Genomic DNA, 110,380 nt, shown 5'->3' with positions numbered 1-110,380 from the left:
AAATTAGCCTTTTATAAACTTGTGAATGAATTTGTTCACGTTTTTTGTTCACATGTGACAAACGGCTATATATAAGGTTTCGAAAAAAAATTTCTTCTACAACATATGTTTCTACAACATTTCACATGTGAATGACAAAAAAAAAGCATGTGTTCCAATATAAATTTTAAGAGTTCTCACGGTTTTTACAAAAAAATGGGTTCTCAAAATAAGGGTCTCCTATATATATATATATATAAGTGATTAGTTTTAAATTTATATTTCACCTTTGTAACTACAATGTTTCACACTTATATCGATTAATTTGTATCTACATTCCATACTTGCATATCCATTTATTAGAACATCAAGAGCATGTAGTATCATTTCTCAAATTAAACAAGATTTTGGTAATTATTATTGAAAAATAACTATTTTATCGGGTCGGGTTTCGGGGCATTATTTTACCCCCGACGGGGTCCCCGATTAGGTACCCGATGGGTATCGGGTTGGGTTCGGGTTTGACACTACCCGCCCTGAACCCGACCCATTGCCATTCCTAGACCACATGCTCCTAACCCGATATGCGTTCACCACATCCAAAATACATCACCCGGAACTAGCTCTTGCCATCCATCAACCTAACCCATCGCACTCTATCATCGGTGCCATTGCAGACAGTCGAGCACCGCCACCGAAGCCAGCATCACCATTGTGGAGTTAACTTTCCACCGTTTTTGAGAAAGTTTTGATAGTTTAGTTAAAGTAGGATCAAGATTCAATAACCATTAAAAGGCCTCTCTATGATGGTAAAAATCTTGTGTGTTGGCTGAAATTATAATAGTTACATTAACCATCAACACAAAAGTTAAACTTTGTGGGTTAATCCGTTAAAGGTGGATGGATTTCAAAAAAAAAAAAAAAGTTAAAAAACTTTCTTGAAGATGTAGCAGAATGTGAATTATGTAGTAAGCCACACTGGTTCTTTTAGAAAGTCAACTAACAGTCAATGGGTTAATGACATAGGTTGTCAAGTCCCGATCGAATTTAGAACAACAAAGAAACGAACACACAATTATTGGAATAAGCTCTCCAATTTTATTCAGAAAATAAACTCAAAACTGAATAACCCTCATAATCACAATGATCCCTGATGGGTTGATTATATAGAGGTGATCACGACTTGATCAACAAGTAAACATAGAATTAGAGTAGGATACTAATTTCCTAATTAAATTACTTTCTATGCTTATCTAACTAGGAAACATTAACAAAAATAACTCTTTTGTTTATTCTCTAATTATGTTTATTATATCTCATGGGCTCGAGATATACACAGCACCCTGACCCATTTGCTTAGGTTCGGGTAATTAATAAGACAGCCCAACAATCACCCCCCTAATACCCGAACCGGGCTAGGTAGGTCTTCAACTCCAAGTAGTTCTCTCATTTCAATGAACTTGACTCTTACGAGTGCCTTAGTTAAAATGTCAGCCTTTTGCTCTTCTCTGCTTACATACTGAATCTCTACCTTCTCTTCTTCAACACATTCACGAATAAAGTGATACTTTGAGTCAATATGTTTGTTTCGACCATGAAACACAGGATTCTTCATTAGTGCTATTGTTGATTTATTATCCACCCGGATCACGATCCTTTGCATTTGTTCACCAACAATCTCACCAGATAAACTTTGAAACCAAATCGCTTGACAAGTTGCTGAAGTTGTTGCCATAAATTCAGCCTCACAAGATGATAAGGATACCGTGTTTTGTTTCTGTGAACACTGATGTGCCATATTTTATACCATTTCTCACGTGATTTCAGGACCAATTATTCATACTTTTTATAGTTTTATATCCAACTTTCGATGTTTTGAGGTATTGTTAAGTGTTTTCAGGTTGGAAAATGATTATACAAAGGAATTGGTTGTTTTAGATAATTTATGGAAGAAACGGGAGAAGGGTTTAGTTGAAATAAAGTGAAAGACGAAGAAAACGAAGCCTGGAGCACGTAACTCCCGTTACTGATGTCACACCTGTTACATGGAGATTTTCCAAAATTCCTATAACGGGGCATTACGATGATAACGCCCGTTAAGGGGGTAACGCCCGTTAGGGATCTAGTACAAAGATAACGGTCGTTAGTGAGATAACGGGCGTTATACGAGGTTTTTCTATATAAGCACGATTAGGGTTCTGCATTAGAGGACGAATTTTTCCTTATTTTCTCTAGTATTCTCATAGTTAATAGCAATTGGAAGCAAACGAGTTGTTTAGGTTTTACATCTTTTCAGCTTTGGATTGTAATCATCATTGCTACCGGATTATCTTCAATCGTTTGGTATAATATGATTTCTTCTCTATTTGTTTGTTCTTGTCTTTTTAATATGAGTAGCTAAATCTCTTGCACCCGCTTGGATAGCAAGCATGTCATAGGGTCGAATTAATGTTGTTGAACAAAGTTTTTATGTTTAATCAAAGATCCGCATTTATTTGAGTTTAAATATTGTTTTTCTCTTTTATTTCTATTGATTGATAATTGTAATTAGAAGTTTGGAAGAAATCTATGTCATTGTCAATTGGTTTATGAAAAGGTTGATCGGTCTATAATTACCCTAAAGTCGTTGGAGTTCGGAAGAAACTAACGATAAAGATTTTAAACAAGTAAATTCACTTTGAATGTGAAAACACTTATGATGGAGGAATCTGATTAGGTGAATAAGCAGTTCAGAAGAAAGCTTTTAAAGGTTAAATCGTAAAAATCAACTCAGGTTCTTAATGCTTAATTGTTTTGAATAGAAATTAAACGCGGAAGCGATAACTATATTTAGAGCAATTAAAGTGTCAAGTACAACGGAAGTTCGTCTTGTCTATCTTTTGAGTCGTTCAACAAAAGCAAGTAATGTTTAGACCCGATGATTGGCATGTGAGCTGATCCAAGTAGGTGTCCTTTTTATTATTAGTCATACAATCATTTTTACTATCGTTTGAGGACGATCCCTGCCCCGGTTACACCGGATTTAATTATTTTCTTTTAATTTAATTTTGCAACGTGGCAATTCGGCCACAAAACCCCCTATTTTCTGAATTACTTTATTTCAACAATTACTTACAAAGTCCTTGTGTTCGACCTCTGTTTACCAAGTCAACTATATTGCATACGAACGGGTCTACTGCCCGCAAGTGTGTAGTAGTCAGTAGCTAGGTATTTCGTATTTATAAATTTAAGACTGGAAAATACACATCAAGTTTTTGGCGCCGTTGTCGGGGACTTAAATTAAGTAGTTGTTTAATTTAGTGGTTCGATCCTTTCTTGCATTCATTTGTGAGGAAGTTAATTGCTTTATTAGATAGATTTTATTTTTGTTTTTAATTTTATTTCTCTTTGTTCCAGGTATGGTTAACGTTTTGTTTTGTGGTGATTGTGCAGGTCTTTTGTAGTTGATGAACACAAGAGCTTCTGGTAGACCCTTGGTTAGTCCATTGTCAAACCCGCGAAAAGTCAGACGTCGCTTAATGCAAAACAACAACACGGAGCCCTCCACATCCAACAAAATAGATCCAGAAACCGTAGATCGAGACCAACCGGACGTTGATTTGGATCAGTATTATTCGAAGAAATCTTCATCGTCCGACGGTCAACCGAATTCCAGAATTACTGAAGCAAGTGGATTGTTCAAAACAGGTGAAGATTCAGAACCAGAATTCGAAGAGAAAATCAAAACACCTGAACTGAACCATTTAACAGTAATCCCTCGAGTAAATCAACCGGCTTAAATAGGAAGAATGGACCAAGCACAACCAGTTGATCCCAACAACCGTCCCTCGAGTAAAAGGAGGGATGTACCGGCTAACCGGGGCACTGCTTTTCGCTCTCCAACTATCGGGACAGATTTCTCTCTTAAGGGAAATCATTTGAAGAGTATTGAAGAAGAAAAGTTTGATGGAGTTACAAACTGTGATCCATATGGCCATCTTGAGAGATTTGAAAAGATATGCAGGTTATATCAGTATGGTGAAGGACGGGCCTCTCCAGTGAAGCTTGGGCTCTTTCCACTTACTCTTTGTGGAGAGGCAAAAGCTTGGCTCAAGGAACAACCAGATGATTGGTACTCCACATGGGCTGAACTTCGTGAAGGTTTTATTGATGAGTTCTATTCTGTAAGAACTCAAAGACAACTGGAGAACAAGATTAGGGCATTCACTCAAGAAGCTGGTGAAGATGTGATTGATGCTTGGAAAAGATACAAGAAAATGCTCAGAAAATGCTCAGAAAATGTCCAGGGCATAATTTGAATACTGAAGCAGTGGTTGAGATCTTCTATGATGGTTTGCCCAGAAAAGCTAAAAGGGAACTTGCAGGTGCTTTTGGAGGTAGTTTGAACAATGTTACTCCAAGTGAAGGTTACAAGATCCTTGATGATATGGCCAAGGAATTCTCGACCCGTGAGGAGACTCAAAGTAAGTGATATGTAAGTAAAACTATGGCTAAGGTGGAGAGTGGTGAAGAGTTGATGTGAAAAATCGAGCTTTAAATTTATAAAACTAGAACTACCTAAAAACTCACTACTATGCACTCACGGGCAGTGGACCCGATCGTTTGTAATATAGTTAAGAGATAAGTCCGAGTTCGTTCTCAGGGATTGGAAATGACTAGTTGCTTGATGAAATGGTTTGGAAAACGGGTGTTGCTTTGAAAATCCTCTTGACAATTAAAGTAAAAATTGATTTGCAAGTCAAATTGCATAAAATTAAAAAGAAATTCAAACAATATAATTAAAAGTCATCCACCTTGACTTCCCTCGACTTCAAATGTGATTGCATTTAATTTAGAACAAATTCTTTAGAGTTTAAAGATAATCGTGACAAGATTAAGATGCTCACGTGGTACCACCAACCATGAACAGAATACCGAATCACCTAATTGTTAGTTAAATTACCCAAGCCGGTACCACCAAAACAAAGACAACTCTTCCAACAATTAGTTTTATTGACTATCAAATTATCAATTGCACCTTTGTGACAATAACGTGGTACCACCAACCGCTATCAATCACGTTTACAAAATTAATCTTTTCTTAAAATGACATTCACTATCATACCATAAACTAGTGATAATTACTCATAGACAAGTAACCGTTTTAAAATCACATACACATTCAACTGGTACCACCAACGAAGAATTATATGCAACCAATATCAAAATTAATTAATAAAAAAAATTAAAATCATCAAGATCACAGAACAACGATAATTAAATTAACTCTTTTGAATTAAAAATGTTGCAATCACATTATCCGTCTCGTTTCATCAAGGTGGATGATTAAACGTTTAGCCACTCATGATCAATCCACAATAATAATTCAAATAGAAGAGAAACATGATGTACCAATCGTTTGATGAAAAATAAATTGCAAGACAGTAAGTAGATACGATCTAGATGGGTGCTCATGAATCTTCAACGAATCCCCCTAAGAAATTATCTTGATTGGAGATCGAAAAACCCTTGTAGAACATCTCCTAGAAAGACTTTTTTTTATCCTCAAATTCGACCTAGGGTTTTGCTTATATACCCTCTGAAAATCTGATGCAAAACTGATCCATTCCTTCAGACCCCGTGTTCCCACTGCGGCGTAGTGGGTTTCGCCTTCCCTCACTGCGGCGCAGTGAGTCTTGTTTGACTTTGACTCCAAGGTGACTGCGGCGCAGTCAACCTAGTGCGACCCCCACTGCGGCGCAGTGGAGTGTGTTCCACTCTTTTCCGTGGATAAGGACTGCGGCGCAGTGGGCATGGCAACCTCCACTGCGGCGCAGTCACAAGCTTGGTGACTAAAATTTGTCTTTCGATCGTTAAGCTTGCTGAACTCTTCAATCTTCTAAACTTTATCAACTCTCAATCTCATAAATCATTGTCCTGACCAAAAATCATCCGAAATTGTGCCAGATGAACGCGTAACCTGTTTAGAGCCTGTAAACACTAACAAACACCATAAACGCGCCAAATGCACACAAAATAGACTTAAAACACTTAAATAAACGGTCAATAACGATGTGGGTAATGGGTTAGTTGCTGAAGTTAATGCACTCTCAAGGCAAATGAATGAGAGGTTTGATAGTCAAGATGCCAGGTTTAAGAGTAGTGAGAGAGATGTTAAGGTAATAACGGATGAATGTGACTATTGTGGAGATATGCACTACCCAGAAGATTGTCCGGACAAGCCGGCTCAAGAAGTTAGTTCATTTCAGAATCAGCAGCAGGGAAACTACAGCCAGAACACCGGTTATCAAAACCGGCAATCAGGTACTTCTTATCCTTCATCTTCATTTAATAATACTAACAACTCTGGGTTTGGTGGCAACAGGTTCAGCACGTTTAACAATCAGCAAAACGCGAACGCTGAATTGAGAGAAATCATGAAGGACTTGATCAGTGTTCAGAAAGCAACCAACGAGAAAGTAGAAGAACAATCCAAGAAGATGACTTCTGCATGGGATTCTATGACTACTTGTCTGGATGGTTTGAATCATAAGCTGGAGCAAAGTACAAAGAGCACTCAAGCTACATTTCAGGATATAGAAGCTAAGCTCGAAAGGCTAGGAAATTCAAATAGGCAGCCCAGTACACTGCCGAGCAATACTCAGCAAAATCCTAAGCCTCAGTAGAGTAACCAAGGATAGGGATCAAAGTACAGCCATCCTAATGCTCGAAATGAGCAAGTGAATGCGATCACAACAAGAGCAAGTAATACTTATAATTCTGCTAATCCTTTACCTAATGATATTACTTCGGTTGTGTAGGTTGAAACTGATGAAGCTGTTGATCATGAGATTGAGATGGAGCCGAACCCAGCCGTGAAAACACCGGCCGTTCCATCCAAGACTGTTGAGAAGACTACTGTTGAGAAACCACCGGTTAAGCCGTATCAACTGAAAATACCTTTTCCTCAACGATTGAGGAAAGCGAGGATCAAGGAGAATTTCAAGAAGTTTGTTGATTTGATCCAAAATTTTAACATTACTATTCCTTTAGTTGATCTTCTTGAGGGTATGCCAAATTATGCAAAGTTTCTCAAGGATCTCATTTCGGATAAGAAAAAGCTAGAAGAAGCAAAGACAGTTGTCATGAGTGCCAAGGTGTCAGCTATCATCAAGAATGAGATTCCACCTAAGTTGGAAGATCCTGGGAGTTTTCTTATCTCTTGTTCTTTCGGTGCTATATTGTATAAGGCATTGGTCGATCTAGGGGCTAGCATTAATTTAATACCTTACTCTGTTTACAAAAGATTGTCGTTAGGTGAATTGACCCCTACCCGCATGAGCATTAGGCTTGCGGATCGTTTATTCCAATATCCCATGGGGATAGCGGAAAACTTGCAGATTAGGGTGGGTCACATGATATTCCCGGTAGATTTTGCTATTCTTGAGATGGAGACAGATGTTAATGTGCCTCTAATTCTAGGTCGGCCCTTCTTTATGATCGCGGATGCTATCATCCGGGTTAAGGCTAAAGAGATTTCCTTAGGTGTCGGAGAAGACCAGGTAGTTTTTAATGTTGATAGAGCTCTTAAGTATTCTTACTCATGTGATGAATCTTGTTTCAGGATTGATGTTATTGAAGAAGAAGAAGAAGATGCTTTGGAGAAAGAGCTCATGGATATCTTGGACATGGAAGATGGACAAGCATTGCTCGCTTGTAGTGAAGAAGAAAAAGTGCTACTTGAAGAGATTGTGCAAGAAATCATGGCATTGAGTGTTGATGAAACTCCACCGAAGGATGAGACCTTTGAAGAGATCACAGCTAGTGAAAGCACACGGGTGCTTACATCAATCGAGTGTCCTCCTACCGATTTAGAACTCAAACCCTTGCTGGATCATCTTGAATATGCCTATCTTGAAGGTACATCTTTCTTACATGTTGTCATTTCATCTTCATTATTGGAAGATGAAAGATCTAGACTTTTGACCGTCCTTAAGGCTCATATAAAAGGCTTTGCATGCAAACTTTCCGATATTCCAGGTATAAGTCCAGAATTTTGCAAGCACACCATAAATTTTGTTGATAATGCTAAACCGGTTGTGCAAAGACAATGTAGATTAAATCCTAATATGAAAGATGTTGTTAAAAAAGAGGTCATTAAGTTGTTAGATGCGGGAATCATATTCCCCATTTCGGATAGTTCTTGAGTGAGTCCGGTACATTGTGTACCGAAAAAGGGTGGGATGACCGTACTTTTAAATGAAATGAATGAATTGATTCCCACTAGAACTGTCACGGGGTGGAGGGTATGTATTGATTATCGGAAATTGAATGATGCAACCTGCAAAGACCATTTCCCAGTGCCCTTTATCGATCAAATGCTCGAACGACTCGCCGGTAACAAGTATTTTTTGTTTTCTAGATGGGTTTTCCGGGTACTTTCAAATATCCATTGACCCCAAAGACCAAGAGAAGACCACCTTTACATGTCCCTATGGCACTTATGCCTATAGGGGGATGCCATTTGGTCTTTGCAATGCACCCGGTACTTTCCAACGATGTATGATTGCTATTTTTCAAGACATGATTGAAACATCCATGGAAGTTTTTATGGATGATGTTTTGGTTTTTGGTAGTTCATTTGAGAATTGTCTAGAGAGTCTTGATAGGATGTTGGAAAGGTGTGAGCGGGCACACTTGGTCTTGAATTGGGAAAAGTGTCATTTTGTGGTTAAAGAAGGTATTGTTTTGGGACACAAAGTTTCTAATTCGGGTCTAAAGGTTGATAAAGCTAAAATAGATGTCATAACTAAATTACCTCTACCCACCAATGTCAAATCAATTAGAAGCTTTTTGGGTTATGTCGGTTTTTATCGTAGGTTCATCAAAGATTTTTCTAAAATAACCCGGCCTATGACCAAGTTGTTAGAGAAAGATGTCCCGTTTGTGTTTGATGATGAGTGTCTTAACGCATTTAACTTGTTAAAGAAAGAATTAACTAATGCACCAATAATGACTTCACCCGATTGGTCATTACCCTTTGAGTTAATATGTGATGCTAGCGACTTTGCCTTAGCGGCCGTTTTAGGCCAACGGGGGGATAAACATTTCCGTCCCATTTCATATGCTAGTAAGACTCTCAACTCAGCCCAACAAAATTACACTGTGACTGAGAAAGAATTGTTGGCCGTTGTGTATGTTTTTTGACAAATTTCGTCCCTATTTGGTTTTGAATAAGACTATTGTTTACACGGACCATTCTGCATTGAGGTACTTGTTTTCCAAACAAGATGCCAAGCCCTGTCTCATCCGTTGGGTCTTGCTTTTGCAAGAATTTGACATTGAGATCAAGGACAAAAAGGGGGCGGAGAATGTGGCGGTTGATCATCTAAGTAGGCTCGAAAACCCTCACCTTGAGCAGTTGCAAGTGCATGATATTGATGATGCATTTGATAAAGATTTAATGCAGGTACAAAGTGAAGAAGAACCCTGGTTTGCGGACATTGCTAATTATCTTGATGCTAACATTCTTCCCGACGATATGACTTCTCAACAAAAGAGAAAATTCTTCTCTGAGATTCGTCATTATTTTTGGGAAGATCTATATTTGTTTAGAATGTGTGTAGATGGAATGATTAGGAGATGTGTTTCCGGTGCTGAAACCGGGAGATTTTGGATGCATGCCACCATGGACCTACCGGTGGTCATTATGGACCGTCTGTGGCCGGTAAGAAGGTATATGATGTTGGATTTTATTGGCCTACTATTTTCAGGGAAGCTAAGACCTTGGTGGAAGTTTGTGATGCATGTCAACGTCAAGGTTATATCACTAGAATAGACGAAATGCCTCAACAAATGATATAGGTATGTGAGATTTTTGATGAATGGGGGATTGATTTTATGGGTCCTTTTCCCCCGTCACATAAGTTTCTTTATATTTTGGTAGCCGTTGATTATGTGTCCAAGTGGGCTGAGGCTAAAGCCCTTCTGACTAATGATGCTAAAGTTGTAATTGAATTTTTGAAAAAGTTGTTTAGTCGTTTTGGTGTACCAAAGGCCTTAATTAGTGATCGCGGGTCCCATTTCGCGAATCACCAGCTTGCTAAGGTTTTAAAGAGGTATGGGGTGACCCATAGGTTCTCCACCTCTTATCACCCTCAAACAAGCGGCCAAGTGGAAAACACGAATAGGGCTTTGAAAAGGATTTTTGAAATGACCGTGCATGATAGCCCAAAGATTTGGGCCAAGAGGCTTGATGATGCCTTGTGGGCGTTTCGAAACGCCTACAAGACTCCATTTGGTAATACCCCTTATAAGCTTCTTTATGGTAAAACTTGTCATCTCCCGGTTGAGATTGAGCACAAAGCCTATTGGGCTTTGCAAAATTGTGATATGGATCTAATCTTGGCTGGTGAGAAAAGGTTTTGCAGTTGCATGAGTTGGATGAAATGAGGTTGCAAGCTTATGACAACTCCATGTTATACAAGGAGCGTACAAAAGCTTGGCATGATAGTAAGATCAAGAGGAAGGAGTTTAAAGCCGGTGACAAGGTGCTTTTGTTCCAATCTAAGTATAAACTTAAAGCACAAAAGCTCAAATCGAAATGGACAGGTCCTTATGAGGTTGAGAAGAGCTTTTCGTTTGGTTATGTGGAGTTGATTGGTCCGACAAACAATTTTATTGTGAATGGACAACGCTTGAAGCATTATCATGAAGAAGATGAAGAAAGTGCGGAGGTGTTCGAAATTGGCTTTTATGCCATCAACAAGTGAAAGTTAAAGGTGATCGAGTCAAGCTAAGGACTCGTTAATAAATTAAGCGCTTCTCGGGAGGCAACCCGAGTTTGTTTTTAGTTTGCTTTTCATTTTTGTTTTGTCATATTTCCTTTCTTTAAATCTAAAAATCCATAAAAATTTAAAAACCCAAAAAGATTTTTGTTTTATTATTTTTCTCATTTTTATTAATTTTGTTTGTTTTTCAATTTTTAATGCTTTTGTATCGAGAATTGCAGGTCCGAAGGCCATCTCGAGTGGTAAGATGTCTACTAAGAGACAACGTGAGATGCGAGCTAACAGTTGCAGCTGCAGCTGAGACTTCGACATCCCGAGAAAGGCAACAAGAGGCTCCTATCATTCGTACTCCTAATCAGGTACCAGAAAAGTATCAACCCAAGACTACTTTGGACGCGATAAGGCATAAACCTATAGTTGCTAATAGAATATTGGACTTTTTCAATTTAGGGGAGTTGGGTGTGAATGTAGATGAGTTAAATGAGTTGTTAACACCCCCGTGGAGGGATTTATTCTCCATTAACACTAATATTTGGAGACATCTTTGTAATGAATTCTTTAGCTCTTTCCGTTTAAATACCAATGAGGCCAATTGTAAGAGAACGGTATTGACGTTTCATTTGGGAGGCCAGGTACATTGTATGTCATATCAGGAATTTGGGGTAGCTTTAGGGTTTTATTCTGAAGATGATGTCAAGAGAGTTTCTGTTACTCGGGGAATTGTTACATGGCCTCCAACTATGAATGCAGCAAGATTTTGGGAGGAGGAAAATTTGAGTGATCATGACTACCATAGTAAAATCAAGCAGTCTGCTTTGAGAAACCCAGTGCATAGGTTGCTTTTAAGAATGATAGCCGAAACAATATCTAATAGACATAATTGTCCAAACAATGCCACTAGTACTGATGTATTTTTCTTGTATTGCATTTTGAAGAAGGTACATTGTAACTTAGCCAGGGCCGTTGCTTTATATCTGTATGATCATGGGCATGGTAAGGCTAAGGGGCATGTAGTAGGTGGATTTTTTGTTTGTCATTTGGCTAGGAGGTTGGGATTGGTCTAGATGGATCACTTAGGTCTTCTACCGAGTTTTCAGGCTTGTTATCATAGTACGTTGCTTGATAGGCAGGCGGTGATTAGGATGGGTATTGTGCGAGAGAATGAGAGTTCAGGTGAAAAGGAGGAGGAAGAAGATGGTATGGAGGCTGAGGATGATAGTGATGATATGGATGCGGAGCAGGGTGTTGGTGTTTCTATGCCACCTGGAGGTTCTACCTCCAGCTCACATTCTTTTGATCTTTCAGGTTTAGTGCGCCGAGTAGACGAGATTTTTCATAGGATTGCTGGCATAAATGAGAGGTTGGACCGTCAAGAAGATTGTGCGCGATTTGTTGGCAGTCAGGTTAACCACATGGCGTTCTAGCAAAAGTTCTGCCAGCCACATATACAGAGTTGGGTTGATTCGAGGGCTCCTCCACAGGTTCCATCTGTTCCATCTATGCCATCTCAGGTGCCTCACCATCAGTTTAGGTCTCAGCAGCAGTTTGTGCCACCATCGATTTATCCCATTAGCCAGAGTGCATTTGAGCATTACTATCCACAGTATGGGCAGCCTGGTCCTTCTGATGCAAGTCCTAGTAGTTCACGATCGACTCCTTACAGTGGTGACAGATATTCTGGTAATGCCTTTGACTTTTATGGCATTAATTTGTTCGGAGAGAGACGTGACGGCGATGGTGATGACACTCCCTCATCCTTTCCACCTCCAGAGTACTGATTTGATGATTTTGAAGCCGTCAGTTTGCTGGTTTATGATTATTTTTGTTTGAACATTTTACATTTTTTTCATACTCTTTTTATTTTTATTTGTTTGGTTTGTAACCGCCCTTAAGGGTGATGAGACTTATTTCTTTTTATGTTTGTTTGTATTAGTAGAATCGTAATGCAGGGCTTATTGATATTTCCGTTAACCTCTTATTGCGTGTTCATGTTGATAGCAAGTTGAATGTCATATGCATATGCTGGCAGTAAGTTCAGCGACATATTTTTATTGGCATCATTTTCAAGCTTGGAACACCACTCATACCCGGCTAGTTTTTGTTGTTCCTTATTTTTCTTTTTGTTTACTTTCCCCTATTTCCCGTAGTTTGCCTTAGTTTATTGAACATTGTGGACATTTTGCATGCTTGTCCTTGTAGTTAATTGCTTTTGTCACCTAATTATAGAACTTATTGAGCAATATAACTACATCCTTGGTATAAAATTTTAATAGGTGGAATGTGTTTTGACTAATTAACGTGGCAATCCCTTCTGGATTAATAACATTGCTAGCGCGCTTATAGCACCAAAACACCTAAATTGTGAGATTATTGATTCATTGCTAGTTATGATAGGTGTTACGGTTTTGGAATTATTAGCCTTGTAAATTTGTCCCTCTTATAGGCTTTTGGATTTATCCGGAAATAGGGGTCTCTTTTAGAGCTCTGAACTATGATGTGCAAGTTTGAGGTTGATTTTCCATTTCCGGATTATTTCATTTGCTATGAGTGTGCCGGTGATTGCGTTGATTCTAGAACTTGTCCTGGTTGATCGTTCCGTAGTTTTCTAGATGAAGAAGAGGCAAATTTAGGATACAACCTTTGTTCTTTGTATGTTCACCCTTTGTTTCGTAAAAAAGTTGTTATATGTGCCTGTTTTGTTAATGTGCTTAGTAGCTAACTACACTGGTTAGTGAACCACCCGTTTAAACACTTATGTTGCACTCACTTTTAGTGCAAGAAACAATAGAAAACATGTTGTCATTAGCCTATTTTTGTTATTAAATCCACCTAAATTTACACCTTTCCTAGCCATACCGATAGTCGAAGTCCTTGTAGGTCATTGGTTGCCCTTGCTAGTGGATGGTTTGAGTTTGGTTTTGTTATGTCAGGTTGGGATATCCTCATTTAATGGGGGTAGTTTGATTTCGTCATGATTTTGGATCGATTCCGGATTGTTTATCTTGGCACTTTTGTCAAATAATTTGTCACTGTTTTAACATTATTAAGAGAATACCAATTAGTTAGAGTAAAAGTAGCTTGCAAAAAAATGAATAATAAGAATAAAAGATTTGAAAAACAGAAAAAGAAAAAAAAAGAGAAAAAATGAGTTTGGGCTGTCAGTTGGTATTTCTCACTTTTTGTCAAATCATTTTTGTAAGTTGGTTCATTAATTACACCAATAAAAGCTTCATTGTTTTTATGAATTATTGAGTTAATATTGGTACATTTTTATAACCAACGGGAAAAGGATCTTGCAATACTATATCCATTGAGTTATTCTTCTTTAGTTGGCACGTTCATTTAGGCCAACATGGGTAGTTAGGAGGAAGGAGTTGTTTGATTGTCATATACCTCATGGTGTCGGTTTTTGGATTGTTCTATTGGGGGTATTGACGGGAGAACTTCTTGGGATTTGGACCGTTGGCAACTAATGGCATGGTTTTTTTTATGGACTAGACTATATGTGAAAACTCTGTTAAATGTTGTGTTAGTTCTTTGTTAACACTGTTTGTTTACCCAAATTTCTACATCGTGTTTAAATACCTTGTTAAGCCTAAGATATATTACAACCCTTAAACTCTTCTTCTGATAGACGTTATAGGGTGCTAGCACCTTAGCGATGAAGGAACGAACCTAGTACAAGCCTATGGTTAAAAGAGTATGCATCACGACTTGGCATTGAGTGATTATTCAAATATTCAACCCCAAGAGTAAGTTAGTTAGAGTAGGATAGGCGAGATATCACTTATTCGTTTCATTTGTGCTTAGTCGTGTTATTAAGGTTTGTGTATCGGTCAAATATTGTCAAACATTCTGGTTTTCATTTAATATTAAAACTGCCTAACCATTTACTCTCATTTTTGATTATGGTTGAGCTTCTTTTTCATTACTGAAATGTGGTTTCCATTATGTACCAAGGTATTTTATGATTTTCAGCTTGGATTTGCTAGAAGACAAGCAAAGCTTAAGTGTGGGGGGATTTGATGTGCCATATTTTATACCATTTCCCACGTAATTTCCGAACCAATTATTCGTACTTTTTATAGTTTTATATCCAACTTTCGATACTTTGAGGTATTGTTAAGTGTTTTCAGGTTGGAAAATGATTATATGAAAGAATTGGTTGTTTTAGATGATTTATGAAAGAAACGGGAGAAGGGTTCAGTCGAAATCAAGTGAAAGACGAAGAAAACGGAGCCTGGAGCACGTAACTCCCATTACTGATGTCACACCTGTTACATGGAGATTTTCCAAAATTCCTGTAACAAGGCGTTACGATGATAACGGTCGTGAAGAATGTGAAGGCGTGTAATGCCCGTTACGGGGGTAACGCCCGTTAAAGATCTAGTACAAAGGTAATGGCCGTTAGTGAGATAACGGGCGTTACGCGGGGTTTTTCTATATAAGCACGATTAGGGTTCTGCATTAGAGGACGAATTTTTGCATTATTTTATCTAGTATTCTCACAGTTAATAGCACTTGGAAGCAAACGAGTTGTTAGGGTCTTACATCTTTTCAGCTTTGGATTGTAATCATCATTGCTACCGGATTATCTTCAATCGTTTGGTATAATATGATTTCTTCTCTATTTGTTTGTTCTTGTCTTTTTAATATGAGTAGCTAAATTTCTTGCACCCGCTTGGATAACAAGCATGTCATAGGGTCGAATTAATGTTGCTTGCAAGTGTTGAACAAAGTTTTTATGTTTAATCGAAGATCCGCATTTATCTGAGTTTAAATAGTGTTTTTCTCTTTTATATTTATTGATTGATAATTGTAATTAGAAGTTTGGAAGAAATCTATGTCATTGTTAATTGGTTTATGAAAAGGTTGATCGGTCTATAATTACCCTAAAGTCGTTGGAGTTCGGAAGAAACTAACGATAAAGATTTTAAACAATTAAATTCACTTTGAATGTGAAAACACTTATGATAGAGGAATCTGATTAGGTGAATAAACAGTTCGGAAGAAAGCTTTTAAAGGTTAAATCGTAAAAATCAACTCAGGTTCTTAATACTTAATTGTTTTGAATAGAAATTAAACGCGGAAGCGATAACTAAATTTAGAGCAATTAAAGTGTCAAGTATAATGGAAGTTCGTCTTGTCTATCTTTTGAGTCGTTCAACAAATGCAAGTAATGTTTAGACCTGATGATTGGCATGTGACCTGATCCAAGTAGGTGTCCTTTTTATTATTATTGTCATACAATCATTTTTACTATCATTTGAGGACGATCCCTGCCCCTGTTACACCAGATTTAATTACTTTCTTATAGTTTAATTTTGCAACGTGGCAATTCGGCCATAAAACCTCCTCTTTTCTAAATTACTTTATTTCAAAAATTACTTACAAAGTCCTTGTGTTCGACCTTGGTTTACCAAGTCAACTATATTGCATACGAACGGGTCTACTGCCCGCAAGTATGTAGTAGTCAGTAGCTAGGTACTTCGTGTTTATAAATTTAAGACTCGAAACTACACATCAAACACCATGAGACAGGTGTCTCATTAGAATAGAACATGTGTCCGGTAGTACTCTTTCCATCGTCTACACTTGTTTTATAGCTACTTTCACTATACCCAACAATCTTGTGACTACCACCCCGTTAACTTGTAGTACCGGCAATATAATGAAGAATCTGTTTAATAGCAACTAGATGAGATACCATAGGGGCTTGCATGTACCTACTCGCAATTCCCACTGTATAGGATAGATCTGGCCTTGTGTGTAGCAAATAATGAAGACAACCAACCAACCTTCGATAGTTAGTTGGATCAACCTGCTCCCCCTTTTCATCCTTAGATGGCTTTAAACCCGGATCCATAGGACACTTTGCTGGATTACATTCCAACAAACTTGATTCTTTCAAAATTTTCTTTGCATAGGCTTCCTACTTGATTTCGATCCCACCCTTGGTTTGCTTCACTTCAATTCCAAGATAATAAGATAATAACCCGAGATCACTAATCTCGAATTTTTCCTCCATTTGTTTTTTGAATTCTTCAATTTTCTTGCTACTAGAACTTGTAACAATTAAATCATCTACATATACACCTGTAATAATCAGATATCTTCTTCATGTTTTGTGTAGATAGCATGTTCTTTGGAGCACCTCTTAAAACCGAGAGATTTCAAAGTACAATAAAGCTTCAAATTCCAGGCTCTTGTTGCTTCACGAAGCCCATATAATGCCTTAGTTAGTCGGTAGACTTTGTTCTCATGTCCTTTTCTTTCAAATCCTTCAGGCTGACTAATATACACCTCTTCTTTCAAATCACCATTCAAAAACGTTGTTTTGACATCTAAATGGTGAACCTGCCATCCTTCACAAGCTGCATGTGCAAGTATTAAGCGTGTCGTTTCCATACGAGCTACTGGTGCAAGAACTTCATCAAAATCGATCCCGAATTGCTGAACATATCCTTTCGCTACGAGCCTTGCTTTGTATTTGATAATTTTACCAGAAGCATCACGCTTTACTTTGTATATCCATTTTAAACCAATTGGTGTAACATTACTTGGGAGTGTAGTTAGAGTCCATGTTTTGTTTTTCTCAATGGATTCTAACTCTACTTGCATAGCCTTTTCCCAATACACGTTCCCTTTGGCTTGTGAATAGCTTGTTGGTTCACCTTCAGCTACAAGTAATAACTCTTCCTGATTACCTCTATTAACTCCATCCTCGATAACAAAATTATTAAGTCTTACAGAGGTATATCTTTGTCTCGTTGAGTGTCTTAATGGAGGTGTTTGCTGATTCTCACTTTCGACTTCAGAATTATCATCTATATTAGTACTTGAGCCTGCAGTCGAGGCTTCTATACTTGAATTAGGATATTGTTGTTCTTGATCAGACTCACTGGCACCCCCTGAATTCTGTGGAGAGTGCACCACCTCTGTTTCAGGCTCTCTTGCCATCTTACTCAAAGTTTCGTCTTAACCAGAGTGAAGAACAACAGTAAAAAATTCTGGATCTGTAGTTTTCTTCCATTGCCAACCACGCTTTTCATCACACTCAACTGTTCTTCGAATACAAATCTTGTTCTTAATTGGGTTAAACATTCAAAAAGCTTTAGCACCCGGTTCAGACCCAAAATATACCAGCAATCTTCCTCTATCATAAAGCTTAGATTGATCCACTTTGGGTTCTGTAGCATAACCAATACAACCGAATACCCTTAAGTATTGCAAATCTGGTTTCTTTTTCAGTAATGCCTTGTATGGTGTTTTGGAATCAACCGACCTTGTTGGACTTCTATTTAAAACATAGACCGCATGGTTAGCAGCTTCACCCCAAAACTTTTGTGGTACATTGGTCTGTTTTAACATGCACCTTACCATACCAATAACAATTCTATTTTGCCGTTCAACAACCACGTTTTGTTGCGGTGAATATGGAGCTGTAAGGTGTCTTCGGATCCCCTGAGCTTCACGCCAATCATTGAACTCGGTTGATGTGACCTCACCTCCGCGATCAGTTCTTAAAGTTCCAACCTTTACTTTTAAAAAATTCTCGACCAATACTTTAAACCGCTTAAACACTTCAAACGCTTGATCTTTTGTTTTCAGCAGATAACACCACATATATCGTGAAAAATCATCAACAATTAGAAACATATACCTGCAACCACCTGGTATTGATGGCGTGATAGGGCCATAGAGATCACCATGTAGTAACTCGAGTGGTCTCTTGGCTCTAAACTGTGCTTGCTTTGGATATGACTTCTCACTCTATTTTCTTATCAAACAACAATTACATATGTTTGAAGGATGACTAATTGCGGGCATTCCACGAACCATATTCCTTGAACTCAATCTTCTCATAGACTCGAAATTTAAATGCCCTAGATGAGCATGCCAAAGCCACGAGTCATTGTCAAGTTTTGATAGCAAACATACAGATGATTCGACCTGTAGTTTAAGCTTTTATAACCGGTTACTTGCGCGCAATACCTTAATCATTAGAGTTCTGGACCTGTCATAAACTAGCAAGACATCATCTTCCATAACAATTTTGCAACCCATCTCTGTAAGCTGTCCCAAGCTGATAATGTTGGAACGAAGACTCGGGATGTAATAAACTTCCATAAAAACTACATGTTCCCCTGTTTTGCTTTTAAATACAATTGAGCCCTTTCTAGCAATATCTACACGAGAATCATCACCAAAACGAACTTTACCAGTTACATTCTCATTTAGTTCTCAAAACAATGATTTGTCCCCTGTCATATGGTTAGAAGCTCCATTATCAAAATACCATGGGTTCTTTCCCATATCCTTGGACTCAAACTTAGTAGGGATCACCTTTTCCTTGTTCAAATAAACCATTTCAGATTTCATCATAAACAATTTTGGCTCTAAATTCTCTATTTCTGCAAAATTTGCTTCCTCGGTTTTCTTTCTTTCTGGACATTCAGAAGCAAAGTGACCCATCTTGTCACATTTGAAACATTAAATTTCAGACTTGTCTCTCTTTGGCTTTAGTCGATTATTATTATTATTTTGACCCGACCCCTTTGCACCATGACTTTGGCTTGCTTCCTAGTTTCGGGCCTGACCTGAACCTCGTCCACGACCCCTGTTAGACGAACCACCTCTACTACGTCCACATCCCTTACTGCTGCTAAAAGACCTATGATATGAGGCTTGTTCACTTTATGTGAACATGAGATTATTCTGATTTTCTGTTGAATATTCTGCTGCTTCTTTCAATCTATGTTCAAAAGTTTTTAGTCTTCCAACCGCCTCCTGAAAAGTAATCTTTTTAAATTCTGCAAACTGTTCAATTGGACCCACTATGGGAATAAACCTTGGTGGTGCGGAACTTAACAGTTTTCGAATTAGCTTCTTGTCTTCATACTAAGTTCCAAGACTAGCAGCTTTGGTGACTAACTGACTGATCTTGGCAAAGAACATATCAATGGTGTCTGAATCCTTCATCCTTAACGACTCGAATTCCCTCTTGAGTTGTTCCACCTTAGCCTCACGAACTCCTTCAACACCAACGTACTTTGTTTTCAAAGCATCCTAAATCTCTTTGGCGGTTTCATACTGTGCCACTTGAAAAACGAGTTCTTCTGGGATTGCTTGAAGAAGTAAGGCGACTGCTAAATCATCCCTCTTGGCATCGATTTTCTCTGTTCCAGGTTCAAGGGCTTGAACAATCCCATGAACTTTAAACACTGGCTTAATCCTGATTGCCCAGATGTTGTAATTAGTTTCGGTCAACATAGGGCACTACACGCTCGTGGTGTTTGGATCTTTTGCTTGAACTACTCCAAATCCGCTACCTGAAGCACCTCCTGTCATTGATCCTTGATTGTCTTTTCAGCTATAGGTGAGTGGTGCGAATGGTCCTTAATCCAGCACTTCTGAATAAGAACAGATTAATTATAATGGAGCTTGAATGAAGCTCTGATACCAATTCAAGTCCCAATCGAATTTACAACAACGAAGAAACGAACACACAATTATTGGAATAAGCTTTCCAATTTTATTCAGAAAATAAACTCAAAACTGAATAACCCTCATAATCACAATGATCCCTGATGGGTTGATTATATAGGGGTGATCACAACTTGATCAACAAGTAAACATAGAATTAGAGTAGGATACTAATTTCCTAATTAAATAACTTTCCATACTTATCTAACTAGGAAACATTAACAAAAATAACTCTTTTGTTTATTCTTTAATTATGTTTATTATATCTCATGGGCTCGAGATATACATAGCACCCTGACCCATTTGCTCAAGTTCGGGTAATTAATAAGATAGCCCAACAGGCTGTAGGGGTTTCTTGAATTAACTTTCAGAAAGGCCATGAAAGGCCATGGACAATTACCAAAAAACAGATGATAGCTCTTTGAATCTTGGACCTTGATTCTCATTTGAGGGGATCTTCAGCCTAACTAAATAGCTTGACTTTTAAAATCTCCATCCAAACTCCTATGGTTATAGGCCAATACTTGCTGAAAAACAAATTCCAAATCAACCTTCACCTTCAGCATCATGCAATACGTCTGATGATGGGGAGAACTCTTTCCAGCATGAGAAGAATATCAAAAGTTTCGACAAAGTGCTGGTAATGACTTATGATCAAGCCTCTATGTAAAATCAACGATTCCTCAAAGGATATCTTCCAATTTGTTTGACTCTAAAATAGGGAGGAAAGTAGGAAACCACTGCTTCAAAACAAGATGAGTAGTCAATCACTCATTTGGGTCAATAAAGATTATTTAAGTTATACACATAGAAGGATGAACACAATGTGCTCTGCCAACTTTTGTTACAAAAAGATATCTTAAGCTTAAACATGTTTATACCCGGTTCACCCAAACACAATTACAACCTGTGTAACTTATTTATCTACAAAGCTTAAATGGGTTGAGAAGATTAAAACCAAATTGAAAATGATATTTATGCGTTAAAAAAAGGAAAAGAAAAATCAATACCACGTGACAAAAGATGTTTCATCTTTAGAGGTCCTCCTCTAAGTCCTCTAAGGATTAGGAGTTTTTTGTCACGTGGTATTGATTTTGAAGGGGCTTCCTCCTATGTAACATGGACATGGTGCAACATGAAAAAGTCGTGGAATTTATATATAACTTGTTATGCATCTACCAATAAACCAAAACATGATTAAGATGTTCTTAAAACGACATGTGGCGTAATCCTCGACCAACAAGTGTCTTTTTAATTTATTTATTTTATTAAATTAACTTTTTTAATTGTGTATAGATTCAATTTTCTTATTAAACTTAGATTTAAACTCTAACTCTTGGCTTATTAATACAAAAGACATTATAACCTTACTTCGTTTTCTCATTAATAAATTGACTATTTTTCTTTCTCAACTTTTCAACTCCTATTACTTATAATAAATTATTAACTTGAAGACTTCAGAAATTTGAGTTTATGATCCGAAATCAAAAGGCTATTTGCCATCATCCACTATGCTTACAAGTTCCGATTTTGAGGTGTTCTAAAGTTTTAAGGTAAATCCAAACTCTAAATAAACATATATTACATTTATCATTACTGTTTATTATAATTTAGCTTCGATTATCAGTTTACATTAACCACTTTTTATTTTATATTCAAATTTATTTATGATACAATCCATATAGATACCGTACATCATACGGGTATTAGAACTAATATGTATATATATTTGTAAATTGTAATTATTTGATAATCACTCCTATGATTTGATTTGTCCCGATTAGCTAGATTTTTGAAAAATTAGTCCACTTTCTTTCTGATATACTTTTACTTTGGAGTTATATGTGACAATAAACTTGATTTGTTTCCTATAGGGCTGTAAGTACGTAACCCATCCCAAAACCCGACCTGAAACATCAGGTTTGGGTTGGGTGTTTATATGACCCGTAAACTTGCCAACCCGACATTTTTTTCAAACATTCAGTCCGGATACGACATCAGTGAAGCATCACCGTATAATGATAAAACTTTGTACATATTATAAACAAAGAGATGTTGATCATGAGCATTGGCGGATCCAATGATAAGTTAGGGGGGTCACCACCCCACCCTAAACTCAAAATTGTTGTTGTAGTAAATTTTTTGGTAAATTATAAAGATGGTACCTGGCGAATACATCAAATTTCACAATTCATACCTAGTTGCAAAAAATTACCCGAGTCATACCCATGGTTTGCAATTTTGCACAATTGCCATACCTACGTCTAACGGACACTGACGGATCGTTAAGTTTGGTCATGTGCCAGTCACATGAAGGGGTATACTCGTCTTTTGCACCTAAATCAGCCCTACCTTCTTGTTTCTTCCTCATTTGTACCTAAGAAACCATTTATACAACTATTTTCATACCCACATAAAACCATAAACTAAAAAAATCCTACCAACCCAAAAAAGTCCGATCAGCCACCATCACCACCACCAAACTACAGCCACCACCAAGGGGAGATTTACACACACATAAGCCGCAGACCACTTTTTGGCTGGATTTTTGGTTGGATTTTGATCCAATCTGATTCCCATATTATTCCTTGTTTAATAATCTACAAATCCTATTCACAAGATATTGATGTCAATCGATCATATGTTCAATCTAAATATAACCTTCGCTCATCATCTTCAAAATCAGATTCAATTTTGGAGGGTTTTCCTCCATTACAGCCGCCACAAAAAACCATCACCGCCGCTCAGCCACCGATAAATCCGACCACATTCTTGCCCATTTCTGATCAGATTTTTGATGGGGAAGGGGCGAATTTGGGTGGGGGAGGTTCTCATCTGAAGGAAATTATTATTTGATTGAAATAATAATTTGATTAATTTTTTGAATTAAGAATAATAGTAATTTGATTTGATAAAAGGGAACTGATGAGGTGGTTGTGGATATGGAATTAATAGAAGCAGACAAGATTGCAGTGTTCGAATTTGCAAAGAGTTTGGTTGTTTGTTTATACGAATATATATATATATATATTTTAATTGAAATATATGTATTTTTATACATAATTACAAAAATGGTACCTAAGACTTGTTTGAAATTGCACTGAAGGGGCAAATATGGGGGTAAAACAGTCATTTAAACGTTCATGTGACTGACACATGACCAAACTTAACGATCTGTCAATGTCCGTTAGATGTAGGTATGACAATTGTGCAAAATTGCAAACCATGGGTATGACTCGGGTAATTTTTTGCAATTAGGTATGAATTGTGAAATTTGGTGCATTCGTCAGGTACCATCTTTGTAATTTACCCTAAATTTTTTTGTTTTAACACTAGACTTTAATTTGATAGAGAATTCAATTGGCCCATGTTTATCTCATTGCATATATAGTTCTTTTGTGTTCAAGTATTATTTTGCTAGTTATGTTTATTATTGTGAAGAATTGATTTATTATGTCAAAAATAAGTTACCCCATTTTTAAGTAGTTCCATATTTTTTTTAATGCTCCAATCTCGTATGTACAATGTATACGGGTTATTCAAATATGTTCTTTTGTGTATTTATATGTAACTTTGCCAGTAATGAAAGTAGCGGGAGTTAGTCTATATACTTAGGGAGGCGGTGGAGATGGAAGGTGGTGGTGGAAGGGTTGGGTGTGTGTTACGATTAGTTAGAAATGGGGGAAAGATGTTAGCTTTATTTTTAAATAAGGGTATTTTTGGAAGAAAAAAAATGCATAATGTGTTAATCCCTATTCTCTTTATAAGGGATTATAGATATAGATGTGTTTCATTCCGGATCAAATAAACATGTTGGGCTTTGGGCTTGTGGCCTGCTTTCCAGCAAAACAAAGAACGAAGCGTGATATCCTACCTTTATTCACATCCATTTTTAAATCCTAAATTGGTTAAGAGGGTGTTTGGGAATTCGTTTTGAGGTGATTATTTGATTATTACGTTTGTAAAATGTAAATAATTTAAAAAAGTGTTTGTGTGAAAAAGTGATTATCTGCTATGAAACGCTGTTTTGAAGAAGCATGTACCTACCTACTTTTTCAAAACGCAGTTTAAAAACGCATAATTTATTTTGAAAACGCAAAATCTGTTTTGTAATCGCAATAACAAACACCCTCTCAAAATTACCAACGTAAACGGTAAAAGTGTAAAAAAACACACACACGGACACGGTGACGCTCAGAGCTTACAAAACCTCGGGGGACTGCGGCACCCTAATTTATAATATACTTTTTTTTCCCCATCCTTCTGGTAGTGATTCATATCTGTGTTCATTAATTAATTAGTATTAATATTATTGCAGTTATAACATAATAATATAATGTTCAAGAACACATTCCAATCTGGTTTCCTATCTATATTATACAGCCTTGGGTATGTTCTCTTTTCCTTCCTTCTTCTTCTGCTGTTTCAATATATAGTTTTGAATTAATGGAATCATTATTTGATGTTGTGTAGGAGCAAGCCTTTGCAGATATGGGATAAAGAAGGTTAGTTTGTTGTTATATTATTTGATTTAATTTTCATTGTTTAGGGCTTTGTTTTTCCAAGTCACTTTTTGGAACCCTAATTTCAACTTTTTTGAAATCTAAACAAGGTTCTTATTATAACTATTAGTAAAAAAAAAAGAGTATAAAATGGGTCTTTTTCAAGTAAATTGTTGCATATAACTTTTTATTTTTTATTTGTATCATTTACTTTAGAAGAGTTGTTTGAATTGAGGGCTTTCAATGAGGTATTGTGAGGCGAATTGTAAGTTGTTTTGTGAAGATGAGAGTTTTGAAACATGGAATTGTATCCCCAATTAGTATATATAACATTAGGCTGGAAATTAGTATCCCCGAGATTTTAGGGAATTGTAAAATATTGGAGATAAACTATAACCTTATGTTCACCTAGATAGCTAAATCAGTGTGGTGATCGATTTCGTCTTTTCAAGGAAATCAAGTAATTCTTTGACCTAGTTCCGACTAATTGTTGTTTTTTATATATTTTAAGCACTTCCGTTCACTAACTCGTATCGTTATAATGTCCCAAAGTTGATTCATTTGCAATGTAGCTTTAAAATTCTGTAGTCACGACTCAGAAGGGTTTGGAATTTGGTCAAACGGGTTTGGGATTTGGTCAAACGGGTTGTTTCTGTTGGTTTTTTGTATATGTTAGCATAACTATAATTGACTCGTTTATATGTCAATGGGTAGAAGTTGCTTACTCAAAAACTCATCTTTTGTTTCTTTTAGTGGTTAATGGGCAGGTCAAGCGTACACACGATGATGACATACAATCAAATATTCTTGAAATTGTTGGAACAAATGTCCAGTCAACATACATTACATGTCCAGCTGATCCAGCTGCTACACTAGGTATAAAGCTGCCATTTTTGGTGATGATTGTAAAAAATGTGAAAAAATATTTCACATTCGAGATTCAGGTTCTGGACGATAAAAATGTCAGGCGACGTTTCCGCGCTTCTAATTTTCAAGTGTGTAAGTCTTCCCTATCTTTAGGTGCAAATTGTTTTTCACAGAGACTGGAATGTGTTTGGTTTAAGGTTTGGGAATGAAAGAATGAAATAAAAGTGATAAGAGTTCTGTGGAATTGAAAATCTACAATGGGTATGAAACCCATAAGTATAGACTTATTCCCTAAAGTACATGTATATATAATGGACATGGTGCTAGGGCCCCAATACTAAAATGCTGTGTCACATGGTATCAAACGATTTTTTATAATACATTACTATATTTCTTTACCGACGATGTTTATGAGTTCAGTTTTCACATCATGATTCTTACTGGAGTTGCTACTCTATCTGAAGGTGGCAAAATGGGTGTCACCACGACACTTTTGGTTTATTCTTTTCTAATATAGGTTGATCTGTCCATCTATTACATTGCATAACTTTAATGGTTCACAGTTTGGAGTAACAAATTTTATATTTATTTTTGGAAGGCTATGACTCGAGTTAAACCATTCATATGCACCATGCCTCTGCGGATGGATGAGGGATGGAATCAAATTCAACTGAATTTAGCTGATCTGACTCGACGTGCATATGGAACAAACTATGTGGAGACACTGCGTGTTCAAGTTCATGCAAACTGCCGTCTTAGAAGGATATATTTTTCTGACCGCCTTTATTCGGAGGAAGAGCTGCCACCAGAGTTCAAACTTTATCTTCCCATGCAGGTTAGCTTCACATCATTTTCCCTTACTACCTGTTTGATTCTAGATATAATGATACATACCTGTATTAAGGGGTGTTTGGATTTTCAATATTTTTCTTATTATCTGACTTTTTTGATGTTATAAGTAATGATGAGTTTTTACTTTTAGATAGGCTAATAGAGTGATTTTGATTATGTAAATTCAATTATTTGGGATTCAAACAATCAGTTTCATATCAGTGGTGATGGAACTGGTTATGTCTGACAAAAAAAGTTTTAAGTTAACTAATCATTTTTATCCTAATATAAACTTTATCAGATACTTAAACTACGAATATATGAATGTTACAACTTACACTGAGACAAATGTGTATAAACATTATTTCCAGTTCCACGGGTTCTATGAATCTGATTGTTTGATTTTTCAACAGTAAATGTATTTTATAAATTTTCATCAAAACACCCCCTTTCCTAAACTAATGACTAATTTTACTTCTATTGCAGAAACAATGAATCTGCCTAGAAGAAATTCACTGTGCTGCTCATTTAAACCTTGCCACTGCAACTATTGAGAAATGTCTAAGCTTCCAGTGCAGTGTTTCTATCAATTTGTAAGTTTACTGCGTACAAGGGACAAGGTTTATGTAACTTTGGTTTATCCTGACATGGGAAATGTGGGAGATCCATAAAAAATATATGTTGGAAACATGTAAGCTCTGTATGTCTGGAATATGTTGTTAAATAATGCGTTTATTTTGATGGAATATTGACAATTTCAAGTACTAAGTGCACTTTGAACCCAGTATTATTTAAAACATTCTGTTATGTGCAATTCTCATTCTTTTGTATAGTCATATTTTTGTTTAGGTCATTAGTCATGAGGGATTGAAGCTTGTGTCACTGAATATATAACCTAAACTATGTTTAAAAATGAAATTTACTGACAATGCATGTATAAAACATTATCTTTCAAATTTTCACTAAGCTTGTAAACTAGAAGAAAAAGAGTCTGCACCCAGAAGAAATCGAAGCTGCATTTGGTCCTTCGTCTTTGTGCTGGAATGCAGATTATTGTTAAGACGTTCGCTGGGAAGACCATTATCCTGGAAGTCGAGAGTTCAGACACACTCAATGATGTGAAAGCTAAGATTCAAGATATGGAGGGTATCCCACCAGAGCAGCAGAGGTTGATATTTGCCGGTAACAGCTGGAAGATGGCAGGACGCTTACTGATTACAACATCCATGAGTCGACCCTTCACGTTGTGATATGTTGTTGGGTGATTCTTTGAAAAAAGGGTGGGATAATTCATGAGACAATTATTTTATTTTATGTTTTTTTTGTCAGCATAAGTAATTAGCAGATGTGGTTGTGATTGGTAATACTGATGCTAAGATCAGTTTATTGTGTTTTATGTCTGTGTCATAGTTTATGGATGGATATTTTTAGTTAGAAATTTAGTTATGCTGTTTGTCTATAATTGGACAAATTCTAACCTGGAACGAGCTTTTGGAAACATCTTGGAATTGTCATATCATGTTCCAGTATGGTTTTTATGTTTTTATCAGGGTCCCTTTCTTGGTTCCGGGTTAGAATTGAGCTGTATGCTTTCATCCCCTTCAACCTCCCCCCTGTTCCTTCTTGGAAAGAGGTTCAAGTTTTGGGTGTTAAATCTTTTTCTTAGATTGTTCTTAGTTATCTGCAACCTTGGAAAATAGGTTATAGATTATTGAAATCAATTCTAGGTTTGATTTCCTGTTAAAGGGTTTGTGAGATTCGGCAGTCCGCTTAAGTTTTTGACTTTTGCTTATGATACACAACTATTGAAGCCTTTTAGTCGGTGTAAGACTTGTTGATCTGTGGGAGCTACATCATAGACTTGTGCCAAAAAAAAATAATGTATCAGACTTGTTAATTTTGCATTGAAACGTTGGAGGAAATGACAAAATGATCGTGTACTATCAGATGATGATCGATGTCACATTGTTCAGTTCATGAAACATTGGAGGAAACGACAAGTATGGTCAATGTAAATATTAATTGCTAAACCCAAGCTAGTATCAACCCATGACTGGTCAGACTAGAACATCACCAAGCACAGCCATTTGAAATAGTGCAAGAAATGAAATGTAAGAAGCGTCTCGCCAATCCCAACTAAGGAAGACTACTTTCTGCAAACATGTCGCTGACTTGTAACAGCTGATTCTGGCATAGGCCGCCACTCTGGTCTAAAGTTCAAACTTCAAAGTACCACTTTCAATAATAGTAGTTGCCCTACTGAAAGTAGCCGAGAACAGCTTACCAATAGAAGTCGTCACCCTTGATGTAATCTACAAGGAGAGCAACGACACCGAGTGATCATTTGTCAAATTGATATGTTTGATCAAGACTAACAGAACCACACAATGTATTATTAATTTTGTTCATAAAGCAAAGGAAAAAAAAAAGACCCGAAGAGCTGTCCATATTATGTCACTTTGCAAAATGTTATATCCTTGTTTTTGCAAGATGCTAAAATAGAGAAACATTAACCATCCTTTAAATTCTAGGCTAACTTTATACTTCACAGAACCGCGATATGTTTATTGTTTATAGAGTGTTATTGATAAACTTAGGGGCTTAAGTGTCATTTTTATTAACTAATTTATTTTGATTTTATTCATTGAATTTACATAAGGGTAATCATCAATACTCCTAAGTTATTAGGCTACAAATCCTCCTAATTAATAGGATTGTGACATGTGGAAAATCAGGATAAGATTAGGAAAGAGAAATAGTGGATTACATGTGTTAGCAAGTGGATATATTAGGAGGATTTTAAAAAGATTTATCATTTTCCTTTACGTATTACTTGTTGGGTAAATTAGGTTTCCAATAGAGTACTTTTTTTTAACGGCAAACATTACAACTAAACCCTAAATAATTCTAAACTAACTATTACCAAAAATTGAACCTTGGTCTTTTACACCAGAAGGCAAGGCCTCTACCACCCCACCAAAGTGGTAATGACTCTAACAGAGTACTAATTAGAAAGTATTGCATATAGATAGGTCATAGTAGGTTGATCTAGGATTGTATTTGAATTATGAATTAATTTTATATCATCTTGAGTCTTTACATTCGCGAAATCGTTTACTTCAGTCTTTACATTTGAGAAATCACTTACTTCTCGAATCGTGACTCTCATCAATTTATTTACTTCTCGAATCGTGACTCTCATCAATTTATTTATTTGTAACATTCCAGTATTTTAAGGTAATAGAAAATTAACCCTTTTTATAGTTTTGACATTTAATTAATTTCCTAGTATTTTGTTTTGAGTTAAGGGATTAGTTTAGTTAGAACTTTAGTGGCTAGCGGGTATTTTACCCATAAAACTGGAGATGAGACGTGGCTAGCAGGGAAAAAGAGCCAGCCACTTAGTTTTGTGACTCATGTTCTTCCACTCACTCTAAATCAGCTCACTTTCGCATTATCTCCTCTCAAATCCTTCAAAATTCATGCAATTGAAACTTCAAAACTCAAAGTAAAGAATTGTAATCCTGAAACAATAGCAAAAATCATCTCTAATTGTATTAGAAATTGAAAGTTGGGATTTTCATTGAGGTAGTGGTGGCCGAAATTTTAAGGAAGAAAAGGGGGAAGAACTTCAATTTGAAAACCCTAATTCTTTGTCTCTCATTCTTGAGGTATTGATTCTCATAACCCTAGTTTTATTTGTTATTAAAAATTAGGGTTCTTGATCTTAGAAATTGGGGGTTTTGTTATTGGAGATTTTCAATTAAAACCCTAATAAATTTGATTGATAAATGGATAATGGATTGAAAGAATTGTTGTTAATGAAAATCCCCCCTTAATAAGAATCTCATGGTGTTTGGCTAGTGATTATGAAATAGAACTTTATTTTGAGAATTTGGAATTTGTTGGAAAAGTGTTTAGTAGCCAAACACCATAATCTTAGAGTTGTTGAATACAAGTAGATGTTTGTTAGAAGTTGAGTCAAGGAATTCATAGATGATATGTGATTATTCTTGAATAGGTGTGGAAGAATAAATTGTTGAACTTGTAGCCTTATAGTGTCAAGTAGCCAAATTGAGGTGAATGTATATGCATATAATCATGTTCTTGTTATTTGAGGTCATAGGTGGGTAAATTCCTATGACCCATTTGATAGTTGTTTGTTGGAACTAGTAGGTGGGTAAATTCCTACTAATCAATTTGTTTGCAAGAGTTAGTAGGCGGGTAAATTCCTACTAGCCAAATTGTCCATGGCCATGTTGAAAATGAATGTATGTTGTTTGATTTGTATGAAAAGGCTAGCTTGCTAGGCTTATATGGTGCTTGATGCACAAAGTTGAAATGACATGATTATGATTATATGTGTATGCATTCACTAAGCGTAGCTTATGTTTTAGTTGTTTAACTCTTTTATAGGAGTTGGTAGTAGCAAGGGTAAAGAAGCGATCGAGTGAAGTTAGAATTGGAAGCTCTTGCCTTTTTGGAAGGTTGACATTATGGATAATTTGGGTAGACGATCCTTTTGACCCAATTGGCTCTTGATACAAGTCTTGTTTGATGGAACAAAATCTATTTTTGGTGTAAAACTTGATTTGATGTCATGTACCTAGTTAGTCGTTGTTTTTGCATGTTTTGCAAGTGTTTAGTTGATTAACATTAGGGCCATCGACCCATTTAGTCAAGTTGGATAATTTGGTTTTTGGGTCGTGCTATATTTTTAGTCACAACGATGTGTATACATAACTTTTGTAAGGGCATGTCAGGTCTTGAGTAAAAATGGATGTTTGAGTTGATTTGTGAAATCAAGCGCAGGAAAAATGGAGTTTTGAAAGAGTGTTCCTGCGCAGTAAGTCTCACTGCGCCGCAGTGAGCTTTTACTCATTTTGATCCGTGGGATTCCACTGCGCCACAGTGGGTGTGTTTTGCCTCACTGCGCCGCAGTGAGCTTTCATTCTTTAGTTGCCGAGGTTTTCCACTGCTCCGCAATGGGCAAAAAAAAAAAACTTCTATTCGATTTAGATTAAAAAGGTTTAGGTTCTTACATTATTTTGGTATGTATTCCAACAGAGTACTTTTTTTTTAACAGCAAACATTACAACTAAATCCTAAATAATTCTAAACTAACTATTACCAAAGATTGAACCTTGGTCTTTTACACCAGGAGGCAAGGCCTCTACCACTCCACCAAAGTGGTGATGACTCTAACAGAGTACTAATTAGAAAGTATTGCATATAGATAGGTCATAGTAAGTTGATCTAGGATTGTATTTGCATTATGAATTAATTTTATATCGTCTTGAGTCTTTACATTCGCGAAATCGCTTACTTCAGTCTTTATATTTGAGAAATCACTTACTTCTCGAATAGTGACTCTCATCAATTTATTTATTTTGGTATGTATCAAGCTATCAGAACACTCTTTTTTCGAGTGAGTTGGCGTTTTTTTTGAATAAAAGTTAACTTTAAAAAAAAAAAAAGCTATCAGAACACTTTTTTTAGCCAAGAAAGACACTGTTCACAGAAAAATACTGAAGCTAAATAATTCCATGGATTTGCATACATATAGTTGCACGTCTCATTTGAAACGCTATAAATCTTAGCTGCACATAACAGAGAAGTGGTTGTTACATTTCACCAACACAACACATTTTTCTTTTGGAAAAGCAAATTTCACTAAGAAATCCCATAGGTCATCAAGCCGCCATACAGAGGGGCTGCTCGCCTACAACGTAGAGATTTAGGCACAGAAAAAAAATATACAAAAAAAAATTCATTCATAATAATGGCAAAAGTAACTACTTTTGATATACTTGTTACTTGTCACATTGCCTCTCGGTTACACAAGAAGCTCACAGTTGAACATTAGTCCCATTGAGAATATACAATAGTAAACAGAGTTCAAGGACTTAGCTAAGTTCTTCATATTTCAACACGACGGGGAACAACGGGCACAGACCTAACTTTATTGAACAAACATGAATCACCTCTGTGAGTTTTAAAGCATTTTCAAAGGCTTAAAATTACAGCATTGGATGAAATATGTGTGGCATTTAACTATGTATATTCCCTTTATCCCATGAAAATTATGATAGTTGCTTTTTGACATGCAATTTCAGGAACATATCCTTGAATACATGCCATAATGGCAAAGCAGTAAGTTTAACGGCCAAATGCTACTCAAAACATCACAGAAGACCTCCTTTCCGATTCTCCTAAACCCAGAAAGAAAATTGAAAAACTCCCGAACCATGATAAATATGTTGTCGTCAAAAGGATAATAAGTGATCGTCTTGAAAACATAGCAACATACCCATATCACTTTTGATCTTTCTTATGTCACAGGTCATTTTGATCCGGCTTGAGCTTTGCTGGTTTGAATGGAAGCATCATCTGGGGTCTCTTGCTTTGTCTCCGCAATTTTAAGATTTGCACTTTTCAAGGCCTGTTCATTATCGAGCAAAGCTTGTGCTTTCATGGCTTGCACCATCTGCTTCATTGTCTTCTCCTCTTCTTGAAGCTGCATTTCAACAATCATTTCAGCCTGCTTATCAACTGGCTTGAAATATTCATTAATCGCAGCCTCCTGCAGTTAATCACGAAATATTCAAAACATAAGTATCAAAAAAATACACAAGGTGGAACTTCTATGATTACAAGTCGTTTCTTTAAAGCTATCATGAATGAAGTTTTCAAGCTTTAAAAGTTCAACAGAAGAATGGAAACTGTACACAATTTCAAAATTTAAATAGGCAGAGTGGAAGATACGTCTGAAAAACAGAAGTTTCATCCATCGACATCGTCCACCTCAAGTTTTGTGAGTTACAAATATAGACCACCGTGGATGCAAGGAGTGTTACTTGTTTACTCATCATGTTTAATTCAAAACATACCAGACTATATCAATTACTCATCGATGATACGACAAGACTAATGTTACTTCACACGACCATAAGTGTATGTTGGCTTTAGATAATGTACAAGTATTCATATAGGTAAAAAATAAGCTACATTGACATTAAAGGACTGCATTGCTAAAATCAACAATGGCATATAGCTCCTTTAGTAGGCTAAATGTGTGCATTGTATCGAAGGAGTGCATGCATAGATACCAAATAGAACATGCATAAATGAATAACATCTAAACCCTGAAGTTACTTCAAGGTTACATATTATGTTTCTGATGTCAACATATAAAGGTTTAGTGCACCAAAATATATCTAACTTTTCATGTCTTGCTATTGTGTGTATCCAACTTCTGAACCATCTATTGTGTGTATAGAAATTTCAATTCAACACTGCTGTATGTATATGGTTACCTTTTCATCAGCTAACTGGTATTTTGCTGATGTGGCATCCCTATAAGTTGGCATGTCACTTGTCACATCATCAAAACCACATTACATCATAGGGTTACAAGTAATAAGAGGCCAAATATACACAACAGATAAAATTAAAAGTTTGACGCACACAGTTAACGGTTTGAAATTGAAAATTACACACAATAACAAAACATGGCAAGTTAGATACAATTTATGCACTTAGCCCTGAATATAACAAAATAGTATTTAAGTGAAAAGAGAAATTAAGAGCATGCAAATAGTCGAATACGAGGTTTTAAGCCAGTAAATTACTTTAATGTTCAGATTCTCTATTCCAATGCCAACTTCTTACTAAGCCGGAACTGAAATGAAGATAGAACCTTGTATCGTAACATCTCTAAAGGTTGTTAGAAATAAATGCTCTGTTTCTCATCTTCTACCAAATATCATTACCCATTCAAGTACAGTTTACCAAAGTTTTTTAATTATTTTCGAATCAAGGACAGTTTTAACTCATTCCCCTTTGTCAAATATCAGAATTTCACAATAAAAAAGCAACAAATAGACAAGCTAGATTCTAGAATGTAATAATATATCACTGTCTAATTGTAGGTTGTGGCAAGTCAGGCCTTCAGGTACATAAAATGAAAAAGAGTGCAACTCACCGTGTCCTCAAACTGCTTGTTCACAGCTTGCATCTCCTCCACCATCTGTCTCACCTCAGACAATATAAGCTGCTCGGGAATCTTTCTAATCTCTGCTTTCTTCCGTTCTGCCTACAAGCATACATGGAAAAAGATTAAAAAACAGAAACTACAGCCTACATATTAGTTGGCAAAGTGAATGGCGTTTTTACATGATATACTGATACAGTGTATCAACTATCAAGTCCAGCCCTGGCTGAAGACTACAGCAAATAATTTATCCTAACATGGTCTGTAATCAATTACGACCAAAAAACATTTGGGTTAATAACCTAGCATCCTAGTGTTGCCAGTCATACGAACAAACACATCCTAAGCACAACTGCACAAGAGTGGTGGCCTAGAGGTAAACACTTGGTCTCATGGGAGAGTTCCTAAAGGTCCCAAGTCCACTCTGGGAGCAAAAAAATAAACCTCCGTGTGGCCATAGAGGTTCACCCGAGGCGACTCCGGGCTACCCGCTTTGCGGGTGGTTGCCCTGGGATTAATCGGTTCGCAAAGCAGGTCAGATTCATAGTTTAACCAAAAACAAATAAATGAATAAAAATAACACATCCTGTGACAGGTTTGCTCGTTGATAATATAACATGTGAAGCCATACCATTTAGCAAGCTGGAAATACTATTCACTCACGATAATAGTACGATACAGAGAATACATTTAAACAATCTTACTTGACACTATGCATTGCGAATGATACTATATGAAGGTTGCAATACAGCCAATTATTATTACATGCAAATATACAAAAGTTTAGAAGTTTTGATGCACTATGATAGTTTTACCAAGAAAAACCTACAAAACACCCAAAGAAATAGAGAAAGAGATAAAGACAAGTTACTGCCAAATTTTCTTCATTCCATTTACTCAGATGCAAGTTACATATATATATAGTAAAAAAAAACTGCCTATCCTAGACTTTAGTAAGAATAAAGTAAACATGCAAGTTAATGTCAGTAGTGGTCACCTTCATGACTATCCTAAACTTACTACATGAGAAAGACATATTCAATAACAAATATTCAATATGCATTTACATGAGTAACAAGAGAGTGGTATGTATCGACACTCCCACCCTTAAAAACGTCCTTGTCCTCAAGGACAGTTCGATTTCGCCACAGTGGTCGCCATTTTTTGTTGTCTGGTGGCATTCGGGTCTCCATTCTTCAAACCTTGAACTCCAGTTAGCAAAAATAAGAATGCTAGGAGTCATCTGTGATGAAATTGTCCCTTTTGGTTTGATGACAACAAAATGTATGGTCGGTGGGAGGGGTTTTTGAGGTGTCTTCAGTCCACCAGTTGGGATGGAAACTTCTTTTTGGGCTTCAATGCGGGTGTTGGGGCTGTTGCTGGTCTCAGACGGAAGGTCGTTAACATTGCATTAGTGAAGGACTTCCATGTGAGGTATTTAGGACCATGATACCATGAGTTGAACCGATAAAAAGGTTCATTATCGAAGAACTCAACAACATATGGAAACCTTTCTTCTTCAAAAATCACATAGATGGGAAAATAATATTCGGCATCACAAATACACCGGGCAGGATTAAGACCAGTGAAGCGAGGTATATATGTGGAATGCAAGTTTTTCCAAAGCCATGGAGGCTAGGGGGCCTCAACGAAAGCCCCAATTGATAGATTTTACCCAGAAAAACCTACAAAACTCCCAAAGAAATATAGAGAGAGATAAAGACAAGGTACTGCCAAATAGGGATGAGCAAAAAAACCGAAAAACCGAAACCGAACAGGTATCAAAAATCGGTACCGAAAGGGATTCGGTATCGGTTCTTGATTTGGGAAGAGTTCGGTTTCGGTACTATTCGTTTCCGCGAAACCGAATGAATACCGATTTCCTATTACCGATTTCCTTAAACACTATAGTACCAGTAGAGTAGTAGACATATTTATATATATTATAGTCTTATACTACTGCTGTTGCATCTCTAGCTCTATACTCATTATTTGAAAGTGCAATGTCTGTCTTACCTATTTATATATACATCAGTACATCTTTCTCTATAATAATCATCTCCAACTATATCAGTAACCAGCATCGTTGTCACATCATCAAGAAATATAATTGCGTTAAATATCTAACTTGGCATAAGGGTGCAATAATATTTCTCTGATTAAAGGTCATTTGCCTATTACTAATTTACTATAATAGCAAAATGTCATGCTTTGCTGCACCTACCCCTACTGATGCTCAAAATCTCATGGATAATATGAATGAGTAATAGTTATTCACTCTTCCTCCATATTATCTTCTCAACTTTATATAATATATGCATATGAAATCTATATATACTAAACCAAACCATTCAACAATATAATTTCTATCAAAAAGGATTTAGATTCAAGGATAAATTTTCAGACATAACACAAAGAAATTACCCAACTTATGGAAGTGGTAAGATAAAAATAACCGACCTAACTAGTTTTTGGTTTCCAACATTTTTTCTGCCAAACTTTTTCTTCATTTTTGGTATTATTTGGTTTTGGTACCGAAAAACCAGTACCGGTACACGGTACCGTACCCATATAATCGGTACGGTATTCGGTTTTCACTTTGGGTTGTTTTCAGTTTCGGTATTAGTCTGTTTCAGTACGGTTCCGTACTGAAAACCATCCATACTGCCAAATGTTCTTTATTCCATTTACTCAAATGCAAGTTACATACATAAAATAGTAAAGACAAGAACTTTCTATCCTAGACTTTAATAGAAATAAAGTAAACATGCAAGTCAATATTAGTAGTGGTCGCAAAGTTCAAAGAATATATGACACAGGAAAGCACGCAAGTGCCCCATACCCCGCCTATGCACGGATTGGGTACGGTTATTGTTGTTGCAGGAAAGCACACAAGCGCATAACATACAGAAACAAGTCCACCTAATCTGATGAAATAACCCTAACTAGATCGTTTGGTTGAAGTGGAAGATCTTGATGAACAATTAGATAGCTTGGTTGAAGTGGACTCAAAGGAAGATTTTCAAGACTTGTGATTTGATTAGATCATGTATCAAATATTGACATCAGAACACCTGACGACAACCAAGGTCATTGTAATTAAGCTATATGTGCAGCATTTAACGGTTATTAAGTCATTTTTTACTAAAGTCGAAAACTTTCACCCCAATGGCTAACGAGTAATAGTAACCGAGCATCAACACAAATTTATTTCTAAGTTTCACAATTTATTACTATATAAAAGAAATACATTAAGAGAAAGTAGTAAACCAAAAGACCATAAAATGCTTGCCTCAGCAATACGTTTTTCGATCTCCAGTCGGTAAGCTCTGATACGACGTTCTTCATAACCTGATAAAACTCTAACATAAAACATCGCTTTCTTCCCGTATTCCATCAACTTATTCATTTTTTAGCAACGGCACTTGCAATTATATCAGCTTGGAATATCAATTTGGCAGTCTAAACAAGATTCTGAAAAGTTCAACAATTTAAACATTTTTGAGCATATTCACATCAACTATAAGCTAACCTTATATCTATCTATCTATATATATAAGAATAATAATTATATTATATAATTATAATTATACAAAATTATGAAATAATAGTTAGCAATTAAGATAAGACTTTTGTTTATGTTGTTGTTGGTAGGTAACAATATTTTAACCTAAGGAGCTAAATATATATAGATATAGATAGACAGATATATAAATTTAAGTAGAATGAATACAGTAAAGATTAGATTTACATACCGGTCGGTATTGGGAGGGAAGAAAATAGCCGATTGGAAATAACCTGTCTTTTGTTAACAGAAGGGAAAATGATGATAAAAGAAACAAGGGAGAGAAAATGATTAAAGTTATCTAAGCAGTGGCAAAATGTACGGGTCGGTAAAATGACGGGTCAGAACCGGTCCGGAACAATATAGATTCGGGTTAATACACATGGTTTTGAAAACGGTCGGGTCAAAACAAGTATTCAAGAAATTTACAAAATGATTCACAACTAGTAATTTGGGTTTTTTTTCATGTTTAAATTTCATTAACAGCATAACCAAAAAAAAAATAAATTTGTTAACAACAAATTATTTAGCATTTGATCAGGATACATTTTATCATATATATATAAGTAACCAATAACAAATATTTTTTATTATTATGTTGGAATGTAATAACATCTTCACGTATATTAAAGAAAATCTTATTACAAAAACCCACGTATAAATATAGAAGCACACTAAAATAATAACGTATAAAGGTATCCGGTATTTAACATGTGCTATTAGAGTAACCACAAAATTGACCGTTAATTACAGAAGCACCCTAAACGAACATTGACAAAAAAAAAAATATTATAACAATTGTAATAAAATAACACCGTATAAAAGCATCTATTAAAATTATTATTATTATTATTATTATTATTATTATTATTATTTAATACATGATATTAAAATAATCACAAAGTGGTTACACATATCTTCTATTATTTACCATATATCAACCATATGAACCATGTTAAATAACAACGTATAAAAGTATTCGATATCATGCAATGCATTGTAAGAATATAAAAGTAAAGATTTCGTTAATTAAAGAAGCACTGTAGGCAAACAATCCTAAACAAAAGTATCTTTTATTATTTAAAATATGAGACTAATTAAAATAGCCACAAAGTTGACAATATTTACAAAATTGTCGTTGGGAATAGTGTACAAAACGATAATTGTTTGGCATCAAATAACATCAAATTTTCATAGTAATTGAGCTGTTTATAAATACTTCTTTCTAGTGTGTATTCTATTATTAATATGCAATTTAAAAAATAGGAAGAGCAGTTGAAGGCTTGAAGCTTACAAACCCTACTCAGGCGTTAATATGTAAATTTTTGGCTCAGCTTTTATTCGAAGTAGCTACCAACTTGTTTATTCCTTTGAAAGCTCTTAGATACTCACTTTGGATATGATCCATTTATTTATAATCTATTGATGTAAGAAAACAAAAAAAATATCCTGGTTACAATTGTGCTAATATAATTATAATAATGACATTGTTGGGAATAAATCCGGATTCTATGATAGCTACCAAATATTTTTATGAAAGACCACAAGAACACCATAACAATATTGATAGTATGCATTGCGAATTCTATGATGCTAGTCAATCATGAGATTTATTCATGTGAGGTGTTGGAAATCTTATGCAAGGAGAAGTTTTATGCTGAATATCGATAGTATGCATTGCGAATAAGGGAGGTGTAACCCGTGGCTAAGTGGTCGATATTGAAGAAATCACGACTAGAGTTGGTAAGGTTGCTTATCATTTAGAATTTACCAATAAGTTTTCGGGTGTTTACTCTACTGTTCACGTGTCACATCTTAAGAGATACCTTGTCGATAATGCTACTTAGTTGCCTTTGGAAGGGAATTGAAGTCGACAATAAGTTGAATTAAGTTGAAGAACCATGGTCATAGTAAAAGAAAAGCTTAGAAGAGTTTCAATCAAAATTTGTGAAATTGTACAAGATTTGGTGGAAGTTTGGAAGAATGTGAGATTGTACTTCGAAGTCCAAGAATGATATGCTTGTGTATCAAGGTCTTTGATTATAGTGTGGATCACGAGGTCGTGATCCATTCCAAGTGGGGAAGAGTTGTAACACCCCAATAAATTTAAGATAAATAATTTAACCCCTTTTTGTAGTTTTGACATTAAAATAATTTCTTGGTATTTCAATTTTGAATCGGGGATTAATTTAGTTGGAACTTTAGCAGATAGCGGAATATACCCATAAAAATTGAGAAAAGGCATGGCATCAAGGGAAAGATGTCAGCCATCCCATTACTTTTGAATCATCATTCCACTAGTCCTTCCATTACCTTCTTCTATCTTCTTATCTTGATTTCCTTTCAAATCATACTTCATTTCAATTCAATTCTAGAATCATACAACAATATCAATGATCTTCCATCATTCTCCTAAATTCAAAGATTGAAATTGAAAGTGTGTGGTGGTGGTGTGTGGATCAAATTCAAGAAGGAAAAAGGGAGAAGAATAGAAGTATGATTTTAATTCTCTTCAAGTGTGTGAGTGTGTTTATCGTAATTAATCAAATCCTTCCATAATAATAATAATTATAATAATCACTACAATTAGTTAACTAGTTAATTGGAGATTTGAGTGTGGGTATGTGTGGGTGTCGAATCACACCAAGAAAGAAAAGAGAAAGGAGCTTGATTCTAGTTATTTAATTTCATTATAGTAGATTTCTTTTTTAAGGTAATAATTCTTCTAACCTAGTTTTGATTTTTAGCTCAAGAATTAGGGTTCATGCAACCATCCAAATTGGGGGTTTTTGGGTTGGATCATGATTTTGCTAATATTCCCACATTTTATTGTTTATAACTTGATTTATGATTATAGGGTTGCATGAACTTATTGATTTGAGTTGTTAGTGACCATTATGGTCGAAATGAGAATTTGGTAATTTTGAGCAATAAGATGAAATGGCCACATGATGGTGGTAAAATGAGATTTTTAGCAAAGTGGGGGATAATGGTGAATGATGATTATGAAATATTTAATTTTTGTCGAATGAGATTGGAATTAAGCCAACTCCAAGAGAATGAGTTTGGGTAAATAAGAATGCTAGTGAATTGATGGTGGCTATGTGATCTAGCCAAGTTTGTGAATAAAGTCTTATGCATATTGTATTGATTTGTTAGGTTGAAAGCTTTGCACTTGTTGTGGCATTCTTGATTGTTGTTAGTCGCGGATGAGGTGAGTACTCTTGCATACTCTTATATGTGAGTTGGGTCGATTACCATATGATGGTGGATTCCGTGTGTGGTAATCGATTCGGCGTTGGGGCCTAATTTTGAGCCCGGGGCCTAAGAACTCCATAGCTGAGATGAGATAAAGGCCTAAGAACCTTTGAGGCCTAAGAACCTCTTAAGATTATTGTTTAGCGTATATGGATCCATGTATGTGTTTGTTAGCGCAAAAGTGAGTATGCAAGTGATGATATGACGGTATCATTGGCTACATGCGATAGTCTTTTGTGTTTTTGCCCTCCTTCGTATATATATTTGTATGCAAGTTTATTCACTAAGCATTCGCTTACCATTTTAGTTGTTTATCATTTTATAGGTTGTTCCGGAAGAAGGAACTAGCTTAGTCGATTAAAGTGTTAATATTGAAGTTGCTAGGCTTTTGAAGGTATTTTGACCATTCTTGAAAGAATGGTGTTTGTTAGAAACTTAGTTCATCCCACCTCATTTGGCTCTTGGTACATTTTGTGTCCTTTTTGTATGAAAGTATTGTAAGGGCATTATTTTGGGTTTTGGAACTCCTGAATTTGTAAGTTGTAGTTGGCATTGTGTCAAATGGGTGTTTTGACAACTTGGGTAATTTGTACATTTGACCCATTTGGTGGGCAATGTAGTTGTGATTGAAGTATTGATGTTAAATCATGATGTAAAGATGTACTATACGATTTGAAGTCTTAGTTATGGTTTGAAAGGTTGGAAATGAGTTGAATGTCTCTCAAATTGATTTGAAGTGTCAAGTGTTCTCCTCCACTGCGCCGCAGTGGGGAAGCTCTGTAAAAAATAAAATTTGTTTTTTTCGTGTTTTCTTTTATCGAGTCCAGTCCTTTCAGAAACTAAACGGAAACAAAAGTTGTGTAGTTGTGGACACACGTTAAAACACATTCGGTTGGCAAAAACAATAAAAAATTGTTATCTAGAAGAACAAAAAACTCATAGTTTTTAGCCTATTATAACGAAAGAATAAGATGATTAAAAGTTTTACATAATAATGTGGACATTAAACAAATATCTATATTAATGATACATATTAAAAAAAGGATATATTGAATTTTAAATTTAAAAAAGTATGATGATGTCATAATTAAATTAAAAAGATGTTTGGTAATAATACATAAGACAATTTTATAAAAATATTATGTTATCACAATCTTACTTTATTAATATAATAGATAGATAGATTGGGTAGCCTTAGTGGACATTATCCTTTTTTTTTTTTACTTAAGAAGATAAATGGCTTACCATTTTTTTCCTTTCTTTAAATTTTAATGCTCGTATTACGAAAGAATGAAAGTAAAATAATATCTACCAATAAACTAAAACATGATTGTAGTATTCTTTATTCGACACGTGGCTTAATATTTAAGCGACTTGTGTCCTTTTTAGCTTATATCCTAATTGTATTGTCCTTATACTAATCAAATTATCATTATATTTATATTGTTTATGTTTATGTTTACTTGATTACTTCCCTATTAAAAAATATCGTTAGCATTACCATTAATTTGAATATGTGTAGGATTGTTAATTTATCCATTTGTATAGATACGTATATATGCCGCAACACCATTAGAGATTTGTAGTACATAGGGTTTTTATAGTCGATACTACGTATAACAATTGTTAAGGTACTATACACTCTTAATTACATGTATTTTTTATGTTTTAGTTTTATTAAATCTTTTCTTTTTGCTAATATTTTTTAGGGTTTTGCTAAACAAAGCCCTAAGGGCCTTCGTTAAAGTGCATTAATTAGTTGTACAGTTGCCATAAAATTTAAGGGATCGACATTTAATATGGAAATGTACAACCTTTTAATGCATATTAAGTGAAGGCCTAAGGGCTTCATTTAGTATTTTCCTATTTTTTAATAAGTTATTATAGTTAAATCTATGATGTGTATTCTATTTGGACTAACAATTCTTCATTTATCTGCATAGTTGTTATACGTACCACTAAATTTTGTTTATAAGTATATTGTTATTTATCCTTTTTATTTCCATATATAGATTGTGTTTTCAAGAGTATATTTTTTATAGAGTAAATATATAGCAGCTGATACTAAATAACTGGATCTTCTTTGTTAGGTTTGGTTAATTAAATCTATCTATAGTAGAAAATTAATTAGCATATAGTTAGACAACAATTGTTTTACGTTGTAAATAATTCTAACAAAACATATTTGTTAAAATTTATCTATATAGATAGCAACATAACTATATATAGTAAACCCTATGATGTATTATCTATAATATAATTAAAAGAGGGGGTTGGGAGTACACTTGGCACCGATAATCTCCTTCCTTGAGCATAATGCTCTCTTCTAATTAATCATCTATTTTTTCTAATATTATTTATTCTATTATATTCTATAACCGACCTTTAAAAATAATTCTTATTATTTGTCTACATCTACTATATATATAAACCAAATCTAAAAACTTATGGAACCATAAAAAAATCCCCTACATTCGACTTTCGAAAACTCGCAGAACAAAAAAGTGTCTTGATTCGACTTACAAGCAGGTTAGTTCGACTAAGTTTTCTTTAGTTTGTTAACATTGAATTGTTAATTATAAAGTTTTTATCTTTGATTTGTTAACATTGCAGAACAAAAAATTCCCTTGATTCGACTTACAAGCAGGTTAGTTCGACTAGGAAGTTTTCTTTACTTTGTTAACATTGAATTGTTAATTATAAAGTTTTTATCTTTAATTTGTTAAAATTGAATTCATTCGACTTACAAGGTTTTTGTTCGACTAGCAACTTTTCTTTAATTTGTTAACATTGAAATCTTAATTATAATGTTTAGCTAATTTTTTAACATTGAATTTTTATGTTATTGTTTTGTAATCTATTGTAGGTTCATTATGACTTCTCCTTCAACAACAAAAAAGAAGACCACATTAGTTCATCTTGAAGATCTTAAGCCAACACATGTTAACCATCATCTACAACTCCGTGTTGTGCATGTATAGACTGTTCCGGAGTGGAATAACCCAAAGAAAATCAAAACGTTCGAGATGGTCTTTGTTGATGAATTGGTATGTATTTTTCAAATTATATACTTTGCACTTTTAAAATATAACTAAAGTTGGAAAAAAGGGGTAAACTATAATCAATATTTATATGGAGTTATTTTTCATACGTTTCGTTTTTAGTTTTTGTATTGATTACGTTTAGTTTGATGATACATATTTATATGAAGTTATTTTTAATATGTTTCGTTTTAAATTTTTGTATTGATTAAGTTTAATGATACATATAATGAGTTTGTAATATAACTAAAGTTGAAAAAAAAGGGTAAACTATAAAAATTCATACTTTGAATAGTTTTATGTTAGATTTTTACGTATTCTAATTTTTACATTACCTACTTAATAAAGTTGAGTTCTACTTTTTTTTAACTTTGATTAATATATTTTGAAACTAGCCGTCCAATTGCCGGGTTTGAACACTAGTTTTATATATACAAATTATCCGTACATTGTACGGATATTAAATCTAGTTTGATATAAATAACTATATATCACTTTAAGTTGAAAAAGGAAACCCCGAAAGAATAAACTCGTTACCAAACACACCCCCGTTAAGCTCGTTACCAAACAAACCTATTTAGCTAAGTTATACAAAGCAAACGTTTTTGCGTATATAACACGCGTATTCGGGTGTGTATCTCACTTGTTATCCCCCACAAATCACATACATATCCTTCTCTCAATTGTACCTTTTCATTTATCTATCGATCCAGGTGAATATATTAGGGTTTTAATTGTCTTTAATCTTATTTTAATTTATGTAATTATTAATTTATCTGTCCATTTTTGCTCATCTAATTGATTACGTATAGTTTTAGATCTATTATCTAAGTTTAAATAATTTTATAAATGGATTATTTTTCCATTTGTTAATTAGATCGAATTAATTTCTCAAATTTGTTATCTATATTCATAGTTCTTTTTTTTTATATCGTTTTATTGATTGATATATGGATTGAATTGTTGTATGTATTTTATGTAATTATATCATTGAGATTGTGATTATAAAGTTTATTGCTTTCATGAAATTTATTAGGGCTAATCAATTGTTTTTCACTTTTGATTCAAAATTGATACTTTTAGGTTATAGTATGCATAATTTTAGCTGATATTGTTGAAATAGGTATTTTATTTTACTGATTTTTGAGGATTTGTGGAATAAAAAAGCATTATATGTCCAATATTGTAAAAAGAAGTAATAATAATGGTTAAATTTATTTATTTATATTTTATTCAAAGGATGATCAAGGAAGAATTTAGTTTAGTTTATTGCAATTTTTGTCTAGTAAGGCTCGTTTAACTAACGGATAAAAAAGAGATATTGTTATTTGTTAGTTAAACGAGCCTAAAGAAACCGTTTTTAAGTTAGTGATGCTTAGTTTGAATTTTGATGTCTTAAAGAAACCGTTTCATGTTTTACCGAATAAAGCTCGTTAGTTTAATGGATAAAGAGGGAGATTTTTCTTATCAGTTACTTAAACTAATCTAATTGGATAACTTGTCATACCTGAAAATACTAATTACAAGATTATTTTTAGTGCATGATTCTTAAGTGGTTTTGTTGAGTTAGTGATGCTTAGTTTGAATTTTGTTGCTTTAAAGAGAATGTGTCGTGTTTTGAGCTTGTATTGTATTGTACCTTTGTATTTATTTTACTTAATAGTAGCTGTATCTTTCATTTCAGTTTGCAAAGGACAAAGAAGAATATTTGCTTTTTTGTTCGTTGCCTCCAATCCTAGTACTCAATTTTCATGTCTGAAATCGACCTCCAGATTCCAACTGCCTTCGGTATGTTATGTTTGCTCTTACTTTTTGTTTCGTTAAAATGATTTGGTAGCAGTTTTTTTTTTCCCTGTGTATTTTGCATCATCTTAACTCAAACTGGTAAATCCAAAGTGCTGATTGTGTTTGCAGAATGATAATATTTGAACAGTGTTCATTTAACACGAGTCTTGATATACGAAATTTTCACATGCTTCGTTTTGTTTTATAATTTATATACGAAATTTTGAATGGAGATGATACTTTAATACTTTATATTTGGTCAAGTAATTGTCGGTTTGGACATATAGAATTATCTAATGCAGTATTCCCTTATGTTTGTAATTGGTGATTGGACAGACCCATTCGCTGAGGCAAATGCTGAGGACTCGAGTGCCGGGTCAAAAGAATACGTTCATATACGTATACAACAGCGTAATGGTAGGAAAAGCCTGACAACTGTCCAAGGGTTGAAAAAAGAGTTCAGCTACAATAAGATACTCAAGGACCTTAAAAAGGAATTTTGCTGCAATGGTACTGTTGTTCAAGATCCAGAGCTTGGTCAAGTAAGCATTTTTGTTTCTTTTCTGTCATATTCTTGCTATGATACGCTCAGGTTGGTAATACTATGTAAACAAAGTTTTTGGGGATAAAGTGAAGTAAAATATGTCGTAATTTCTCCCAAGACTTGTGTTATGTTTGTCTTGTCTAATCTACATTGATCTCTGATAAATGAGAAAGTGCACTTTAAAAGTGAATATGTTGATCAGATGTTCAGGGGGGTATTTGTCATGTGTATCATCTGATTATCACTATTGTGTGTAAAAGTCATAACTATAAGATCGGAATTCTCATGTTGGTAGCCTAAATAGCAATTTATTTAGTCTCTAGATTTAAGTAACTGATTTTAATTCTTCAATTCCAGTAATTACTTCAACAAGGCACATCCTTTTCAATTGTCAGTTGTATTGGTAGGTTGGTAATTTTACATGTTTGTATGGTTCTGTAGAAATTAAGAATTAATTGTAGGACCCAGGGATTTTATTGTGGTTTCTTTTTTGCTGCTATTTGCCACAAGACAACCTATTAGGCCAGATGTACAAGAAAAACAAAGGTGCCAATTTGCCATTGTATGTAATGGTATATTAACAATGAAAATGGGAATGCTAAACCATGTGCTATGATCAAATTGGTAGTCTTGCTATGGATGGTTGTGATCTATAATTTTGCCATGCGCTTATTGATACCGTACTAATGGATTGTGCTTGTAATTCAGGTCATCCAACTTCAAGGCGATCAGCGAAAAAACGTCTCTACCTTCCTTGTTCAGGTAATGTTTCTTCCTGCATGTAACACTATACCAGTTCCTGTAGGTTGTGAGATAGACTTGTTGGGTAATCGGTCATCTCTTAGGGTGGATCAAAATGGGTAAGTTGGTTTGGATTGATGATATAAAATCACTTTTTTGTTTATTGTTTTTGTAAGTGTTTCATTCATGTGTTTTAGTGAATCTACAATGGTGCAATAATTTTATAAATCTTGGATAAAAAAGTTTATGGAGAAATACTTTGCACACCTATCAACTTGTTTGATTTAGTGCTCTTATTGCCAAATATTTTTATATGACATGTTTGAGATAAAACATAAGTAAATGGGTTTTGATAAGTATAGCCGCTGGGCCCTGGAGCTATGTTTAAAAGGTTGTTAAATATGCTAAATGGGGTTGGTAGCCCATTGGTAAGGTCTTTAACCTTGGGAGGATCCACTTGGGTGGATTATTAGTGGGTTTTTCGACCCATTGGTAAGGTCTTTAACCTTGGGAGGATCCACTTGGGTGGATTATTAGTGGGTTTTTCGAGAGTCCTAGATTTCATTCTAGGCATGCGTGTAGTTTAGGAATAGGAGTACGATATAATGCCGTTAAAAAGAAAAAGAATAAAGATGTAATTGCCAACACTGCTAGTTTCTGCTATTTAGCTCATGTTTCCTCTAATGTATTGGGATCCTCTTTTTCTAAAACAGGCTGGCATTGTGAAGAAAGACCGCATTAAGATTCATGGTTTTTAAATGGTGGTTGCAATAGCTGTGAACCGATTCTGTTATCCTTGAAACTTTTCTGTATTTCAGCGACACTTTTCTTTCCATTGATTGTTTTTCTTTTCGTTTTTGCCTTATAATTGTCGTTTGTTTGTCTTGTTGAACTCTATGCTTGTTCTTCAAAAACCTTGTAGAACCTTTGAGGATTGTGATCTCATGGTGGTTATTCATAATATATCTGTGTTCTTCAAGTCTGATCTGTGTTTATCTGGTGTTCTTTTCATTATAGTTCCAAACAATTGAACAGAACTTTTTTTTTTTTAAACCCAAATTCAATAGAGTTTGACTTGATCGAGCTGAAACGTGAATTACATAATAAAGACTGCAGGTCTGGTCCCGGTTCTTACTAGGCCTGCAGGTCCTGGTGTATTGGAAAAAGGTATGTGCTTATCACTTGTTAGGACACACCCAGCCTAAATTCAGTCTCCCCACAGTGTGCAAAACTGGATATGCTGTAGAATGTAGATGTTGGTTTCTACATGACTACATCACTATTCGAGTTGGGAGTTGGGATATAATCCATTTTTTGTGTACTTATGCTAATCTGGCCTCATTGGCTATAATAACGTTTTAGTGGGATTGTCCCCTAATTGGAGGTGTTCTTGTCCCCTAAATGTTATTGTGCTACCATTGTAGGCTGTGTAAAATGTGACACGATCTGGCTGATGGTTTTCTCTTTTTGGCAATGAAACTGTCGTAATCAGTTTGTGCATATACATAAAAAAAAAAATTCTCCCATGACCACCTTTTCGTATTTATAAAAAACTATAAGCATGAACTTTAGCAACAAAAATTGAATCAAATAATACATTATAAACTCCAAAAATTGGAACCATTTAATCCCATGGACTCAACGAGCACTCTTCAGGCAATGTAGGAAACCTCTCTGTATCCTTGCAATAATCATATATCACTAAATTCCTCTGAACCCAAGCAAAGTCCAACTTTTGGTCTTTTGTAAGATGCCATGATTCATATTGATCCCACCAATGTTCCGTTGTGGTTGAAACGCAATCCGGATATGGATCTTTCCATTGACACCCGTCTACAGTGAAGTCTTTGTACGAAGAAACAAATGGCGCCTTTTTCCAATCTGTTTTCTCAAGACCCCCTCGGGTTGCCCAATCATCAGCATTCCATATACTTGAAAACAAGTACATTGGTTTCTGATTGGGAAAGAAGTTGTTCTCATAGTCTGCATTCTTATATACTCTGACCGGAACTTGATCAACAAAGAATCTGTTTGGATTCAAGAAACAAACAATGAGAAACTTTTTTTAGATTAGAATAGCACAGGTGAAATTTTGATTAATTTTTTCAAGTTTTGTGAGTTCCTTTGATCCTTATTATGTTACCTTGGATTCTAAACCCTTATCGACACATTAAGTAAATTCAAGTTACATAAGCATCCTTTGACTTACATGATCTGATGGGAATTCCATAAGATGGAATAAGTGTGGTAATCAAGAGTTGGATCAAACCAAAGCTTGTGTCGCATCTCCCTGTTGCCAGTCCCATTTTTGTAAACGTTGGTCTGAATCAAATATGGTTCGCCGGTTCTGTTCCCTAAGAACTCAAAATCAAGCTCATCTCTTGTTGGCCCTGCACCATCCTCTGTACACATCTACATTACACACAAAACATATCAAGATCATATAACTGTAAACTATGTGTAATAAATAACTAATTAACGATTTGTAACAAAATTTACGTAGTAAGCAGTGACAACTCCAGCAGAATCACCTCCAACGAGCTTTAGCTTCATACTAAACCACCCGAATCGGTATTTTTGTTTTGTTTGGAATCCACAACCTATTTCATCAAACATATATAAACAGTTAAACACCTTCTTTAGTTTGACATTAACTCAAAGTCAAACTTCTGACTTTTTGTAGGATACTTGTTTTACAAGAATCATATTCATTGGAGATCAAAAAATAATTTGCGCTGAAATTACAACAATATAATCAAAAAGTTTAAAACATATAAATTTTTTTTTGACAAAGTTTAAAACATATAAATAGATTGCAGATTTGGAAAATAGATGTGCTGAATTTTGATGATCAGTTGACTTTTTTATACCAGAATTTGACTTCTACATATATTAAAGATTACCACATTTCTAAATTCTCATAAATCTGACAGTTTGTCTTATTTCCTTCTACAAAACTACTACTCTATACTGTTCAAAAAAAAAAAAAAATACTACTCTATGCTATAGCAGGGTAAATAAGTAATTTCAGTTTTATATCTACTCATTCTAGTAACATAAGTTTTACCCATTTTGTAACTCATAAAGAAGTAACTAAGTTACTATAATGCCCATCTACTTCATACAAAAATACACTAGTTTTAAACTTAACAATTTGAGTAATGATTACCTGTGTCATTATCCAAGGAAAGATACCAGATCTGACCATCTTCAGATGTCTTAAAATGATTTTCAGACCACATGATACTGAAATTATCTTCAAATGAAGATTTTGATTCAGCAGAACAGGTTGTAACAAATGCCAAACAAACAAGAAAGCACCAAACCATAGCCATTGGCATTGAAGTCTTTCTCTCCATTGTTTTGGTGGAGATCAAGATTTATAAAAGCCAAGTGAAACTATCTCTTATCACCTTTATATGCATACATACATATATATTATATATAATTATATTTATATATGAGAGAGGAGAGATAATAATACTTTTTCTCAACAATTTAGTTTATTAATGATATACTAAGAAAGTGTCACAATTCCAGCTTTCTAACTTGTCTATACATTATTGACTTCTTGTTTTTATAATTTTTTTTTTTTTTTTTTTTTCTGATCTTACTTAATAACAAGTTTTTTTTTGGGGGGGAATGCAGGCATACACATGTGAAGTGTGTTGTGACTAGCTATAGGATTTTTTGTGACATAACATGTGCAAAATAATTGACATGCTTAAATAATTCCCATTTTAGCAAGTTGGTTTTGGTTATTAGTTTTATACTACATTACTACTACTACTCTCCTCCTCCTAACATGTATAGTTAGTAGTTGAGTGAAAAAAATTGGAGTTATATTATGGATCAAGATCTATATTGTGAATACTAATGTAAAATGTGAGATTTACATTAGATCTTGCAAGCTTCTCATATTAGAGAATTACGCATCTACAATAATCTAATGACAATTGTCTTGTCAATTTATTCAAAGTGCTTCACTTAGATTTATTTAAGTCATCTCATCATATCTCTATCGATCTCTATCTCTAAGTATGTCAACTACTAGATGTCGGATCGACTTGGAGTAAAAGAAAGAGTTGCAATAGGAAGCTTGAACAAAATATACGAACAAATTTTAGTAACTTAAGCTTAAAAAAATTGGATATTAATGGTAATTAATTAAAAAGGGAAAGTGAAATTCCCTAAAAGAAACATGTAGGCATGTTGGCAAAATTCTTCTTCTACTCACATGCACATCTCACGTGATTTACTTTCTGTAGTGTCGGTGTAATAATTGACAGTTCAGATTGGTCATTAACATGCCAGTTGGTTAGCTGTATATATATATTCAGAATTGATATAGTAAACTTCAAAATTTAATTTATGTATAAAAAGATAAAAGTAAAGACAAATAATAGGAGCAATATTGCTTCAGAAACTGCTATCCTTTTTTGCCACAAATACTTACCAAAAAATTTTAAAATCTAAAAAGAACAAATTAAAAAATTAAATTTCTCATAAGGGCCTCACATGTAATTAGAATTGGATATATAAATAAGCATATCGTTGACACTAAATTTACCTTGAAAAATAAATAAATGGCCAAGCTACTTTTTCCGTCCCTGTGGTTTTTCAAATAAGCAATTTACATCATCGTCGTTAATTTTTGGTTAATATCGTTCTTATGGTTTGCATTTCGTCCTTATTCCGTTAACCCCCTCACGTGCCTTGCACGTGGCACGTGAGAGGCATATATGTCTTTTCACTCATTTGTCCCTATGGTTAAGTGCAAAATTCGTCCTTATGGTTTGTTATTTTTGCATTTTTCATCCTTGTATTTAACAAACCTGCAAACAAAATTTTAATCAAAAACCAAAACAAACTCAAATAAAAAACCTATATATACACCTACATATGAGGATATAATTTAATACCGGCCGGTACAACTAATTTAATTTACTTTATTTTAAAACAATGTTATAAAACTTATTATATTTTACGAAAATAGTCAAAATATAATTACAACTCACTCAAAAAAAAAAACAAAACTAAATAGGTACTTTATAACAAAATACAAGAAAGTTCACAAATTACAAAAAATAACATTAAAATATTATAAAAATAATTTTTAAAAAAAGTTCAAAAAATAAAAAATGTGAATATCGGAACGGTAATACCGAAAATATCAAAAATAGTTGTACCGGGCCACCCTCCGGTACCGGTATTACGGGTAATACTACCGGTATTTAAAACATTGTATGTACGTCTTTGCATTTGAAAGTGATTGAGCAGATCCTCAAATGTAGGTATATTGGTTTTTGTTTTGTTTGGATTAAATTGGTACCGGTAATTTTTGTTTGTTTTTTTTTTTTTAAATTTTTCCTGGATTTGTTAACGACGAGGACGAAAAATGCAAAAACGATAAACCACAGGGACGATTTTTGCACTTAACTCTATGAAAAGACAAAAATGCTCCTCACGTGACTTGCATGTGAGGGTGTTAACGGCAAAATTATAACGGCAGGGACGAAATGCAAACCATAGGGACGATTTTAGCCAAAAGTTAACGGTGAGGATGGAAAATGCTTATTCGAAAAACCATAGGGACGAAAAAAGTATTTTGGCCTAAATAAATATATGGGAAAGCTTAGATAAAGCATGTAATATCAATCTTAGGTAATACATGTGTATTTCAGGGAGGATTATGTAAAATTCAAAGGGGTTTTATATGTTTATCTAATTCAAAGGTTTTATTTGTAACATTTTTTAATATAGCAGTATCTAAGATAGATAAAATCATGCAGTACGGATCATTTTCCCATAAATAACACCACAAATCCTATAAATTTTGAACACATGTCGTATCTACCGTCGTTGATGGTCTTAAGGGTTTATCAATGGTTCAATATTGAGTTCCACCAATTACATGCTTGAATTTCTGTTTTCGTAGTTGTCAAAGACAATAATTTCAATGTACTAGCATGTCATCTAAAAAAAAAAAACTTACGTTCAATCGAGATCTTTAGGCCTCTCTTTATAGCCACTACTTCTTCACTACTTCTTACTCACTTCTTCCACTATTCATCAGTTTTCTCTCTCTAAGAACACCCCCTCCTTATAATACCCACTTCTTCCACTATTCATTTATTATTTTATTACTCCTTTTTCATTTTTCACAAAATTAATAAAACACCTTTTATTAATAAAACAAACACAATACATTCAATATAAAAATAAACATTAAAACTAAAAAACAACATACGAAAGTAAATAAATTATGAAATACGACATTATTAGGAAATTAAAAACTAGACATCAACGTTGACGGCCGTGTTCCAGGAGGTTCCAAACATGTTTGATCAGAGCATTGCGGAGTTTATGGTGAGCCCTTCTATCACGCAGCTCCCTGTACATACAAAGCTGCGTCGAACACCTTTCAGTCCACGTACGGGTTGGGAGTCTAGTATTAGCTATCAACTCCTCTTCAAACTCTGTTATTGCGCGCCCGTTATCTTCAACGATCATGTTGTGGAGAATCACACAACATAACATGATCCGTTTTATCTTGTTCGTACTGTATGGCCGCGCATATTGTTCAATAGTTTGCCAACGACCTTGAAGAACCCCAAATGCTCGGTCGACATCCTTTCTTGCAGCTTCTTGGTATCTTTTGAACTTGGTAGTTTTTGGCTCTAGAGGGCACTTGAATGACTTAACAAAAGTATCCCATTCTGGATAAATACCATCCGCTAGGTAGTACCCCTTTTGAACCTGCTCCCCATTAACCGAAAACTCTACTTTAGGAGCCCTGTCTTCAAGCAAATCGTCGAACAAATCCGACTCGTTGAGGACGTTGATGTCGTTGTTCGAACCAACAGGGCCAAAGTAGGCATGCCAGATCCACAAATCATATGAAGCAACCGCTTCAAGTATGATTGTTGGATGTCCCTTGTCACCTCGGGTGTACTGCCCTGGCAACGCCACTGGACAGTTCCTCCAACCCCAATGCATGCAATCTATGCTACCAACCATACCTGGAAACCCATGAACCTCAGCATGTTTAGCCGTCAACCGCTCGATATCTGCTTCTGTTGGCTTTCTCAAATACTCGTCACGATGGAGTTGTATAACACATTTGCAGAAAGCGTTTAAACACTGGTATCCCGTATCTTGAGCCATTTGCAAGTACTCATCTAAAGCATCAGCCTTAAAGCTATACGCTAACTGGCGTATGGTAGAAGTACATTTCTGGAAAATGTAGAAACCAGGACGACCACTTGCATCTGTCGGGGCTTTGTGGAAGAACTGAAAGTGTTTCGGTAGCGGTTCAATGCTATCAAAGGAGTTTATGTCTCGCACTATGCGCAAAAACATATCCTTTCGCATTCGGAACCGTCTACGAAACATGTCAGGTGGGTAGGTTGGTTCTGGCGCAAAGTAATGATCGTATAAAAGCTTGGCGGCAGCCGCGTGATCTCGCCTGATCACCCTTCTAGTCAACTTAGGTCTTGAAGAACTTTCTGCTTCTTGGATTTGGTTTTCTTCTTTGTCAAAGATAACGTTAAGACACGCACCTATGACTTGGGGATTGAAAACAACATTCATTTGCGTAGCAGCATTATTGATTACTTCGTAATCGCTTGATCCGCAATCTTCACTAGAGGATGATGATGATGATGATGAACCAGACATTTTTAGTAGTATTGTGTGATTGAAATGCTTTGAAAGTGTGTAAGAATGTGTATGTTTAGATTGTTGTATTTTGAAATGGTAGTGTAAATAAGATATAAATAGGAGGTTGAAAAAAAAATTAAATAAACATCACACTAGCCGTTACATTCAAATTTTTGAATAAAAAAATGTTTTTTTAATTTGGCAACGGCTCCAAGGAATCGGGATCCATAAGAACACCAAGCCGCACGTCTACAAATGGGGGAAACGTCTGGGACGCAGGGACGGACGCGCCGGTGCTTATAGCGTCCGTCGGCCGCCGCGTGTCCGACGCCGGGGGACGACCCTATAAGCACTGGCCTTAATAAGTTCTTTCTTAACATTGTACAATTAACTTATTAAGACATCAATTGATTCATTTCATACAATGAATGGAAGTATATACGGGTAGATCCGTAGATGCACAACACTAAATGATCATTTACAAGATTTATAATGTTTTCATTTTGGGTTGAAATTGATGGTAAAATAAAAACAAAGAATTAACACATTTAAGGGTCAAATAAAGTGGACTAAAATGATAAAACGAAAATGAGAAAAGGTTAGAGGTTAACATAAAGAAAACAGAGTTGGATAAGGGCCAAATATAATCTCCGAATAAAAGAAAAGTCACAGTTGTATGCATAACAAATTCTTGGGGCCAAATATGATATCCCGATAAAATGGAAGGAAAACATTGTAATTTTAACACAAGTTCAGGGATGATGTACAATATATGGTTTTAGTCCGAAATGACGTGGGTTCAAATCCCACCAGTCTGGTCTGTTATTTCAAATTTCTCTTTTTTATATTTAGGTTTTAAAACTTTTTCATTTAAAAGGTCCGTTGCTCAAAAGTGAGATTAAAATTGAATTCATATGCCGATGGTGGATGAGTTTTTAAAATATAAATAAATTATGATCCAAATTAACTTAAATTCATACTCAGCAAGGTAACTATGAAAATGATAACCGGTTGTCCGGTCAAATTTTAAATGCTGTCTTGAATTTATTTTATATGCATTTTTTCTATTAAGTAAATTAATATGTAAAACATTTTAAAAGAAAAGTTTACAAAATTTGAATATGGTTTGGGGTAGGTCTAAATCAAAAGCGACATATAGCATTTGGTTTGGTTTGTTCTTCAAATTCTCCTTAGCCGATAATTGATAGATCTAACTACGGGTACTATGGCTGATGGCCGGCCAACATGGCCGGTTGTTGGGTGGGATAAAGTGGACTTCAGGTCGAGACCCGATTTTTAGGGGGTCCGATTCTTTTTTTTGGTATATATAAAAAATACATATATATAATCAATTTAGCTCATTACAAATCCTAACAATTAACCAAAAACTAAGCCATATAATTTAACTTACATGAAAAACACACTTACATATCTTTTACGGATAAATAAATTTGTATTTTTTCAATTTTAGAATGTAGACGCAACCCGCAAGCTAATCTAATGGCATATGGATTTTATTAAAGCTCCTTTTTAATTTTATTTCTTGTTTTTCTTTTCACATATCATATAATTTGAAAAATAACATTTGTTATGTTTTTTAATATACTATAACTTTTTTTTTTGTCATTTTATAAAAATAGTTTATATAATATATAAATCTTTGCGTCCAACTTGGGAGTCTTTTTTCTGGTTCAACCTACATCTATAAATTTTCGAAGACGGCCCTGCCGGCCAGATTCTGAAAACGATAATCTTAAGTAACTTGTGTTAAGTTTATTTAATATGTATTTTTTTTTCATTCTATTTAGTAAAATCTAGGTGATAAATATTTTAAAAGAAAATTTGTTAACTAAATTTTACAAAACGAGCATGGTACCCGCACAATGCGGTGACAGTAGTGGGTAAGACGGTCTAGTGGTGTCGGTGTCAAGTCGTGTAAGTTGATGTAATTGTGATAGTGAAAAATTTAAAAGATAAGGGCTTAAAATGTTAATTATTAAAATAAAGGTTTAGAGTGTAAATTATAATTCATTAAGGGCACGCATAAAAAGTTAATTTTGATAATTCAAAGGTAAAATTACCTAAAATAAAAAGAGGCTATTTTTTTTATAAGAGAGTTTAGATTTAAATGTAGTTTGGGTTCATCTAAATCGAAACCAAAACCAATAAATCGCATTTGGTTTGGTTTGTTCCTAAAATTTTGTCAAACCAAAATGATATGCACTCCAAATTCTATCCCATGACCATGCACACTCATGTAACACCAACTTCGTTTTCATAACAAAACCTTCTTAGAATCCTCACTTGATCCAAAAATGGCGATTTCATCTAAACGAACACATCTTTTACTCTTATTACTAACATTCCTATGCCTTTCCTTCATCGGTCGTGGCGACATTGTTTCCGACCTCCACTCCCTTCGATCACAGTCTCCATCCGGCATCATCCACCTTAACGAAACACTCCTCAACCGTATCTTCACATTATCCGAAAATCCACGATCCTTTTACTTGATCATTTTTTTCGACGCAATTCAGCTTCATAACCAACCCGAACCAAATCTCAAATCAATCAAATCAGAATTCGCCTTGGTTTCAAAATCATTCATCATTAATAACAAAAACTCCTCATCATCACTCTTCCGAATATTCTTTTGCGATATTGAATTTAGTGAATCCGAAAAGGAATTTATCAAATTCGGCGTAGAAGTTTTACCTAATATCCGTATTGTCCCTCCTGATGTTAACGATTCAAAATCCGATTCAATCCCTATGGACCTTGTAGATCATTCTAGTTTAGCTCAATCTATATCGGATTTTATTTATTCAAAAACCGGATTATTAGTTGGAAAAATTCACTATCCTCCAATTTTTACAAAAATTCAATTAGGGTTTCTAGTTTTGGGGATTTTGTTATGGATGCCATTTATGATAAGGAAATTAATATTAGGTGAAACTATTTTTCATAATAAGAAAATTTGGATGTTTGGGACTTACTTTGTTTATTTCTTTAGTGTTTCGGGTTCTATGTTTATTTTAATTCGTAGAATCCCTTTGTTTGTTATCGATAGAAAGGATCCGAGTAAGGTGGTTTTTTTCTTTAATGGGAATGGGATGCAATTTGGTGCTGAAGGTATGTGTGTCGGATTTTTGTTCACGATTGTTGGGTTTTTGTTGGCTTTTGTAACGCGAGTTGTGGTTAGAATTAAGGACTCAATGATTCAAAGGGTTGCGATGATTAGTGTGATGATTGTGTCGTTTTGGGCGGTGAGGGAAGTTGTGAGATTGAGTCATTGGAAGACTGGTTATATAGTTCATGCTTATTTGCCTTCGAATTGGTATAAGTGATGATCGTTCTGTTAATCATCTGTTAAATGCTTCGATCTCTTGGAATAAGCTTTGCTGCATACATAAAAGATTTCATTTGTTATACATTTCTTTTTTGTGTGATACAATTGGGCCATTTGTGTTTTCTTAAGAAGTTATATATCAGAAGATTGTTGCATGCTTCTTTTAAACATTTGTACTCCTGGTTTCTTGAAGTATTACCAACCATGCATTTAAATATGAACATTAATATAAGTATACATACATATAGAAGTAAGCACCCAATCTCGTCTTGCACAGGTTTTGGGTCTCAATACTTCGACAGTGTATGAGGAGGTTAAGATGTAGACAGCCTTACCCCTACCACGACGATGTAGAAAGACTGCATTTAGGTTCTAAGGAAGATAGAAAAGGACCTTCCGCCTTACAAAGACACAAGGATAAAACCCATGACGTATGTCCCAAAAGTGTATATAAGTATACATGCATACACATATATTTTATTATATTTAATTTGAAAGAAACCCAATTAACGTTTATACGTTGAGCAACTTTGCGTTGCAATGCAGCAATTAATATTCCAAGTTTGACCTCCACTCTTTCTAGGCCTTAATATCTCCCCTCTCCAAACAAAAAAATGTAAACACAAACAAATTGAAATGGAAGAACAAGTGGAAATGGTGGGAAGGGCATTTGTGGAACATTACTATCATTTATTTGATAGTGATAGAGCATCTCTTGCTTCACTTTACCATCAATCATCCATGTTGACATTTGAAGGTCAAAAACTACAAGGTGTTGATGATATATGCTCTAAACTTAACAATTTGCCTTTAGAAAAATGTCATCATATCATTAGCACCATCGATACACAGCCGTCATCCTTCCCTGGCGGCATTGTCGTGTTTGTTAGTGGTAGCCTTCTACAATCTGGTGAAGAACATACTCTTCGGTTTAGTCAGGTCTCTCTATTACAATTTCTCATTAAACTAGAAAGATATAGTTTTGGTATTACATATTTGTATTTTCTTTGAAAGATTGGCCCACTTGGTAGAGACTCTTGTCGAGTAGTCGTGTAGTGTTTTATTCAGGACATGTGTGTAGTTAGGATATTTAGGGGTAATTTATGAGTAGGTGTAGATTTTCCGTTAAAAAGAAAGAAAAAACCCATCTATACAGCACGTAATAGTTCATATATATTATCCATTAGATTAGAAGAATTGAACCCGCGATCTCTTGGTTGTTGGGCAACTAGAATACTCATAGGCTAAAAGATAGATCTATATATTCAGTTGTCACCGTATTCATTTTATTTGTAAAAGTTTCCACTTTTGAAAAGAAATGGAAATACAATTTAGCCGGTATCAATAATTTGATGTTGGAATGTCTATTTGCAGATGTTTCACTTGATCCCCACTCCAGAAGGAAGCTTCTATTTGCAAAATGATATTTTTCGCCTCAATTATGGTTGAATCATGCCATATATTGATGTATCATTATCTCATTTGTATCCCGTTTCTACCTTTAAATTGATCAATTGTTTGAATTAGTCTCCATGTCGTATATGTAGTTGGGTAAAATATGCTTTGTTTAACTGAAGAATTTCATGATGCCAGTCATGAACTTCAGGATGATGAACTGAACTGGAAGTAGTTTTTGAAGAAACTACGGATCCTCTTGACGAGATATTCTATAATCCACCAGTTTCACTAAAATATGTTTGAAAAGTTCACAAAAAGACATGCCAAAATATTTAGTCAGTGTCGAGTCTCATAAAGAAGACGAGCTTAATAGCTTATTATGTTTAGACCCTTTCTCCGTTTGTAGCATCAAATTAAATGTTTCGTTGCTACAAACTTTATAAAAAGTAACTGTTTTGACAACAGTGAAGGCATTTTGATGCCAAAGCAAGTAAAAGCAAAGAGGAACTCTAAGGCTTAGATTCGTTCTATTGTTTTTATCTCCATGTCGACATCATTTGTACAAGAAACTTCTCTTAACCTTGAAACCATCACATACTTTCCCTCTTTCCTCAAGGTGTCTTTTAGTACAATGATCTTAAAAGTGCATAAATATGTAGTTCCGAGTTAATGTCAAAAGAAAAAAGAAATAGACCATGGCTAAAGCTCGAAGACCTTTAATAATATTTTGCGCAGTGACAATTTGCATTCTAATAATTATCATAGACACTGCGATCATACTCTACCTTACTATTTTCAAGCCTAAACAACCCAAAATCACCACTCAAAGCGTCACGTTAGACTCCTTGTCAACTAACTTGTTTGATATTGTGGATACAAATGTCAGTTTAGGGATAACAGTCACCATTGACAACCCCAATTATGGAGGGTTTAAGTATGGGGACAGCATGTCTTATGTGACTTACCGTGGAGATGTGGTGGCTGAGGCACCCGTTACAAAAGACACAATCCCTGCTCGAGGGCAACATAATGTTAGCACGGTGGTTTTGGTGGTTGGGAAGAGCTTGGTTACGAATCCAAACTTTGGGTTAGATTTGTTAAATAATACTCTGATTTTTACGTCAAATACAACAGTAACAGGGAAAGCAATTGTTTTAAAGATGTTCAAAAAGAAGGCTACTACTTATAGTATCTGTGATATTACTCTTCATATTATCGGACAAAACACAACTTGTGTTTGTACATCAAAAGTTAAATATTAGATGATTATTTTTCGAGTTTATGTGTGCTTTTTCCTCCATGACTACATTAAACCAGTATTCTGAAATTGGATCCCAAGTCGTTTGTTAGATACTCTGAATCTTTTAAATGTACGGAACCAGATTGTGCCAATACAGAAAACATAATACAGAGTCACTCACATAAACAATTACTTTTTTTTGGTTACTTTTTTAGATAAATGAGTATGAGTTAACTGGTTTTCGTATAAAGGTATTTAGTGTCAACTGTCCTCTTTATGTAATTGTGATATACTTGAGTGTGGAGTACATGTTTGTTAGAACTAGCCCGGTATTCGTTAATATGGCAGGGTTCAAGGGGGTTGCACCTCCATCGGGGTCAAGGGGCAGGGCCCCCTAGTTGGGGTCCCAAAAATCCACCTTTCATGCATTATAAATGCATAATCTGGTCTCAAAATTCCACACATTAAATGTCTGTGATTTATTTTTACGCCATATCTTTTCTTCATAATAATTTCATTGTCTTGCAAATGAGACTTTGATTAATTGTTTGAGATACTTGAATTTGGCTGGCTGTGATAGCATTAGTGATGACATTTTCAACTTGAAACAAATGTATTGTCTAAAAGTCTAAAACATTTGTATCTCTCAGATTGTAGATTTGATATTACTGAATCTGTGGTCACGGCACAATCACAAATTCCAAATATTGAGATATTGAGCTTGTACAGGTTGATCAATGTAACGAGATAAACAATTGTTTGAAATTGGTAGCAAGTATTTTATATTTAAGCAAATTCAACTAGTCACGGTCCGACCAGTACCTGATCGATTTTGACCCAGACCCGTTAGACCTATTTTCCTAAAATAACCTGGTTTGGCTTGTATCGTTTGAGCCACTACCCAAGCCCGCCCAACCCACCCATTTTGCCTGGCCTAATTTTATCCCAATATCAAAGGAGTTCTCAAACCCTAGCTAATCCCCCATATGGTGATTGAGATCTCAGAGTTCTGTTCATCTTCATCAACTCCTCTTTAGATCATTACTAGAACGATACCTACGAGATGCGGCGATTTTATGGCGGCGGCGGTGGAGGAGGTGGCTGCGGTTTTATAACAGTTTTTGACAAAAGTGAAGGCATTTTGATGCCAAAGCAAGTAAAACCAAAGAGGAACTCTAAGACTTAGATTCATTCTCTTGTTTTTATCTCCATGTCGACATCATTTGTACAAGAAACCTCTCTTAACCTTGAAACCATCACATTCTTTGCCTCTTTCCTCAAGGTGTCTGTTAGTACAATGATCTTAAAATCGCATAAATATGTAGTCCCGGGCCAATGTCAAAAGAAAAAAGAAATAGACCATGGCTAAAGCTCGAAGACCTTTAATAATATGTTGTGCAGTCACACTTTGCATTCTCATAATTATCATAGTCACTGCGATCATACTCTACTTCACTCTTTTCAAACCTAAACAACCCAAAATCACCACTCAAAGCGTCACGTTAGACTCCTTCTCAACAAACTTGTTTGATATTGTGGATACAAATGTCAGTTTAGGGATAACAGTCACCATTGACAACCCCAATTATGGAGGGTTTAAGTATGGGGACAGCATGTCTTATGTGACTTACCGTGGAGATGTGGTGGCTGAGGCACCCGTTACAAAAGACACAATCCCTGCTCGAGGGCAACATAATGTTAGCACAGTGGTTTTGGTGGTTGGGAAGAGCTTGGTTACGAATCCAAACTTTGGGTTAGATTTGTTAAATAATACTCTGATTTTTACTTCAAATACAACACTAACAGGGAAAGCAATAGTTTTGAAGATGTTCAAAAAGAAGGCTACAACTTACAGTATTTGTGATATTACTCTTCATATTCTCGGACGAAACACAACTTGTGTTTGCACATCGAAAGTTAAATATTAGACGATTAATTTTTGAGTTTATGTGTGCTTTTTCCTCCACGACTGATTATTACAATAAACCAGTATTCTGAAATTGGATCCCAAGTCGTTTGTTAGATTAATCGATCATGCCAATATAGAAAGCATAATACAGACTAGACTACTCACATAAACAAATACTCGTTCTTTTTAGATAAATGAGTATGAATTATCTGATTTTCCTATTGACAAGTACCATTTCTGAGCCGATACCCAAACCCGCCCGACCTGCCCATTTTGTCAGGGGTAATTTTATCCCAGAGTTAAAGAAGTTCTCAAACCCTAGCTAATCCCGCATATGGCGATTGAGATCTCAGAGTTCTGTTCATCTTCATTATCCTCTCTTCAGATCATTATTAGGTGTATCTGGTGATCTATTATCAAACATATGATTCATGTATATATATTACCATTTTTTATTTTTGTGTGTTACGAGTATATATCAATTTTAATCGGGTAATCTCTATCTGTGTGCATTCTGTGACATACATGTTTCAAATTACTATTTGTTTATTGTGATATACATGTCTGAAAATTTCATTTCTAATTCGGTATTCTTGATTTGTCATTAATGTGTTTTAGTTCCACTGAGGTATTCGTGATTTGGGTGTTTTTATGTTGGTGGATAACTAAAGAAAATCTATCACAGAAATGCATTTATGAAATTCTTTGTTAGACTTGACAAGAACGTGCTCTATTCTTGAACTTTGTAGATGTCTGGCACCAATTATTCCCAGTGAAGAATCGGAACTGGACAAGCTTCTATGATGGCTGCTTTGGGAGTAACTCATGCAATGTAAATACGTAGATATGACTCCGGCCAATATGTAATGCAACAAGTATTTTTGATCATCTGATAGAAGGAAACTTAATAAACACGTTAATATAATTTCGACCAATATGATCAGTAATATAAACTTGAAATAGATGGTTATCTAGATTATTTTTGTTCAGATCACATTTTAAAGTTCTCATCGAATGTATGCTTGAATCATAAATGAATGTAGTTGGAATTGTAAGTCTTTCATCAGCAGATTGCCAGGCTTTAAGCAGGGGAATATCAGGGCTAAACCAGGCTAAAGACCTGGCCAAGCTTAACTGGTTTCTGGCCGAGCTTTGGACTGGGCTTTGAACAAAATAAGGCCTGTTCAGGCTTCTTAAGACCATGCCCCGGCCTCAATGGTTCTGGCTTTTTTCAGGGCAGGTCAGACTAGGCCAAGGACGGCTATTGGGCTAAGCCTATTTTGCCCATCTCAAAGCTTTCGTCGTTAGGTAGTATAGTAAATGTCTGACCATGTAGATATTGTGACATGCTTTTGGCTTTGTCTAATAGCAACAGATATTGTCATATTGTATCTTTATGCTGTACTGGTATGCATTTTTAATGGTAATGTAATTATAGCATGTGTTATTAAATAATTTTACATAATGTAATTGTTTTCTTTTTTTAGACTCGTAAGAATGGCATGTTAAAAATGTGGCAAAACTAGTCACTTGAAAAAGGAATTTGGTTATGTTTTCAGGCCAAAATGTGAAATCTTACTTTTCAGCACTGTTGTAAAACTCACCGGGGTAGAGCCGAGTACTCGCTACAAGGTAGGGTGTCGAGTACTCACCGGGATTTGTAAATTATGTATACTAGATACCAATAACATAAAAAATTGATTGATCTGAACTAACAGCATTCTTGGCAAATCTATAGATGATGCAAGTCAGAAAGTACTTAAGTACACATATAAAGATGTCACTTTTTCATCTATTGACAAAAATATGAATACCACATATAACAAATGTATATGCTACAGTTGCTTGGACATACAATTTACAAGATAGTCATTAACTTCGGGGGTTATATATTACCTGAATATTGATAAAATGAATATATAGTCCACCATTGCTTTGTTAATTTTAGGTTTCCTGTCATCATTCAGCGTGAAGGTGAGGCAACCTACGAGGCTACGAAGATAAAGGAAAATTCTTCATCTGCATGTACACAAAGTCTCTACGCAAACCAATTCTGTGTCCTACAATGTGTTTGCAATACCCAAAAAAACTAACCATGTCAAAACACATCTAGATAAAATTAAAGTGCTGTGTATTTTATAGCATTAGTCAACTTTAGTCCTAAATGAGACATCTAAAGGAATTCAGACATTAGAAAATGTTATATTTTGAGTTCAGATATTGGTTGTTCATTACTGACATTGAATTTTTATGATTTGGATGAAAAAATATACTAACCTGAAAAGCTGTAAACTTGAAAGACTGGCCTCTCTGGCTGAAAACAGCCATTGTCATCAAGCCATCGTTCTGCTTTAAAGTCTTTTGCATCAACACCCCTTCATTCACATCATAACCCTTGTTATTTAGTGAAAAGGCCTAATAAAGGTTGCCACAAATGTAATCGAACTTTCAAGGCATTAAGCCTTCAATCATATATTCCAGAAAGCATTGATTATAACTAAAGTACAGCACAATGGAAGTTGACAAACAACATACTAGGTCATCAAGATCTTAAAATATACATGAACTTAGGTACCCTTGAAAACTCATTTGAAAGTGGCCCGTGAGAATCATCCATCACTGTAAGTCAACAATGTAGTTAATGTAGTCATTGTAGAGTTGAGTCAAGGAGGAAAACACCACATGGAAATAAACAATGAGAAAATTGCTAAGTCAAAAATTTTACATCCTGACCATTTCTACTATGTTCTCTTGCAAAACCTAAGTGCTCAAAAGTGTAAAATATGAAACTATGCAAAACAGTTTCAACTGCAATATTTAAAATACAAGAATCTAGAAAAATGCATTGAAATATTTTGTTAAACAGCAAGCGTACAATGAATATATACAAATCAGAAGAAAGTAGCAAGCGTAGCAACCTGAAAAGATATAAATCTGAATCAACGCCATATGAACTTCCTTCTTCCCATTGCATATGGCTCGATATCTGCTTCATTAAGATTCAAAATCCATCAACAAACTTTTTGATAAGTAATTGATTCGAAAGAAAAAGATCTAATTTCTTATTATATGGAGAGAGAGAGGGAAGGAGAGAAAATATGCACCTTAATAAATATGGTATATTAACTAATTTTGCAATTCACCATCTATCTTGATGCAGGGGATGTGGGAGATTTTACGCCAATAGTTGAAAGAGCCTTTACCACTTTTACTTGTGTTTTCTTTCAGTTTTGGGCAATCTTGAATTCTTAAGCTCAAGAGTGAAGGCAATAGCTTCACGGGTATATCTTTTAGTTTTGGACAAGCCCCGATGCGGAGATGTTGGAGGGAGGTGAGGTGTTGGAGTCCCACTGAAATTGTTTCCAATTTCTTAAATCCCCATAATGTAAGATATGTGAGATGCGAAGGAAGAAGACGAAGCGGAGACAACTCACTCAAACTCCTCACCTCGTTATCATTTTCTCCACCAGATAATCCTAATTTAACAAGGGAGGTTGGAAAATTCTGAGAGCCCCATTCTGATATGGGCTTCTTCAACCCCCCTGTTACAAGAATAGTTAATTTTGGAGGCCAACGTCCACATGGAAAACAATCATCCATACTTGGACAATACACAATTACCAGCAGTGTTAATGACGTGAGATTTGGTAGCACAAGGTCCGAAAATGACTCTATATTTTCACATTTCCATATTTCCAGGGATGTGAGGTGAATGAAGTTCAATAACCCATTTATTGATTTCAGATTTGGCAAATTATGAATTTTCACATGTTCAAGTATTTGTGTGTTGTTGGTATTTTTTCCCTTACCCAACAAATCCTTTTCTCCCACTACAACTAGTTCCTTACAATCTTTAATTGTGAGTGTCTTGAGGTTCTCCATTCCACTTTCTCCTGTTGGGAAAGAGACGTGTCTAATAGCATTACAATGTTTAATCTTTAATGTCTCAATGCTACCTGGACACCTACACTCCTTCAAATTATCACAATGCTTTAGTTCCAAGATCTTAAGGGATGTTAGCAGATTTCTCCTGCAATCCTCCTGTTTCTCTCCTAAACTCACCAATTCCGAACAACCATTAACTTCCAGGTGCCTTAAATTCACAAGAACCTTACTTGCGACTTCCTCTGATTCCCACATGTATCTTATTTCATTACAACTATTGACCCATACTTGTTCGACTGCCCCAAGATTGTTTATAACACCTCTCCACACCTCATCACTAAGCCCTGCAATATTATGTATTACCAACTGAGTGACTAAAAAAGCTACACGAATTGTGCTTCTCAATACACCATCGCCAACACCCTTTATATCTAGATATCTCAATGTAGGTATTTCTTCAAGGGAGATGTCAACCAATTCAGGACAATCATATATATAAAGCTCTCGAAGACATGGAAACACTACATCAGCCTTACAGGTCGACCATACCTTCCAGCCCAACATATCTTTAAACCTTAGAGTTTTAAGTGAAGGGAATGCAACACCACCCGTCCCAAGTAGCTCTGAACCTATGACTTTAACCTCCTTCATGCCTTCAATTACCAACTCCTTAAGTGATTGTAGCCTCCCAAGTGCTGGTAATGACTTACAATTTCTACAATCACCTATCGAAACATGGACCAACACATGAAACGAGGAATCACCAACCCAGTTCGGAAACTTTGTTCCCGAGTATGACATGATTTTGAATTTCTTTAAAACGTCACTAGAAGGCTTAAGTACACTAAGGACCTCAAATTCAAGTGCTTCATTTGGAGAATCATTAGATACATCATTCCATACCAGCTCTACCTCAGTTAGTCTTTTTGTCGATAAGCTTGCATCCCGTGCATGTCTTGCATCTTGCACTTTATTTAACCCCTCAATGCAAATCTTACCCTCGAGATTCTTTAACTCTTTGAGCTCAATTATTGTAAAACCATCATCTCTTTGAATAATGATCTTGCTAAGTGTTTGTAGGCTATTCAACTTCCCAATTCCTAAGGGCATCTGCTTTAATAATGGAGTATCCCTAATGTCAAGATGTCGCAAACTTTTAAGCTTTGAAAAGCTTTTAGGCAACTTACATAATTTATCACAACCAAAAACAATCAATGATTGCAAGTTATAGAGATACCCCACATTTTCTGGTAGTTCTTTGATCTTAGTTTGCGACAAGTTCAAATACCTCAATTGCTTCAAACGACCCACACACTCCGGTACCTCACTTATCTGGAAGCCGCTTAAGCAAAGAACCCTCAACATTGGCAACTCGGGAAGTAGGTCAACCAAAATCTTATTCGAGAAGTAGAATATATCATAACTTTCTTTCCCCCCGGTAGACACCGCCAAAAAAGTTCTCAAACTCTTGGCACTTTTAAGTGCCTCGAACTTCTGGTGACCGACAAATTCCTCACGAATAAATGACATACGGCGGTACTTTGCCAAAGTTTCTAGCTTCATTTCCATTTGATCATTCAACCTGAGAAAAAAATCTTCAGCAACAAATATGGCCAAGTCATTCAAGAGGTCGTGCATGACAAAGAACGATTCATCATTAGGTGCATGCTGAAAAAATGACCTCGATAACAACTCTTCAAAGTATTCATGTCCCAAGGATTCTTCGGTTAACATGCTTCCAGTTGATTGTTTAATGAAACCTTCGGCCACCCACAACAAAACCAGCTCCCTTTTGTCAAACAAAAAGTCCTTGGGGAAAAAGGAGCAATATGCAAACAATTGTTTCAAACATGCTGAAAGCTCTTGGTAACTTAGCCTAAGGGCTGGAACAATATCATTAACATTTTTTAAACGCCATATCTCGCTATTTAACACTTGCTGCCAATCTCTTTCATCTAATCTGGCCCTCAATAGCCTTCCAACTACTTTTAAAGCCAAAGGCAAACGTCCACAGTTTTTCACAATACCGTCACCATGTGGTTTCAGTTTAGGATGCGAATTAAAGTTATCTACATCCAATGCATGACGAGCAAGTAAAGACATAGCATCGTCATGTGACAAACTCTCGAGCTTGTCTAGATGATCGAAACCAATCTGTTTGAGCAATCCTTCCTTCCGGGTTGTCATGATTATTTTACTTCCAGGAGCCCCTGCATCAAACGGCTTTACGAGGTTCTCCCAATCGACGTATTCTTCACACCAAATATCATCTAGTACCAGTAGAAATTGTTTCTCCTTAAATTGATCTGACAGAGCTATTTGAAGCTGATTTAAATCTTCAAATTCCTTGTTTTCACTGGTCATTGCTCTAAAGATGGTTTGACTAATCTTAAACACATCAAAATCATCAGAAACACAAACCCACATACGGAGCTTAAAGTGATCCTGCACCTGTCTATCGTTATATAAACTTCTAGCCAAAGTGGTCTTACCAACCCCACCCATACCAACTATAGGTACAACGCTAAACTTTTCCTTACATGGTTTCTCATCTCCCAACAATTTATGGAGCAATACCATTTTTTCAGCTTCTCTACCAACAATCTTATATGAATCTGGCAAAGAGGTCTGGTTTTTTCTACTAGTTACACTGTTTGGCTTTTCATCTTTCTTGATATTCAAACCTAGAGAAACCTTTTCCTTTTCTAGTATCTCTAACTTGGCAGTGATGCTATCTAACTTGGGATGCAATCTACTACTTATATTCAAATCAGTACAACATGTCGGGATGAACTTTCTAATTACCTTTCTGGTATTTGAACCTGACTCCTGATCATTCAGCTCACGATGCATAGCATCAGTTGCCAAACCATCAAGTAAGTCATCGATATCATAAGCCAAATGTTGGAGACTATTGAGCCATTGTTTGACATCTTTATCAGCGGTTTCTTTGTCAGCAGCATCATTTAGGAGATCTTGGATTTTTGACAGTGTCTTGTCCAAGTTCTTGATCTCTGATCGGATTCCCTGTGCCCGAACGATCTGCTTCAACGCTTCATCTCCCAGTTTCTGAAAAACGACTTTAATCAACTCAGTAGCAATAATTTCAGCCATTGTATAGTAGGATTTGAGAATGAATATTCAGAAACAACCAACTAAACCTCTGTTTAATTATAGGGACTTTATTTCTTTCTTCATGTTATGGCCAATTATTTTTGATATTCTATTGATCATTGAAATATTATAGTCTGCAAATGGCATCAAATGGTCCAAGAGTTGGCAGTGTTAATCTAATGTTAAAAAAGAATACCTATTACTTTATAATTTAATCTTGATATTTATTAGATTAGAAGATTGGATTGGATGTATTAAGACAACAATTTATGCAAAATTCCAAAATGGCATCAACTAATAAAGCTTAAAGGAAGTTTCGTACTGTCTCAACATCATTGTTTTCTCAGTCACTTGATAGGAAGATGAATACATAGTAAAAATGGGTTAGTTGTGGTCATGTCAAAACCGATACATTGGAAATCAATAGGGATACCGGTCTATAGGGAGTCATTTCAGCAAAATAAATTTATTGTATTAGCCAGATGGACGTCTTTTTCTACCATTTAGGTCGAATCTGGAAACAGCCTCCGTAGAATCAATAATACATCAAGTAGCTAGTTTTAATATACTGTATATTCAAGAGCTTAAAAGGGAACATTTACATCACAATTTAACACAGTATGTACAATAGATGATAACCTAACTTCAAATAAGTAATTTTTTGGCATAAAAAAATGATCGATGAACGTACGTCATTTTAGTAAAGATATATAACAATTGTAGGCATAGGAAAACAATCGAGTTTAAAAAACCTATATTGAAACACTTATCCTTCTTCATGATCACCTACTCACCCACCTTATGGGAATTCCATTAGTTTTTCCAATAATCTATTTACCTGAGTTTTTATTTTCCCATAGTAATCTTGTTGCTAACTTTTGTTTCAATCAGTTCATTTCGGACAAGCTTTTTTTAGTTTGACTTTTGGTCGTGATATCGGTTACATATCCGTGGATTTTATATTTTTATGTGTTACAGGCTTACGGCTTACACTCTTACCGCAACTTGTTGGGCTGAAGATATAAACCATAGATATTTATTGGTCTATGGGCTAAAAATTTTATTTGGGTTGAACTTTGGGTGTTTGATTGAAGAATTATTTTATTGAATGATTAGTTGGACCACTCAAACAAATACTACAGTACCATTTTTTCTTTTCTCTTTGTCATTATTTCTTCTTATTTATCCGCATGGATTTATAAATGTTGTTTGAAAATATTTATTTACCATTGTAGATTGTCTCAGTGCTAAAAATATAATTCTTTGCCTTTCTCCTCCTTTCTAACTTTTAAAAGCATATATGCATGGACTCCATAATGTGTCGTCGTCAAGCAACATTCATTATCGTGAACTTGAGACTGAAGGGAGTGGGAAAAAAAAGGGGCAAACCATCCCGAAAGTTGTCTAAGTTCGCCCAGAACACCACACCGTTGGGTGAACCCACAAGGTTGCTTATTTCTTTGTTGACTGATGCGGAAATCAAAATGTTTGATATATTTTTTCCTCTTTATCCTTCTATATATATACAACACTTTCTTGCCCCACATGTCACATAACGTAAGTCATCCCACTCTCCAAAGTTTATTTATTTTCACCTTTTTTATAAGGCAACTTTTCCTACCCACATGACGTAAGTAACGTCACACTCTTCCGAGATCCACTCCTCCTAGTCTAATGAGACAAGACTATAATGTACGACGACATTCGAGGGTCTGAACAACGTCATTTCTTGTCAACGACTAGTGACTTTTTATGTAATGCTTGATTATAAGGTTAGTCAAATATCAAATTCTAAGTTAGTAAGACATATTTACAGTCATGTTAACATGATATTTTATTACAAGTATATATAAAAATATACATAAATAACTTAGCTACTTATGGGTACATATATAACAATAGTTAGCAGTAGGCCTAGCAAAATGGGCGGGTCGGGCGGGTTTGGGTAACGGGTCAAAACGGGTGCGGGTCCAAGCGGGTCACGTAAGGAATGCGGGTCAAACGGGTGCGGGTCAAAGCGGGTTGGGCGCGGGTTGGGCGCAGGTCAACCCACATTTTTTTTTATTGATAACTATTTTTTGTATTCTTGAAAATATTCTTAATTTGAAAATAAAGCAAGTGATATTAGTTCTGTTATATAAATTGTTAATATAAATATGTTCAATTATATAACTGTAGAGATTCTTTTATGTATAAATGTATATTTTATATATACGATATCAAAACTAGTCTAACTATAATAGAGAATTAGGTGTTTATTGAAGGTTTAGAAATCTTAACAAAAATATTGAAGTACATAATAATTTTAGTTTTAGTAATAATAATAATCTAAACTACATGAAACAAAATAATAATAATAATTATTTATATTTATATACATATACATATAATATATAATTTTATAAAACAAAATAGTTATAATTATTATCACTTTATTCATATTTAATAAAATTAAATAATAATTATAATAATAATAATAATAATAATAATAATAATAATAATAATAATAATAATAATAATAATAATAATAATAAACTCTAAAGATAAGAGTAGTAGATATAATAAAACAAAATAAAGCCACCTGTAGTGTTACCAATCTCTTATTTACCTGCATATGAAACAGTGAAAGGTGATATCAATATTTAAGGAATCGTTAGATGGTGCGTGAATTTGTGAAATTGCGGTTATCCATTCTTAAACCCGTTTGGACCCGCTTGTAATTGGTCTATGCTTTCATTGTAGACCCGCTAAACCCGCTAGCCATTTTTTCCACTACCCAAGTCCACCCGCTGAGCAAGAAAAGTTTACCCAAATTTATCCAATTCGAAAGACACGGGTTAGGATTGCCAGGCATAGTTAGCAAATGGTTAAGAATTGGCGTGTCATAACATTTATTTCTCTTTACCTATAGTTTATATATGTTTTTTCCCTACATTAAAAGACATGTTTCATCATAGATTCATGGGTTAGTTATTTATTCTTCGTACTTCATAAGTATATATATTCACAGATATGTAAATTAATATTATTTGATCTTATCTTAATTAATATAATTTAATTATAAGGTAAAAAATAAAAAAACCAACGTACACGCTTGTAATAAAAGTGGTTGACACACATTCATGCATATATTTGTTACATTACATATACAATAACACAACTTAACGGAAGATGGTAACTAGTAGAAGGAAAAATAAAAACCCTAGCTAACTTCTTCAATTCAATGAAAAACTAAATTTACAAAATCAACCTACACACATAGTGAATGTGTGTGAGAAAACAACAGCTTGCAACAAGTCTCTGAGCCTCTCTCTTTCTCCATAAATGCAATTGCATCTCCTCTCTATACACATTGCATTTACTACACCACCCTCCCTCTCTATCTCTTCAATTCTCCTACCTGTTCCTTTCCTTTCCCTTCTTTTCTCTCTCTCTCTTCATTCTTCTTAAATTCTATTCACAAGAAAGATACAGATAGGCTTCAATGGAAACCAGCCTGAAAACCACTTTTTTTATAATCTTACACTCTTAATAATATTAAGTGGTTTTCAGTAGTTCTTCATCCTTCCCCCCTTAATTTATCAGATCTTTTTTGGTCTGGCCGGACCAAGACTGAATTAATATTATACTAGTAAGTTTTCTCCATTCCCATATAGTTTCTGATAACAGGATTGGGTATCGTTATTGTTGTTCTTCTGATCATTTTCAATAGTTTTTTTGTGTTTATATTTTTGAAAGTACAATTATAATATTTTGATGGCTTGACTTACACATGTTTTTAATTTATGGATTTTTCAAGATTTTTTTGAACAAAGTATTTTTTTTATTTTTGTTACGAAATCAAGAAAGTTTTGAATGAATGATTATGTTTTTCATTCATTTTGAGTTTTCTTTACCAAAAAGAAACTATAAGCAAATTCCAAAAAACTCTACTAGGGTTTCTGAATGTGTATTATAAGATATATGCATATCTTCTTTGATATATACTATTATTTTTCTTATGTTGTGAAAAGATCAAAAATTAACATTTTTAGACATGATTTGATTTGATATGATTTGATTTATTACAAAAAGGGAAAGTTTCTTAAGATCAAAAAATATTTTTTTTTATCTATATATCGGTATATATTACTTAACTTCTTATTATATTTTTATAAACCTAGCAATATTACAAAGAAAAAAAATCTTATAAAATAAACCCACATCCATGTTAATTTTCTAAAACTCAGCTCTTTGTACTTTCTAATTTCATAAGATATAAATTCTTAAAATATAACATATATACTTGGTTCTTTAAAATTAGGTTTTAATAAAACTGATAGGTATGGTTTGCACAGAAGAATTTTTATTTTTATATTAATTGTTATAAACATTTTAGCCTCGAAATAATTAATATCAAGTGGTGACTTATGAGTTCAAATTTTAATACTTTATTTCCTTTTAACCACAACGTTTTTATATAGAATCCAACAAAAGAATTGAAAATAACATAAAAGAGAAATTTTGTTTTTAAGTATGAACGTTTTATGTATGTAAAGTTGACTTTGTTTTCAAAGAAGATAGAGATTTGTTGACTTCCAATAAATACAATTTGTGTCTTTTATGTGTGCACATATCCATAGTCCAAAACCTTATTCCCTATGCTTTCTTTAATGGTTTCCAATAATAAAATAAAGCAATTAATATTAATAAAATATATATTTATTGAACATTATTAATTAATGTCTAATTATACCCAAATATAATTTCAATTCATCAACACATGACAAAAGTGGTATAGTTCTTTCGCTTTCTCCATTAATTAATTTTATCGATCACTTGCCACTTCGTTTATTTATCTTTAAAATTTTAGAGTTCACGCTTTTGTTTATTCATCATAGATTTGTTGCATGTGTATGTTAGTTTGATTATATTTCCAAACCTTTAATGTGATATATTATTATATTTATTGAGGTATTAATTAAACTTGTAAATTAGTAAATGGCAATTTAATTAGAAATAAAATTCCTACAAAATATATTGTGTGACATTGACCTATTAATTGTATTTAAAACTTTTATCTTATCCTCTTATTTCCCAATCTTCATTTTCACACACTATATTTATTTGTTAAAACTTGTTAACAATTTATTTATAAATTAATCTTCCATGCATTTTTCTATCTATGTAATAGTAAGGTCAACCTATATATGACAATCCCCAAAAATATTCCCTATAAATTCTTCTATTTCTATATACTGTGTCAAATCTGTAGCTATCTATATGTGAGAATAAGATTGTCTCGATCTGTATTATTTTTCTTCTTTTAACCGAAATGCTCGAATAACATGCATCCTACGCCTTTTAAGAGTAAGGTCCGGCTCGTTCAGACCAGGGTAGTAAGTTGTCTTAGTTGATACGTATATAAGAAAAAAAAAAAAACCCCACGAAGCCTCCCATCAAATGAGATCTATCTATGAGAATCGAATTCTTACCTCATGAGTAAAAACCCAAAAATCTCAACAGCTGAACACAAAGTCTGTTTTTTTTAGACTTAATTTGTCTTTGAATAATTTTGAAGTCAAAATATGATAATATATAATCAGTCTAAATTAGATATGTTATTTGGCATATATCTACATTTATTTATGATATTTATTTCAATATCTATAATATTTCTCTTATATATATATATATAATTTTCTTTATTTCTTTATAATCAGGAGTGTGAAGAAAAAAAATGTTTCAACCCAACATGTTTGATAGTCAGCATCACCATCATCTTCTTGATATCAGCCACAAAAGCCCGGAAAATGAACTTGATATGCTCCGAGATGATGACTACGAGAGCAAATCCGGCACTGATATCATGGAAGCTCCGTCTGGCGATGATCAAGATCCAAACCAACGTCCTAATAAGAAGAAACGTTATCATCGTCACACTCAACATCAAATACAAGAACTCGAGTCGTAAGTTGATGAAAATCATAACATTGTTCATTTAGCTTTTTTTTTTCCATATAGTGTTGATGAAAAACGTATGTTTTTTTGGTATCGGTTGAACGTAGGTTCTTCAAGGAATGCCCACATCCGGATGATAAACAAAGAAAGGAACTTGGAAGAAGGTTAACTTTAGAGCCATTGCAAGTCAAGTTTTGGTTCCAAAACAAAAGAACTCAAATGAAGGTAACTTAATTTAAACATCATATATGTGTAATGCATTTTAAGGATAATATATAACTAGTTAATTACCTTTCTGTTAATGTTGTGTCATGGATTTGTCTTAATGATATTTTTAGGCCCAGCATGAACGCCATGAAAACTCGCAACTCAGGAATGATAATGAAAAGCTAAGAATGGAGAACATACGTTACAAGGAGGCGCTCGCCAATGCAACCTGTCCTAACTGTGGTGGTCCTGCAGCTATTGGGGAGATGTCATTCGACGAACAACACCTCAGAATTGAAAATGCCCGTCTACGTGAAGAAGTAAATCAATCAACACCCCATATATATATATTTAGTTTTATTATTACATACTTATATTTATAAGGTTTCTAAAAACATTGACTCAGATTTTTGGATCAAAATGTCTTGCTTTTAAAATGGGTAGTGATAATCGTACCACAAAATTTGATACATCTATCACATTATACATATATCATAGCATACTTGCAATGCATAACAATGATAGACTTATGAAACTCATGTGATATGAATATTACTTCTCTTTTAAAATAGGTCAAAGAACCTATTAGTATCGATAAGCATTTGACAGTCTCATCCATAGTAATCACCTAATTTAAATCATTAACATAGCCAAAATTAAACCGTCAACATAACTCTTTATTTGATTTTTGTTCATAGTAACAATATTGGTTTCTAAAACCCGATCTTTTTGTGCATTTAACAGATTGATAGGATATCCGGAATTGCTGCAAAGTATGTGGGCAAACCAATGCTAAGTTACCCAAATATGTCACAAAATGGACCACCGCGTTCTCTTGACCTACCAATCGCTAGCTTTAGTTCACAACCTGGAATGGTGGATGACATGTTTGGAAGCAGCAACCTTCTCCGTTCAGTTTCAGGACCTAGTGAGGCCGATAAGCCACTTATAATTGAACTAGCAGTTGCAGCCATGGAAGAACTGGTTAGAATGGCTCAGTCTGGTGAGCCTTTATGGGTTCCAAGCCCTGATAATTCCGCAGAGATATTGAACGAAGAAGAGTACTCTCAAGCCTTTCCTAGAGGCATTGGAGCAAAGCAATTGGGAATGAAATCAGAAGCTTCACGAGATTCCGTCATTGTCATCATGAATCATGTCAATCTTGTAGAGATTCTGATGGATGTGGTATGAAAAATAAAAACTTTTTTTTTTGGTGCTCAAAAGTCAAAACCTTGATTTATTTGAATTTGAGTTAGATTATAATTAAGTGAACATGATATTGCAGAATCAATGGTCAAATGTGTTTTCCGGGATTGTTTCAAGAGCAATGACTCTCGAAGTTCTTTCAACCGGTGTTGCTGGAAACTACAATGGAGCTCTACAAGTGGTAAGTTACAATTATATATCGATATGATCTATTCTTATTGAACTCTTCTTTAAACGTTTGTAAACAAAAATGCATTCACATGCTCTTAAAGTTCATATTTGTAATTTAAAACAAGTTAGAAGGCGAGTAAAAGTTATGCTTTTGAGTGTGACACTTGACTAAAATCTTGGGTTTTTAGCATTAGCAAGTAATATGCTTTATATGCTTGATCTATTATTATAAATTGAACCGTTCTTTAAACATGTGTCAAAAAAATGCATTCTCATGCTCATAAAATTCATATTTGTAGTTTAAATCAAGTTAAAATGCAGTAAATGCCAGTAAAAGTTATGCTTTGAGTGTGACACTTAACTAAAATTTTGGCATTTTAGCAATATATAGCAAGTACTAATATCTTCTATATGCTTTTGAATGTGTAAATTGATTTCTCATAAAGACTGTAAATTGATCAATAGTTTGTAAGTATCTTCTATATGCTTTTGAATGTTATCCCCAATTCACACACATGTATTGCTGCAACACTGAAATATAATTAACACAACATGTATTTTTCAGATGACAGCCGAGTATCAGGTTCCTTCGCCACTAGTCCCAACCAGAGAATACTATTTCGTTAGGTACTGTAAGCAACACGCCGATGGGAGCTGGGCTGTGGTTGATGTCTCTTTAGACAACTTACGCTCTTCTACAATGTCAAGATCTCGAAGAAGGCCATCAGGTTGTTTGATTCAAGAAGTTCCCAATGGGTACTCCAAGGTGACACTCTTGGCTAAATTCTTACTTCTTTTTTTTTTTAAATCAGTTTATATAAACAGTAGGAGCTAACTGACTGGATCAAAAAATATAAAGGACGTCATCCTACTAATAATATAGATTAATTGTTCTGAAACAGTCTAGTATTGTAGTATTAAGTTTGCGTGTTGCTTTTTTTAGGTTACATGGGTTGAACATGTTGAAATCGATGACAGAGGTGTTCATGATATCTATCGGTTACTAGTGAATTCTGGCTTAGCATTTGGAGCAAGCCGATGGGTAGCAACACTCGATAGACAATGTGAACGTCTTGTAAGCGCTATGGCTAACAACATTCCTACTGGTGAAATTGGAGGTAATTACACATTTGTTAGAGTTGTCAAATTGGGTTGGCCGGTCAGGTAGAGTACCCTGCAATGTGTAATATTCTTACACAAAAATTTTGTATCAATAAATTACACTAATTAAATTTCAGATGAGTTTTAACTTGTTCTTTCCTTTTTCTTTCACGTTAACATTTTTTATTGATCTCTAGTCAGTTCTTTCCTAAGATTTAGAGAATTAGCTTGGTCCAGTCTGTTTGTTTGATCAGCATTTGTAACTTTTATCAACAACGTTTGGACAGTTATATCGACTCTAGAAGGGCGAAAGAGTATGTTGAAACTTTCAGAGAGAATGGTTTTGAGCTTTTGTAGCGGTGTTGGAGCTTCAACAACGCATACATGGACAACTTTGTCAGGTAGCGGGGCAGATGATGTCCGTGTTATGACTAGAAAGAGCATTGATGATCCAGGCAGACCTCCTGGTATTGTGCTAAGTGCTGCTACATCGTTCTGGATCCCAGTTCCACCAAAGCGAGTTTTTGATTTTCTTCGTAATGAACGCTCTAGAAGCGAGGTAGATAATCAACTTTCATTTCATAAATAGTCCTAAAAATCATAATATATAAAAACTGCTTACAAACTTTTGTCACATATATATGCAGTGGGACATTCTTTCAAATGGTGGACTGGTTCAAGAAATGGCGCATATTGCCAATGGTCGTGATCCAGGAAACTGTGTCTCACTTCTAAGAGTCAATGTAAGCTTTTAATTAGATTCATTCAAAAGAAACATAACAATATGTTTGCATATTATGTATGTATACCAAGGTTGATTTTTAATGTGTATCCTATTCTAGAGTGCAAATTCGAGCCAAGGAAATATGCTCATACTTCAAGAGAGTTCAAGTGATTCTACGGGTTCATATGTTATCTATGCTCCGGTAGATATTGCAGCAATGAACGTTGTCTTAAGTGGCGGTGACCCTGATTATGTTGCATTACTACCATCTGGTTTTGCTATACTTCCTGATGGAGCAGGAAAGAATCAAGGAGGAAGTATTCTAGAGGTTGGGAATGGTGGATCTTTACTGACAGTTGCATTTCAGATTTTGGTTGATTCGGTTCCAACTGCAAAACTTTCACTCGGGTCAGTAGCAACAGTTAATAGTCTTATTAAGTGCACCGTTGAAAGGATTAAAGCTGCGGTTGGTCCTGATAATCCGTAGCTATGAGGCCTTCGTTTTTATGGTAAGAAGCTGTCATCATAAGCGCATTTTCTTTTAATTCATAGAACAATGCAGCTATAGTTTTTTTTTTTTTTTTCCAACTAATGTACGATTTTCATTTCATGTAGCATGGAACCAAAGGGAATGTAGGAGGATTTAGCGGGTGAAGTTTACTCTTATTGTAAGAAACTAATGGAAGAAGTCAAGAACGCACCTAAAACAAACCTTTGGTGTATGGCGTTAACGTCAAGAATGAAGTTTTCACCATCCATTGAAGGTTATGGGTTCGGGTATTGACTTTGCCTAGCTCAAGATTTCCGAGTAAACTAAAACCTTATCTAGTGAATTTTTCTAGTTATAACTCTTGAGAACGTTTTTCAGGATTATGGTTTTTGATGTAGGTTGTTTAATTGTATGTGTTTTGAAGTGTCACAATGATCTGTAGAAACTTTGCTCAAACAGATAATTTCCTCCTTTCATATATCTCATGTCATTCCCTATTTTGATAACATGATTAATCATGTTTGTTTGGCGTTTATCTAGAGTAAGTCATTCTATGGGTCTATAAGGTAGAGACGCTTCTAAAGAATTAGGCGTTTTTTTTTAACAGTACTAGCAAGTTCCTAGAAAAGGGACACATAGATACAATAAAACATTTAGGACTTGAAATCCAATGAAGCCAACTACTTCTGCAATGATTATTCCTATTTAATTTGTGATCCAGTTGTGAGAAAAGAGTTTGATGTTGTCCATGATGATTTTGGGTTTTCTGGAATTTATAGATTTGGAATTTAACTTTGCTTGCTTACTGATTAGTAATTAGTTGTTACATGGATTGGTAATTTGGATTTCAAATCCAATTGTTTCAGTTCACCCCTGTTTGTGTTAAGTGGGTATGATTAATAATGATCTGTCCTTGAGCGCAAATTACAAAAACGTACGTGGACTGATGAATACAAAGCGACTGGTTTTGGGTCCAGTCAAGTTGTGATCTAGAAAATATTATTCATCCCTCTTGACAGTTTTGCCTCATTTCAGTCTCGAAACACTTTCTGTTCAGGCAATATACCTAGATGTACTGTTTCACCCAAGATTGGTAAGTCAGGTAAGAGCGATGTATTTTTGGCTTTGAAAAGTGGAAATTGCAATATCGTTTAAAGATCTTAAAAGATTCTTCTAAAATACTTGATCTTTTCATAACTCTTACATAGCAAATTAAAGACTAATTAATAGTTTAACAATATGGTGGCATGAGTGAGTTTTCCTCTCTAGATCTCTGGGTGATAAGAGTTTCTCACCCAGAGATTTAAATTGGAGATCTATTCAGCAATTAGCTTGTTTTAAATCATATAAAGATCTCCTTAATACGGAAACTTGGTTTTTTGAATTAAGCAAGCATGCAAAGGGGTATGTTAGTTAAAACTTTGTAGTTTGTATTAATTAGGGGCACAAGAGGGTATCTTTGTGTAAACATCTTCAATGAGATCACCATACAGAAACGCATTAAGTTAGTTTAAGGGTTACAATTTCTGACAAACTGCCTGAAGAAAAATAATTAAGCTGCCATTTTGATAATCAGCCGGAGACAAAGGTATCATAATCATCCACACCATGTTTTGCGGTGGGTTTGGGTCAATAGTGTCCTTAAGTTAAATGCCATTATCAGAATTCAGAACTAATGACTTCGATGCCTCGAGTTAAATTGTGTTTGGACATGTGAATAAACATGAAAACAATACCTTTACAAGCAACCAAAAGAACCAATACATTATATTGCATCAAATGGTTAGTGACCTAGACGACAATTAATGCCAAGTTTCTTGAGAACATTTCACTAAATGAGACGAGCTTTCGACGATGCCCAAGAGGATGGACTAAAGCAAAGGAGCTATCGACTTTCTTAACGATCATTTTGCACATTACGCATGACCAGAGGATGCTATTCCTGGATGATCATCCATAGAGCATACATAAGAATTTATAAGTGAAAATAAGAGCATCAACATGTTAAATACGAGTATTAAAATGGATCTATCTCTGGGACTCACATCAAGCAAAATCAGGTTGTCATTAACTAAATGGTGTCTACTTGTAACCTTGGATATTTGCCATGATAAAATCAACTGATTTATATGGAATGCCAAATTATCAAATATGGTGTAATATTAATATATGATATTCTTTGCACCAGTCTATGATCCGGGCTCAGGCTGGAATCCCATGAACTTGGGCCAAAATGATGCTAGCCCAAGATGATTGTTTTTGTTTTACCCAATAAAGTTACATCATCAATTATACAGTTATCGCAATTGCAATAGTAATCTAGTTTCAGTAATAAAACACATTATCAGGTTTTATGCATCAAAACTGTATTTTAGCTGTTATTGAACAATGCAGTCCAGGTCATTTTCCAATGTAAGATTACTTTTCAAGTACTCATTAGAGACAAAAGAAACCCAACCCGACTTTTTTCGGAGTGATATACACACAATGTTATCTCATTTTCACATTTTGTGCAGAATATATCTAGAATAGTCCAGGATCAAAGCAGGGATGGTATCGATAGTACCGAAACAGATATACCAATTACCGAACAGTACACTATATTTTGGTACCGGTTCCGTACCATTATTTTCAGTACAATACCGTTTTTACCCATTTGTCCCATATTTCCAGCTTTATTCCAATGTAAGATTTGATATGTGATTTACGCTTGATGTGTATGTCGCATGTACTTCACCTTAATGGTTTGAACAGTCTTCTTTATTATACTTGAAGGAGGTTTTACATTTTTATCACGAGTTGGTTGAGCCAAGAAATAATCAAATACCAACTGCTCTGAGCTTCAGCACATGGCTATTTACTGTGACAAAATTAAAATAGAAAACCATATCTACAAAACGTAATTGTCTTTGGGAACTAACCCTACAAAAACCCGAACACATTTACAACAGAGGCTATAGTTTATCTCAGTTACCAATTTTGGTTTCGGTAATTCGGTAATAATGCTAATCCCTATGATTATCTGTCATCCCAATAAAATGACTGAAAGTAAAAACATGAGTAAGGAATATATTCAATTTACGCCACTTGACCAGAAAATTGCAGGTGCATGCATGATTTGTAAACTATACCCCAGAAATACCCCAACAATCTAGTTGGAGATCCAAGGTTCTATTCAAATGACTTCTACAAAAGTATCTTATGTCTGTTACAGGGGGAGACAAATAATGAAATCTTCTGAAACAGTACAATTCTCCCATAGTTAAAAATAAATAAATAAAAAAAGCAACAACTTTGCTATACACACAATTTAGCTGCTTACCGTGCTATTCTATGTTCTTGAACGGAAACCTTTACAACCATCGTCCTATTAGGCTACCCAACCAATGTGTCTGTGTGTTACATCTTTGCCATTCTCTCCCTCCAAATTTTTCATCCAATCTCATTAAGCAATAGGAATATGGCATTTTCATCTTTAAATCTCGTGAAAAAAGAGTAGCCACCTGTACCAGGTATAAGAATATGGATTCAAATTTATGTAATAAAACCTATTGATCCGCTCCTACGATACCAAAGAGTAAATGTTAAAAATCAGAATGAAATAAAAGGCTAGATGAATAAGCACCTCACACCAAGGAGCCCCAGCCTTCATGGCTCTTTCAAACACCTCATGAAAAAAAGTTATTGAGTCCACCAAGGAGCCCCAGCCTCATAGAAATGCTCACCTTCATCCCATGAAATTTGGCAAGCTTGCAGGCCAATAGTCACACCAGGCTCCTTCCCGTGTTTTGCAGCCCATTCTTCAGCAGCACATTCTCTATCAGCCTCATTTTCAAATTGCTTCTTGTACTTGCCGAAAGGGTTTATCCCAGGAGTCATTACCTCTGCTATTGCAGCTGGCATATACATTGAGTCGCCCACTATTGGTGCACCACAGGCGGCCAGTTGGGCTCGAATCTGTAATAATGCATCAGATGTCGTAAAACAAACTCTCTATTCTTTTTTATGGAATGATAAGTATCAAAATAGCAAAGAAGCCCCTGAAATCAATCATGTACCTGATGTGTACGGCCAGTCAACAGGTTAATTTTGCACTCGTATGCAAATTCTTTATTAGGCCAATTTGAATTCTCAAATCCATACTTATCTGCAAGTAAAGCATTTGGCCAAGGAACTTTCCTGCATTCTAAGACCTCAAGTTCGCACACGTTCCATCCCTTAATAAAGTCTGCAAGTTTGAAAGGTACATCATACATGGATAGGTTTAACCAAAGCTTCAAGTTTCACAAAAGTCAAAAAACTCATTAGTAAATCAAGGCCTTTAAATAGTCCTTTTGAACATTCTACCATAATGGTTTGGAACAAAAATACAATAACTTTCAATAATTCAAGAATTCGCCTGTAAGGAATTTAGAGTCTCATCATGAATAAGAAACCGACACCGGCACAGACATCAATTGCTCTGATAACAATTAATAGAAAAAAAAAAAAGAACAAAAACAACTTCCAATTGGAGCTCTAAATTGCTCAAAAACAGCTTGAGAGCAACTTCCAATTGGAGCTCTAAATTGAATCACAATTGGAGCTCTATATTAAGGGAAGAGTGAGAACAATTACAAGAACAACTCACAATTGAATCACAGTTGGAAGCAACTTCCAATTGGAGCTCTAAATTGCTCAAAAACAGCTTGAGAGCAAAAGGAGGAAACTTGTTATTTCGGAATGAATCAAAAGATGTAAATCAATTACGGACTCACCCAGTTTATACTATTGATCAACGATTTAACAACTAACTTTACCGGCCTATCATGTAAAACGTGTTGACTCTAACTTTGACTTGACTTAAGTTTGACCCATATCAGTAAAAGCTCGCAGTTCATATGTTTCGGCTGATCATATATGGAGCTTTTTTATGAATTTTATTTTACGATTATGGACTAACATTATCATTAAATCAAGGCATATATATGCAGCAACAACAGAATCCTTTTTCATGTTCCGTATGAGATGAAGGACTTTTGAGAAATGAAAACAGAGGACATTGTTTGGTATCTTCATTATTTGATTTCATAGTTGAACTTTGGAATTAACCGGAGTTTAGATGACAAAACCTCTAGACATAATTTCTCTACTTGCTTGTATCAAGTATAAGTATATAACGTCAGGTCATTGATTCCATCCACGGGAATGATGAGGTATACTTCAGTATGCCAAAAAACAGAAAGTGGGAGGGATTTGGAAGGCCATAAATAGAACTGAAGGTGATCTGAAGAAGCATGACATTGATATTCAAAATAAGATTAAGGCATGTCCTGGAGAGAGGTCTAAATCCGATTTTGGATTGACAGGTTGGTTGGAAACAAACCTCTTGCACTTTTATTCCCTGATTTATTTCGGTTGGAAATTAATAAGGAAAGGCGGATCTCTCAAGCCTTGAAACAGAATGGAATGTGGGATGACAGTTCTTTTATGGGAAGATCCTTCAACATGTGCAGATCCAAGTAAGCTCTCTTAATGAACTCTTACGAGAAAAGAACTTGGATCATAACATGGTGGGTTCAGAACTTCAGATAAATGGGAATGGTATAGCATGGGTAAATTCATGGTGAAACTTGTGAGGAAACAGATAGATTCTGAAGGGATAAATAGTGATTCTAAATTTTTTAAATGGAATAATTGGGTTCCAAAGAAAGTTAATATCATGAATTGGAGAGCCAAAGATGACCGAATCCCAACTATGGCAGCATTACATAAGAGAGGTGTAAGACCTCCTTCGGGCATCTGCAGTTTATGCCAAGATGTGGACAAAACGACTGATCATTTGTTCACTGGATGTGCTATAGTGATGAATGTTTGGATTAAGATTGGACTGTGATGTAGAATTGCACCAGTTTTTGCGTTCTCAATAAATGATCTACTATTTATTCATGAAAACATGTTTGGAAATGGAAAGTGGAAGACATTGCTAAACGCGGTCATATTGACAACTATTTGGGTCATATGGAAGGCAAGGAACGACGTCGTGCACAACAACAAACGGGTCACCGCGTCACAAAATTTTGAAGAGGTTCGAGCACTAACTTTCTTATGAATTGCGAAGCGGTCGAACATGACGAGTATTCTTTGGAACCAATGATATAATTTTGATGTTTTATTGTGATGGATATGTAACTTGTTTTCTAAGAGTATCACGATTGTTGTTCAAAAAAAAATAAAAAATAAATAAAAGATGAGCTTTAAGAAGAAAATACCAAAGGCAATGTTAGAACTATATCGTTTTTGGAGTCACCCACTTCCTCTATGAATATTGCATTTTTATGATCTACTTTACAAAAGAGAAGAAGCTAAGATGAAATAGCAATGAATACCTTTGGAAATAATTTTTGGAGCCATACGAAATGGTCGCATGTAATGGGTCATGACCCCACATGGCACATAAGCAGCAACAAGTGCGAGATAAACTTTCTTCACTTGTTTATCCTAGATGACAAGACAAATATTAAATTGTTACAAACGTAAAATTAAATTTAAATATAGATATCACAGATTTTAAATAAAAATGTATAAACTTACCCTGATCTTTCTATGAAAAACTGAACAGTAATCTTTAGTTCTAGCTAGGACAACACTGCAAAACAAGATCATATTTTTTGACATCTCATTTACAAAAAGAAAAGATACAAATGGTCAATGCTTTGATTTACCAGCCTTCTGTACAATTATCAATCTGATGAGTCGTTTTTAATGGAGTAGTTAATGCCAAGGCACGAGTAGCAAAATTTACACAAGTTTCTTCGATGTTGTCTGTAGTTCCACCAACCTAAGTCCAAAAAATGAAAGTAACAAACAAAGTTAAGATGAAAGGTACTAAAGTGAAAATAGATCAGAAGTGTCTCCAATGGAATAAGATATCACCAAAAACAGATATATTTTGGTTATAAAGGATAATTAGAAAAAGGTTGTCACACATGTTTGGGTATATCGGTACAAGTTAGCTGGTATATGTTTTGCAACAAGAAACAGCAAAGGGTCATACATATTTTAGACTAAGATCAAGAAGAAAAAATGATAGACATACTGATGTACCAGCAGGCTTATTGAGAACCACATATGATGCCGTCACAGCAATTATTCTGGATCTCCAGTCAATTTCATAGCATCTGGCGAAGAGTTAATTAATACATATCAATAAAGAAAAAGAACCATATACTATCCTATTCTATCTTAATAAAACTCCAAATGTCATTTGAGTTAACTACCAAAAAGATCAACTGACTTTTGCAATTCACCAACATGATAAACAATGCTTTTAACCAACTTTATATCAGAGTAGTCAAATGATCACTGTGATGATAGAACTCCTACACAGCATATCATGCATCTCTAGCCAGCGTTATAAACTTTTAATAGATACAAAAAAAATAAAAATAAAAAAAATCACTTGCATATGTCAGCTAGCTGAGAGAATCACTTTTACTTATTAAGCAAGTTGCAAATAGTCATACTGCCATTGGTTAGTATGGAAATTAACCCCCTTTGCAGAAACATAGCTTTATATGAACAGTTCTGCTACATAACTTGAGCAAAATAGTTTTGCAGATGAAACTTTCATCTGAAGTATAGAGAGTATATATTTGCTCAGGGTACCTTGGAAATCGTTTAGGGCGTACATGCACCCTCACATATGTCCCCGCTTCAACGAACTCATCAACATGAGTTATCCTAAATGTTTTTTGCGCCTCTCTCACAGTAATTCCTTTAATTGAAGGTCTCTTGCTGAGTACTGACGGATCGGTAACTTCTTTGTACAACTTGATTTCCTCCGGTGTCGCAGTTACAGGAGGCTTTGGACATACAAGGGCATAGAACACAGCTCCAAAACTAATAAGATCTGCAACGTACCTTCAAAATTCAAGCATAATAAGCAACACATCTGTAATCTCTTCCTATAATATTCTTTCTGAATTAACTATGGCTCCAACTTCTTCATTCTTCACTTCCAACTATCATATATAGTTATATACAGGTAAAAACGGTACTATAACAATAACTTGATTTTTTGCGTTCAAAAACGTGTACTCAGCTTAATATAATTGTTTAATTTAGCTTTATCAGTCAATATACGCATTTGTTTCCCGACCTATATTATAGTAGTTACTTGCATTTAACGCTACAACAAACGCTGATAGCATTGATAGCAAATTTAAACAAATTAACTCTACCCAATGTCACTCATATATTTCTATTACTCTTCAATCATTTTCTGTTTGTCACTCAGTTGACATTGTGTTGTGTGTACAAGATACTGAGTTACAGAGTCAAGCACAGCTTCAGTAACTGGAAGCGCAAGTCCCTAGCATATGCAGGAAGACTTAAAGTAATTGCTTCCGTCCTGTCATCTATGCAGGTCTACCGGGCCTCCATTTTCTTAGTTCGTAAATTGGTTACTAAAGAGATTGAAACTATCTTGAACGGATTCCTATGGTTTGAAGAGGCTTTAACCAAAGGGGAAGCAAAAGTATCATGGAAAGAGGGTTGAAGACCCAAAAACGAAGGTAAGAAAGACTCATTGTGGGTCAAATGAATAAACATCAACAGATTAAATGGTAGGAGCATATGAGAGCCCTATTGAACCAACTTATTGCTGGGGTTGGAAATGCCTACTTCAATTAAAAGATAATGTAAGATGGCATGTAGTATGTAAACTTGGGGATAAAACTAACACATCCATGTGACATGAAATGTGGTGTGAAGTTGGGCCTCTATGCAAGTACATCAGTACACAAACTGTTGTTAGCGCAAGACTAAGGGGGGTTACCAAAGTTGATGACATGGTACTATGGTAGTCCAAGAAAAGTGGCATTAAATGTGGTAAAGTTACACGTTCCAAACCTGACCAACAGTCTGAGAATAAGGTAGTTTTGGTTAGCAAAAAGGGCAAAGAAGTTCACTGTACGCTAAGCAGATTTTGGAATTATATGAGAAATGATGAAGGTTAACTGGAGCAATTTAGTATGGTTTACACGAAACATTGCCATTGCAGACACGAGATATGGAATTCTGGATAAAGTGTGACACTTCTTTTGTGTAGTAAAGTGAATGATTCACATTAGTACCTTTTCATTGATTGTGTACTCCAAACATGTTTGGGCAAAGATGAAGAAGATGGCCAATATGAATGATTTGACTTTTGATTGGGGTGGGATATTTAAGGCTCTGTTAAACAGAAAGTTGTGTTGGCTCCAAACGTCTATTTTATGGCAGGAGAGAAATACTAGGTTTTTTCAAAACACTACAAGGTCATGAGAAGTGCTAAGTAACACCATTATTGAAATGATTCAGCTCAAACTGCTAAGCTTAAACATCAAGCCTTCACCAGAAATAGCAAAGGTTGGGATTATATAGAAGAACTTTCGATGGAATTGAGTGCAGAATAAAGAACTAGCTTCAAGTTCAAGTGGTGTCTATGTCACATGCTCTTGAGATGTATGCCAAACGAAGAGAAAATAAGTGAAATTCAATAATAGTAGGTGCTGACTATGTGGATAGAATGCCTCAATGTATAGTTTTCTGTTATTTGGCGGACCATATTAGTTATATTGGAGACTGTCCTCAGAAACTAATTTGGTAATGTAAAGAGATTTTGACATTTTGTAATTAATAAATGCTCTCAAAGAGAAACGTAAAACCTTAAATCCTTAACTTTTGCAAAAACATTATAATTCTGTGATAAGTGGTTTTGACAAATGCATTAAAACATTATAATTCTGTTGCTTAGAAAATAACCTTGGGTGCCTAACGGTCCCATACTCACTTTTCTCATAACTTTGTGATAAGTGGTTTTGACAAATGCATTAAAACATTTCACTTGGTAAAAGTAAAGAAACTCTCTGCTCAAGAAAGAACATATAATTCTGAATACAAGTTTATTTATGTTTTTATTAATGTTAAGATAGTGGTCATACTGTTCTATGAATAACCTATGCCTGCCACTGACCTAGATTGCAACTGATTAGCACAAAAATATTTAAATAAATAAGATAACAAGAAGTAAAAGTGCATAGCAACTCACAAAGGCGGAAGATCCAAAGATTTGGTTATAAAGTCAAGAATCGATCCTCCTTCTTTAACAACCAAATGTTCGATTCTTGGTTGAAAGCTCTCAGCAGGGCACGGAAGCAAACGACCATATTCTGAGTCTCTGGAAAAAAAAACTACATATGTGTATCAACTTTCCAAACTCAATTTAATGGATAGATAAATATAATTAGACTCTTTGTTCCAAATAAATAATGTCCAAGCAGAGCAATAACATTATGAAGAATTAGATGTTTTGTGTTACGTCAAAGCAACAACCGAGAAGACCCAGAGGGCCGTGTAGGCCACACTTCAACGATGGTGCTAGGAGGATCGAACAGAAGCACGACCCATCCTGGCATGGTAAGAATTAGATGTTCCACATATGAAGCAAATTTGAAAGTTTTCAAATAAATTACCAACAAACCTTCATATTGATAAGAAGATTCCATGTGACCGTAACTACACACATTTTGGAGCATTACGTTTCCCCGTTTTAGGCAGGTAAGAATAGGGTAATTATCATTAAATTGTTACATTTTGGAGTATAACATTTAGGAGTATTCCACATAACTTCATATTAATAAAAAAAAATTCCAAGTAACCGTTTTGGAGAGTTACTTTTCCCCATTTTAGGCTGTTTTGTGGAAATATCATTAACTTGTTACTCATTTTAAGTTTCTAACAGTGAATGTAAAACATGACCCTGAAAGTAATTGCATATTGGAAAATGAAGAAAACGGTACAAAGATTGATTCAGTCAAAGTAGGGTAATTTTCCTAAAATAGTAACGAACTTTGCATGAATTCCCAAGTCTAGAAATCCAAGTATAAAACTTATACAAAATAGAAAGCAACTTTTGACTTGTATCAATTGCAGAAATTCTTAACATGTGTTAACATCTAAGTGGCTTTCTTTTTGATCATTCTTATATTTGATTCCTAAAACTTATAACTTTTTAAACATTCAACCAATCAATCATCCTTGAAAACTTCTTACTCATCAATTGACCAACATTATTGTAGGGGTGGATTATTGAGGGATTTTTCAAAGGTCCAAGGTTGCATCCTAGGCATTTGTGTAATTTAGGAGTAGGAGTATGATAGACTGATATAATACCTTTAATGAAATTATTTACTAAATACATCTATCGACCTTTAAAATAACTATACCACTCCCTTTTAGATCAGTCACTTTTACATTAATACCCACACCGCTACCACCACAGCCGCCGCCGCCACCACCCGTTGCCACCTTCGCCACACCGCCGCATCGCACGGGCATTTGTCTATATTTATATACACATGACATTCCATCAAGTACATTGTAATCATCTTGAAACAAACTCATCAAATCTATTAAATAAAAACTACTTCCAATCGAGTATCATCGGTTTTCCTAAGTTTACCTAAATCATATAACTTTACAAAGTGTTTACAAGTAATATGAAAAAAAAAAAAAAAAAAAAAAAAAAAGGAAATGGAGTTACCGATTAGAAGAAGTAGATACACTTGTTGTTGATGATGTAAGGGCAGCTACAGAAGAAGCAGATGTGAATGGTGTTTTTCTAATTCTTATAGTGTTAGTGGTTAAGTGGCGACTCAAGTAGGCAAACGACGTCGTATTGGTGGTGGAGGTGGTGGTTGAGTGGGTTAAGGATAATAGGATTGAGATAGGGTGAGGGATAATGAAGCTCCGGTAGTTGAGGAACAGTGACGATGATGATAGTGATAATTTCGCCGCCATATTTCTGTCTCGGTTGTTGCGGCCCGCCGAGGGGCACATAGTGTGTTTTATTCTTATTAAGTTTAATTAAGAAAAGATTAACCACATTGCTGAGCAAACCATCTTTACAAGCTCCGGTAATTAAGAGACTGTGATCAAATACTCGATACGTAATTGTCGAATTGTGTTTTATTGTTTTTTTTTCCACGATATAATATGAAAATAATTTAGTTAAACACTAAAATTTTGAATAGAATATATGAATGTTCAAAAATATTTATCATTTCTAACAAATTACATCAAAATTTGTAATTTGGCTGTTCGCATAAACGATATAAATTCATATTATTTATCTACTCTAATTGTCCTGAATAATTTAAACACACTCGGAATATATAGTTATAGTTAACGAACATGCATTTTGTTTGTTTGTACGGTGACGAAACCCAATGGGCAATGGTTGATTCGGTGGTGGATCATTTGGTAGCCTATGGTGGCTCACCATACAATGTTGGATAACATAGGTTGGTGCACGTACTCGGGGTAATATTACTGTAAAGAAGCTTTTTATGCACAGTTATATAAATTATGTTTGGATTATTAAGTGGTTGAGATTTACCTGGACACTAGTTTGGCTGGAGGATTAGTGGGTACCAAATGGTACATGGGATGAAGGGAGTCCCATCCAATTACCTTTTTATATGAATTATTGTCACACCCCCGAGATGTGGTACGACATGGGCGTGACTTTCCAAGTAATCACAACACAAGATATAATGAACGAACAATAAACGTGTCGTTTTTTGAAATACATTTAGAAATATCATCTATTTGATAAATATAATAATACAATACTTGAAATTGAAATTTGTTCTTGAAACATTAGATTATTAAACAATATAATAAGATAAAGACTTTAGCAAATTGATAAGTCAATTTCCTAAAGTTTGAGAGACGAGGTAAGTTGTCCTTAGTGCATGCATCAGTATAAAGTTTTCTATAACCATGAAATAATGGAGATCCCTGATGAGCCAGATTCGTTAACTTAAATTTCTAACAAGTTTTAAATTTATTTATTACAAAGTTAACTTCTCTACTACACTCACTCTCGGGCAGTGGACCCGATCGTTTATAGTATAGCAAATCGATAAGATCAGGATCGTTCTCAAAGACTATGTCTAAGAATGCAGCTAGGTGTAATTCTAAGATTGTTAGGGGTTTGTGACCGAGTTGTCACGATGCTTAAACTAATAATAATAATAATAATAATAATAATAATAATAATAATAAAAGATAAATGAATCCGGTATTACCGGGGCAGGCTGTTTCGGAAGAAAACAACAAAAATATTTTGAAAAGTAAATGCAAGACAATAATAATGAAAACAATACATCTACTTGGAAACGGTTCATATGCCACTTAAATCATTGATGATATACCCCTCCCGGAGCTCTACCTCCGCACACAGAACAAGCACTTTCAGGTGATATTAAAACACCTATACAAAGCATTGCCTCTGTAAACGGAAATAAATCCTGGAGCACCTTGATCAAACTACCTAGACCCGGAGAGATGTACTCATCCTATTCTCTATAAAAAGACTATATATCCAAGTTCGGCTAACCCGGACACGGCTCATCATAAGATCATTACGAATCTCCTAAAAAGATAGGAGATCTCTAAAGAGGAAAAGATTTACCTTAATACCTTTTCCTCCTCCCCAAGTTTCCTAACCCCTATATATAGGGATGAATTTACGTCCAAGAGATTCATTCATTTCTTGAGAGAAAAACCCTAAAACACTTAGGCATAAAACAGCCTCTTAGCCCTTTTACTGCAAGGGAATCGCCTCTCTAAAACATAACATCCCCAAAACCCTAGGTCGGAGCCATAGTGCGATTATTTGATTAAACAATCATCTACCAAATTACTTATAACTGTTGAACGACTAATCACGACCAAGCTTCCTGTCAAGTCCCCTGGTCTAAGTGGTTAAGATTCCTGTCAAGTCACCTAACCCTTTAATTAAGCTTCCTGTTAAGTCCCTTAATTAAGATTATAAACTAAGTCTGTTTTTATGATCTAACCTTTATAGTTTAACGGGATTCATGTTAAGTTACCCAAGCAGTTTGGCTTCCTGTCAAGTCCCCAACCTACTTTAACTATACTTTCATATTCATTCAAGTATTTAAACTAAACAATTATGGATCTACGGTCAAGTATAAAAGAGTTCAACAATTATAAATAAATAATATCACTATACCGGCATGGTCACATTATCCAAGCAGATGCAAACTAATTTAGCTACTCATGGCAAAACAAATACTACTAACAATTATTAAGATAAATAAATCCATAATAATAATTGTACGATAAGTAATATAGTCTTGCAATAAAGTAACCCTAAATCAATAATGAAAGTAAGGAAAGATCAAACTAATAATGGTCATGATGATGATGTATGATAGTGCACCATATAAAAACCAACAAACCAGATAGCTAGCCGCGGTCAGGCACGCCGGAGCGTACCCCGCACGGATACGCTTCCAGGAAGACCGTCGGGAGCCGACAAGAGCTGACCAAATCGTACAAGTACGGCCCCGGTACTTTCCGTCTACTACAGGTTTTGTCTCCCTCCAGGCACAACAAGACATCACGATCACGAATCCCCATTGGATCGTACAAAAGGTAGAGGGACCGATTGAAAGTCCCTTTGCCACCGGATCTAACGAGATTAAGTATCTAATGTATAAGTGCGGAAAATCTTATACACTAGCAATCGACAAAACGAACACAAATATGAATAAACTGGAACTGTATATTACTTCGGTAAATGCAATTACAAGTAAATACCAAGTCCCTAAACACGAAAATACAATGACTAGAAGATTAACCTTAAACATAAGGTTTAATCTCTATTTATACTAAAACTAAATGGACTAGACGGACCTCGAATTTCATGGACCGAGCCCAACTCGTATGCCCATTCGAGCTTGACCAGGTCGAGCTCGACCAAGTCAACGTGTCGACCAATTCGAGGTTGACTTTATTATACGCGAAAACTTAACATTTATTACAAGTACATATTCAATAGACTCAAGACAAACTTCTATAATAATGTTGTCACCTAGAAATGCACCAACACCGACCTCGGCCCTCAACCCCTATAAATACCTATCCCAAATCCACATTTGGGACATGACACTATTTATATATCCAAAATACTTGGTGGCGTGGACGACGAGTCCTTCACCGTAAGGGAATCGCCAATAAGTATCCTTAACCTCTTCATCTCGTCCTCAGCAAGATTACCCCCCCCCCTACCTAAGCGAGAACCCTTGCTTAAACAAGTAGCGCCATTCGCACTCTTAAATTGATCTTGTAATGGGCGCGATGACGGAAGAGGAAACACCAATCGCACCTCCGGGATTCGAAAATAACCTAGAAAACGCAACCATAGCCGTACCAACACAGAAACAGTGGGAGGAAACTAAGCCCCTAATGAGGGAACTATTGCAGAAAACGAACATGAGAGAGGTAAGAACTCAGCTAAGCTATGATGAGCAAAGCGAAGAAGTCGACGAAGAGATACAGGCAGAAGAACCACCGAGAACTCAAGCAGAAAGAACGAACCCAAGAATCCACTTCTCAACTCCGCTGGTAACAACACCAAACGCTGGTCAAAGGATACCGCCCCAGACCCCAATCAGAGCACTGGACTACCAGCATTAGCCTCAAGACAAGTCCAAGTGACAGGAGGAATGTACAATTCAATGCTCTATAATTATAGCTACACACCGCAACCACAATTCCTTCAAACACCAATATTGCAACCGCATCTGTACCAGCAAACACCGACAACATACACAACAACCCCAATAACACCAAATGCACAACCTTATACACCACTGCAAACACCAAAAGTATCGGTAGGCCAGGTCCCGCAAATGACACCGGGAGGTGTGCAACTATCGCAGCCACCGGTAGCACCATACGTGCTAGCACATCCACATGTGATACCACGGACTAGAATGGAGGAGCGGCCAGCTTGGGCGAACCATGACGCGGAAATGCTAGTCAAAACAGAACCAGGACCATTCACCCAATGGATAGAGGACTACCAGTTGCAGCACGGGGTTCGTTTACCAAAAGGAATCGACACATACGATGGAAAGCAAGACCCGGATAATCACATAAGGCATTTTAATGGCATCATCCGTATTGAAAGATGGACCATACCAATTGCATGTCACATGTTCGCGCTAACCTTAAAAGACGCAGCAAGAGCGTGGCTGGATAGCCTCCCTACTGGGAGTGTCATGCACTTTGAAGATCTCAAAGCTAAATTTTGGTCATTTTTTGGGCAGCGAAGAAAACATACAAAAATACATCTAGAGGCACACAACATCAAAAAAAGGGACAATGAGTCAATACGACAGTTCATGACAATGTACACAAACGAGACATCACTGGTACAAGGACTAAGTGAGAACTAGAAAGTATCGGGCTTCGTGCATGGTCTGAAGCATCCAGGCCTGATAGAGTTCCTGTCCATGGACTTTCCTACAACCTTCACGGCCGTGATAGATAGGACATACAACTTCTTGATAGCAAAAGAAACAGTAGGAGAAGTACACGATACACCCGCAGATGATATACGTTCGTACTAGAGCAGGGAAACAGGAAGGTATGGCCATAGGCTAAGTTTAGAAAGGAATAACCGCCAAGAAAGAAGCAGGCATGCACCTTTTCATCACCAGGCGAACACCCAAGGAGGAAACAGGGGAACACTACACTCCCCAGCAAGAATAACAAGGGACATACTAGTAGCAAATAGGGGGGCAAGAGAGCGAGTCCGACCAAAGGAAAGAGAGGAAACAAGTTTTGTGAATACCACAATGAAGCTGGACATGATATAAATGAATGCAGGGTGTTAAAAGGAAGGATGGAGGAAGCGTTGAGAACGGGAAGGCTAACAAATCTGCTGAAAGGGATAAAGGAACAAAGGCAAAAAGTAGAGCCGGAAAGGAGAGTCCAACAAAGGCAAGAAATGCCGAAGCAGGAACCGTAGGACGAACCAATAATGATGATAGAAAGTCAAGACGATGGATGGGAGATAAACCAGCAAACATATTTTGACAATGGCATACCTTCGTTTCCGAAGGTACCTCCAACCAGAACTATAACATGACCAATCCTTGTAAAAGCAACAGTCGAAAACAGGAAGATAGACAAGATTCAACTTGACACTGGTAGTGGCCACGATATCATCTATATGCACTGTCTAGAAAAGATGAGGTTAGGCAAGTGGAAAGTAAAAAGAGAATAGAAGACGTTAGTTGGGTTCACAGGGAACAGTCAAAGTCGTCAGGCGTCGTACATCTAGAGGTGCTAATAGGCAGCTACCCAAAGATGAGAAGGGAAAAAATCACATTCACAATCATAAATGCACCGTCACTATATAACATGATAATGGGACAAACATCAATGAGGAGAATGGGAATAATACCCTTTCTAGCGCATGGACTTGCCATTTTCCCTACTATCGCGGGCACGGGCCAAGTCACGTCAATAAGCAGTACGACTCGCCAACCAGCTAGTCGCGTGACACGAAGGTTGAACATCGACGGAAGAGCCCAGGGCCTATACACCCTAGTGGGGAATAGTCTGTCTGAAAGCACAACCAATGAATTATTACAAGCTACTGCGTCAAAACATGGACATCCTAGTGCGGGGCCCATTTGAATACGGAGGGATATCGTATCGACCATGGACACCAAAAGAAGGAAGCAAAGCAATGATGGTGTGCATCCTAGAAGTTACCCTCGGAGAACCCCAATCGAAGAATTCAAGGCATCAATGGAATATGGAATGTAGAGTCAATCGTATCTTACTAGACGGTTGGGATGAAAAGGAGATGTTATGGAAGTTCAAAGAAACCCTTAGAGTTTTAAGGGGTGTGGGAGGAAAACTCAATGTGGAAAGGTGTGCCATAGGAGTTGGGAGGGGTAAGCAAAACACAGTAAGCAGGCATGGACAAGAGAACGTGGAGGATGCCGAATCAAGCAGTGAAGATTCATCGTGGACACTGACCTCAATACTGGAAGACGACGAAAAGGAGGCAGGATTTGAAGTAAAAAACCCAGATGGAAGGAGGTACAAGTACGCTCTAAGGACAAAAGGAAAGGCGGTATATGGTCTGTCAGAGTACGAAACGTTACTCTTTGGACTGCGATGGCTTAACCGCGTCAACCACACCAGGGTAAAAGTGAAAATAAGCTCAAACGCACTAATATCAAAATGTAAGAATCAAAGAAGGTTTATAGACCCCATAGGGGAGTATTGGGAGGAGTTAGAAGGAATCAAACAGCAATTCAAGTCATGTAAGATAGGAAAGAGTACGGGAAAAGGAAACAACAAAGAAAAAAGAAGGTTTGGTTGGGATAAAGGAGACATAGCCTATCTAGAACATGAAAGACCTAAGGCAATTGAAAGGGTCTTTGGCAAGCTCTATTTCAGGCAGTTCGCAAACAATGCCGAGCAAAATAACAGTAAGGCAAGAAAATTTCACCCAAGTACGCATCACGAACAAGAAGTCACAAAGCAGCGCAGACTAAAGATCGCTGTAGGGTACAGAGAAAGAATGGCAAAAATCTAGGTTAGAAGGAACGAGCAGGAAAGTGTGCAGAAGGCATAGAAAAATATGCGGTAAGCTGGTGTAAAGGAGCAGAGGCTATATCTAAATTATGAAGAAAATGAAGTGAAGAATTTTGGCAAAATACAAAGAAAAACTCTTAATCAACTCCCGTCTTATTCCCTGTCCAGCCCCGGCTGTGGGAAGAAAGATAGAAAATTGATTCCCCGACCAACCCAGGCTGCGGGAAGAAAAACTCTTAATCAACTCCCGTCCAGCCCCGGCTGTGGGAAGAAAGATAGAAAATTGATTCCCCGTCCAGCCTAGGCTGCGGGAAGAAAGATAGAAAATTGATTCCCCGTCCAGCCCAGGCTGCGGGAAGAAAGATTGGAAATTTATTCCCCGTCCAGCCCCGGCTACGGGAAGAAAGATAGAAAATTGATTCCCCGACCAGCCCAGGCTGCGGGAAGAAAAACTCTTAATCAACTCCCGTCCAGCCCAGGCTGCGAGAAGAAAGATAGAAAATTGATTCCCCGACCAGCCCAGGATGACGAAAGAAAAACTCTGAATCAACTCCCGTCCAGCCCAGGCTGCGGGAAGAAAGATAGAAAATTGATTCCCCGACCAGCCCAGGCAAGGAAACTTTGAATTAACCCTCGTCCAGCACAGGCTGCAGGAAGAAACACTTCATACCAACTTCCGTCCAACCCAGGTTGCGGAAAAAGGAACGAAAGGCAAAAGAAAAGGTGAAAACATGACCTAGGCACAAAACACAACGTTGGTTCTAGCCTGAAACACAAGGTGTAAAACAAAAGATGGACTAATCATAGGCGATGTTAACACACGAGGGAATAAATAAAACACCAAAGTTAAAACCAGCCAACACAAACCGGCAAGAAAATAAGAAGTCAAACAAATTGTTCATGGGGACATCATCCCAATAGTACCACGCAGGGTAATGAAAGAAAGCAAGTAAAATCAAGTAGCATCATCAAGAAGGACATCAGGTTCCAGCGAGAGAATCCCAGCAGAGGAAAGAGGATAGCTGGCAGCCAAGCGGTTCAAAAAAGAGAAATCCTTACCAGCAAGCGCATCCGCATCTTGGCACAATCGGGTAAAGGCATAAGGCCGATAAGTAGGAAGCGTAGTCAAGTCAGTCCCAAGAGGAAAAAAGGGTCGTAACGCACCCGTCGCTCGATGACCATCAGCGTCCATTGCAACGGCTTGAACAACACCCATCTGCTGGTTGAACTCATCGCTGCGTAAAAACTTACGGACAAGCAGCAGAATACCTTCAACCAATGCCTTCCTTTGATCTGCAGATTCCCCCAGATCCTGCCTTAGCTTGTCATTTCCTGCCTTCAACTTATTAATCTCATATTCGAACCCGACCGACCTATCCCTCTCCGCAAGCAAGTCCATCAGATGAGTTTCTGCTTGTTCAATTGCCTTATCATGTCTACCCTTCCAAAGTTCCACCTTTGAACATCGTAATGCCATCGACTCAAGCTCAGTACGCAATGCGGAAACCTGCTTGTCAACTTCATGCTCTAAATCTGAGTTTTTCTTCGGTAGCCGATGACGATGATCACTAACAAGTGAATAACGACGCACAAACTTGGACTGCAAAAAGAAGAGGGGGCCAAACGATAAGGCAGGGACAAATAAGTAAGCAAATAAACGATGCGATAAAATCAAGAATCACCTGAGTAGTGATAAGGTCAATAAGAGAATGATTAACAAAGTCAACAAACTCTTCTTCCTCCATAAGCTCGACGGTCTCCAGTTTAGAAGGCACCATGATGTTAGCCACGTAATCAGCCATCTGCTTGACACTATTCAGCAAACTAGTAGTCTTAACATGCTCGAACGGAGGAATAAAGAACCCAGGGATCTCCTTCTTGAATGCAGTATCACGGGGAGCAGCAGAAGAAGGGGCAGCGTCATCAGCACCATCAGAGACATCAAGAGAAACCACCGGAGCCTTACTACGGGATGATGGAGGGGGATCGACAGACTCATCAGTAAGGACGAAGTCAGCTGCAGTAAATCGGTCATGAATGGCTTTCCTCTTGCGACCCCTACCAGCCCTCCTAGCAGAAGTACCTATTCCCTCAACGCAAGAGGCTTTGCGCTTGCCCAGGGAAGACTGTGGATTAACCGGACTAGCACTAGACTGTCCAGTAGTCGCAGCTACAGCAGGATTAGGGCGAGGGAAATCTTCACGACCCAACTCAACCTCCAAAGCATTCGTAAAATCCACATACCCAATCTCTTTGGCGTCCTCTGGACCCAGGACAAGAAAAATATTCGAAATTCTCTTTCAAAAAGCGATCGAAGCCCATAACTTAACAACAAATGAAGAAAATGTGAATATATGAAGATATGTATATATAAACAAAAAAAGAGAATAAGAAGAAAAATAAGACACAGGAGCGAAAGCAGTGACCCTTTAAATAGAAAAGGAAGGAAAAGAGGTGCAGACTGACGGGACGTTTCATAGGACACAACCTTAACAAGCGACAAGTGTCCGCACAGTTAGAGTAGCCTGACAGACGCCATCATTAAAGCATTTATGAAGAAAATGAAGGGAGCAGAAGGGACGCGGAAAGCCGCATACGATCAATCACAGCTTTCCAACCCGCGTAGACACAGCATGACAAGCTAAGGGGGCAAATGATGATACCTCCAATAAAAGCCGAATTTTCTAGCCATAAGAAGCTTGGCAATTTACACCTAAAAGTGCCAAGCTGGGGGGCTTGATAATGCACCATATAAAAACCAACAAACCAGGTAGCTAGCTGCGGTCAGGCATGCCGGAGCGTACCCCGCACGGATACGCTTCCGGGAAGACCGTCGGGGGCCGACAAGAGCTGACCAAATCGTACAAGTACGACCCCCAGTACTTTCCGTTTACTAGAGGTTTTGTCTCCCTCCAGGCACAACAAGACATCACGATCATGAATCCCCATTGGATCGTACAAAAGGTAGAGGGACCGACCTCGACCCTCAACCCCTATAAATACCTATCCCAAATCCACATTTGGGACATGACACTATTCATATATCCAAAATACTTGGTGGCGTGGACGACGAGTCCTTCCTTCACCTTAAGGGAATCGCCAACAAGTATCCTTAACCTCTCCATCTCGTCCTCAGCAATATGAACCCCCCCGGTACCTAAGCGAGAACCCTTGCTTAAACAATGTCGAAGTCACGCAGCTCCTCTTCTCCTCCTTCTTCCTTCGGCCACTCCTCACGAAACCAACACCGAAACCTAATTAATTTTAACCTTATAATTGTGAGATGATTGTTGTCATGGATTGATGTTTGATTCTCGGATGATATAGGGGTGTTACGAGGGTTTAGATCTAGTGAAAATACCCTAGAACGACCCACAAGTCGTCTGGAAGAAGTATGTTACGGCTCTTAGGTTTAGGGGGTATTTATAGGTTTAAGGCAAAACCCTAGCTGGCCGAACTACTTCCAGCGGTGCTCAAGGACTCCCAGCGGCGTTGGGGAACTCCCAGAGGCGCTCAAAATGTCCTAGCGGCGCTCATGGGCTTCAGGATCACTTCCAGCGGCACTAGAGTGAAATTAGCGGCGCTGGGGGCTTGAGGTCCATCACAAAAGTTGTAGATATTTTTCTCGCCTTTCTGTGGATAGCTTACTCGTCAGAAACGGAGTTCGTATGAAGAAGTTATGCCCAAAATACTAACACGTGGTCGTATGCTTCATGTTGGCCTCAAATTCTTCATGTTCCGCTTGCTAGTCTTCGTCCAAAAGTCTTGTGGCTTCGTGTTAAGTTGAGTTGAGACATTTTTCTTCACTTGCACACCTTGTGAACCTATCATAACATGTCATCCCATTAAGTATCAAAAGTTCACATTTCTTAACTCATTTAAGCATCAAAACACAGCCTAATGATATGGTAAATAATCACAAAATGGACGCTCATCAATCCCTTATATTTTTTAAAGTCTTTTAGGGTGGTGGAATATGATAGAAAGAAGATGAGCATACTTGATAACATGAACATATTTTTACCCTTATAGATTTTAAGTGTTTAAGAAAAAGAACTAATAATTAAAGTAAAAGAGAGAACCTACAGAGGCGGAGGCACATAAGGGGTAGGGTTGGCCAAGGCCCACCCCCCAAAGGCTAATTGCAATGAACTTCTACCTTAATCTTTTTTTATTTTTTTATTTTGGCCCACCAGACATATGTTTGTTTGGCCCAAATTGAAAACACCAATGCCTATAACACTACCACATTGGTTAGCAACTAGTTTTTGTTATGATCAAACAATCCTTTCTGGAGATAATTGGGGAATTGACGGCTCGTTTACAAAGTTTTCTAACTTTCACAATGAAAATCTCTATGTATTTGATGATATTTTGTTTGTATTTTTTTTCTAATCAACATTCAAAAATCGATTACTTTGATATTTAAGAAGTTTTATTTTTATTTTATTATGTTTGTGTTTATTGAATCCAATCTGATCATAATTTATGCAGGTTTGTGAGGTTTTTTTTTTGTTGTTAGTAAAATGTCTTTATAACTGAATTATTTGGCACACCCTGGTCCAAATTGCTAGCTCCGCCACTGAGAACCTATAGCTTGAAAATGAAGTAGGAAGTTGTTGGAGGGTGGTGGAGGATCGGCGGTCAACTGGTGGTATTATGGCAGCCGCTGGCAGTGGTTGCTTGCTGGACGGAAGTTAGATAGGGAGAGGGAGGAATGATTGATGAAGATATTTTGTTTGCTTTATTTTTTTCTATAGTTGTAAGTATGTATGAAAATGAAAGGAGGAGACCATTTATATATATACACATATGGGTGTGGGTCTAATTAGTTTAGTTAGTTCTATGTATCTTCATTTTATAGTTATGGTGTAATTAAATAGTCTTTGTTTAGTTACTTCAATCATTGTACATTTGTTAACAACAATAATAACCATTCTAGTATTAAATCAATTGGGACTTGTATTGTGTTGGGACTTGGTATTATTGTGTGAAAAGTAGAAGTAATTTTCTTTATATTTTTTAAAGACAACCACGTATCTAAGTTATTATCAAATCAATTTAAGACACATTGGGTAGAATAGATTAAATGTTTAAAACTTGTGACTAATATAATTAAATTGATTATTGTTGTTATCTTTATCTTGTACGAGTAATATTTATGTTTACTAATATATTCCATATAATTATAGTGACATAGTTGGTGTAGATACATATCAAATAATAATAATTGTCAGACACAATATTTGTCTCGAGTAACAGTCCAATATGTATAATATATGCACATAAATTTTACTTCCTAGCTCATAAGTGTAAAAGTATAAGTTTTAGTCGACCTGCAATTTAGCGGGTGTCACAATTATGTTGGCGCATTTGGTATTTTAATGGCTCATAAATATTGGTTGGTATACTAATTATATTTTACCTCTACCATTTGTTTGTATAAAAATATGAATTTTTAATGAAACAAACTCGTCAAACTCACTAATTATAGCATTGTATATATATCATTAAAATCACATATCTCTATTATAAATAAATAAGAGTTGTTTTAAAAGAAAAAATTTGATGTGTGAAATAATAATTCTTCCTTACACAGTACAATATATATAATTAAAGTTGTATTGCTCTGATACAAATTGTTATAATGATAAATCTAGTTGTTCAATGTTTGATTATGATTTTTTGGAGTAGAAAGAATAATATAGGCATGTACTTGTTGAAAGATTGGAATAAAATTATGCAAGGTAACGGTTCTAAAATGACGTGAATATTGATATATAAAAATAGAAGTTTAACTTGCACCCCTACATATAAATATATTTACAACAAAAGTATTGAATGAAATACAATCAAAAACATAAAATTTTACACTGTGTTCTCAAGATTTTTTTTAAAGAAAAGAAAAGAAATAGAAAGGAATGAAGATAAAAGAAAGAAAATGGAAAGAAAGGTGTTGCATATTTTGTATTCTTGAGTTTTTAAAGAAAGGAAAGGAAAATGAATGAAAATACATTATAGCATGTTTTTAAACTCTAAAAAAAATGACAATTGTACAACTATGCCCTTTTAAACATGATATGTCATTACATTAAACCATTACATATATGTTATCATCTATTTCATTGTTAATCACACATTAAAATGTTTTTAAAATCATTAATCAAAACAAACACCTAATAAATGCAACATACTTGGGGAAAATAATATACAAAAGCTATAATCTTTAAATCCATTTAAAAAGATAAAGTCCAGTAAAATAACATGCTAGACAAAATAAAAAATAAATAGATTTCAAAAAAAAATCCCCAAATAGATACATAAATAAATGATCAAGATTCAACAAACTAACAAAGACATCAATGATAATATGATGGTGTAAAAAAACCTCAAAAAAATAAAATGCAAGGGATAAAACTTTTAGAGGGAAATTAGATCACTATTTTGTCGCTAAAAAGAAGTAGGAAAGCATTACATATATATAGAAGATAAGGATAACTTATGGAGGGAAATCATGTCCCGACTTTACCGCTGAAAAGAAAACATTATATTGTAGAAGATATAGGGAGATAGTCATTTTATAGTAGTGATGATGTATAATACTTTATATTCTTTCTCAATCAGCCTAAAATCGGGCAGAAAAAGTTACAAGCAAAAGTGTACCATCATGAGTTTTTTTTCAAAAATGTGTTAATTTTATATTCTCTTTGCAAATATGGGTTAGTTTTGATATGTTTTGTACAAATAGGCTAGTTAGACTATTCAGGACCCACCAAACTTCAACATCTAATCTATTTATTTTCAGATGTTTTATTTATATCCCTATACTTACATACATGTTAACATTATACGCCTTCATTATATTTAAAGTTATATTTTGTTCCAACTATAGTTTAGTTTGTATCTTGGGTTGCATTTACCATATTAGATTTAAGCATTAGACTTATCATTTTACGATATATACTCAGTTAAGTTGCAATACTTTTTAACCATTAATTTGATGAAAATGTTAAATTACTTTTAACATACGACATCCACGTAAATGGTTATATTTTTAATTAAAAATATGTGAATTCAAAAAAAGCGTAGAAAATATTTATTAAGTTAAATTACTTTTATATAAAAGAATAAACAAGCATAAAAAAATTGGTATAGCAAATAAACAAATTTGAATGATGCTAGCAATTAGTCAATTACATCTCCGTTATAAATGAAAATAAAAATTACACTCGACCGATCGAGACAAAGATACAACAAAATTATGTTGGCGGCTCCGATGTGATTCTTTGAAAGCAAAGAAAGCAATTTAATTTAATTTTTCCATTAAAAATAAATAAATTGTAGTAGCAAATGAATTTAAAATAGTTATAGCAATTCCTATGGAATGAAAAGAAAGAAACAAGAAGCGGCAACAAGCAAAACAATGATCATAATGTTTCAATAACAATAATAAAGGTGTATAATGATAAAATATATGTAAGTATAAGGTTATAAATAAAACATTTAAAAATAAAGATATCAGATGTTGAAGTTTTGGTAGATCCCAAAAGTTTAACTAGCCTATTTTTACAAAGGAAAAAAAAAGTAACCCATATTTGCAAAGAGAATTTAAAACTAACCCATTTTTGCAAAAAACTCGTACTATCATATCCTTTAAAATCAACTCCACTCTTTTCTTTTCCCTCTTGTACATAAGAACACAAAAAAAATTAATTTATGTCCTATTCCATTCCTTTCTCTTATAAAAAATACTTGAGAACACAGAGTTAGGGTAGATTGATGGGAACTCATAGTTTCATGTATCATATTGGTATCTACACATAGATCCTTTAAACCTTTGTGCACCAGGTTACTTATACAAAGGAAATATCACCACATGGATTCAGTTGAAGTGAGCCTCGAACCTGCATCCCTCTTTTGTTTAAAACTCGTCTACATGTGGGGTCTCCCTTATGGTAAGAAAGTGGCCACTTGAGCTAACCCAAGTGGTTAAAAAACATAAACTTTTATTTGTAATGAATTATTGATTGATTTGAATCAAATCAATACTTATAAAGAATAAATTAGAATTATTATAAACCTAACCAGTTTAATTACATGACAAATAACACCATGATATATACAAACATGAATACATTCCTCGCCAAATTGTGTAAAACACTCAAATTATTGATTTTATCAACGACTCATCGAAAGACTAATTACATGAGTATCAAGTGGCATAAGACCATTCCCATCAGTAGAGTATTTGTTTAGGTTTGTAACATCCCGAGCTAGGCTCGAAATGCACAGAAAAGCATGACACAAGATGGAATTATCGTAGAACGAACTATATGAAATTAAAAAGGATTCCGTGATCCCAACATTTAATACACAAAGTCACAAAAGCATAAGGAGCCTACAACCATCAAAAGTTACAAAATAACATCAAAAGATGGCTAATGATCCTAAGCAAGTCCCATCATCGAACAATAAATCACGGATCCATAAGTCCAAGTCCAACTTCTAGGAAATACACATCAAGCTCTTGGGTTCTCTTGGTTACCTAAAAGTGTACTAAATAATGTCAACACCAGGTTTGTGAGTTCGTAGGAAAGAATGACAAGGGTCAAATGCTAAAGTCATTCACAAAAGAAACAAGTATAATAAAGAACAAGTATTATTGATAACAATAAGTATCTAACAAGTTCTATAACGTCACACATGTAAATAAATGTCCATCAAATGTTCTCATGTCATCCAAGATGTCGTCACGTACATAATGTACCCGTTTAATGTCATAAGTACTTAAAGTGCCCGTTTTTATGTCATCAAGTACTTAAAGTACCCATTTGTATGTCATCATGTCCGTCCATCATTGTTCTCAACACATCACAAATTGTCCATCAATGTCCATAACATCACCAAAACACCATGTACATACACTTCATACGATGCTGCTTTTGAAAAATCATAGATGCTTATAGATAGGGTCAACCGCAGCCTTCCCACCACATCTATAACCTTTCAAAGGCATTACTGTCTTCCATGTATGCATAACTATCCTAATTTTCACATAAACAATCACCTAGGATAACCATATCACAATTAAATAGTCACACATCCAAACAGATCATTCAATCTCAATTGTAATCATGCACGTATGTACCGTTTTCAGCCCGACTCTCATATGAGTAAGGGAACTACGAAAACTCGCCTTTGCTCGGCAACAACAAGTTATAAGCAAGTTTAGAATCGTTCAACAATCGTATTGTCCAAAACCTATCTAAATATATCAAAATACGACCAATGTCAACACTAACTCCCTACACAATAAGTTCTAGTTAGTTTAGGTCAAGCCATGATCCTACAAACGCCTTAATGGCTCTCCCGAGTAAGAACAAGAGTACTTTAACCCGACCTTTTTAGAATTGGGGAAAGATTCATCCCAAATGAATGATACCATAAGAAAGTAAACTCTCATACGATTCTAACGATAGGTCATATGTTAAAAACAAAGTTACGGTTTTAAAGTTACGGTTGTTAAACGAAAAGAAGAGTTTATGTTGTATAGGGAAAATATGTGCCGCATCTCCCTAAGATGCGGAGCATCTTGTTAGGAAACCCAAAATATGCGGCGCATATTTTGCTCAGAAGATGATCGGGGATTTTATGCGGCACATATCGCCCAGATTCGACCCAAAACCCAATTTTGACACTAAATCCGACCAAGGAAGGTTTATGACTCAATTTTAAGCATGAACAACCAAGATAGAACATAAATAAACATAACCCATTCCTTAAATTCATTCCATAATACCAAATTCAAGTTCAAATCCTTACAATTTCAATCCAAACCCCAATAAAACCCTAGTTTTGACCCAAATCTGATATTGACTCGATCTTGACCAACAACACTTAGCTTTGATTATGAAACATACTTAACAACATAAAATGATAAATTTAACTTACCAAAACTTCTCCAATCGACCAAATCTGAGTTTTAGCTAAATGAAATGATTTTCTTGCACTTTGGATGTCTAACTTTTGATATGATGTTAAGATGGAGATGATGATGAGTAATCTAACACAAATCTTGCTTGAACAATGAATTTAATTCAAGGATACTTATGGAGAGAAAGAAGAGTGTGCGTGCATTTAGTGAGAGAGAGAGATGGTGAGTGGAAGAAAATGAATGAATGGATGGAAAGATGGATGAGTGGGAGGATATGGTTGGGTTTTCTTGATGGGTCATGGATTATGGGCAAAGTCCATGGATAACCCATTTCATGTTTTTAATTAAGTTGAATGTCATCAACTATCGTAAAATCGAATATCACCATCAAATGGCCTCGACTAGCATACAAGAGCCAAATTAAGTGGCCAATTGACCTATATCAACACATTGCACATAATTGAACTCTAAATTGTACTCGATAATATATATGCTAACTTAATAATTAGTCAAATTGTACACGCGGTCAAACAGTCAAAATCACAAATGTTACATGGTTGGTCGGCTCAAGTGAGTTTTTTGATTGGGGGCCCATCCAACAACCAACCGAGCTTGTTTGTTTCACCAAACATAAATCGTTCTTTTTATATTCATAAGAAGTATATAGTTAATGGTCAAGTGACATGCGGTATTTGAGGCTAAAAATATGCCAAGTTAACATGTGATGTGTGTTCGTGTTTCCTTAATTAGTTTCTTTATATGTATGTTAGTTATTTGAAATTATTTCCTCCAATTAATTATTCATTTTTTTATATAAATAAATTTATAAATTTTTGTATTAAGATTATAAAGTGAGTTAGTTTATTAAATATATTTGGTAAATATGAAATGTTTTTTAATCTAATTAAGTTATTTTTATTTATGATGATAGATGATTTATTGTTTTAAAATAAAAAATATTTCAAATTCTTATAAAATTAATTTTGAATAAAAAATGTTAACTAATAATAATAATATTATTAAAAGAATAGTTTGGTGGGGTTGTTAATGGAAGTGTAAAAAATTAAGTTTAGTTGAGTTGGATAAATATAAGAGAGAGAAATTAGTATTATAATGAATAACTAGATTATACATGTCCGATGGATAGGGACACCGTAAATAAAAGTAACTACCAATTACTTATTATGAGCGTTATTTTATCAAATGATAAATCAAATCATATATAAAACCAAATGAATTTAATAGAAGATTACAATTCAATACTCTATAAAAGTTGATTGTACTATTTACCTACTAATTTTACAATAAAACTAACACGATTCTTAATGATATTTTACTCTTATTATGTATATAAAATCTGAAAAAAAGATAAAGTAAATTCTAGGGGAAAAAAAAGAGAAAAAAAAAAGATATAAAGATGAAGAGAGAAAATTTTAAATCAAATATAAAAACAAATATCAAAAATATATGTATGAAATTGATAAAATAAATATTTAATTTAACATTGATATTTATTGATATTTTACAAAGATAGATTAAAATAAAAAAATAAATATCTTATAATATAAGCGATAAGTAAAATGTTAGATGTAATTATCAATATAATCTAGTTTTATATTATATTAAAATAAATTATATTTCATGTACAAAGATAATTAAATACAATAAAAAATAGAAAGAGATAAGTTACAAAGATCAACACTATTATCAATTTCTTTTAATTGTTTTTAATATTAACTGAATATCTACCGTAGTTTGCAAGAAATAAAAAAATATTTGTTTATAATATTAAAAGTTAGAGGTCGTGAGTTCTAATCTTGTATTTGTCTTTTTTATTTTCTATTTAAAGTTGATAAAAGCATATGTCCACATATGAACGCTACGCAGGCAAAAATGAAGTGCTATATGAGCACTAAAAAAATATAAATTTAAATGTCAATATATCTAAATAACATTAAAATTACCAGAAAATGTCACCTAAGCAAAAAGACTAGCATGAAAAGAGAAGTGCCACATAAAAAAAAACTATAATCTCTTAGTTATGAGAGATATCATTGGATTAGATTGTGATTGGGGATGACTTAACATTTACTTTGACTAGTTTTCTTTGTTTAAAAGGCGAAAAATTTCAAAACCATTATTTTGAAACATGTCGTACATCCCATGGTCTACTTTCTATTGAATTATACGCATGCGTGCACGATGCGGCGGCGATGGAGATATCGACGAT

General features: G+C 35.2%; 13 protein-coding genes across 16 annotated transcripts; 8 read left to right on the top strand and 5 right to left on the bottom strand.

The window, feature by feature from the left end:
• Positions 1-3,767: 3,767 nt before the first annotated feature.
• On the top strand, positions 3,768-6,644 carry LOC122583222. The gene is made up of 3 exons (XM_043755646.1): positions 3,768-4,142; positions 4,226-4,442; positions 6,049-6,644. The coding sequence occupies exons 1-3, from the start codon at positions 3,768-3,770 to the stop codon at positions 6,642-6,644; spliced, it is 1,188 nt and encodes a 395-aa protein (XP_043611581.1).
• A 17,826-nt stretch (positions 6,645-24,470) lies between these two features.
• On the top strand, positions 24,471-27,233 carry LOC122580946 (cilia- and flagella-associated protein 20). The gene is made up of 5 exons (XM_043753095.1): positions 24,471-24,623; positions 24,708-24,739; positions 25,490-25,731; positions 26,202-26,438; positions 26,921-27,233. The coding sequence occupies exons 1-5, from the start codon at positions 24,571-24,573 to the stop codon at positions 26,927-26,929; spliced, it is 573 nt and encodes a 190-aa protein (XP_043609030.1). The 5' UTR covers positions 24,471-24,570; the 3' UTR covers positions 26,930-27,233.
• A 4,958-nt stretch (positions 27,234-32,191) lies between these two features.
• On the bottom strand, positions 32,192-38,266 carry LOC122582058. Its single transcript, XM_043754406.1, has 4 exons — positions 38,183-38,266; positions 37,720-37,901; positions 34,419-34,529; positions 32,192-33,017 (listed from the first exon to the last, which is right to left on the bottom strand). The coding sequence occupies exons 2-4, from the start codon at positions 37,834-37,836 to the stop codon at positions 32,778-32,780; spliced, it is 468 nt and encodes a 155-aa protein (XP_043610341.1). The 5' UTR covers positions 37,837-37,901; positions 38,183-38,266; the 3' UTR covers positions 32,192-32,777.
• Positions 38,267-44,897: 6,631 nt separating this feature from the next.
• LOC122581336 (protein translation factor SUI1 homolog 1) lies at positions 44,898-48,340 on the top strand. The gene is made up of 5 exons (XM_043753551.1): positions 44,898-45,004; positions 45,976-46,079; positions 46,413-46,618; positions 47,329-47,382; positions 48,075-48,340. The coding sequence occupies exons 2-5, from the start codon at positions 46,043-46,045 to the stop codon at positions 48,117-48,119; spliced, it is 342 nt and encodes a 113-aa protein (XP_043609486.1). The 5' UTR covers positions 44,898-45,004; positions 45,976-46,042; the 3' UTR covers positions 48,120-48,340.
• Positions 48,341-48,867: 527 nt separating this feature from the next.
• LOC122581360 (probable xyloglucan endotransglucosylase/hydrolase protein 8) lies at positions 48,868-50,844 on the bottom strand. Its single transcript, XM_043753580.1, has 4 exons — positions 50,531-50,844; positions 49,861-49,961; positions 49,571-49,773; positions 48,868-49,388 (listed from the first exon to the last, which is right to left on the bottom strand). The coding sequence occupies exons 1-4, from the start codon at positions 50,718-50,720 to the stop codon at positions 48,986-48,988; spliced, it is 897 nt and encodes a 298-aa protein (XP_043609515.1). The 5' UTR covers positions 50,721-50,844; the 3' UTR covers positions 48,868-48,985.
• A 2,820-nt stretch (positions 50,845-53,664) lies between these two features.
• On the bottom strand, positions 53,665-55,041 carry LOC122583221. The gene has a single exon (XM_043755645.1). It carries the CDS (start codon positions 55,039-55,041, stop codon positions 53,665-53,667), a length of 1,377 nt encoding a protein of 458 aa, XP_043611580.1.
• Positions 55,042-57,338: 2,297 nt separating this feature from the next.
• Positions 57,339-58,370, top strand: LOC122583220 (probable dolichyl-diphosphooligosaccharide--protein glycosyltransferase subunit 3B). Its single transcript, XM_043755644.1, has one exon. It carries the CDS (start codon positions 57,339-57,341, stop codon positions 58,368-58,370), a length of 1,032 nt encoding a protein of 343 aa, XP_043611579.1.
• Positions 58,371-58,979: 609 nt separating this feature from the next.
• LOC122582934 (nuclear transport factor 2B-like) lies at positions 58,980-59,898 on the top strand. Its single transcript, XM_043755364.1, has 2 exons — positions 58,980-59,311; positions 59,747-59,898. The coding sequence occupies exons 1-2, from the start codon at positions 59,009-59,011 to the stop codon at positions 59,819-59,821; spliced, it is 378 nt and encodes a 125-aa protein (XP_043611299.1). The 5' UTR covers positions 58,980-59,008; the 3' UTR covers positions 59,822-59,898.
• A 567-nt stretch (positions 59,899-60,465) lies between these two features.
• On the top strand, positions 60,466-61,408 carry LOC122583219. The gene is made up of 2 exons (XM_043755642.1): positions 60,466-61,005; positions 61,226-61,408. Exons 1-2 carry the CDS (start codon positions 60,466-60,468, stop codon positions 61,406-61,408), a joined length of 723 nt encoding a protein of 240 aa, XP_043611577.1.
• A 963-nt stretch (positions 61,409-62,371) lies between these two features.
• Positions 62,372-62,938, top strand: LOC122583218. The gene has a single exon (XM_043755641.1). It carries the CDS (start codon positions 62,372-62,374, stop codon positions 62,936-62,938), a length of 567 nt encoding a protein of 188 aa, XP_043611576.1.
• A 2,934-nt stretch (positions 62,939-65,872) lies between these two features.
• Positions 65,873-69,918, bottom strand: LOC122583217 (putative disease resistance RPP13-like protein 1). The gene is made up of 2 exons (XM_043755640.1): positions 66,024-69,918; positions 65,873-65,905 (listed from the first exon to the last, which is right to left on the bottom strand). The coding sequence occupies exon 1, from the start codon at positions 69,916-69,918 to the stop codon at positions 66,046-66,048; it is 3,873 nt and encodes a 1,290-aa protein (XP_043611575.1). The 3' UTR covers positions 65,873-65,905; positions 66,024-66,045.
• A 3,390-nt stretch (positions 69,919-73,308) lies between these two features.
• LOC122581970 (homeobox-leucine zipper protein MERISTEM L1-like) lies at positions 73,309-80,265 on the top strand. Its single transcript, XM_043754304.1, has 12 exons — positions 73,309-73,549; positions 75,621-75,867; positions 75,966-76,083; positions 76,197-76,385; positions 76,810-77,250; positions 77,351-77,452; positions 78,008-78,208; positions 78,386-78,560; positions 78,831-79,102; positions 79,191-79,286; positions 79,386-79,776; positions 79,883-80,265. The coding sequence occupies exons 2-11, from the start codon at positions 75,638-75,640 to the stop codon at positions 79,752-79,754; spliced, it is 2,193 nt and encodes a 730-aa protein (XP_043610239.1). The 5' UTR covers positions 73,309-73,549; positions 75,621-75,637; the 3' UTR covers positions 79,755-79,776; positions 79,883-80,265.
• Positions 80,266-82,874: 2,609 nt separating this feature from the next.
• Positions 82,875-91,647, bottom strand: LOC122581944 (RNA pseudouridine synthase 6, chloroplastic-like). 4 transcript variants are annotated; one of them, XM_043754274.1, is made up of 10 exons: positions 91,324-91,647; positions 89,830-89,958; positions 87,405-87,659; positions 86,836-86,917; positions 86,462-86,577; positions 86,331-86,385; positions 86,126-86,237; positions 83,816-83,985; positions 83,452-83,714; positions 82,875-83,260 (listed from the first exon to the last, which is right to left on the bottom strand). In XM_043754274.1, exons 1-10 carry the CDS (start codon positions 91,617-91,619, stop codon positions 83,233-83,235), a joined length of 1,506 nt encoding a protein of 501 aa, XP_043610209.1. In that variant the 5' UTR covers positions 91,620-91,647; the 3' UTR covers positions 82,875-83,232. The 4 variants fall into 4 exon arrangements, 3 of the variants coding, with proteins under 3 accessions (XP_043610209.1, XP_043610208.1, XP_043610210.1); XM_043754273.1 differs by having other exon boundaries at positions 83,483-83,714; XR_006321060.1 differs by having other exon boundaries at positions 83,171-83,260; positions 83,383-83,714; positions 91,324-91,646.
• Between the last annotated feature and the right edge of the window lie 18,733 nt (positions 91,648-110,380).

Source organism: Erigeron canadensis, chromosome 9, assembly GCF_010389155.1.
Source record: "Erigeron canadensis isolate Cc75 chromosome 9, C_canadensis_v1, whole genome shotgun sequence".
NCBI classification, from domain to species: Eukaryota; Viridiplantae; Streptophyta; class Magnoliopsida; order Asterales; family Asteraceae; genus Erigeron; species Erigeron canadensis.
This window is presented reverse-complemented; position numbering and strand designations above follow the sequence as displayed.

Excerpts from the sequence above, each read along its gene's own strand:
- LOC122582934 (XM_043755364.1), top strand. The coding sequence starts at position 59,009 with ATGGAAGAACAAGTGGAAATGGTGGGAAGGGCATTTGTGGAACATTAC. Across the intron at positions 59,312-59,746 it reads ATACTCTTCGGTTTAGTCAG|ATGTTTCACTTGATCCCCAC; the intron begins GTCTCTCTATTA and ends GTCTATTTGCAG.
- LOC122583219 (XM_043755642.1), top strand. The coding sequence starts at position 60,466 with ATGGCTAAAGCTCGAAGACCTTTAATAATATTTTGCGCAGTGACAATT. Across the intron at positions 61,006-61,225 it reads TCGGACAAAACACAACTTGT|ATAAATGAGTATGAGTTAAC; the intron begins GTTTGTACATCA and ends TTACTTTTTTAG.
- LOC122582058 (XM_043754406.1), bottom strand. The coding sequence starts at position 37,836 with ATGAATAAGTTGATGGAATACGGGAAGAAAGCGATGTTTTATGTTAGA. Across the intron at positions 34,530-37,719 it reads TCGAAAAACGTATTGCTGAG|GCAGAACGGAAGAAAGCAGA; the intron begins GCAAGCATTTTA and ends GTATGCTTGTAG. Across the intron at positions 33,018-34,418 it reads ACAAGCAGTTTGAGGACACG|GAGGCTGCGATTAATGAATA; the intron begins GTGAGTTGCACT and ends GATTAACTGCAG.
- LOC122580946 (XM_043753095.1), top strand. The coding sequence starts at position 24,571 with ATGTTCAAGAACACATTCCAATCTGGTTTCCTATCTATATTATACAGC. Across the intron at positions 24,624-24,707 it reads TCTATATTATACAGCCTTGG|GAGCAAGCCTTTGCAGATAT; the intron begins GTATGTTCTCTT and ends GATGTTGTGTAG. Across the intron at positions 24,740-25,489 it reads GCAGATATGGGATAAAGAAG|TGGTTAATGGGCAGGTCAAG; the intron begins GTTAGTTTGTTG and ends TGTTTCTTTTAG.
- LOC122583217 (XM_043755640.1), bottom strand. The coding sequence starts at position 69,918 with ATGGCTGAAATTATTGCTACTGAGTTGATTAAAGTCGTTTTTCAGAAA.
- LOC122581360 (XM_043753580.1), bottom strand. The coding sequence starts at position 50,720 with ATGGAGAGAAAGACTTCAATGCCAATGGCTATGGTTTGGTGCTTTCTT. Across the intron at positions 49,962-50,530 it reads TTCCTTGGATAATGACACAG|GTTGTGGATTCCAAACAAAA; the intron begins GTAATCATTACT and ends TTGATGAAATAG. Across the intron at positions 49,774-49,860 it reads GAGTTGTCACTGCTTACTAC|ATGTGTACAGAGGATGGTGC; the intron begins GTAAATTTTGTT and ends TGTGTAATGTAG.
- LOC122583222 (XM_043755646.1), top strand. The coding sequence starts at position 3,768 with ATGGACCAAGCACAACCAGTTGATCCCAACAACCGTCCCTCGAGTAAA. Across the intron at positions 4,143-4,225 it reads TTATTGATGAGTTCTATTCT|ATACAAGAAAATGCTCAGAA; the intron begins GTAAGAACTCAA and ends TGCTTGGAAAAG. Across the intron at positions 4,443-6,048 it reads GACCCGTGAGGAGACTCAAA|TTGCTGAAGTTAATGCACTC; the intron begins GTAAGTGATATG and ends GTAATGGGTTAG.
- LOC122583218 (XM_043755641.1), top strand. The coding sequence starts at position 62,372 with ATGGCTAAAGCTCGAAGACCTTTAATAATATGTTGTGCAGTCACACTT.
- LOC122581970 (XM_043754304.1), top strand. The coding sequence starts at position 75,638 with ATGTTTCAACCCAACATGTTTGATAGTCAGCATCACCATCATCTTCTT. Across the intron at positions 77,251-77,350 it reads TAGAGATTCTGATGGATGTG|AATCAATGGTCAAATGTGTT; the intron begins GTATGAAAAATA and ends ATGATATTGCAG. Across the intron at positions 79,103-79,190 it reads ATGAACGCTCTAGAAGCGAG|TGGGACATTCTTTCAAATGG; the intron begins GTAGATAATCAA and ends ATATATATGCAG.
- LOC122581336 (XM_043753551.1), top strand. The coding sequence starts at position 46,043 with ATGTCTGAAATCGACCTCCAGATTCCAACTGCCTTCG. Across the intron at positions 46,619-47,328 it reads AAGATCCAGAGCTTGGTCAA|GTCATCCAACTTCAAGGCGA; the intron begins GTAAGCATTTTT and ends CTTGTAATTCAG. Across the intron at positions 47,383-48,074 it reads TCTCTACCTTCCTTGTTCAG|GCTGGCATTGTGAAGAAAGA; the intron begins GTAATGTTTCTT and ends TTTCTAAAACAG.
- LOC122583220 (XM_043755644.1), top strand. The coding sequence starts at position 57,339 with ATGGCGATTTCATCTAAACGAACACATCTTTTACTCTTATTACTAACA.
- LOC122583221 (XM_043755645.1), bottom strand. The coding sequence starts at position 55,041 with ATGTCTGGTTCATCATCATCATCATCATCCTCTAGTGAAGATTGCGGA.
- LOC122581944 (XM_043754273.1), bottom strand. The coding sequence starts at position 91,619 with ATGTGCCCCTCGGCGGGCCGCAACAACCGAGACAGAAATATGGCGGCG. Across the intron at positions 89,959-91,323 it reads GTATCTACTTCTTCTAATCG|AGACTCAGAATATGGTCGTT; the intron begins GTAACTCCATTT and ends TTTTTTTTCCAG. Across the intron at positions 87,660-89,829 it reads TCTTTGGATCTTCCGCCTTT|GTACGTTGCAGATCTTATTA; the intron begins GTGAGTTGCTAT and ends TGAATTTTGAAG.